We start from the raw sequence: 144,179 nt of genomic DNA, 5'->3' as shown, positions 1-144,179 counted from the left end.
TAAGCTTATATTAAATGGAGTAGATTGACCAACTTGGGTCAACCAAATCTTTCCCAAGTAGTTTCTATAATGGTATTGATATCTACACCCAAATCCACCATAACATGTTTCACCTTAACATTATCAAATGTGTGGTGATCAACAAAGGTTCATTTTTCCAATTATCATCCTCTATAAATTTGTTGATTTGTGATTCTTTTTGTTTGTTCCAATACTTTACCAATTGCTTTAACTTGACCAACAAATATTTTTGCTAAGCCAAAGAGGCCAATATTTTTAGCACTAGTTCTTCTTCTTTAGAGAAGCAAGCCACATCTTCACTCTATTGTTGTATGATGGTTTGCTTAGAATTTTCTACTACCTTGTCATGTTGTTGTTTGTTAGGCCAAAATAAATCTTATTCATCTTCTTCTAGACTAGACTCTTCATTGATTTCTTCAAAAACCTTCTGGTTATGTCTCTCGATGTTTGTTCCTTGGTAGGTTAACGCTACAAGTTGTTGACCTTGGCATAATGTTTTGTCATTGATGTCAAAAAGGCATTTTGCATTTGACATTTGATGGTTTCTCAGGTATAAGGATATGCGATAACTATGGTATTGGTTGGTACATAATATTAAACTGATTACTTTCTTTTGATGTGGTACGTTGGTATTGGCATCCATTGTCTTGATACATGAAAAAGCATTTGATTGGTAAACTTCACTAGTGGCATGGCATATTCTTATCTATTTGTTTATACTGCTCCATTACAGAATGCATGATGAATACATGATCATCATAGATGGTATTGATCATTATTGATAGTTTCATAGGTATATACATACTCATACATGATCACAGGTATGTGGCATACATGGTATACATGATGACATTTGTTTAGTATCATCGTGTTGGTTTACATATGATATATTTGGCATACATTAAGGGTATATCTTGTTCTAACATTGTCATGGTTGGCAGAATATAGATTTGATCATTAAACAAGTTTTTTGTCACTTATACGTTAAGATGATGAAAGGTTATGATAATAGGAATATTCAATATCTCCTTGACAATGTCATTGAAAGAAGTTCTCCTTATACATTAGAAAGATTGTATTCATGTTTGTAAAGGTATTTGAATTTGATCACATAAAATTATTGTTTGCAAAAAGTATGTGATAATATCTAAATGCAAAATGTATAAGATATTTTCATGGGTATTGAACATAATATCTAAAGCCTTAGGTATTGTTATTGTCCTAAGGCATTGGTAATGAAAGGAGGGAAATTAATCCCATCTCGTGACAAGGTCTTTGCAAGGCATATGACTTAAGTCATAAAAGCAAAAGAAATAAACATAATACCGAAGTTCAGGGGCAAAGTTAGTTTGTAAGCCCTCGAGCTAGGGCACGAGCAGTCTGTTAGAGTTTCAATCTATTTCAAGAAAGAACATGTTACCTTGAAACAGCTACAAGAATAGTGGTTTGATAGAAAATACTGGTATAATGCCATAAAACAGTTAGTCCGGGGGTTGGTCAAATCAACATAAAACTAAACCATTAAAAAACATTATCAAGAAATATTAAGCATAGAAGCATATGAGAAATAAAAACGAATAAACATTAAGACTTCACTCATGATGCTCCCTACGCCATTAGCTCTCCCTTGTTCCTCTCCTCTCCAAGTTCCCAAATGAGTGTAGCTCTCAGTAGCTTTTTGCACTATTTTTGGATGTCTTTTGGAGATTCAAGAGTGTGAAGTAAATGCTCATGAAAATGCAAACATGAACAAGCAAAGAAATGAGATATTATGTAACTAACTAAGATTAATTTTATACCAAAGTGAATTATGCTAAATACTCTCTAGATTTTGCTATAAGTTAGATACATGCAAGTTTTTAGGATCTGGATTATGAAGAAATGAGCTCTATTTATAGGTAAAATGGAACAATGGATGGTTGAGATTGAATAATCTCAACAAGGGTCAGGATTGAAGGGCTTAAGATCCATGTGAAAGCTTTCAACCCAATCCTAGGATGACAAATGTCAACATGAGATGGGTTGAGGGGAGAGGGAAGAAGCATTAAATGCTTGACATGGCCTGAGGGTTACTCTAGGGGGTAAGGTTAAGGTTGGGTTAGAGTCATCCATTGGATAAAGCTTTTATCCAAGGGGTAAAATCTTGTGCAAGGGTTAATTAATAACCAAGGGTAGAGATGAAGGTTGAGTTATGGTTCAAAGTCTCTAACCATGGGTGCAAGTGGATTTAACCATAAATGGTTATGTAAGAGCCTTTAATGGTTTGGAAGACTTTAGAGGTTAACCATTTGAAGACATAAAGCCTTAAATGCTTTTCAAAGACTTTGGAGTCTTTGAGAAGTGACTTCAAGTTGCTTAGGAATGTGACAATATTTAGGGGATGGATTAGGCTAATTAGGAAGGGGTTAGAAGAGTCTAGAAGGGGATTTAGGATTGCAAGTGGGTTTGGTGGGTGAGGGAAAATATAATTTTTATTAAAATAAAATTCATTTATTTCAACAAATAGGTGCAACTTGCATTTTTAGGAGAATGCAAGTGGGGGGATTTTAATGATTTAAATAAATGTTTTATTTAATTTATTTAAAAGAGGAAAGAGGTTTAAATGAAATAAATAGGATTTATTCATTTAATTGATTGTGAATTTAGATTAATGAATGACTTAAAATAAATTGAATAATTTATTTAATTAATAGGAGAATGTTTGAAGATGAATTAATTAAATTTTAATTTAATTAATTGATGGCTAATAGGTTTTTAACCAAATAAATAGCAAATATTTATTTAATTAAATTGGACAGATTTATGTGACTATATTTGCCCCTCTTTGAGACGGTGCGGTTTATCGCGTCATTTCAAAGAAAGAAAAATAGGTGTGAAGAAATATGCCCCATAAAATGTTAATTTAATGGGTGGTATGCCCCCTCGAGAGATGGGTCAAAAATTTCAAAAAATCGGGCGATCTCTCGAAAAAGAATTAAAATTGGCAAGGAGATAGAAGAGAAGAAATTAGCAATATTGGTGAAAAAAAAGAAAAAATTGGAGATAAAATGGAGAAATGGGAGGCTCTGGAAGTTCACGGAGACCATGGTGGTGAGCGAGGTAAAATTAGGTTTACGACGGAGGGTGTATATGGGGGTGAAGGGGTAAAAATAGGGTCATTTGCATTCGTCTCCATAGTGATTTCAGAGCTCTGAGAGTGACCTTTTTGAAAGAGAAAGCAGCAGTCAGGATGCTGGTATCGATAGTAGATCATCGGCTAGAGCAAGTTCGTTGATTCCAGCGGCCAGATGACTATGAACCATCGGTATATGAATTTGAAATTTTGCTTTTCATGCATTTTGATATGTTTTTGGCCTTGTCTAAGTTGAGTCAAAACAATAGCGCTAAAACTGTGTTTTGGCGTTGTTGTCAATTTATCTAGGGCTATTGTGCCACTATAGCGCTTTTGCATAGTGGTTTTAGCGTTTTTGCTTGTTTAGCGCATGTGCATAGTTGTTTTAGCGCTTTTGTGTGTTAAGGGCTATTGAATTCTGCTTGTAGCGCTATGATTGTGATATGGCACTTTTGCATAGTTTTTCTAGCACTATTATGTGTTTGGCGCTAATGTGTAGTTGGTTTAACGCGATTGTCATCATAGTAGCACTATTGTTTGCAGAGTAGCGCTATTGTTAGGAAAATAGATGCCCTAGCATGTAGAAAGAGAATCTCTTGATGCCAATGATGGATGGATGGAGAGGGGAGTTGTTTTGAACCATAGAAGCCTATTGAGACTTGGATCATTAGTATAAATGGCTGTTGTAGTCTAGGTGTGCCATGATTGCTTACCTGTTGAGACCCGAAGATACTTGATCAAAGTATCTGTTGATAGTCTAGGTTGAAACTTAAGAAAGTTTGAAACAAAACAACTGATGATGATGGTTGATGTGTGTGTGTAGGAGGAGTTTCGTGTCTTACAGATGCGGGAGAGGCATCCAGCCACACAGGTGTTGCAAGATTGATTGACAGAGGCTGAGGTTGATTGCATTGCAATGACAGGCCTGTACGATGTGATGTATATGCCCATGATTTGGATGAATCATGGTTTGATGACAACATTGGCAGAGCAGTGGCACAGTGAGACGTGTACGTTTCACCTAGCACAGGGGGAGATGACTGTGACACTAGAGGATGTATGGCGTATCCTACACATTCTCATTCGAGGAGAGCTAGTGACATATGACCGAGCCTGGGGGACAACAACAGTGCAACAATTTTTTGATGAGGATGTGTTTATTCATGATGACTCAATAGCATGGGAGGATATAGCCGCCTTATATGAGCCACTACCTGTTGTTTTATCAGGTATTGTTGGGGGCATGCTATGCCCAGATTGACGATCTCATGGACTAGTCGTGGGTTGGGGCCAGGTGATAGAGAAGATGATGACTGAGGGGACCCGCTTTGCATGGGGACCGTGCATTCTGTCACACTTATATCAAGAGCTGCATGAGGTAGTATATCAAGAGGTGATCTCACTAGGAGTGGGGATCACTCCACTACATATCTGGGCATGGGAGCACTTACCTGTGACTCGACCAATGAGTCTGAGATTTAGGGCAGTGGATCAACCCTATGTATATATGTATGGTGGTATGATGAGTCAACCCCACCTGGGGAAGTTAGAGTGGTGGTGGTGGGTGCTTGATGATTTGGATACAATGATCCGGAGGCTTATATTGAGTGCGAGCCCTGGGACGATGATTCAAAGGCCTTGCCTTACATATTTATGACACGATACTTGATTGGTAGGACAACCTACAATGTGGAGAGACAGCTACCTGGTAGAGTGCGAAGATAGTTTAGATGGAGGCAGGGGTTGCCAAGTGGGTCTAGATAGTATGCACAGGTGGTACAAGAGAGGTTCCTGTGGTGGTCAGTATTACCTTATGATCAGGCTTTAGTAGAGTTTCAGACTTTACAGGAGAGACTGTGGCAGATGAGGTCGGGGGTGGTAGATGCAGGTGTTACTGATGAGTACATGCAGTATATTGCGGCACATCATATTCCACGCATATCAGATCCAGTAGAGTCGATTCCATCCTTTGATGAGGAGGAGAGTAGACAGAGACGGAGGAGGAGAGGAGGTCGTAGAGTGGTAGTAGGAGGATGAGGGAGAGGTGATGGAGGAGGAGGCGATGGAGGAGGAGGAGGTGGGGGTGGTGGTTTTGGAGGGGGAGGTGATGGAGGTGGATGGTTACAGCGGAGAGGGAGATGCAGACAGCCATTGTGACTGTCACAGGGGCCTTTGATGCAGGGAGGAGTTAGATTAGGTGGCAGGGATATGGGGGAGGGGGAGGCACCTATGGATATGGGAGAGGGAGCCATTGGAGGAGGAGAGGGAGCTACAGGTGGAGGAGATCTGTAGGATCATATGATATTATTTTTGCAGACTCGACTAGAGGATATGGAGGCAGAGGTTGCAACTAGAGATGTGCAGTTGTTTGCATGGGAGTTAGAGTTGACTGTAGTGCTACGGGAGAGATCAGGCAGTTGATAGGGTGATCCAGCTACAGGAGAGAGTTCGGGCCTTGGAGGGAGTACAGGGACATGGACCATCGACTGATTCATTGGCGAGAGAGTTACGGTGGGCAGGTGCAGAGGTTGATTATTGGCGGGGTCTATATGAGTAGGCAGTGCCATCTAGTCGGCGAGCATTGAGCTATTCATAGATGCGTCGAGAGAGATCAGAGGAGTCTCAAAGGATGCAAAGCACTGGTGTGTGATGGGTCCTCCATAGAGAGGTAGTGCAGGGGGTGCAAGGGGTAGTGGGGGAGCAGGTGGTGATAGTGGTGCAGCATCTGGTCAGAGTGGCATTTGAGAGAGCATTTATGTATTTTATTACATTGTCATTTTGGACTATGTCTTGGAGGGCTCTTGGTAGCTGATATTTTTCACATCATTGTATCCTGATACATGTATGTTTTTGCGAGATGATATGATGTGATATATGAGGAGATCCCATATTTTGTGATGATATGCATGTTGATGATATCTATGGATTTATGCAGGATGATGATCTATGATTTATGCTTAGATGGATATTTGTACTTGCTATATGTAGGTGCTGATGATATGATTCCTATATGCATGTTATGTTTGATTTATATGATGTCTATATGCATGTTTATGAATGTGATACTAACATGTGGATGCAGGTTTATGCATGCATGATTTGTTGGTGAAATGATTTATGTATGTAATGCCATGATGATTATGTATGCATAATGAAATCATACTAACGATGATATAGATAGTACTTATGTTTTATGTCAATGAGATGATGATATGCAGTGATGGTTGATATGTTGAAATGCAATGAATGAAATTATTTATGTAAATGCATCTAGATGGTTTAAAATGAATGCAAAATGGATAACAAATGCAAAGTACAAATGTTTATGTGATGATATTTAAATGAATGCGTGTGTAAAATGTATAAACCAATGTTTGAGACAAATTGTTTTTTGTTATGATCTAAATGTTTGATAAAATATGATTAAGTGAAATGATAATGTGATGATAATGCAACTCATGGGTAATGAACAACTGCACCTTAAGGCAATTAAAAGGATAATGAATGCATTTTAATTAATCCAAAATGAAATCGTTTGTAAGATAAAATGAATAAGAATATACTAGATGGATAGATGAATATACTTAACTAATGGATAGATAAATAAATGTATGCAACTAAGGAAATATAAACAAATGCATGGTAATCAAATGTAAATGATGATGAATGATGAGTTTAAATGATACTAAATGAATACATAGTAATGGTTAATAATGATAATATGTAGTAATGAGAAATTCATGCAAATGAATCTAAATGTTGTGATTTTACAAGGATGAAATGATACTAATGCAAGTAAATGATAATGAACTATATGTTTCAAATGCAACTAAATGATTTTAAATGCATTTAAATGAAGATCTAAGAAAAATAAATTTAATAAAACCTATATGCAAGTACATGATAATGAACTAGGTTTATTTAAATGCAACTAAAAGTAATGAAATGATGATGTGTTCATGATAGATGGATGCAAGGTTGTTTATACTTTTCATGATGCACTGATGATGTATCAGAGAACTCTGTCATGATTGTATCCAAGACCAATTTGTTTTTCAAATAACTTCTCATATTTAAAAACTTGTTCACACTTGCATACAAAACCATGAATATGAATAATTAATGATCAAATGGATGGGTGATATGCAACGAAATGCAATATAAACAGATGAGATGAAATGACGATCCATAGTGCTTTTTTTCATCATTGAACATGGGTAGTATCAATCTTGGAAGAGGCAGTAGGAACCAAGGATGGAGCATTGTACCTGCAAACAAGCAGCATAAATAAAGAATATGGACCCTCCATAATGGTTCATGCTCATATGGTCGAGGTATACGTTGTAGTCAGCAAGCCATAGGGATTCATGACTGTATTTTGCATAAGATCATGTAGCTTAGTGAACTTCCCACGTAGGCACCATTAGTATATGCCCCAGAACTTCATTGGAATAATTCATAGAAGATAAACAAACAAATGATACTTAGGAACCATCACGGCCACTCTAATCACTTGTGGATATCTCGGAGTAGCATAGGAACCTGATATAAATGAATAAATAACCTACAAACCAACCAAGCACTTGATAGCTTAAACATAATTTTCTTGTCAAAGAAAATGTTATCATGTCTTTGTTTTGGTAAGGAAGGATGCATCCTTGCTAAGACAGTTGGTGTGTTGATGTTGATTGTTTGGTTGATATGATAAGTGATCATCATTTGAGTATTTCACAATGTGTGTTTGGTATCTTCTTGGATGCGTATGTACAAGGCATTGCCATGTTTTTGATTGATTTTTGATGTTTTATAATGTTTTTTTTAATTTTGTGAGCGTTTTTTAATGTTTTTGGTATTTTGTGATTGTTTTGAATGTTTTTGGATTTTGGGAGACAGTTTTGAATGAAGAACTCAATGAATCACAAGAAATGCAAAATCTGCTTCCATCAATAGGTTAAGGGCATTGCTCCAAGTTTAGACATGACTATGAAAAAGCGGGATGTAAGACACCTGAAGTACTATCCTTGATTGCAAATCAATAACAAACCATGGTTTTGACTGGTGGATGAGTGGATGCAATGAATGTGATCACAACAAGTCTAAAAGACAATGGAGCCATAGCCTTTATGAGTGGTGCATGTTTGCCAGGTTTTCACCATCGCACTTACCCAAGGTGCCACTGGAGTGGTTGTTCACCGTTTGGATGCATGATTTTTCTTTACTATTTTGATTTGTTTGTATTTTTTTCAAGACATTTATCTAAATGTTTTTGGTATTTTTTTGGTATGTATTGGAGCCTGATGCTCTGTACAACTTATGTATAAAACCATTTGAGGTGCATGTTGTTGATTGGATCTACTAGCGGTTCTCTGTCTGAAGTAGCCAACTAATATGCCTCGGACCCAAATACAATAGTGATAACATATGGAACTGGCCAATTTGATTCAAACTTTCCCTGATGTTCTTTGTTTGGTTGGTTACGAGGATTCTCTTGAAGAACATGATCACCTACCTTAAATGTACGAGGTCTAACTTGATGATTATAGCTTATGCTCATGCGCTACTGATAGGATTTGAAGTGATTGTATGTAGCTTGTCGTTTCTCATCAAGTAGTTCCAACTCTTGGAGACGGGATACTCTGTATGCTTCATCATTTATGAGATTATACAAGGAAACCTGTAGAGATGGTATCTCGACCTCAATAGGTAAGATAGCTTCTACTCCATAGACCAATGAGTAAGGAGTTGCGCCTATAGGGGTTCGAATGCTAGTTCAATACACCCATAGTGCTGGATTTAATTGAACATGCCAATCACGACCGACATCGTTGACTATCTTCTTGAGGATTCTTAATATGTTTTTGTTTGATGCTTTAGCCTGACCATTTCCTTGTGGGTAATAGGGAGTGGAAAAGCGATGTTGGATGTGAAACTTCTCACAGAGCTCATAGACATCCTGATTTTTGAAAGGAAGACCATTATCTATGATGATGGACATGGGTACACCATACCGACAGATGATGTAATTAAGGATGACTGAGGCGATCTGCTTGTCGGTGACTTGGGTAAGTGGAACAACTTTGATCCACTTTGTGAAATATTCAATAGCAGTAATAATGAATTTGTGGCCGTTGGATGAAGATGGATGGATTTTACCCACAAGGTCAAGTCCCCATTGAAAAAAGGGACATGGTGTTTGATTGGTTACAATACCATGTGCTAGTGCATGTATCAGGTCTCCATGAACTTGGCATTTCTTGCATTTTCTGACAAAATAATAGGAGTCTTTCTCCATGGATGGCCAATAGTATACAACGCGTATGATCTTCTTGGCTAGTGAAGGATTTATTGCATGAGTTCCACAAATTCCCTTATGTACCTCTTCCAAGGCATTTGTTATCTCATCTTGTTCCAAACATCAAAGGAGAGTACCATCAAGACTGCGTCGGTATAGGGTTTCAACAATGATGGTATATTGAGCAGTTTGACGAATGAAGGTTTTGTGTTGGTTATTCGATTGGTACGGAGGAAGTGTGTGATCATGGAGGTAGGTGTAGAACTCATCGTACCATGTGGATTCGAAACCAACAAGGTGACATATCATCTCGGATTCGGGGATATCATAAGTGGGAATCCAAAGCTATTCTACTAAGAACTCGTAGCGTGTTGAATTTTGTGGAAGATCTAGGAGAGATGCTATTGTGGCCATGGCATCAACAACTTGATTTTGATCTTTGGGTATCTGCTCAAAGGTGATAGTAGTAAATGATACCTTTAACCTGTCCACCATTTTCTTGTACGACATGAGTTTGTCATCCTTGGTCTGATATACATCGGTTACTTGTCGAATGACTAGTTGGGAGTCGCCATATATCTGTAACTCTTTCAATTTTCATTGTATGGCTAGTCAAAGTTCGGTGATTAGGGCCTCATACTCAGCTATGTTGTTTGTGCATGAAAAAGTTAGCCTATAATACTTCGGGATGCTGTCACCTTGAGGTGTGATAAACAAAATGCTTGCCCCCGAGCCATGTCGAGTGTATGAACCATAAAAGTATAGTTTCCATGGTTGTAGTGTTGTGATCATGAATATCTCTTCATCTAGAAAATTGGAAATGAGAGGATGATCGTCTATGAGAGGTGCATCGGCCAACTGATCTGCAATAACTTGGCCCTTGATAGCCTTACGATCCACATACTCGATGTCAAATTCACTTAGAATCATCACCCATTTGGCCAAGCGGCCTGTCAATGTTGCTTTGCTAAGTAAGTACTTTAGTGGATCAATCTTAGAAATGAGTTGTACTTTATGTGTTTATAGGCAATGCCTCCATTTAGTGGCTGCCAAGATTACTGCTAGGCAAGCTCGCTCAATAGGTGTGTAATTGAGTTCATAGCCAACCAGTGTGTGAGAGATGTAGTAAACAACACACTCTTTCCCTTCTGCATTATGTTGAGCCATCAGTACTCCCAATGCTGTATTAGTTGTTGAAATATAGAGCAATAGAGGCCTACTTGAATTTGGTGGGATCAACAATGGTGTTTTCATGAGATAGTCCTTAAGCATCTGGCATCCCATTGAAAGCGGATGTTTTTGTGTAATAGGTGTGTAAAGGGGTGACACTTATCTGCTAGTTGTGCAATGAATCTTCAGATGGATTGTAGCCACCCTTGTAATGTCCTTAGCTGATTGATGCTTTTTGGAGGTGGCATTCCATGATTTCTTTAACCTTTGCTGGGTCGACCTCAATGCCTTTTCTTGAGACAATGTATCCTAGAAGCTTCTCTGAGGTTACTCCAAAGACACATTTCTTTGGGTTGAGTCAAACATGATATTGTTCTAGTCGATCAAATATTTTATCTAATATTTCTAGATGACCTTCTTGTGTTAAGGATTTTGCCAATAAGTCATTGACACAATCTTCCATTATGGTATGCATCATATCATGAAATATGGTGGCCATTGCTCTTTGATAGGTCGCCCCTGCATTTTTTGGACCAAAAGGCATTACATTTCAATAGTACGTTCCCCATGGACATGTGAAGGTCATCTTATGTTGATCCTCTAGTGTGATCTTTATCTGATTATACCCTGAAACCCATCCATAAGAGAAAGCATGGCATAGCCTGCTGTTAGGTCCACAATCATGTCAATGTTTGGTAGGGGGAAGTCATCCGTAGGACATACCTTGTTTAGATCTCTGAAGTCAGTACAGATACAGATGCCCCCATTGGGTTTGCCAACAGGAACAATGTTGGATATCCAATTTGCATAATCAATTGGTCTAATAGAACTAACATCCAGGAGTTTCTTAAGTTCTGCTTTGACTAGTACCGCAATCTTGGGGTGCATCTTGCGAAGCTTCTGCTTGACAGGTTTGGCTCCTTCTGCTACGATGAGGTGATGCATGACTAAATCAGGATCAAGACCAGGCATGTCTGCATATGACCATGTAAAATTGATCTGACGCTTCTGGAAGAATTCAACAAACTTAGGCTGTTCCTCTGGAGTTAAAAGAGATGCCAAATGTATGTGGTGAGGAGTTTCAGGAGTCCTCACGTTGAATTCTTTTATTTCTTCGATAAGGATTGTTGATCGTTCCTGTTGTGTACTAGAAGGGAGGATGTCAAACCTTTCATCCTCAGGCACCTCAGAGAGGTTTTTACCATTGGAAACACTCTTTCTTTTTTCTTTTGTGGGATCAAACAGTGCCACAGTGTGGTTTTCACTAGAAGATCCATGTTTTATTGTTATATTTTTGCAGCTGAAAGGTTTGGAATCCACCCCAAAGTATGTTGTGCTATTAAGTTCAATGGTGAATCCAACTTTATGATCCTCGCTTGGTATGTTATCCTATAGTTCCAAAAAGTCAATGATCGCCTCATCGTTTTGGAAATGGTCAAGGCATGGGGGATTAGATTGGCTCCATTTGATGAGTTTAGAATGTTTAATAGACATTACCTCATCGATCAGGTTAAGTTTATAAGAGGTTTCAGTGAGGGTTAAGACGTTGTGGTGAAGGTCATTGATGGTACTTTCCCTGTCAGAATCAGGCGTAGGATGTGACGTAGGGTTTGTGAAAGATGTTTCCAGTTCAGGAACCCAATAGGTTTTAAAATGCACTTCTCCATAAACAAGGATTTCTTTGTGAGGTGGAGGGGGTGATGTGACTTCCTCATCTGAAGTATTGAGATGTACTGAATCAAATTCCCACTCATGTGAGTCGGTCTTTGAGTCGCTTTCTAGTATCTGATTACTATACCAAATCGGGATATCCTTTGAGTTAAACACCGCATGTGTGATTGGTTGATGTACCATGATAGATGGAATGACTGGTGTTGAAAGAAGGATTATGGGGATCAGTGAATCTGATACAGGTAGCATCGACGTTGTTGAATCTGCTGCTTCTAATGGAATTGTCAGTGTTGTCGATACTGCTGTGGGTTCTAATATTGGTAATGGTGCTATTGATGCTATTGCTATTGCTGATAGGATTGTTGGTTTGATTGGTGGGATGATTGGTGTTGTGGATGATATTGTTGGGATCTTTAGCCTCAGTGGGGCAGTTGGTATGGTTCTTGGTGCTGCTGATATAATCAAAGAAGACCTCTTTAGAGTTTTAGGCTGATATAGAGGTTTACTGGGTTTTCCTTTGAATCAGAGCTTAGGAAGAGTCTCCTTTTGAAAGCCTAATCCAGTGTTATCTTTAGGCTTTAATTTTGGCTGCAGCGGCTCATGTCATCCTTGCTTGCAAGGTCCCAATGCACTCTGACCATCATAACCCAATCTTTGCATAATGAGAAGGCCTTTTCCATATTGATCTATGGGAAGCTTAGCTTGTGGGATTTTCGTAGTGATAGGATCTTTATAGATCCATTCTGTTAAGTCTTCATCTTTGGTCTCTTCTTCTTAACTCTTTCCAAGGATAAAAGGCATCAAAGTCCATGTTGGCTTGACCAGTGGTGTTTGAAGTAACCTTTGAGGTTTACCATGAGTTCTAGGAGAAGTGGGTAGTTGCCCAACACAAAAGAGTTGGCTGAGATTGTACTCCCCAGGACCTTCCTCTGTCATTTTCATTTTGAGCTTCTCTTGCTTGGGTATAGTGGTGTTTGAACTAGAAAGAGAGGTTGGACTTACATGTGATGTGGATGGGATAGCTTCTCTATTGTTGGGAACGATAATCTCTGGTTGATGGTTGATATTGTTACAATATGCAAAGGGATTTGCATCACCCAGGATTGTAATTTCTACACCATTATGAGGAAACTTGATACACTGTTGGTAGGTGGATGGAACAGCTTGCATGGCATGTTTCCAAGGTCTTCCTAACAACAAATTATATGGCAGAGGAAGGTCCAGAACTTGACATATGATGTGCTTCACCACTGGGCCCACTCAGATTGGTAACACTACTGCTCCTTTGGATGAATGCTCTACATCATCATAAGCTTTTATGGTTATCTTTTTGCAGGGATCTACTGATTCAATTGCATATCCCAATGTTGTGACTAATTGTAATGTACAGATATTTAGGCTTGCTCCATTGTTGATCAAGACTCGCTTGATTTTGTGTTGGTTGATAAATCCTTCAATATGGAGTGAGGCATTATGAGGTTGCTGGAAGGATGTATTGTCACTTTCAAAGAAAATGAGACATGGTGATGACCTTAGATTTCCAACCATAGGTTGGAATTGATTTGTATTTAGATTCACAGGGACTAACGCCTCTTGGAGAGCTTGATCCAAGATTGTTTTATGAGATGGGGATAGGCGCAAAATCTCTAAGATGGAGATAAGTGCGGGTGTCTTATCTAACTATTCCACAAGGTTATACTGCTTGGGATGGAGGGGGTGCCTTGTGGAGCTGCTTTAATGGTGATCTTGTTGTGATGCATAACAACATTGCAGGTAGAGCTTGGATTTTTGATGGTAATGGTTGCAATTTGTTTGTTGGCATTATATAGGTGATTCACAGTGTAATTATAGGCGGTTCACATATAATCGATTGTATCTAGGTTTCGCCCTAAAGTGGAAGGACCCCTTTGATCTTGTGATGGAAGTGGATTCTTAAACATAAGATGATCATTATTTTTAGTTTTTGGATCATGTCCTTCAATTTCAATCTCGCCTTGGTCAATAAGATCCTGAACAAGATCTTTCAATCAGTGACAATTGCTTTTTTTATGCCCTTTCCCTTGATGGAATTCACAATGTTCATTGTCCCTCCACCATGAAGGTTTAACCTAAGGTTCGTAATTGGATGTCTTTGGTAAGGTCACTAGATTTGAAGAGACCAATTGACGTAACACTGTTTCAATAGGTTCCCCTAAGGGAGTGTATGTACATTTTGGTTTATAATTATGTTGTCTTTGCCTTGGTTCTTCTTGCTGAACATTGTGTCCTTGATTTGGTGGGGGAGGAACCGTGTTGGTCTTAGGAGGGGGGTTTTGCCCTGGAAATCGGACCATAGGTTGTCACTTTTTATAGTCCTTGCATCTACAAACCCATCATTGACGATGTTTTTGTTTTTATTCCAAAAATTAGGTTTATCACCGTTGAATCACAGGTGAGGTGCATCTTTGGGTTCATTGTATATTTTAATAAGCCCCTTTTTTATGAGGGTCCGTTCACATTTTAAACCATGTGTGATCATGTCATTAAAGGACTCTGTGCCTTTCATGTCCAAATTAAATTCCATTTCTTAGTTTAAGCTGGAAATAAATATTTTCCCTAGCTCTCTTTCAGGTAGCTGAAGGGAACATCTGCTAGACATTTGTTGCCATCGTTGCAGGAAAGCTGAAAATAGCTCCCCTGGTTTTTTCTTGGTGTTACACAGATCGATCATGGTGATATCGTATTCAATGTTATGTGAGTAATGTGCAATGAATTTATGGACCAGTTCTTCGAATGTCCTAATGCTGCCTATTAGTTGGGAAAACCATTGCGTGGTTGTCCCTGCCAAACTTTGAGGAAAGAGTCGCATTAGGTATGTGTCCTCATATGCCACTTCTAGGAAAGTTGAATGAAACTCTCCAACATGATCGCGAGGGTCTCCTTTTCCTCGATACTTTTCGAACTTAGGTGTTTCAAACCCTCGTGGAAAAGGTGGCATATGTAGGTTCCTATCAAAGGGATAGGGACAAATATCATTAAGTGAAATTTGGTTTGTTTTCACACCACTGTGGAGTTGTTGGGTGAGATTCTTGACTTGTTGCCGCAACATGTCAATGTCATTTGGAGGAGGAGGAGGAGGTGGGGGATTTCCTTGATTAAGGTTGTACCTGACGTGATCTCAACCTCTTCCATCCTCATTATGACTCTGGTGTTCTAATGCTTGCCTTAGTTGTGTTGTATCAAAATCAGAGGGTAGTTTGGCTCCCTCTTGGGAAAGTCTTAAAAAGTGAGCATCAACATTGTTCCTGAGGATTTCTTCAAAAAGTCGATTGAAGAGAGGGTTGTGTTGCGCCCTTTCTATTGCTGTAGGAGTAGGAGTACTTAGATGTTCATTATTTGTGTTTCCTCCAAGAGCTTCTTGGAATTCATTGAGATTTTCCTCATCTTCCTCTTCAATTTCTAGTTGTCTAGAGCTTGATCTGGTTTGAGCCATTTTGTTTATAAGTTTTTGTTGAAGTTTGGTGAAAATGATGATGAGTTGGTGATGGAACGAGAGATATATGTTTGGTGAAGTGTTTTGCATATGGATCTCTAACACTAAAGGTAGATGTTACCAAAGTCCTTCTATGAATTGCTTGTTGTGGTTGCTGACAATGTTTGATATGATAAGGTTTAGAGAGGCCCGAGATGTGTTACAGACCCAACTACCTAGTAATGAGAGGATGCACTCATAGACTAGTTTTAACCTATGTAGAAATGTCTCTTAGGATGAGTTTACCCTAGATGTAGAGACACTCTAAAAAGTGATGTGTTGTGTTTGATTCAAGCAATATCTAAGAAGAACTTAAGACATGATCTCTTAATGTTTTGAGAGTTGGAATTGATTAATGATGTGTGTGAATGTGAAAATGGATGAAATGTTAACTTCAATAGAAACTCTGTGTTACAAAAGGAACAAACTCTTCCTCTTCTTTTTCAAGGGTTGGTGATTCTTCCCTAGCTGAGTTATATGTGATGCAAATGTCTAGAAAGAAGGCAAGATTGATTTTGCCTCCCTTATTTTTATGATAACTCAAAGCTCTATATTGAGTAAAAGCTCTGTGGTTTAAAGACTCTTGATCAAACTTGTTGGATTTTCCTTGAAGATATAGACACATGTGACGTAAGAAGGTTCTATGTGAGACAAAAATTTGTCTATTAAGATAGAATAATTTCCTTGTTTTGATGAAATCCTATGAGCTCAATGGTCTTTTCTTCAAATTGATATGTTGATGAAGATTCTTCTTTCTCAAGGATGGTCATATAGTTTTGATACCTTTGTTTGTTTCTTTGGTTTTTTTGTTTGTTTTGCCAAAAGGTTGTTTTGTAAAATTTTTGTGTTGGATGAATACTTGTTTTTGGAATTGACTTTTCTCTTTTGATTTTTGTTTGACAAGAAAACAAAGCAAGCACACAAACACAAGAATGTTGCCTCAAAAGGCACAAAAAAGTGTGGGTCTAAATCAACCCAATCTTTGGACTTTTTATGACCCTTTCTTTCCAAATGTTTTTAAGTATGTTTTTACAAAAAAAGCCTGAAGTTGGCTCAGTTTATCACTGGGCTTGACACAAAATGAAGACACTTCAAACACACTTTATCCCTAAGGTCAAATGGGCAGTTATGATAATTTCAGCCCACATCTTGATATTTATTCAACTTTAGTACTACATACCTTATGAATCTCGCTGTGGCAGGTAAGGAGGTGATATACTAAGTCTTGCATGAGCATAGCAAATAGATGATCCCTATGATGGGGGAGTCACCGCTTTTATCGAGCTACAAGGAGCCTTTCAAAAAGATATGTTTCTACTCAAGGAAATATGTATGGTGAGTATCTTGGGAGCAAAACTATCTATGCTCTTGCACTGAACTTCCCACAAATATCCTCAATCAATAGAAGGGGTGAGCTACTACATAAAGGTGTTTAGTAATTTTTGATGTCTTTGGACATAAGTTTATTCTGCAGTTACATAAAGGTGTTTAGTAATTTTCGATGTCTTTGGACATAAGTTCATTCTGCAGTGACTCACTTAAGAGCCTTGTAACTTGTGGTGGGGCCCATTTGTCCTTTTAGAAAGTTACATCGTAGGAACAACTATACCCAAGGCTACAACTTTTGCTCACACTTGATTTGTATAGCGGCTCAAAGGATTTATCGCTCAAGGTCGTTCCCAAGAGTGATGTGTCTCTTGGCAGGGCACTCTTAAAAAGATAAACTTTGAGTGTTACTAACACTTTTCTCTTGCACCTAGGATCACGAAAGCCCAGGGAGAGGATAATGTGTGTTAGAAGTAGGGCCACTCTACAGATTTTGCACAAGCGTGCCAAACAAAAAAGACACTTGTTCTTTTTAACCCATCATCGCAATGTGATCTATTTGCTACTTGGAGATGTTGCTCCAACAACCATGGTGTTCTTTTTAGCCAATATAGCAAAATGAAGTGTTCATTTTATCCAAGATTGCAAAATAATTGTTCTCTTTTAAACTCGAAAAATAACAAGTTGATCATTTTTTTAATCCCATATTGCAACATGTGAATGTTCGTTTTAGCCAAGATTGCAAAAATGATAGTTCATTTTAATCCAAGATAGCAATGTGCGTGTTCATTTTAAACCATTTGTTGCACAAATAAGAAAATGTGAATGTCCGTTTTAACCCAAGATAGCAATGTGATTGTTCGTTTTAAACCATTTGTTGAAAAAAATGAAATTGCCTATCCTAGGATTGATCAATTTTGCCTCATTAAATGATTTAAAGAAAATATTGCAATTTCAACATCTTCAAACCCTGCAAGACAATTTGTTAGAAATACGCTCCTTCATGTCTTGCAAGCACAAGATATAAACCCAAAATTAGTTTCCAAAATCAAAATAGATTATAAAAACCAAATAAAATACCATACTAAAAAATTAAGCTAAGCACACAAATAAAAATCAAAACCTAATTAATAAACAAAGTTAAATCTAATCTAAAACTAAATTAAATCAAAACCCCTTTTAAAATCTAAATTAAAACTTAAAGTAATAACTAACTTAAAAATTCAAATTTAAAAAGAAACATAAAAAAAAAAACTAATTAAAAAAAGTTATTCCTAAAAAGAAACTTAAAAAAAAAAAAAAAAAAACTACTTTAAAAATGCAATCTTTAAAGAAATAAAACTAATACAAAGGAAGGCTTTACTCATGTAGCCCCACGTGGGCTTTGAAAGAAGTTTCCATTTTTTTTTTTAAAGAAGATTTTGTAGGATATGTCTAAAATGGATTTCTTGAAAAGGATTTAGAAACTTTCAAGTAAATGCAATAAGCAAGAATAAAGCACGATTCAATGACTTTTTGTCCCCACCCCCCCTTCCTTGCATTTTGATAAAATGGGAGCTTTGGAAAACACAGTTTATGTTGATGTTTGACAGAATGCCTCAATGAGATGTCATCTCATGGACTAAAATGATGGCATGAACGTTTTGATGGAGTGCCTCACAAAGGTGTTATCTCATGGAAAGCAATGATTGCAACTTATGCAGATAATTAATTTAGTGAAAAGGTATTTAAAAAGCATTCAGACAAATACGACAGGCTTTGCCGACATCCTCTCAGCATTGTTTGACAAAATGTCTTAAAACAAAAACAAAAAAGTCATCATGTAATGGAATGCAATTATTTGAATATATGCACAAATTGGATTTATTGAATAAGCTTTAGAAGCTTTCAAGAAAATGCAATTGACATAATTAAAGCCAAATTTTACAGTATGTGCCTTATTCTTGCTATCTATGCCGAACGACAACTTCAAAATCAACTCTAAGATTGTGTTGTTATAATGCATTCTAAACCTAAAATCATAGGCATATGCATGACTTTGTTTGATAAAAGTCCCGAAGGATATGCTAGCACGAGAAATGTATGCCACAGATTTGTCAATGTGAATATGAACCTCACCTTGCACTCTGTATTTTCACGCAGAGGATGCAGAGATAAAGCAAATAAAAGACAACTTAAAGGCAAGCAATTTGTAAAGTGTTAGAAGCATTCTCTAAAATAATAATAATAATAATAGCTTACAACTCAATATCACAATGATGAAGTAGAATCCGTACAACCAGCTTAATGAACTCCGAACATCTGCAAAAAGGTTATTGCAATCTAAAATATGGGATTCACGTCAGGTTCACCAAATGTAATGCCATAAAAGGGTTAGTCCGGGGATTAGTCAAATCAACATAAAACTAAACCATTAAAAAGAATTATCAAGAAAGATTAAGCATAGAAGCATATGAGAGATAAAAACAAATAAACATTAAGACTTCACTCATGATGCTCCCTATGCCATTAGCTCTCCCTTGTTCCTCTCCTCTCCAAGTTCCCAAATGAGTGTAGCTCTTAGTAGCTTTTTGCACTACTTTTGGATGTGTTATGGAAATTCAAGAGTATGAAGTAAATGCTCATGAAAATGCAAACATGAACATGCTAAGAAATGAGATATTATGTAACCAACTAAGATTAATTTTAGACCAAAGTGAATTATGCTAAATACTCTCTAGATTTTGCTATAAGTTAGATGCATGCAAGTTTTCAGGATCTGGATTATGAAGAAATGAGCTCTATTTATAGGTAAAATGGAGCAATGGATGGTTGAGATTGAGTAATCTCAACAAGGGTTAGGATTGAAGGGCTTAAGATCCATGTGAGGGCTTTCAACCCAATCCTAGGATGATAAATGTCCACATGAGATGGGCTAAGGGGAGAGGGAAGAGGCATTAATGCTTGACATGACTTGAGGGTTACTCTAGGGGGTAAGGTTAAGGTTGGGTTAGAGTCATCCATTGGATAAAGCTTTTATCCAAGGGGTAAACTCTTGTGCATGGGTTAATTAATAACCAAGGGTAAAGATGAAGGTTGAGTTAGGGGTCAAAGTCTCTAACCATGGGTGCAAGTGGATTTAACCATAAATGGTTATGTAAGAGCCTTTAATGGTTTGGAAGACTTTAGAGGTTAACCATTTGAAGACATAAAGCCTTAAATATTTTTCAAAGACTTTGGAGTCTTTGAGAAGTGACTTCAAGTTGCTTAGGAATGTGACAATATTTAGGGGATGGATTAGGCTAATTAGGAAGGGGTTAGAAGAGTCTAGAAGGGGATTTAGGATTGCAAGTGGGTTTGGTGGGTGAGGGAAAATATAATTTTTATTAAAATAAAATTCATTTATTTCAACAAATAGGTGCAACTTGCATTTTTAGGAGAATGCAAGTGGAGGGGATTTTAGTGGTTTAAATAAATGTTTTATTTAATTTATTTAAAAGAGGAAAGGGGATTAAATGAAATAAATAAGATTTATTCATTTAATTGATTGTGAATTTAGTTTAATGAATTAATTAAAATAAATTGAATAATTTGTTTAATTAATTTGAGAATGTTTGAAGATGAATTAATTAAATGTAAATTTAATTAATTGATGGCTAATAGGTTTTTAATCAAATAAATAACAAATATTCATTTAATTAAATTGGACAGATTTATGTGACTACAACTGGCAGTATGAGGAAGGTTGTTCTCCGGTGGAAGGAAAATGCATTTACAAGTGTTCTTGTTCCCTTTATACCTATTTTGTTTCATTTTAGCTAAAATAAGTTTTCATTTGTCAAATGGTATTTTTGTTAGTAGTATCAAAGTTGATGAGGGTTTAGTTTCTATAACCCAAGTATGGCTAGTTTTGTTCACTTCAGTTTCAAGATGGGTTACCATGCATTCTATTAAAGGCTTTACCATGATTGATATTTTTGTCTGTCCAAGCATGCACATTGTACAACATTATGTTGGCAACAATGCAGGAAATTGAGTGGGGAGGGTTGAATTAGTTTGGACAAAAACTATACACAATTCAAACTTAAATTTAGATCCGATAATTAATAGTTAAAGTGCAAATTAATACCACATCAACAACATACATAACACCAAGATTTTTGATGTGGAAAACCCGATTAAGGGAAAAACCACGGTGGGTGCCTACCCAAAATGAGATAATACCCTGTTAGGAGTAAGTGAAATATTACAATGGGAAATGCACATGCATTCAAGCTCACTGCCTAGAGCTCACTACTCAAATACAATAAGGGATACAACCTTGGGGAAGACTCACTGTCTTACAAAAGATTCAGACAACAATCTGGATTACATGAACTGAGAAAATAACATCTCCTAATGCCTGATTACAGTTCCGGTTAAGCACATATACTCAAACTCTTCTCTTACACTTTTGCACACTCTTTTGCACCTCTTCACTCTTCTCTTCTATTACTAAGTGATCAATATAATATTTGCACATGTAGATGCCTCTCACGAATGAATATACATGAATATATACAAATCATCAACCTATATTTCAAGGTCGGCTAAACCCTCAACACAAATTACAAAATAATAACCTCACACGCTACAACAACACATGGAGACCAAAATAATGTTGGCTAAGACATAGTCTGGACCCAAATTGATACCATAAATGTGAAACACCTTCAAGAATTATGCCTCGAACATCCACAACACACTACAACTCCATAAATGTCGCATAACACGAAGAACACCACCAAATCAAGAAAATGATCAATATCTCACACAATGATCAGTGCAGACCAACAACATGGATAAAACATGATCTAGGAACATTCACAAGCAATGTGAATTGCACCACAACAACTGCAACAATTTGGATTACTAGAATCATCATCATCTCTTTACCGGATCTCAAGAACACCAAAAAAATTGACTATCAACCTAAAAGATTTGCTTGTGGATTTCCAAATCATGGACCACCAGAATTGAGGACACACTTGAATGACCCAAATACTCTGTCAAATCCACACACAAAGATATTGCAATTCTAGAGCATTGTGGAGCACAAAACAGAACACTAAATAACACGAACAACTGAATGACAACCATAGTATTGGACCTCACAACTCGATCAAATCATCATGGAGACCACTGAAACTAATGTTGAATCAACTAGAGATACTTATCTCAAAACACATTGACCAAACCAACTCATATATTCTGACTGCAACACTAGAACAAACAAAAGAATATGTTGATATCAATGACAAAATATTGTTCCATCAAACACCTCAACAATATCCAACAATCCCCCCTTTGGAATTGATGGCAACATGTGAATGTGAAAAATAATCAATGCAAACAAAGAAATCAACAACCAACAACTCTCAACAATCTCTACTGGATATAGCAGTTTTTCACATGCTTCTCTCGCCATTTGACAACAATGCCAAAGACAAATCTCAACAATATCCACAACTAAACATCTCAACCACCATACTGAGTACTCCCCCTAAGTAGCAGTCACCACTCATCAATCCAGAGCACAAGATATCTCTGTAAAGTTCATTGGACTGATGCAACTCCATGCATCTTAGTTCACATCAAGAGGGGCAATCACCCCTAGCTTCGCTTTGAGATACTCAAAAGTATCTCTAGGCAAAGGCTTCATGAAGATATTTGCAATATGCTCCTTAGTAGGCACATACTCTAATTTGACTTCCTTCTCATTCACCTTCTCTCTCAAGAAATGAAACTTGATTGATATATGCTTAGTCTTAGAATGCAATACCAAATTCTTGTAAATATTAATGGCACTTGAATTATCACAATATATAGCAGTAGGTTCATCAAAAATAACTCTGATATCCTTCAACAGTTGCTTCATCCAAATTACCCGAGTACAAGTGCTAGCAACAACAATGTAATTAGCTTCTGCAGTAGATAAGGAGATAACATTCTGCTTTTTACTTGAACATACAACCAATCTCTTTCCAAGGAAAAACACACCACCACTAGTACTCTTTCTGTTATCCACATCACCTACTCAATCAACATCTGTAAAAGCACTCAAGGTAAATTCATCATCTTTAGGATACCACAAACCAAAATCAACTGTCCCTTTCAAATATTTGTAAATTCTTTTCACAGCTATAACATGAGATTCTTTAGGATCAGCTTGAAACCTAGCAACAAGACCAACAATGTTCATAATATCTGGTCTAGTCTAAGTCAAATGCAATAAACCACCAATCATAGATCTATATTTGGTTTGATTTACTTTCAGAGAATCATCATCTTTTGTTAACTTATATCCAATTACCATAGGAGTACCAACGAACTTAGCATCATCCAAACCAAACTTTTTCAATAATTCCTTCACATACTTAGACTAAGATATAAAAATACCTTTACCTGACTATGAAATTTGCAATACCAAGAAGAGTTTTATCTCACAAATCATAGACATCTCAAACTCACTCTACATATCATCAACAAACTTCTTGCACAAACCATCATTTCCACCAAAAATAATGTCATTAACAAATACCTCAACAATTAAGATGTTATCATTATCAATCTTGAAATACAAATTACTGTCAACAATACCTTTATTGAATTCAATTTTGATAAAAAACCTATCCAATCTTGCATACCGGGCTTTGGGGGCTTGCTTCAACCCATACAATGCTTTCTTTAACTCGCAAACCATATCTTTTTCTTTTGCCAACTAAAATCCATTTGGTTGCTCAATGTAAACTTCTTCTTCGAGCTCACCATTAAGAAAGGCATAAACATTTATATAACAAAATAAAACTTAGCAATAAAAGAGTAATTGTGACAATTCAAAGTAAATCATATGCTATTTGACAAATAGTGTCTATACCACCTCACTCATGAAGTATACAACAAGTGCTTCTCAATCAAAACGTGAAACTTGTCGATCCCATGTATAGGCAATTACTTTTGAAACAGATGAACTCACAATACTATTAAATACTTTATGTGCATTGTATGACTACCTCATTGTACCAAAAGCATGTAAAGTGTATGATCAAATGAAAGACTGTCACCAATGGTATCAAATGAAAAATACAAAGTGCAATAAGAGTCAATATCTGTCCAAAACTTGGACCGAAAATGCACATACCAAGGTTGTAATCCTCAAGAACCTATAACAACCACTAATCATCGGAGAATAATCTTATCTTTCATCAAGAAATAAGCATGCGATATTTGCATTGTATGAACCAATTAGTCAAAGAACCAAGAGAAACTACAAGATAAAAAAGGAACCAAATGATAAAGAGAGGCATGAGAAACTAATCCTTTATGAAATATGAATATCACATGCAACCAATTCTATAAAATTTTAAGAACCAATGGTATATCACTACCTCTGTTTCAACGATTTTTCATATTATAAGATTATCATGTATCCTGTAAATCATACACCAAGCATGTTACCTTGTAAATGGATACCAATCTAAATTTGAATCTGAATATACCTGTCCATATACCTGAATCCATTGTCATACACATCATTGTTATAAAAACGTGCATCAAATATGCAAATATATGCCAATGTCAAGACCAATAGCTCTAACAGGTAGTCATGTCAAACTTCCATACATGTCCTCAATCAAGTATCATTGTATTGTCAAAAGTGAAACCAAGCTACCAATGTCAAATCAAATGTTATCTCTTTTTTTAGGAGGAAGGATGCTCTTCTCTTTAGGAGAAGGAATAGGTGCCTCTTTTGGAAGAATATTATTTCTTTCCTTGGGAGGAAGAATAATCTTATTTTCAAGAAGGGGTATATGATCATCAAGAGAATGCTAAGTGTTGGAATTATAGGTTTACTCAATGACAAAATTATTTCATTTTTCTAGTTTTGATATGATCTAAATAGAGCATCACTTATAGGTTTAAGAGGATTGAATTGTTCAAACCAAAAATAATCAAGACAAACATATCTCCACGCCTCATTGTAGGTTGAAATATACTGTGATTAACAGTTACGATTTCACCATTATGAAGAAATTTCAAACACTTATGAACAATAGAAGTGATCGCTTTCATGAAAGAGAGCCAAGGATGTCCTAACTTCACACGAAATTGATCAGATGTAGGAATGATAGCAAATTTAACATCTAAGCATTTAGTGCCAACATGAATAGGAAGTGTTATAGAACCAATAGCAGGACAAGAGAAGCCATCAAAAACTTTAACTATCAGATCAATATCATAATATAATACTTGATGCAATTGCAAAGTAAAAATTAATTGTTTAGTTATCACATTAACCATGCAAGCGGGATCAATAAGCACTCCTCTAGAAGGTATACCTTATAATTTTGCACTTATGTATAATGGGCCATCAGGTGCCTTAATGGTCTCACTAGGATCAAATGTTATGCACAAATCCTTAGGAGATTCTTATTGATCTACAAGGTTCACCACATTATTAGATTCAAGGGTCACATCACCGGGAGAGTAAGCAAGATGATTAGTCTCAATCACATTAGTGAAATGGGATGGTCAAGGATCAATAAAAATTTGAAGGTTTTGATTAGGAGGAGCTACAAATTTGTTTCCGTTATCATTCACACCTGCCACATATACAATATTGTTATCAATCAATTCTTGAATCTTACTTCTCAATGAAAAACACTTCTCAGTATCATGACCAGGCCGACGATGGTATTGACAAAAAGATTTAGCATCAAAGTAAGGGAATTTGTCTTAGATGGATCACTTGGTTTGATCTGGGGAAGTTTTAACACATTCCTTTGTATTAACTGAGACATAATGCTATGAAAAGATTCATTCAAATGAGTAAATTATTTTTCTCTTTTAAAGAATTTAGACAAAGGAGGCACTCCTGTAGTGCCTGCTACTTGAATGTTGTCGTTGTTATCATTGAGTTTGATGAATCTGTTGTTTGGTTTGAACTTCACAAACAGTCTTTGAGCACCATCACCTTTATCACTTGGAGCCATGGAAGGAGATGATTGTTCCAATTGACTCACAGTCAGTTGATAATTGTGAAGTATTGTGCACAACTGTGGAAAGGAGGTAAACTCTATTAAGATAAGTTTATCCCTAATATATTTTTGTAAATTTGCAATGAAAATATTTTGAATATCTTGATCAGGTACAGGAAAAGAAATTTGAGAATACAAATGCTTATATATACCAATAAAATCAGTCACTTTTTCTTTAACTCCTTGCTTACAATGCATCAAATCAGTCAAAGTAACTTTAGGACCAATGTTATTATGAAATTGTTGAATGAAAGCATTATCTATTTGTTGAAAAGAAGTAATTGCAAAGCTCTATCCCTTAATTTTATAGTAAACAATTTTGCTAACAACCCTTGATCATGAGCAAAGTCACTACACAAAGTTTGGAATGTTTTAACATGAGTTAAGGGATCACCTTTTCCATTATAAAGTTCCAATTGAGGGACTTCTACATGTTTAGGAGGGGCGTCTCTAAAATGTCACTGGATAATGGGCTCACTACATCAAATGTGGGCACATTATACTTGGATTGGTTCATAGAAGCTATTTATTGTTGTAAGGAAGACATTGCTTGGGCTAGACTATTGATTGCATCTTTGATAGAAGGATTGAAATTAGACATGTTGGATTGAGAGGGTGGAGTAATATTGTTGAATTAAGGAAGATATTTGAGAATAAGGAGGTGGGACACTATGATAAGTAGGTAATGGAGAAGATTAGGTAACACATGGAAGACTCATAGGAGTAATAAAGGAATTGTGATTGAAAGAGTTGCCCCCTTGACTAACATTTATAGGTGGTGAATGTGATTGGGTAACAAGGGGAACACTCACGGTAGGAGAAATAAAAGAAGAGGTATTTCCCCCATGACTAACACTTGTAGGTATGGCATTTTGGGTAGAGGTAGCCATGATATTTGATGTGAACGTAGGGACACTAGTCATAGGAGTTGTCAAAGGATTGGAATGATTAACTTGACTAGGAGGTTGTATATAACCTAGGTTTTTGGCACAACTCTTCATAGGCATGATATTAGAATCAACAACATGAGAAATACCACGCAAGATATCTACACCATGTTTATCACTCTGAATCATTTCTTTTAATCCTTCAATCGATGGGAGAGATTTACTTTCTGGGTATTCTCGACTCATCCATTGTTGAAGATTGTCAAATTGATTGTCCATCTTCGCCAATTAGTCAACGGATACTCTAGTAAGTGATTCATCCTCATTGTGAGAATTATAAAGAGGAGAAATGGGTTTATCTATAGGATTAGAAGAACCGCCAATATCCTCATTGAAAAAGCTAGCCACATTAGGCTCCATTTCCTCGGTAATTAAACCTTGGGTAGCCTTAATTCTACAACTTCTTCTAACAGGGATAATATAGGTAGGTAGGACTAATAGTAGTAAAACTCATGCACTAGGGAAAAGAAATTGGAAAGAATAATGCAATCTCCTAGGAATTTGAATTTTAAAATTAGGGCTGAAAATGACCTCTTAATTTTAAATTTTTGAAAGGAGGGAAAATCAAAATCAAAATTAGGGTTCTCCAAATCTAACCTCTTAATTAAGATTTTGAAATGTTGAAATATTGAAGAAATCAATTTAATTTTAAAAATTAGGGTATATGTAATGAACCACTTAATTTTAAAATTTAAATTGAAAATGGAAATGTTGAAATTTAGATTTGTTTTCGACCTTGACCTAAAATTAGTAAAATCTCACAAATCTCTAGAATTGTGCAGTAAAATACAGTCAAAACAGGCTCCCAAAATTTGAGCAGAAAAAGTCGAGACCAACGTGGTAGCAGCACGGTCCGAACACACAGTCCGACCAACTTTTTACCAAAATTTTTGGGAAGGAAGATATTATGATTTTAATGCGAATTCCAGAAGGATATGGGAATTGGATATGTCTACATATGTGAAAATAAGCCTTGAAAGTTGAAATAGGACTCACTTAAGATGTTTGATAAAATGATGAATTGAAAGAAGAAAAAAGGGCACAGTTAAGGGCCGACTTTTATGATGTTTAGAAGGACAAAAAGAAGCGTTAGATTTAACTGAGAAAATTAAATGCTTAAAGGAAATTTTGAATTTGCACGAGATTAATTTAATTTTAAAAATTAGGGTTTGTTGCATAAACTGCTTAATTTTAAAAATTTAAATTTGAAAATTTGAATGATGCAAGAAGGGAAATTGAAGCAAAGACCCAAATCTAAAAATTCAAGATTTACACAGTCCACAAGGTCAATTTTAAAATTAAAAATTAGGGTTTTGTAATTTAAACACTTTTTTTTAAAAAATTTTGAAAATTGAAAATGTAAATGAAAACTTGAATCGCAAAATTGAAGAGTTCTCAAATTTGAAACAATCAATCCAATTTAGGCAAATGACAAACTCAATTTTACATCTAAAAATTGGGGGTTTTTGTGAATTTAATCTCTAATTGTTTTAAAATTGCAAAGAAATTAAGCTTGCAATTGAAAATTTAAATTTTAAATTGCATGCACTCAAATCTGAAAACAAAAATTAGAAGCATGTATAAGACATGTCAAGTTCACTAGAATGTAAAGTGGAAAATTGGGGGCTTGGCCAACTCTCCACTTGGGAGTGGGGAATTTGCTAAGCTCAATTTTCACTTGGGGAGGACTTTACATTCAAAAGAGGGGGATGAATCTACTAGATCCAATTCTAAATGATGCAGGGACTGAATACTAAGTAGATTGGTAGCGATTGCAATGTAATTGACCCTCTTTTGTTAGTTGATTGATTGAATTAAGACAAAGCGTTGAAAATAAAGACAAAGTATGCAAAAATATTGAGCTACAGGTTCGGGATTGAGTCGTGCACCTAGATCTGAGAAGTTTGAGATGATTCGGAGCTGCTTTGGGAAATTGAGCAAAATTTGCAGAGACCGTGTGTTCGGATAGGGTCGCCCTCCACTTGGTCCACCGAACTTTCCGCGTGTCCAAAAGGGTTTTTTTGTTTCTACGAATAAAGCTTAATTCCAAAAGTACAGTTGCACACCTGATTCTTGCACACAAAAAGAAAGGGAAATGTGTTGGGAATAGGGGTTTGCCTTCAGGTCAAATCCTAGTTTGGATTTAACCAAGTGGTTGAAATAATGTAAATAAAAAGACTGAAAGTAGAAATCCTCCTCTTTGAGGGGATGTTGAATTGCTTGAAAATGAAATGCTTATACCTCCTTGTGAGGTTCTTGGTGTTTAGTATTTTAGACGAACATTCATTTTATAGATGATTCTCTTCTATTATAAGATATCTCTCGGCGTATTTTACATATATTTTTTAAATATAGATATACTAGTATACTTGTCAGTGGAATTAATTAATTGATTTTCCGACTTGAGCCGACATAGGGGGGATTTTTCCACATTAAATTTGAGTTAGGTCCAAGGGAGGGGTTCAAGATAGGCCCCAGTTAAGGGATCCCAGGGCGCCACGCCCTAGTCCTACCCTATTTTGGGACAGGATCAAGGTGGCCCTTGAGTTCCTTATTGAATTGCAAGGTGTTTGTGATGTACATGAGCATATTTAGGTCTCCGATCAGGCCGAGGGGCGCAAACATTGAGGCGGAGACCCAAATGCAGTCAAAAATTTCAAGGGGTGCAATTTTAGGACGTTACAACTTCTTGCATCAATCAAAATACTTCTGTAATATCACCTTTATAAACACTTACCTCTCGTCTCAATGCCAAGCCAAATTTTAATTTAAGATAAATATCAAAGAGAAAACTCAATTTAATGTTCACAAGGGATAATTGTCATCTACTACTTTTGACATTTTACCTTCCATGATGAAGCCAACCATTCAAATAACTGTCCTTTATAAGATTCACCACAAGAAAATGTGTTGTCTCACTAACAAAACCATTTGATCAACTCCAATTTTTGATAATAGTATTAAGGATGAGCATCTTTTCATATGTGAAACAATCTTGACACAATAATCACTTCTTGAATCAACTCAATTTCAACAACCAAAGCAACTACAACGACAATGTCTTTGAATTATGCATTATCTTACTCAACTTCCTTATTTTTTTTTTCATGTTATCTTTAAATGATTTCACAAAAATATTTATGCAAATTTATGCACTTTATGTCCAAAATGATTGCATATTTAACATATGACTTGATGATTAGCAGAAGAAGCTTAAGAGTTTCTTATAATTTAACAAGCTTTCCAATCAACATGTCTCTGGGCACATATGTCACAGTTCGGATCACTTGAATAGTAGTAGCCTTGTACTTGTAAGCAAGAGACAAGGGTCTGAACACTTTAGCCACAATCTCAGATTCTTCCAATACTCCACTGACACATGTGGTATTCAATAAAAGCTCATTCACCCTCTACATAAAGGAGGTAATGTTCTCATCTTTACCCATCTTCAACATTTCATACTTTCCCTTCAAGCCCTGCAACGTAGCAACTTTAACATGACTGTCACCTTCATACAAAGTCTCTAGATTCTTCCAGATCTCATGAGCACTCTGCAAATCCATCACATTAGTCATCTTAAAATTAGTCAAGGCACTCAACAATGCTTCCTTCGCTCTAATATTGAATTTTTCTTTAATTTCATTTGGAGTAGTAAGACCATTCTGAGGAACATTATACACATTCTTAGTAATCTTCTAATAGTCTTCATCGATGCATCTCAAATGATATTCCATCCAGTTCTTCTAGAGAGTATAATTCATTCCATTGAATCTCAGACTATCCTTCTTAAAAGAAAAGGTTGCCATCCCAAATCTCCTCAAGAGGCCAAGCTTCTTTCGGAGGATCTAGCTCTGATACCAATTGTTGGCAATAATGTAGCAAACTGAGAGGGGGGTGAGTTAATTTGCACAAAAACTCTACACAATTGAAACTTAAATTCAGATTTGATAATTAACAGTTAAAGCAAAAATTAATACCACATCAATAATTCACATAACACTAGGATTTTTGATGTGGAAAAGTCGATTAAGGGAAAAACCACAGTGGGAACATACCCAAAATGAGACAATACCTTGTTAGGAGTAAGTGAAATATTACAATGGGGAATGCACATGCATTCAGGCTCACTGCCTAGAGCTCACTACTCAAATACAATAAGGGATACAACCTTGGGGAAGACTCATTGTCTTACAAAAGATTTGGACAACAATCTAGATTACATGAACTAAGAAAATAGTGTCTCCTAATGCCTAATTACAGTTCCGGTTAAGCACATATACTCAAACTCTGCTCTTACACTTCTGCACACTCTTTCACACCTCTTCACTCTTCTCTTCTGCTACTAAGTGACCAATACAATATTCACACATGTGAATTCCTCTCATAAATGAATATTACATGAATATATACAAATCATGAACCTATATTTCAAGGTCGGCTAAACCCTCAACACAAATTTACAAAATAATAACCTCACGCGCTACAACAACACATGCAGACCAAAACAATATCGATTAAGACATAGTTTAGACCCAAATTGATACCACAAATATGAAACACCTCCAAGAATTATGCCTCGAACATCCGCAACACGCTACAACTCCATAAATGTCGCATAACACAAAGAACACCACCGGATCAAGAAAATGATCAATATTGCGCACAATAATCAACATAGACCAACAACACAGATAAAACACAATCTAGGAACATTCACAAGCAACGTGAATTACACCACAACTGCAACAACTCATATTACTAGAATCATCTTCATCTCTTTACCAGAGCTCAAGAACACCAACATAATTGATTGTTAACCTGAAAGATTTGCTTGTGGATTTCTGAATCATGAACCACTAGAATCGAGGACACACCTAAATGTCCCAAATACTCTACCAAATCTGCACACAAAGATATTGCAATTCTAGAGAAATGCGGAGCACAAACTAGAATACTGAATAACATTAACAACTAAATAATAACCATAGTAGCAAACTTCACAACTCGTTCAAATCATCATGCAAACCACTACTAAAACTTGTGCTAAATCAACTCGAGATAATTATCTCAAAACACACTGACCAAACCAACTCATATATTCTGACTGCAACACTGGAACACATAAAAGAATATGTTGACATCAATGACAAAACATTGTTCCATCAAACATCTCAACAATATCCAACACATTACGATCTTAATCCTCATATAGGTATGAAGTTCTCAATGTGGTTAACATGCATTCATTTATTTGTTTAAGTTGATCATCCACTACTTTCTTTACCTTGGTTTGGGTTTGGTAAACATATTGTGTTTTGGTTATTATTACTTGATAAAAGGAAGTTGGAAAACAGTTATGATAGTGGCAGATTGTTTTAAGAATTGTAGACATTATATATACATTATTGAAGACACTCAAAATGGAGGGTGTGGTTGTTTCAGAAAGAAAAATCATTTGATTATTATACTTTGTATAGAGAACTATTGTTTCAATTATATAAAGGCATCATCATTTAGTTTCTTAGAGAGAAAGTTTGTAAAGCAATTGCAGTGTATTGTGAAAAAGATTCACTATATTATACCACTGTGTATACTTCACATATGCACAATGATATATTATATGTGAACAGTTGAAGCATATTGTACTTTTTCTTTCGAATCCCAAGTGATGTGAGATCAGAAGATGTTGTGACGTGAAACAAAGATGATACTCTGTATTTGTATCAAAACTATGTTGGTATGAGATAGATTGTATTAGCTAGTGAGGCACATTTAAATGTCATTGAAACACATTGTAGCGAGTGAGGCATTTTCTTAAATAAGCCAGTGAGGCATTTTCAAGTGGTTTTTATTCCCCTTTAGGGTTTTCCACTTAGGACATTTTTTGTGTTATGGATGTCCTTTATTCTTCATGTTCATTTACCTCATGTATCACTTAGTTTTAAAGTTGTCCAAAGTTTATTTGATCTGCATCCACTCATGAAAATAATGTGTTATAGCCTTGTGATGTACTTTAATATTTTCACTATCAAAGTTATCAGTTATTCCTTTCTGCTATCATGATCTAGCTTTTCAACCTGTCCATGTTCAAAATATAATTTTATTTTTGCTTGATAAGCTTTTGTATTATAAGAAAAGTGTCTTGTGTTGTTATTTTGTCCTCATGAAACGTGTAAACATTGAATGAATATATATACAAATCTATCACAAATAGGTTCTATTGATACCTTCATGCTGCAATCAACTAGTGTTTAAAACTTATGCAATTTCTTTTAAGTCTTGTGGAAAGTTTGATTATCAAAGGTTTGAGTATGCTCATTCTCATAATTGTCATACTTCAAAGTTTTTTAAAGATTATTTTATTATCTTTTAAATTTGGTATACCAATGATTCACCCCCCCTCTCAATGGTATTATACTCCAACAAGTCGTATTAGAGCCAAACCCTGTCTAACCAACTTGGGGATTCATGGTAGTGGAGTAGTCGCTATGGCTAAGTGAAAAAGAAACAAAGGTGAAAAGAAAAACACTAGTGTTGAGTTAAAGGATAGTCAAACAACACTTTTCAAGTCCTGTGAAGCTTTGTCTCAAGAAAAGTCCTTATCAATTGATACTATAAGTGATAATAAGAACAATCCTGTAGGAGAAGAAGAAGTTCAAACTTTGAGTGAATTTGAACGAGAATTTGAAGGTGATGAGTTTGAAGTTTATTTTGAAGGAGAGATTATTTCTTCTCTAGATGAGATTAAGAGTCTTACAAAAGTGAATCAAAACTTAGAGAAAAAACTCCAATAAGAAAGAGAGTTTAAGGCTAAAACTCTTTCAACCCTTGAGAATGTAGAAAAACTAGTTACAGATTGTAATAATCAACTTAGAGAAGTCAAGAGAAAAGAAGAAGAGGCTAAGAAAATAGTAGAAGTAACTAAATCATATTTGGAAATCAAAATTAGTGAGTGCCAATAACTTGAAGGAGAAGTAGTTGATTTGAGAAAAGAACTTGAAAACATTGAGATGAAAAAAATTGTGAAAGGCACAAATGCATTACATGAAATGTTGAGTAGTTAGAAAAATCGTAAGGATCTATTTGGTTTAGGCTTTGAAAAGGGACAAAGCAAGGTGTTTAAGACGAGTCTAAACATGAAATTGTTTTTGCAACAATAGATGGAAAAATCTTCAATGTTAGATAAACTCCAAGAAAGAAGATAGACCCGAATTATCATGTTGTTGCTCCTGAAATAGAAAATAAGGTTACTGGTGGAAAACAACACATGGTCACCAACAAAAATGGAAGAAGAAACAACTGGTCCATAGGATTTTCATCTACCAGACAATATTATTCAATGAGGTATAAATATTCTCAGTTTGATGGTTATTGCTATGTTTGTCGTAAATATGGTCATAGAGCAAGAGATTGTAGAATTCATACAAGAAATGGTTTTGGATGGACTCAAGATAAAAATTCTTATAGTATGTCAAAACAGAACTATAATATTCTATGCTATAACTGCAATAAGGTTGGGCACATGAAAATAGACCGTTGGTTGCTAGAAAGCTACAAAGGTAGGAATGATTCTAGATTATAAGAAACTCTCATGCTTCTTCTGCTAATCATCAAGTCATATGTTATAGATGCAATCATTTTGGACATAAAGCATAATTTTGCATAAATGTTTTTGTGAAATCATCTAAAGATAACAGGAAAAAAAAAACAAGGAAGCTGAGTAAGATCATGCATAATTCAGAGACAGTGTTGTAGTAGTTGTTTTGGTTGTTGAAATTGAATTGATTCAAGAAGTGATTATTGTGTCAAGATTGTTTCACATATGAAAAGATGTTCATCCTTAATATTGTTATAAAAAATTGGAGTTGATCAAATGGTTTTGTTAGTGAGACAACACATTTTCTTGTGGTGAATCTTTTAAAGGACAGTTGGCTTCATCATGGAAGGTAAAATGTCAAAAGTGGCAGATGACAATTATCCCTTGTGGACATTAAATTGAGTTTTCTCTTTTATATTGATCTCAAATTAAATATGGCTTGGCATTGAGAGAGGTCAGTGTTTATAAAGGTGATTTTATGGAAGTATTTTGATTGATGCAAGAAGTTGTAACGTCCTAAAATTGCACCTCTTGCAATTTTTGACTGCATTTGGGTCTTCACCTTAGTGTTTGTGCCCCTTGGCCTGATCGGAGACTTGAATATGCTCATATACATCAAAAACACCTTGCAATTCAATAAGGAGCTCAAGGGCCACCTTGATCCTACCCCAAAATAGGGCAAGTTCAGGGTGTGGCGCCCTGGGATCCCTTAACTGGGGCCTATCTTGAACCCCTCCATTGGACCTAACTCAAATTTGATGTGGGAAAATCCCCCCTATGTCGGCTCAAGTCGGAAAATCAATTAATTAATTCCACTGACAAGTATACTTGTATATGTATATTTAAAAAATATATGTAAAATATGCCGAGAGATATCTTATAATAAAAGAGATTCATCTGTAAAATGAATGTTCTTCTAAAATACTAAACACCAAGAACTTCACAAGGAGGTATAAGCATTTCATTTTCAAGCAATTCAACATCCCCTCAAAGAGGAGGATTTCTACTTTCAGTCTTTTCATTTACATTATTTCAACCACTTGGTTAATTCCAAACTGGGATTTGACTTGGAGGCAAACCCCTATTCCCAACACATTTCCCTTTCTTTTTGTGTGCAGGAAATAGGTGCACAACTGTACTTTTCGAATTAAGCTTTATTCATAGAGATTGAAAAACCCTTTTGGACGCACGGAAAGTTCGGTGGACCAAGTGGAGGGCGACCCTGTCCAGACACATGGTCCCTGCAACTTTTGCCTGATTTTCTAGAGTAGCTCTGAATCATCTCAAACTTCTCAGATCCAGGTGCATGACTCAATCCCAAACCTGTAGCTCACTGTTTTCGCATACTTTGTCTTTATTTTCAACACTTTGTCTTGATTCAATCAATCAACTTACAAAAGAGGGTTAATTACATTCCAATCGCTACCAATCTACTTAGTATTCAGTCCCTGCATCATTTAGGATTGGATCTAGTAGATTCATCCCCCTCTTTTGAATGTAAAGTCCTCCCCAAGTGAAAATTGAGCTTAGAAAATTCCCCACTCCCAAGTGGAGAGTTGGCCAAGCCCCCAATTTTCCACTTTACATTCTGGTGAACCCGACATGTCTTATACATGCTTCTGATCTTTGTTTTCAGATTTGAGTGAATGCAATTTGAAATTTCTTTGCAATTTAAAAAAAAATAGAGATTAGATTCACAAAAACCCTAATTTTTAGATGCAAAATTGAGCTTGTCATTTGCCTAAATTGGATTGATTGTTTCAAATTTGAGAACTCTTCAATTTTGCGATTCAAGTTTTCATTTACATTTTCAATTTTCAAAATTAAAAAAAAATTAAGTGTTTAAATTACAAAACCCTAATTTTTAATTTTAAAATTGACCTTGTGGATTGTGTAAATCTTGAATTTTTAGATTTGGGTCTTTGCTTCAATTTCCCTTCTTGCAGCATTCAAATTTTTAAATTTAAATTTTAAAATTAAGCGGTTTATGCAACAAACCCTAATTTTTAAAATTAAATTAATCTTATGCAAATTCAAAAATTCCTTTAAGCATTTAATTGGCTCAGTTAAATCTAACGCTTCTTTTTGTCCTTCTAAACATCATAAAAGTCGGCCCTTAACTGTGCCCTTTTTTCTTCTTTCAATTCATCATTTTATCAAACATCCTAAGTGAGTCCTATTTCAACTTTCAAGGCTTATTTTCACATATGTGGACGTATCCAATTCCCATATCGTTCTGGAATTCGCATTAAAATCATAATATCTTGCTTCCCCAAAAAATTGGTAAAAAGTTGGTCGGACTGTGTGTTCGGACCGTGCTGCTACCACCCTGGTCCTGACTTTTTCTGCTCAAAATTTAGGAGCATGTTTTGACTGTATTTTACTGCACAATTCCAGAGATTTGTGAGATCTTACTAACTTTAGGTCAAGGTCGAAAACAAATCTAAATTTCAACATTTCCATTTTCAATTTAAATTTTAAAATTAAGTGGTTCATTACATATACCCTAATTTTTAAAATTAAATTGATTTCTTCAATATTTCAACATTTCAAAATCTTAATTAAGAGGTTAGATTTGGAGAACCCTAATTTTAGTTTTGATTTTCCCTCCTTTCAAAATTTTAAAATTAAGAGGAAAGTTCTTCGATAATGTTCGCAACCATGATGTGCTCAAGGGAGATAGATGTCGAGAGTTTCTATCAGGATTATCATCAACTATGTACTTTATGTATTGATTGTATTCAATCATATGGTCAATTGTAAAGAAATTTGTTTCCTTATGTTTTACTTATGGTTGAGGGTATGTACTTTAACATTATGTTGAAATCTATTATCGTGTCTTTATTCTTATATATTTGAGAAAATTGTTTTAATGTGTGCTTTATTTTTTATTTTTTTGATCGGTAATTTTTGTAGTATATTAATTCAAAAACAAAAGATATACAACCACCAGCATCCATAGGCCAAATTAAAAGCTGTAAACAATGACCCAAAATATCCACAGTCATAATCTATTCTAGAGCCATTCAAATGCAAAAACAAAGGAGGAAACAATCCTGTGCATCTCCCGCACCAAATATTACAACCATATGACTAAAAACAACTAATAAACAGAATATTAAAAGAGCATGAAAAACCAATGGCCACATTGCCACTCACTCGCTCTCGCTCTGGTTCACCTTCTCCCCATCCACCTTGTCAGTCGTAGCTCTACCCTTTGCAGCTTTGCTTTTTATCTTTGGAATGCATTCCAAGCATCCAAAATCGGGATCTCCTTCCAAACTCGCTAGCAATTGAACTGTCCTCCCTTCTTCAAACCTATCTCGTAGCTCTCTCTCAACCTCCATCTGCCCCACCACCTTTAAGGCCTTCAAGACTTCATCTGTCCTAATGAGTTTTACACAAAGCTTCATGGCTTCCCAACCAATGCGAGCTCGTTCACGATATTGGTCCTTTATGTCATCCTCCACTCCATGAACAAACGACAACAACACTCCTGGTCATCACCCTCCTCAATGTGAATACCTGTCAGAGGCACCACCCATTCCAGAATGGAGTGGAGGTTGATTAGGTACTCCTCGTCAATCAATTTTGTCAAAGTGAGTCTGATTTTCTCCACCTTCGGCTCAAACTCGCATGCCCATGCCAAAATCAGGGAATACACCTCCATGTTCATTTGATAATGAAAATGGATGTTTGACACCTCTTCTCCAAGCATAAGGTGCACTAAACTCCACAATTTCTCCTCCATGTACCCGAAGAGCCCCTGCATCCTCTTCTCCGATACTGTGCCCAGGAACGACACCAACTTCTTCTCGGTTTGTAGAGTGAAATTTGCTTCCATTGAACCTGCACAAAGTATTTACTCCAGCTTCTACAATACAAATGATATGAAAACCATTAAAAATTACACTAAATACAAACTTAGACACTAGCTCGCAAACCAAAGGAATTAAATTCCTCCGCCGTTGTTTGAGATAGGTAATAAATGCAAGCGTGATGGCATAAAGGTGATGAGATTTCATAGTAGATTTTTTACACTCCGCCATCTTCTCTAAAACGTACTGTCTGCCATGGACAACTGTCACTTTTAAAGCAAACACCGACTAGCAGATGTACTTGTCATAACGGGCTTCCTTGTGTGCATGTTGTTGGCTGCATATTTCTAGGACTGCATTTAAGACCACTTCCACAATCTTCCTTCTCCATTCCACCTATTGGCCATGTGACTATTCATGTCGTAGCTAATATTGGAGAGTAGATCTGCCACTACATTTGCACCTCGTCTGACGTGGGAGACCCAGAATTCCTCAAAAGATTTGAGTTTCTCTCGGATGATAGCCACCTAGCGAGATAATTTCCAAGATGGGGTGTTGTCTTTAGTAATTGTATTGATGACCACCTGAGATTAATGCGTGAGATTAAGTGTGATTTGTAATTTAATATTTTAATAATATAAAGGTCCCTACAATTTTTGTTTGAGAAATATCTCCATTTAACAAATATTCCTCTTGAAAATTGTACATCTTGACTTAGGTAGAAGAGATTAAAAAGCAACAACAAAGGGGATTGAAGTTTAAACACCATTTCTAGATTTAGAAGCAATCATATCCATTTATCATAGACTATTACTTAAGACAAATTCTCTTTCATCTTCCTACATAAAATACCAAAAAAAAAACCCTTTAGTAGTAATTTTATAGATTATCACTCATTATAATTATCATCCACCCAACATTGAATGTGGATTTGGGTACATCAAAGGCCAAGTAATTTCTCAAGGTAAGGATCTATAACTTTGGGTTGAATCATGTATCTGAATCTTGACTTCTATCTTGACCTCTTGCACTTCTTTTGTATCTATTATAAGGGATCAAGTTCTTCTAACTCTTACTTGAGGTATATCCTCCTTTTGACAACTTTGTAGACCTTAAAAAATATCTAAGCAATTTTTTTAAAATCTTGTTTTGTAGGTACATAGTTATTTTTAATAAATACAATTATTTTAATAATTTTTTTATTGGTAAATGTTAAGGCTAAAGTTGAACTCCAAAGAAATGTCCTGAAACTTGTTAATCCATCATATAATATAAAAGAAAGCAATAGGAAATATTTAGCTTCAACCAATTAAACAACATGAAATAAAAGTAAATAAAAGAGATTATACCTTCATGATTTATGTCTCATCGTGTTCTAACTCCACTGATCCTGGTTGCAGATGATTTGCTCTCAGACAAGCACTGGTAGCTTCCAAGATGACATATGAAGAATGGATTGATAGTTAACTAATACTATGAGATGAATATGCAAATGATTTAAGCTAACATGATATTAAACTATTTTAAAATTGCTAATTGCTTCAAACTCAAACTCATGGATGCAAGATAAAAACTCCTAGAAAGACTATGGGATTAGCTATTAGTTTCAAAATGGCTTAGGAGAGCTCTTTTTATCGATTTTTGAGTGCATGAGCTTAGGTGGCAGAGATCAATGGTCATGATTGAATCTTGCAAATTGGATGGATATGAGCAAAAGGTTGAAGGTTGAGAGAAAGGGGGAAGGAGAAGACAAGTGTCATTCATCTCACCTTGACTGAGTTGAAGACTTGAGAGGATATAGGATAGTTGGAGAAGATGTAGGAATGAGAGGACAAGTGGACTCACTAAGATATAGGGATGTTGGAGAGAATATAGAAGAAGGTTAGGAAATATGTGTTCGTACACAATATTTCATTTATTTTGGAAGTTGGAGATAAGTGGCCAATAAATGATTTAATTTTATTTAATTTTGTTGAATTAATTTAGCCACATGATGGATGAGCTGGCAAAGGGATTAAATAATTAAGAAACTATTTAATTAATAAGACTATAGGATAATAGATAGAGGAATAATTAAATATTTAGATATTTAATTAATTGATTAGAAGAAAAGGATATAATGAATTAATTAATAATTTTTTCAATTAAATTAATTAATAGAAGGACATGAAATGAATTGAATAAATTAATCTTTTCAAATTAACTATTTAATAGAAGAATACTTATTAAATAAATATAAAATATTTATTTAATTGCTCATAGCCATTTTTATGTGTATACAGTAAATATTTCATTTATATTTATATTAAGTTATATAAAAATATACATTCAACTTCCAAATCACAGTATCAATACCCAAAATTGAGAAAAAAAAATACCACCACCCAACAAAAACCAAAATGACTATCCACCAAACCAGTCATCTACCATCATCCATGGCTAAAACCAACATATAAAACATAGCAAAAAGAAACAACTTTCCTTCCATAGAAACAAACCCTAAAGACTTACAATGATAAACTCAAAATATTATTAAAATGCAAGCCAATCCTTTAGCATCCTATGACTGAGCTAGTAATTTTCTTTTTTGAAAACAAACTTCTATTTGACATTCTTAGTGTCCTCTTGTCCCAACACTTGGAGCATCTGCTCCTTGCTCCAAAGATAGTCTTTGATATCATCCCTTCCAACTTGTGCTTCCTCTCGACGTGCTTCCTTGTCCATGTCTGCTCCCCAAATGATGAATGGCCTCAAAGGTAGGACGAAGTTTGCATAATGCAACCACTCACCACTCGTTGACACAAAATACTCACCTGGACAAGCAATGGCCATGAAAGTGTTTAACTAATATTTCCACTTCTCCTTCATGCATTCTCTCATCACCCATTTAACATCTTCCTTTGTCCCAAGCTCCAGACCCCATGCAAAAAATATTGAAGCCAAGTTCATATTAGTCTATATCTTAACTTCGATTCCATAAACTCTTTCCCTAGGAGCACATCCACCTTTTGCAATTTTTTTGGATCTTTAATTTAAAAATATTGCACATCCTCTACTCAGAAATTGCACCCATTAAGGCTAACTACTTCTCAGATGAAACAAGGGAGAATTTTGCCTCCTTTGTAACACTATCAAACACGCACCACACCCTTAACCACCTGCACAAAAAAATGGTCTCCAACACAAGAAATAAATGACAACCTTCCCAACTTATCTCTCACCAACTTTGCATTGCCAAAATTGTTGTGCCAACCCAACACAACCCACTTTAATGAGACATGCTTGAACCATCAATAAACCTTAATGATCAAGACACAACAAAAGGCCATCACCTCCAACAACATACCACATCACTTCAAATCATCATTAAAATACTCATGAAGTGACACTCCTTCACTTGTAGGGATCCTCGATCACTCTCCAAAGCATGCAATAAATGCTCAAACATCTCTTACCCCATCGCACCACCCACATCAACCACCTCATCAAATTGGAGGCCACATAGATCATCCCACCACTACACCCTTTGCTCTTCATCGAACATACAACCCCAATTTGATAATGTATCCGCTTCACAATTGCCCTCCCTACGTATATGAGAAATTTTAAAATCTTGAAATGAGCTTAATTTCTAAGTAATAATATTAATAAACTTTTTTAACTTCCAACTATGAGCTTCTCCCTTTGAGATTGCTTCAACCACAACCTAATAATCATCTTCCAAATGAAGTTTGAAAACTAAGAGTTTTCTTGTCAGAATGATAGCAAGAAGCGTAGCTTAAGCTTCTACTTTGTTGTTAGTACCTATTGCCAATTTGTTGCGCTTCAGTTGCCAATATATTCCCAAGTTCATCTCTCATAGTACATTCTGCTCTTGAGGGTCCCAAATTGCCTTTTGAAGCCGCATCAAAGTTAATTTTAATCCAATCTTCCTCCAGTCTCTGCCATATCACATTATCTTGCTGCTTCTTAGAAGAATCAACCCTATAACACCCATTACCTGGCATAATTATTTTAATAAATTAGTAAAATGCTCTTTGATAAAATAAAATAAAATAAAATAGATGCTAATTTATTTATATAATTATTAAAAATAAAAATAGTAAGAAATTTCAGATTTAAGCAAAAATAAAATAGAAGCTAAAACTTAAATCTTAAATATATTTTAGTAAATAGTATAAATAAGTAAATTTTGGTAAGTTAGATATAAATATATAATATTTTTAAAAATATATAATTTTTTTTAGAAAAATAAATAAATTGTAAGTTATTTATTTTTTAATATTAAAATCACTATATAATCTAATAAATGAAATAGTAAATGGTTATGTGCTCTCCTAAGCCATATATGTATTAAATAATTTGTAAGAATATAATATATATTTTTTAATAAAAAAAATAAATACGAGTGAATAATGCAGTTTTAATTTTTTTCTTTGATTGGTAATATATGATTTTTATTATTAATAGTAATAAAGGATGACATACTATATTCGATATCATATCTAGTCCAAAATCCACCATGACTGTAACAAAAACCACCCTATGGATCCGCCACCTCTCGAGAAACCCCTAACTCGTATACATTTCTATCAATTACATTAAAAAAAAAATAGAGCTATTCTCCAATTCAGCCATTAACACTTGACCCAGGTGAAAAATGGTCTTCATATACCCACACAATTTCTTATACACCACCCCCCAAACCCCCCTACCATATACATTTCATGTATTCTCAGAAACCCTACATACATTACAAAATTGAGGGCTTATAAAGCCAAATTCAAACAAAAAATACCAACTCCATCCACAATTTGGTGCTAATCACCAAGAACCCTGCATCTTTGTCTTACTTGGGCCATTATCCCAGTAATCTTTAGGGTCAAATTTCGGGCCTTGATGAACTTGTTTCATTTTTCCTCCTAAGCCATCCGTCGTTTGATCTCCTTTTTTCGCACAAACCCTTTCAGACTCTCCCACCCAATCAAGGCACCCTCCTGTTGCTCTTCTTTGTTCTCACCGTCCTTCCATAGAATGAAAGGCTTGAATTTTGCACTCTCTTCACCAATACAAATACCTTCACTCACATTCCTTCGCAAGCCTTTCCTTGGGGTTTCTCTCATGAAAAATGATTTTAACTCGAAGAGATATAACTTTGGTACGCAAGCTCGAAGCACCCACCCCACCTCCTCCTTAGTACCCAGTTCCAAACCCCAAGAAACCACCATCAAAACTATATCTACATTGGTGTAGAACCTAAATTCTAATTTCATAAAGTACTCCCCATGCAATATGTTCAAAATTTGAAGAAAAATAGGATCCTCATGCGTGAAAACGACACACAACCTCTTTTCATAAATTTTACATAGAAAGGCCAATTGTTGTTTAGATGATGAGAATGAAAAATTGGCCTCCATCCTCTCCGCTTTGCACTAGCTCTTCGACTCCTTAATGCTTCCGCTCACTTTCTTTCCACCTTGCTTTGAAATGAGAACCAACACAGGGTGTCCTTTAAATCACCCATCGCCCATTGTGGCTAATAGATTTCATCATTTCTTCTCAAGCACCGAAGTATGCTCATCTTCGTACGCCAACTCAATGCCTCAAAAAACCTCCCATATCTCTTTTGTTTGCATAACATTTAATGATATCTTTGCCTTGGACAAAGTGTCCGCAACAATATTGCCCTCTTGTAGGGTATGTGAAATTTGAAAATCTTTTAATTTCCTTATATATTATTTTAATAAAAATATCTTATGTCCACGAAAGCACCTCCCCCTTAATTAAGGCATTAAAAATTAGTAGTGAATCTCCTCCAAGATGCAAATTAGAAACTACTAGCCGTTTAGCAATTCTTACTCATCATAGTGTAGCTTGGACTTTGACTTCATTATTAGTCTATGTTGCAAGCCATCTTGTGCCAAGGGCCAGAATATCACCCTTCCAATTATGAGCCACAATTCTAGCCCATGATGGGCCCAAATTTCCATTTGATGTCCCATCAAAATTAATTTTGATCCATCCCCGATCCGGTTTCCTCCACTTCACTTTGACCATGTCTTGACACTTTGGATCAACCTGAGGAAACCCATTGATGGGCCGATGTAGATTTAAATATTATATAAAATAGTAAGTAAAATTATTACAAAGTAATTATGTATACTAAAAATTGATATAGATATCTTAACATAAAAAAATGCCCCTCCATAGTGTCTGACTCTTTAGTCTCCATCATCGTTAAGGTTGTGGAATAATGCCCCCTCCATTCCATACCATCTTACATCCCCCATTCCATACCATCTTACATTTCATACCATCTTACATTACATACCATCTTACATACCCTCCATTCCATCTTACACTACATACCGTCTTACATACCCTCCATTCCAGACCATCTTACAGCCCCCTCGTATCACGCCCCTCCTCTCCATCCCCTTCCCCCTCGTGAGATGAGTCCATGCCATATTACATACCCTCCATTCCATACCATCTTACATACCATCTATCCTCCCTACATAGGATAAAAAATGCCCCTTCACTATATCATCCCTTAACTATATCATCCCTAAAGAGGAACTCAAAGAATCCTAAAGAGGAACTAAAATACCCCTACACTTCCTCCTCCCTACACTTTCTCCTCCCTAAAGAGGTACAAAAATTACTCTCTCTTTTACCCCCCATACGTTATAACCTAGCAAATGCCCCTACACTTCCTCCTCCCTAAACTTACTCCTCCCTAAAGAGGGACAAAACAATATATACCTATTTAGGTAAACAATATCCCGAAAATGTCCGTATAATTGTATTGGCATTTTCGGGATATTGTTTACCTAAATAGGTATATATTGTTTTGTCCCTCTTTAGGGAGGAGTAAGTTTAGGGAGGAGGAAGTGTAGGGGCATTTGTTAGGGTATAACGTATGGGGGGTAAAAGAGAGAGTAATTTTTGTACCTCTTTAGGGAGGAGAAAGCGTAGGGAGGAGGAAGTGTAGGGGTATTTTAGTTCCTCTTTAGGATTCTTTGAGTTCCTCTTTAGGGATGATATAGTTAAGGGATGATATAGTGAAGGGGCATTTTTTATCCTATGTAGGGAGGATAGATGGTATGTAAGATGGTATGGAATGGAGGGTATGTGATATGGCATGGACTCGTCTCACGAGGGGGAGGGGGATGGAGGGGAGGGGCATGATACGAGGGGGCTGTAAGATGGTCTGGAATGGAGGGTATGTAAGACGGTATGTAATGTAAGATGGAATGGAGGGTATGTAAGATGGTATGTAATGTAAGATGGTATGGAATGTAAGATGGATGGTATGGAATGGAGGGGGCATTATTCCACAACCTTAACGATGATGGAGACTAAAGAGTCAGACACTATGGAGGGACATTTTTAACGATGATGGAGACTAAAGAGTCAGACATTATGGAGGGGCATTTTTTCTATTTAAAAAACATTAGAGATATCATTTTGAGATATTTATATCAAAATTGTTATTTATGATATATAGACACTTTAAAAGATTAATATTATAATTTTCTGTCAAAATGAACCAATATTTGGTGGGATTCGAAAAATGAAATCATAACATGCAACACTATAACGCTCATTTCTATGAACTACACTCCATCCATGGAAAAGTAAATACAGAGAAATCAACCTACAATCATCATTTGACTTAAGAATATAAATAATAATAACATTCTAACATATTTTAAATAGATATATTAAATTTTTCCCCTTACACCTATAAAACCTTAAATTTTAGTCTAATAAAAATGGGAATAATTTTATTTTAAAGTTAAAAAAATAAATATATATATTCACATTAGAAAAATACTATGCACTTATCAAACCTATCAATTAAAAATGTGCCCGTGGAGAACATACGATCTATGACTGACTTCCTTACTCGGCGAATTATGAGATCTGTAAAGGATTTGAAACGTTTTGAGACAATGTATGGCCTCGATGATCCCTTCTCGTTTTGTCCTGTAACTTACTAGAGAGATTATTAACATTAAACCAAATTCCATCTCCGATCACCAGATTATTCAGATGTTTTAACAATTACTAGGGAACCAAGATGAGTAGTGTTGCGGTTGCAGTTCAAATTGATAAAATTTGGGTATCACAGGGACTGAGCAGGTACAATCCACACATTATCCTCAGGTCAAGTAGAATGAGAGTCAGTCTCTCAGCCAGAGCAGAAATTAGCTCTGTCCAATTGTTAATTGATCAAAATGCTGATTTGAAAAAAATGCCCTCAAAGAGAAGGAAGGCGAGGGTGTTGTACCTGCTCAAGCAAGGGATTTCTCCTTTCAAAATCCTTAAAGACTCAGAAGGCAGGGACCCGATACAGTACTGGGCAGTAGCACACTATCTTATGGATCATAATCTCATAAAAGATGCGTTGAAGGTATGTAAGCAGCTTTCAACTTTAAAACGACGTTGTTTTGTTTTGGCTGAGATCTTTTTGGTTGTATTATTCAATGCAATCAATGAATTCAAGTCCACCCGCATTCTAAAAATGAGGCAAATTATGCCGATGGATCGCCTTTACCTCAGGTTGCTATTGCATCAAACATTCAGGTAAGAGTATAGGGTAGACAGTAGAACAATCCTTTTGACCTGAAGAAACAAGCCGCAACGTGCCTTTTACTATAATTCTTCACATTTTTTTCCCCTTTGCATCCAGCCTCTTTTTAGATCACAAATTGTCCTCCCATGCCGATTTGTTTTCTTTCTCCTTTCCTCGGTTCTTGTGGGCTTAGTGGTCCTCCTCCACCATCAAAAGCCATTATGGCTCTTGTCATCACTTGCCCCACGACCTATTACGTTTGCACATAACCATTGAAAACATAAGTAATTTAAGGGAATAAAAAATTCCCATACATGTTTCCACGTTCTCTTCACTATGGCATTTAAGTATGCTTTCCAATTCTTCTTTTATGAGGAGGTCTTCATTACTTGCCTTTGTGTGATGTCTATAAACCATTAAAAACACAAGTGAAGTTAAGGGAATAAAAAGTTGCCATAGGTGTTTCTACCTTCCCTACATTATGCCATTTAGGTATGCTTTCCAATTCTTCTTTTATGAGGAGGTCTTCATTTCTTGGCTTTGTGGGATGTCTATAAAGCTTTGATTTCTTAGAGGATAACTCTTTCTTTGCATCCTCCTCCTTCGCGGCAGAACAAATATATATGCTTCTGTTCCTTTCCTCAGTCATTCTCATTTCTTCTCTCTATCATTAATTATGGGATTTTCAAGATATCCCTCTAGCTTTTTGCCTATTGTGTTCTCTAAACCCAATAAAACTTCATCAAATATAGGGCTCTCAAAGATCTTCATCACTGCTGTAGCTTCATTTTTAATATGGACTGCTTCCATTGCTACAACATAATTGTCCACTTCTTGTGAAAGGTTGCATTCTTCTTCATTTCAGTTTTCAAACTCTTCTCCTCTCTTATTGTAATCCACAATGTTTTTCGCTTCCTTGGGATAACCCAATTCAACATCTTCATCCATTCATCTATCTCCTACCTCCCAAAATCTTTGTAAATCACTTGCAAGGGCCTTTTGTTCACTCATAATTCTGCTAACGAATGAAGGGAGTCAAATCTTTCTCTATTCTTGTAGTTCTATTCGTTGGCTGATCCTAGTCTCTATGGCTTTCTTCTCTGAGAACAACTTTTGTTCACAAGGTGAGTATTTATTCTCACCATTCTTTTTTGCTTTCTTACAACTTTAAGATCTTTGCTACAAAGTTCTTTTTATTTGTTTTATTTATTATAGCATGTTTCATATTGCTCCAACATCCACTATAGTTCCTCCAACTCAAACTCTAATTTTTGCAGCTTTCTTTCTTTGTTGGTCTTTTGTTTGCTTTGGCCTTTGCTATTGTTTTATTTTTTCTTGCAACTTGGATATCCTATTTTTTACATCATTACATGACTCCATGCTTGCATCCACAACCATAGCCTCAGCTGCCCTCTAAGGTATTCAAAACTATTTTCTTGAATTTTTCAATCCCAGCATTTTAAGATGCTCTAATCCCAAACTAATGTATACACTTTCCAGAACCTGCAAGTCAATTTCTTGAACAATACGTGTTCTAGATATTTAACATTTGGAAAAGATGTGTAGAACAGAAGAAAGAACAAAATTGTAGCAGAAAACCAAGAGGAAAAAGACCATTGTAAACAATATATCCACAATGATACATATTGAATATCCTCAGTCCCAGCAAGTTATTATTGAGCTGTGAATTGTACTGAAACAGTAACAAATACAGCAGAGAATTATTTCTTGCAACTTGATTATCCTCTTTTTCACATCAGTACACAACTCCATTTTTGCATCCACAACCATAGCCATAGTTGCCCCTCTATGGTATTCAAAATTCTTTTCATGAATTTTTTCACTTCATGCACCTTAGGATGCTCTAATACCAAACTTATGCATACACTTTCCAGGATCGGCAAGTTAATATCTCAAACAATACCACGTTCTAGATATTTACACTCAGCAAAAGATGCGTAGAACAGCAGATAGATCAAAATTTCAACAGAAAACCAAGAGGAAAAAGACCACAGTAAACAAAATATCCATAATGAAACATTATGGATATCCTCTGTCCCAGCAAGTTATTATTGAGCCATGGATTGTAAGAGAACAGTAATAAATACAGCAGAGTATTTTTTCTTGAAACTTGGCTATCCTCTGTTTCACATCATTATACAACTCCATGTATGCATCCACTGTTGGCAATACTGCATTATAACAGACAATGAAAGATTGTTGGCATTTCATAAGGATATTGAGAAGGTTGTTGATGATTATGGATATAACTGATTAAAGATGTTTACCATCTTGATATTATTATTTTGTCATTGATGTCAAGAATATGATTTTCTAATTCAGTATGATGTTGCCATATCTTGAGAAGTATAATATGAAGATTATAAAGATGTCGGTAAAAGACACAGGAAAGAATATGATGAATAAGGGGATGGATAAGGTATTCAATGGGCAACTAGTACCGAGTCAGACAATGATGAGATCATGATGTTTAGATTGTTTTAACATCATACATATGTTGTAAATATAAAGGTTAATACTATACTATGTTATCAAGCAAAGAACCTAGTCGGTAAACCTTAAGGAACCTAGTCGGTAAACCCTAAGGTTATCTCTATCGGTTAATGAAGGCGGAATGTCTATCGAGTGAAGTTTAGTATTCACCGAGTTGTTACCGAGTTGTAACCGAGCTATAACAGAATGCATTAAATGTTTACATGCGTTATTTAATGAAGGAAGCTGATGAGTTGAAATTGATCAATGATTGGTGAGCCGTGAATGAAGTTTGTTAATGAATCTAAGGCAATGAAAAGTCGGCATGAAGATCTACAGCTCAGATTGAACCGTAATACCCTGACACAAGTTCCAAGACTAATATGCAAGTTCCAAGGCAGGGTAAAACGTTTTCAAATCAAAAGATGCATTGAACTTGGACAAGATTGAAGATCTGATGGCTATGATTGATCATGGGAAATGTGATCAAGGAGATTAAGCAGTTACCTAATTGTTTATAAATAGGAAATTGTTGATAAACAATGTATGCGGGCAAGTGTATGCACATGGATGCTACATAGTGATTACCGAGCACAGAAGCTTGAAGACCTGTTTTGAATAACAGAGTATAGAAGCCCAGCAGATAGACAAGATTAGTTCTATGTCTAGATTGTATTGAACAAATAAGAATCTGCTTTAGCATTTTAGATGTGAAGTTGCAGATAGATTTTATTATTGTTATTTTGTGAAAGTGACAGAAAATCTCTTAACTGAGTGGACTTAACAGTCTTATTTGTAAAACCCTCTAGCAAGGTGACATTTTGATTGAGTGTTTGAAATCCTTTAACAAGGTCACTTTTAACAAGGTGAAGATCCTAACAGATCTGAGGGAAATCCCTTAACTGGGTTACATCTAGCAATGTGTTTGTAATCTTTAACAGGATTTGCTTTTAATCGAGCATACTCTAGAAAAGTATATTTCTTAGTGTGTCCGAAATCCCACAATGGTTTTTTTCTATTTGGGTTTCCACGTTAAATCTGGTTTTATGAGGTTTATGATGTTCATATGCTTTTGAGTTTGCATGTTTAACAGTTTTGGTTATATTACTGAAATATATGTTACCGAGGTTGAATCTGATGTTTTTATGGAAGATTAAGTTTGTATGATTCATCCCCCCCCTCTCATCTTGTTGGCTATTAGATCTGTACTTATATTAAGTATCAGAACTATCATCCACAACCTTAGCCATAGCTGTTTTCTAGTGTACCAGGTATGAACTGCCACATCTTAAATGACATCTCTGTATAACACTCAAATCATTGTGTAAACACAATCCTCTTACAAAGGTGAGGGATATCCAGCTGTAATTGTGGGCTATATGTCAAAACATTGTCCGAATGAATCCTCCAAGTCAAATAATATCTCTATGCTAATCAAGTTAAGCATCTCACAAGTCTCTGAGTTTGAACAATTTCCACTGGAAAATCAACCAAGTTGATAAGGCTTGTTAATATTTGAGCCAGTAATCTTTGTTGGTAAATTATGAACAATCCAAGTATCCAAAAGCGAAGTATGAAGAACAAGGACTTATCTGAAATGATCAAGTTTAAGCCAATAAATCTTCGATTCAACAAACATCCCCAAGCCTATGTGACAATCAAGTGTGAGAATACATCACAAGAACTGAAATAAAGATGATTGGAGCATGTAATAACAATAAATTGTACAGTACCATGAAGAAACTTTCAGTCTACCACCATGAATCAAATCATCTCATTTAGCAATAGAGTGTGAAGAATGGAAAACAATGCAAACAAGTGCTTAATGTAATGTTCCCAAATAGGACCTTTATATATATTTTGATTTCTTTACATTTGTCTGTTTTATGAAACAAATTGCAAACTGTAACAGCAAACCAAAATAAAAACAAATAGCTGGAAACTAAATGTCAAAACCTCGAATGCTGAGATACAGCTTCATATGACAAATCTAAATCAAATCTCATAAATTGCAATTGATGATATAAACCCTAGATGGTCAAAAACATTCAAAGAGCTGAATTGTAAAAGTTATGACAGCACCTTTCCACACCAAATATCAAATTTGGGAATCCCTAGAAAGTTGATTCTATTTATTTTGCAAGTGCTAGAAGCGATATCAAGCTGGAAACAAGATGTCAAAATTTCTACAATTGACAAATCAACTCACAAAGGGAAATTTAATCAATGATAATTGAAACTTAAATTAGTATGGCTACTAAATTAAGTTATGACTGGCTGATCCATGCCTGTATGGTACCTATGAGGTTGAAAACAATTGGAAAGTGGCATGAACAGCCACCCAAACAACCCTGTCTTCCCTTCCTAGCCTGCACTCCACAAATCTAATGAATAAAATGATTAATGATGCTGGAAAATGACAAACTGGTGGCAGGAAATGGATGGAAACATGCAATAAATGACCCCAAATTGCTCAAATCTGATATTGCACTCCCTTATGATGGTGGCAAACAGCAACTAGAGGTGAAGGATGGAAGCGATGAAGTCAACAAATGGTGGTGCTTAAGGATTAATCTCTGAAAATGCTGGTAACAGCCCCAAAAATGCCTGCAAACAGCAATAACTGCTGATGTAACTTGTTCAAAATTATGTCAGATCCACAACCAAGGCTGGCACACTCAATTATGGGCTGGATAGGTGATCAAGAAGCAATAAATGAGGCAGATCTGCCCTTCCAAGAAATGGTGCACCCGAGGGATTGGCTGGAAATGTTGTTGCAACAGTACATGATGTCAAAAACCACTCCAAAAACCTCCAATAGTGTTGGTGCAATAACAAAGAATGATGAATGCTTGCAAATGTTTCCAAAAATCTCAAATAGTGATGGAAATTGATGGTGATATGAAATGCTGTTGGGACAACAATATAATTCTGAAAATATGCAATGAAAGCCTTCAGACCACAATCGCCATATCTGAAAATTATCCAAATCAGCACAAATGCAACTTTCAGATGGAATTGCTCCAAATGAGATGAAGATTTTCGTTCAATCTGGTAGTGGAAACTGAGGGTTTTCATCCTCAAAGATGGTGCAGGAGCACCTTGGCAAACCTACAAGACTAAGAAGATCAGGAAGATGCAAGGGTGGAATCATGAAGCAAATCAAGTGAATTGGAGGGTATTGAAGCCTATAATGGCCTATTGTAATGATGAATTTAATAAAATGTATAAAAGTCCTAAAGGTTCTGATAAAGGCCTTAGGACCAAAATGCTATATAATTGGGCAAATGATGCCTAGGAGTCTAGATAGGTTGAATAGGGTCTAATATGCTTTAAATGATCATATCATGATTAAAACCCATTGATTTGATAGGTTTTCGTTGGTTAGGAGCATTAGAAATAAAGTTTAAATTCAAAGCCTTGATTTCCAACGGCTAGTTCCAGTTTTGGAGGGAAAGTAGATTATGCCTTGTTTAAACATTTTAATCATTCTAATTAGTTGGAGATCGGTTGGAGTCGGTTGGGGGAGGACTTATAAAGTCTCTAAAGTCATTTTTGTGTGGTTGGATGATGCTGGTACGGATTTGTACGGACTCTTTCAGAAAATCAATAAAAATCTCTTTGTTTGCTGTCAAAACCTTGTGTTAATCATGTTTTTTTTTGCATTGATAGGTTAAGGGATAACCATTGCTGTACATTGGGAGTTTATTTATTATTCCTTTCATGTATTGAGTGCATTTTGAAGTCTTGAAAGTATCATATTTTTATTTATTGCTGACTGTCCCAGAAAAGACAGTGATTTCCTCTTTGAATTTGTGAAGTTTGAAGGATGTATGGATCCATTCCATGAATGATGCCTCTGATTCTCATGGGATGGGTTCATGTTAACATGTACAATAGATTTCCTAACCCTTAATTGACAGGAAGGAACGTGAGTGCAGGGGTACACCATGAAAGTTGACTGAAAATGAGTGAAAATGAAGGCTAGGGTGTAGCAGCAGAGAATCTGATTGAACAAGGGGGGTATTTTATGAATTGAAGTGTCTAGACACACCATTGTGAAGGTGTTTGAACTTTGGTTGAGCCTCAGAAGTGACTGGAGGTGGGATTTTGAGAAAGCCCTAGTTGTAAGGTTGATTTAAGGAGGGTTTTGGAGTTTGGGTATCTAGGAGTGCAACCAAAACTTAAAACCTGGAAAATCCTTGATTTGGGAACATAACAAGAGATTGTACGGAAGGGTTAAGCTTGAAAGTGAGTTTGGAGGGTACTTCCTTCACAAAAGTGACCTAATTAGCTCTCATGGTGACTAGGGACAGCAGTTTTTTGAATGATTTGTTCCAAAGCAATCATAGGCAATATTTTGGGTGTTGATAGAGGTTGATATTGGGTATCTAAATCAGTCAAAACATTGGTTGGTGTTTTGGGAAAATTTCATGAAACAGGCATAAAACAGTGCAGGCAGGGCTACTAGACAAATAGGCCTAGTGAAGGGCTAGATTTGGGTTTTTGTATCAGTTGATGAGTTGAGGGTTTGAAAACCTTGGAGACATGTTAGTTGAAGTTGTTTGATGTGTGTGGAGGTGGAGGAAACACCTGATTAAGGTGAAGACAAGTTTTGAGCCTATTGAGGCACTTTGAGCATTGGAAACACCATAGGAGTGTTGGGGTTTGGGTCCATATTCCACTTAGTTTACAAGTTTGCAACTAGATCCTCCATCCTCTGCATCAAAAGATCTCCAAATCAGCGAAGGGCTTTTGTCCTCAGATGCAAACTTGAACACAAAGCTCAAATTATGGAAATCAAATGGAAAAGCGATGACAAAAAACATGAGGTGCAAATGAATTCAAGTGCCTTCCTTTTGTATGCTACAAGTGTGCCCATGGGTCCAATCTACGTAAGTATTAAAAAACAATTATAATTTAATTTAATTTTAAGTTTTTAAAAATACTTTTTATTATATTTTATTATTTGTTGAAAATACTTTTTATTTTAATAATAATATTATTCAAATTGCCTCTTAAATTAGAATTTACCAGGCCCAACTAGAAATAATATCATAAATTCTTTCCCTTACTTTACCTTTTAGCCTATAGGAAATGGGGCTCTGCCCAATTTCAACAAAATATCAAAAACATGTAATGGAATCAGAGCCAAAGCTGCAGATCTACATATCAAACAAATCATCAAGGATATACACGCATCTTCTTCATCTTTATTTCCAGGTCTAAAGTGTCACTAAACCAAATGTGAAAAATCTCTAGGAAAAAAAATGCCGAGGTGCACAAATCAACAAGTTCACAACCAGAATCAGTAAGTGATGAAAAAATCTTCAAGACTTCCAACGCATCCTCAATAGATAATCAACAATACAATCAAATAAATTCCTTGAATCACCAAATGTAAAATAAACGTGTGAACAATAAATTGTCATTATCACCAACAAACCTTGAAATATATGAATTCAAGGCTTGTATTAATCAATGTAAAATGTGGTATATGTTTGCATCCATTTGTTAATTTAAAATTTGTTTTTCCTTCATGCCCCTTCCGTAATACAACCTAAATGAGGGATTAGGAGTGAGTACTTACAGACATGCAATAGATGTTCGCATCTAATTATATCATAACATTACTTAAATGTGTTACTTACAATTCCACTAGAGCCTTGTCACTCTAGATATTGTTGTGACGTTTTCACACATCGCCCCATTGCAAATGGGGACCCTTGCTTTTTTGCTTTCTAGGGTTTGTTTTTAGGTTTTTTAGGGTTTTGTCAGTTGGCCTTTGCATTTTGAGTGTCGCCAAGGGGATCACCTGGGTAGCAGGTCCTGCTTGAGTGATGTCCTGATCCTGAAATTTGGCTAAGTCTGAAAGTCCTGATCCTGAAATTTGGCTAAGTCTGGAATGTCCTGATCTTGAAATTTGACTAAGTCTGGAAACTGAAAAACCTCCAAAAACTAGATTTTGCAATATAACTCCTGGAGGTCTGAAACCACTCTCAAACATCCTGAAAGTATATATGGAATATAACTTAAAGTATAAGACATTTAAGTATAAGAAAGAAAAAAGATAGAAGGAAATGTCACTTATACTTAAATGTTATATTCCATAAAATTATCCTGACAGGGAGTTCAAAAATTCAAAAATCGCTCCCGACCCTCAGAGAAGGCCCACAGCGAAAAATCGCTCCCGACCCTCAGAGAGGGCCCACAGCGAGATTTTGATTTCATTCATTTTGCAATGAAAAGTGACCAAGTTTTGATCATAAATGGAAAATAAATGACTTTCTCCACCCACCTGGAGAAGTTTTGGCTAGAAATGATAAAGGACCTTGTTGAAAACAGAAAAATCGCTATGGACCCTCAGAGAGGGCCCACAGCGAGAAATCTTGTAAAGGTCATTGCAAGCTTTATTTGGTCGATTTGAGAGGTCAAGAACATGATGAAGGATAGAATGAACATAATGAGGTATCCAGACTTGATCAAAGATGATAAATTGAAGGAGTTTTGCCCAGGAAAGGTAAAATCGCTACGGACCCTCAGAGAGGGCCCACAACGATTTTCTTTGTGTGCACATTTTTTGGACCTTTCTTGGACATGAATTTTTATTCATAGCAAAGAACAAGATGACATCTTCCTTGGCAAAGTGATTTTTAGATAAAAAGTGAAACATTTTGGTCCAGGTGGCAAAAATCGCTCCTGACCCTCAGAGAGGGTCCACAGCGAGATTTTCAAATATGCATTATTCTTGCAAGATTAAAGTGATTTTATGATTGGAAGGGATGAAGGAAAGCATGTTCTATCTGTTGAATATAATTTGGAGGATCAACACAAGAAGAAATCAACCCAAAATGAAAAAATCACTCCTGATCCTCACTGAAGGCCCACAACGGAAAATCGCTGCGGACCCTCAGAGAGGGCCCACAGCGAGAAACCTAAAATGGGAAATTTTCATCCAAGTTTGAGGAAAGCTAAGGTTAGGCATGGGTTTGAAACGATGTTTGAAAAGCCTTGGAGTGAAAAGAAATCGTTGAGAATCAAAATTTTGAAGGCAATTACAAAAATCGCTCCGGACCCTCAGAGAGGGCCCATAGCGATTTTCCAAGTTTCTCTCCTTTGTTTGAACAATTGAGATAAAATCTTGCTTGGACAGGAGGAGAACGTGATGTGTTATGCCTTGGAGGTGATTTGAAGATTAAAAGATAAAGGAATTTGCCTAGAACCAAAAAATCGCTCCGGACCCTCACTGAAGGCCCACAACGAGATTTTCAAAAAATGCATGTTTTCTTCAAAATGGTGCTAAGGCAAGGTTAGGATAAGGGGAAGAAACCTCCAAAAGCGTGATGAATATTATTTTGCTTTTGAAACTTGATGATTTTGGTCAGAAAATGAAAAGTCGCTCCGGACCCTCAGAGAGGGCCCAGAGTGAAAAATCGCTCCGGACCCTCAGAGAGGGCCCATAGCGATATTGTTGAAAATCTTCATTTTACCTTGCAACAACAAAGCGAGTTTGGATGAGATGGATAAAGGAAGGATGTTGCTTAATGATGAATGAAGTTTCAATGAAAAATGATGAATAATCAAGCTTAAAATCAAAAAGTCGCTCTTGACCCTCAAAGAGGGCCCATAGCGATTTTCCAGTTTCCTCTCCTTTGTTTGAGGAATTGAGACCAAATCTTGTGTGGATAGGAAGAAATGATATTTTGTGTCTTGGAAGCAATTTGGAATCCTAAAGATGAAGGATTAAGAGCAAGATTGAAAAATCGCTCTTGACCCTCAGTGAGGGTCCAGGGCGAAATTATTTGCAAACTTCATCAAGCCTTGTTTTAAAAATTGATATTCTCCAAATTGCATTAGATCGCCAAAATTGCTAAATTGGAGGCATTTGGAAAATTAAAATTAAATTCGCAATAAATTAAAACATTTTGGCATTTAATAAATTGATTTTAAGCCTTGAGAAAATCGAAATTTTGCTTTGGAGGCATTTAAAGTTAATTTTTTATTAAATTAAGATTACAAGTAAAGCGCTCAAGGCCTTATTTTTGCTTTTTTTAACCAAGTCGGCCCCCTTTTTTTGGAATTTTATTTATTTTTTAACCTCTTTTTGCCAAGTCGGCCTAGAGGGAGCAAAAGGGTGAGCTCTCTATATATTGGAGAGGTTTTGTTTCACATTTCAAATCATTCAATCACTTCCTTAAGTGCGAAATTGGAGAGCTAATTGGAGGAGCGAAATCTGGCTTGCTTGGAGCGAATTTCTTTCAAGTGTTGAAGGCTAGAAGGAAGTGGAGTTTATTCTTTTCCAAGCTAAAGGAGGCGCAATTTGTTCAAAAGAAGGCTTTGATCTACACTTTGCCTAGCGAAATTCATCTATTTTTGCATCATTTCTTAGAGTTTAATACTCAAGAGGAGGTATGGCAAAATCATCTTGACACCCTTGTTTAAGGTTTGATTTTTGGACATTTGTTTTGGAAAATCTAAGTATTGCATAGTTAATTAGGAAATGATAACTCAAGATTTCTCATGAAGTTTCCTAATTAAAGTCTTAAATTTTCCTTTTAAGTCTAATTTCTACACTTTGAGATATAATACTAATTTTGAAATGTTGTGTAGGTATCAAGATGGCGACTCCTAAGGCTGGAGTATCTACAAGTCGGCAGACTCCCATCAAAGAAGATCCGGTCCAGGACAAGGATGATCTCCTCCAGCTCAGTATCATCAAAGAAGATCAAGCAAGGATAAGGGCGACCTCCTCCAGTCTAGCATCGACAAGGACGGTCTGCTTCGGTCAGGCATCATCGGGAATAACTTCTTCCAATCCAGCATTCCAAGGCGAGGTACATCAATCATCCTGCACATTAAAGGCAAAATAAGTCAAAGCAAGGGTTCGTTGAAGAAGCAGATAGTTTCAGAAGAGTTAATTAAAGCTAGCTTCTCAGCAACATCAAATTGGCATCAACCAAGTGTCAGACGAGTTGGCATCCCAGTCATCGCTCCTCTAGTCGGTGTGGTCCACCTCAGCATGTCCAGATTCAATGTACCTAACTCATGGGAGGTGGCACAAACTTCGATGTACCTACCCCAGCTATCCATTGGTCGAATTTTCCAGAGAAGACATGTGTCCTTAAAATGTAATTTTATCATTGGTCAAGCATTAAATGTTATGTAATGGTTGTAACAAACCCTAATTAGGGTTTTTCATTGTTGAATCTTGGCCATTGATCTCAAATTGATCTTAGCCATCGAATTGTATTATGGGCACTATATAAGCCCCGACTCTTCATTTTGTAAAGGCATATAATTAGAAAGGAGTTAGTGAATAGAGAATAGTTAGGATAGTGAATTAGTCAGTTGATAGAATAGCAGTTAGAGTAGAGTAGAGAGAGAAGGCAAAGATTGTTGCCAAGTTGTTGTTGTAAAAGACTTGTAAAACTTCATTGAAGAAATGGTGAAATTTATGGGTCGATTCGACAATTTGCATGGTCTCTATATTTCTCGTATTTGATTTCATGTTATTAGATGAGTGGAAGAAATGTGCTTGATTGATGGTGAAATTCGTATATCCATACTACTAGCAGTTTGTTGATTGCATACTTGCCTTGCGTAGTCAACTGGAATCATTCAACTTAAACTTAACTTCAATTGTCGCTTCTTCATTGATATGCATCAGCCTGATGGTGTCTATGCTTGCAGTGATGATTTGAACATCAAAAAGCTTTCCTTCGAAGATCACACTAACCTTGTGGAGATGGTCCTGGGATGTCAAAACAAGACTTAGTTAGAATTTCATCAAAGATCATTCATTGCTCTTACATTCTTAGTATCAGAATTAGATCCTTTCCTCGCCCTCGTCCTTTTTTCCTTTTTTCAAGTCAAAGCTAGTAAAATCCTGTGTTCCAGCAATATTCAAAGCAAATCAGACATTCAGTCATCAAGTGTAAGTCCCCTTGTGATTCCAGCAAATCACATCATACCACAAAGAGCTTATCCACACGTAGAGATCCTACAACAAAGAACCTTGAAGTCATCCCGATTGATTCTTTTCGCGACATCTTCAGCATTCGGAGGCTTTATTCAAGAGAGGATAAGGTACCTTTAGGTATTTTATTCTGTGTTCGCATGTGCGTAAAAAACACATCAACAGATATGTATGGTTTCATTTCTCTTTTTAAACACAATGTGGTCACCCTCATTAGTTTTCAGGATTTTGAAGATTTTCTTTTCATGAATTTGTTTTGATGGGTAATGGTACCTGTTGATGTGTTTTTTAGACACAGAATAAAATACCCAAAAGTATCTTATCCTCTCTTGAACAAAGTTTCTCAAATGCTGAAGATTGGCTTAAGGATCACTTGAGACAACTCCAAGGTTCATAAATGTCGGGTCATGTAATGTCCCCATTTTCCAAGCCTTTCATGAAGACTTAGCCTTTTGGCTAAGTGGAGGAATAAGGAGAAATTAATTAAATTAATTTCTTATAAAGTCATTAAAATAAAATAAAAATTGACTTTATATTTAATTAATTTAATAAATAGTGATTAAAGTATACAATTAAATTATAAAGCCACTTAAATAATAATAATAATAAATAATAAAGTGTACCTACCCTCTTCTAGAAGGAATCTCGTGATGGGTTATGAAAAGGATAAATAGAAGAGGGTGATTGATGATCAGGAGATTAGAGATTTGGATTTGGAATTGATAAACTGATGCGTGGCATTAGTTGAATCTCTGAGGACGCAAACCTTAAGCAGATTGATAGAAAGGCTGGACGAAACCCTAGTTCTTCCTTTTGGGGAGTAGGTTCCTGACAGGATCTACATTGGTGCTTAATTTGTGAAGTCTTCTTTGAAGACAAATCCGCAGTTGAGAGGAGGATATTTTAGTCTTCCTATTTGAGCTCATTAAAGTTTCATATCAGATTTGTGGTGTTTGATTTAGACCTTCAGACTTCCATGTTTTTGCTCATTAGCCATGGTGAATGCATCTTCTTTGTGTTTGGGAGGCAGCAATTTGTCTAAGAAGGGCGGTTTAACTTAGTGGGCACATCGAACTTTATTGCTGTTGGAATATGCCAAGTCTGAGTCAAATCCGATCTGCATACTTCTAACCCACGGAATTGTTCATTGTGCATCATTGGAGTATCCAAACATTACCTTGAAGTCATCGATTTGATTAAGGGAGTAAGGCGATCCTTTTAGTGGCAATTTGGAAGGAGTTAATAGGGAAATCGGCCTCTAAACATTTCGAATCATGCAACCGGACCAGACTGATACATATCTTCGATTTTGGCTTCTTAAGCATGCAAGGGACTCCAAAAATACTCAATAAGGAGGGCGATCTGCCTTAGCAGTAGAAGCGAAAATTTTGGAGGTGATTTGGGAAATGAATTCAGCTGTCTACAATGGTATCTCAGACCACTCTTCACAGCAGCAGGGGCGACTTGGAGAGGCTCGATTTGGTAAAGTGAAGGATCAAAACATCCATCATTGTGTGTTCTCAAAGGCGTCTAGAATCAGGTTCCTATTTACTTGCTTTAAATAAGGGTTATTAGTCTATGAGCTTGAGTGTATTTGTATTTTGTAGTCTCTTATGTACTCAGAAATCTGATTTATGACAGTCAATGTACTCATTGAGTAGCAGTCCTAATCATAGCTGTCAATTGAAATGTAATTCTTCATGTGAATAAGAGAGCTAGGAGTTTGTTTGAGTCAACATTACATTGCATGTATTTTTTCTGAGGACACATACAAACTGTTTGACATAATACCAGCAAGCTATACATTCCGATTTCAAGTCCAATTTGGTACTGGAACTTCATAATTTGATTGTATATGCTTTCTTGGCTATTGTACTTTCACTTACAGTCATTTGTAGTTGAACTTTCATGAGAAATATGTGAAAGGTTCACCTCCACACCTATCTGAAACTACTGAGACAGCAGTCCGCATAACACGCAACATTAGTGAACAGCATCACACACATTTGACAGCAAATATCTCCTTGTTTTCAGTCATCTTGGACAAGGGATATTACAGGTCACGACGTGTGGATAAGCACAGTTGGTCGTTGTGATTGCTGTTCCTTCAAGGGGCCTTACGTAACTTCTTAGAATATGAATGCTCAATCTTTCAAGGAATGGTTTCTTTGAAAGATATTCAATGAGGCTCTTTCCTACTACTACTAGATGTTTATCAAAAAATTGCAAAAGATGAGGGTTGAGAGATGATAAGCTATTCCTAGGAATGGATGGATGAAGGACGATTTAAGTGAAACTCTACTGGTCTTAGTATTGCCATACAAGAACAACTCCACCAAAACTAGTGCAATCTTCTAAGGACAATTGGAGATTTTCGAATCGCTACTAAGCATAGACACCATCAATTGAATGCATATCCATGATTAAGCAACAATTGAACTTAAGCACTTTCAATATTTCCAGTTGACCACACAAGGCACGCTTACAATCAACAAGAGGCTAGTGGTATGGATTATGAGTTTCACAATAAATCATATGCAACATTCCATCATTCAATCTAAATACTTAAATCAATATCCAAGGTTGACTTGAAAGGATGAAAAACCATGTAAGAAGCTTCGAGGATTGAATAAAAACACCATAACTTTAATGTTTTATTAACCCAATAGCAAAGTAACAACAATTCTTCAAGTCCCCTTATCTCTCTTGAACTCTAATATTTATCTCTTATAGCTAATATCTATTGTCTGATGTCTCTTCTCGTCTAATGTCTAATAATTACAAAATGAAATGAGTGGGGTTTATATAGCACTTCCAAATACAATGAAGGGCCAAGATCAAATGAAGATCAAGGGTCAAAATTTTTCCACCTAAACCCTAATCAGTGTTCGATACAAATAAACCCTATCAAGATAAGCATTATCATGATATCAACCAATGAGAAAATGACATGAGCTGGCACAAAAATAGAGGAAGCATCCTGTTGTGACCATTTCACACATTGCCCCATCAAAATGGGGACCCCCCTTTTTTTCAAGTCCTAGCCTCTTAGTCTAGTCTCTCTTGTTTTCACAGATGAAATGAGTAAGTTTATAGGGTTTAGATGTCATGTCAGTTAATCAGGAGTCCAACTGAAGAGTCTAAGAAGTTGCTAGTTAACGACACTCCAAGAGTTCAGGGTTAAAGGGTAAACTCCATTCACTTTAGATATCCTTGGTTGAAGTTGTTTCCAAGAGGCCTCATCTCACAAGATTGAAGGGAGAAAATGAACCAAGGTGATATGCAAATGAGCAATGTTAGATGTCATCTCACCTCATCCTCCAAGCCTCAAAACCGCACTTCATGTTGAGTGGTAGATGAGCTAATTTTTTCCTTGAGTGCATTGTTTGAGAATAGGTGTAAGTATGAGTTTGAGCGTTTAAATGAGTCATTCCAAGGATTGAATTCATGTGCAATGAAATGATTGACAAGCTCATTTGCAATCTACTTCGTCTCTAAATTTTCCAGAGGTTTTAACTTCATGAGTTGCACTTTTGGAGCGAACTTCATGAGTTAAGTAATTGAAGCGAACTTCATGACTTGCAATTTTGGAGCGAACTTCATGACTTAGCATTTTGGAGCGAACTTCATGAGTTGGGAATTTGGAGTGAACCTTACCTTCAAGCCTTCATGAACGAAATGGAAGTAGAGGAACGAAGGAGATTTGAGAACACTTACTTCATGAGTTGCACTTTTGGAGCGAACTTCATGACTTCACAATTTGGAGCGAATTTCTTCAATGAGCACAAATGAGCAAGCCTACAAGAGCGAAATTGAAAGAGAAGCGAAGGATGTTTGAATATACTTGCCTTAAATAAAATCAATTTGAAATGAACTTTCACAAATTCAACAACACAAGCGAACTTCATGAGTTGACAAATTGTAGTGAATTTCATGTTTGAGAGATTTGGAGCGAATTTCATGTTTGAGACATTTGGAGCGAACTTCACAAGTCAAGAAAATGGAGTGAAGACAAGTATGCTTCATGAGTTAAGAAAATGGAGCAAATTTCATACAAGAACTTCATGAGTTTGAAAATTGGAGCGAGCTTCATGAGTTGTGAATTTGGAGCGAAATTTATGATTAAAGGAAGAAGAGCGAATTTCATCTGTATTGAGAAGCATGAGTCAACTTCATGAGTTAGAGTTTAAGAGCGAACTTCATGAGTTTGAAAATTGGAGCGAACTTCATGATTTGAGAAAATGGAGCGAATTTTTTACGAAGGTGAACTTCATGAGTTCAAAAATCAGAGCGAATAATACATTAAAGTTAACTAAACATTGCTACTAGCGCTCAAAATAAAATTTGAAATTGATCAAGATGTAAGTCGGCCAAGGTAAATTGTTGATTTAATTTTAATTTAGCCAAGTCGGCCTTCATAGGAAAAGACATAACTTTTCACCTTAATCGCCTATAAGAGGGAGTTTGAATTATTTCATTTCACCATCAAAACAAACAACTCTTCTCCTTCTTCAGCAAACTTTGAATCAGCACTCTGTGTTTGATAGCGAATTTTGAATCAGTAATTAGCAAATTTCAAGTGTAGATCAGCAAATTTAGCAGCAAGAGGACGAATTTACTCCAAAGGACCAGCAATGTCATCCTCACAAGGGCGAATTTAAGCAGATTGGAAGGCGAATTTCATCCTATAACAGAAAAGAATTAAGAAGACAGCAACCCCTTGAGCATTAGCAGTCTTATCATTAATTAGATTTTGAAGTTTAATTTCAGAAATCAGAAGTAAATGCATCATTTAGACTGATATAAAGTCAGGAGTAGGTCTGATTTGGATCTAATAGTGATTTTGTTAAGGCAAATTAGACCTCCCTAATCATCTAATGAGTAAATCAGTCTTATTTAGCAATTGATTTCATATTCTACATGCAAGATTCATTTCATGCTTGAGTAAATAGGCTTTAGTACATCAATATTTCACCACTACCCTAACTTGCATATCTCTCATAGGTGAAAGATGGCGGCTCCTAAACCAAACAAGATTCGCTCCCGCCAAGTGCTCATCAAGGAAGACTTGAAGGGAAGTGCATTCGAAAGCAAGATCACGTTGCATTCGAGTAAAGTAGGAGACACCAACCTCGAGAAATTCGACACCAAGAAGTTCCGACATCCATCATACATAAATGAACCTACTGCTACAGCCAAGAAGATGATTGAAAGTGGGATCATAAATGCAGTTGGTTTTCCTCTAGAATGCTACTAGCTAATTGTAGAATGTGCTCAACACTATGACTGTGCCTCTAGAAGAATTGTGGGGAAGGATGGGACAGTGCTTGCATATTTCTCAGAGACAGCAATCAGCGAGACATTTCATCTATCCGAGCCCAAGGACATGACCTACATAAGCATAGAAGGAGCTAAATCTGCATATGATGATGATCCAGATGCTTGTGCGAAGATCATTGACAAGTTTTGGTTGAAGAAGGGTAGAGGCGGAAGGAGCAGATGGCCCGATAAGCTACATAGGATAGACTTCAATGATGAATTCAGAGACTTCATCACCTTACTCCATCAATTGGTTGGTGCACCTGAGGCTTCGTATTTTGAAGATTGGATGTTCTACTTCATTGAGACTGTTACTCATGGCAAGAACGCAGTCAACTGGGCGAGGCTCATTAGCAACTACATTGATCAACAGTTAAGGAGGCTAATGCACACTAAAACATTCTATATGAGCTCCTACGTCATATACTCCATTGCAAGAAATTATGATTATCCAGGACTCATGTACACGGGCGTAGTTGAAAGAAGACCTGGAGAGATTAAGGTGCATGATTGTTACCCACAACTTAAGCATCCACCAAAACAACACTACGGGAGAGTGAATGATGCTTTCACTATGCATATCATGAGGACACTTCGAGGTGGCTTGCAAAAAAGATTCTCTCCAGAGGCACAAGCATTGGTAGAGCAACATGGTGCGTGGTTCATCCAGTTCTCAAAGTTCACATATATTGGAGTTCAAGGATGTCCTGTTCCTCCCTACATGTTGCTGCACTACCCAACGAATAGAGTGGTGCTACTCGAGGTGGTGAGGCAGTTATTGGCGTATATCAAGGCATATAGGCATAAATATGGAGCCGGCGTCTCTTTTCCTTTCATACTTGGAGATTCCATTGAAGTATGCCCATCCACTCATGCAGCGAAAGATGCCGAGAAAGAGTTAGCATTACATTCACTCAAGCCATTCACAACTAGAGATTGCTTCGATCCGTATGGTAATGTGAAAGAAGTTTTGGGAAGAAAGCAAGGACATCGGTGGCATCTTGAGGATTATTGGATGAACGTTCAAAATGATGTGGAAGTGAAGAAGAAGATGTATTCTAGGCTACCTCTTGATTTCATTCGGAAATGCAAGTTTTTTTCATGTTGTCGATCAAGTTCAAGATAGCGGCAAATATCTCCAAGCAACCTACGCCAAAGAAGATAAAGAGATCAAATTCAAATGGGTGGATATGGAAGCTGACGACTTGAAGGAGTTAATGAAACCAGTTTTGGAATACACTCACATATGGATAGATATACAACACCAAAAGTTCAAAGAGCAGAATATAACACCAACATTCCACTCAGAAGAAAGAGATGAAGATGAAGATGAAGAAAGCGCAAGTGGGAGCGCACCTCAACTATCTCATTCAAGAGGATCGAAGAGAAAAGAAGATCGTGGAGAAAAGGAACCCTCAAGGAAGAAGCATAAATCAAGCACGAGTCATCCTTCCTCTAGACAAGAAGAACAAAGGAAGAAAAAGAGTTGAGTCGAGGAGCCAATGAAGCGGCGGAATCTACAGTCCACAATGATAAAGGCAAAGAAAAAACATCTCAAGAGCAAGAAGATCTAACCCATCTCATTCAAGAGATCGAAGGTGGCGAAGAAGAGGAGAGTGATGAAACTACCTCACCACCTAGAGATGAACAAATGCATGAAGAAGCACAAATTCAAGAAGGAAGATCTTTGATTCCGGAATGGCTAAAAGAAAGACTAGCTCAAGAAGTGATAATAGTAGAGGAAGAGCGAACATATGATATAGCTATTCTTCTAAGCCAAGCTTAGGAAGTCACCGAGAAGAGGAAAGCTACGAAGATGTCTAAGGTGATTAGAGATTATTCGGGATCAAGGAAGTTGCAAATAGCTACTCCAAGGGTTGAGAAGTACAAAGGTAGATCTCAGCAGATGAGTATGATATGGAGACTATTGATTTGGGTCCACTCACCTCCGAACAAGCTATAGGTGATGAAAATTATTCATTGAAAGCAGTTAATGACATGTTGAGAGCTGAAATAGAAAATAATAGAAGATTAGAAAGGAAATAAGCGCGTGGAGAAATTATGTCCAGCAATTTCTGCAACCATTGAGGCATCAAAGTCCAACAGCTACAATACCACCTTTGCTCCCTCTAGAATCAGTTGATCATATGGAGAAGATGAGGAACTCCGCACAGTTGATGGATGCATGGATAGAGGATTCATATACTAGGGTTAGCAAATTCATGGACATAATGCAGTTACTCGACACAGTCATAAAAGTCCTTGGGAGAACTTGTGTCCTCATAGAAGCCTCTAAAGCATTTGCTCATGCTAGAGATGTCATCGTTCCAGTACTTAAAGTAATAAGGAAAACACCGAGGGAAGTCCTATCAAGAGAGAAGATAATAAGAGAAGGAACTACACTGAGCCTTCTACAATGGAGTAGCTTACTTCGCTCAAAAAAGATTATTTTTGAGGAGATTGGAAACAGACGTAGTCAAGTTCAAGATGATATGCATCGAATCCATGATAAGATAGTGGAAGTTGCACAGATTGTTTTGGAAAGAAAGATTGATCCCAGAACAATTATAGAAGCTAAGGAGTTGGAGGAAAGAATAAGAGCTATCTTCCATGGGGTTGATGGAATGATCACCAAGGAACGATTGAATGATATGCTTGAATTCGTGGTTTTAGCTAGCAAAACTCAAGAACTTGAACTTGAATGGGAGGATGCCATCGTCAAAGCTTTCGACGAGGTCATGCACATGGAGGAAGAGTTGAAGTCTCTGCCTGAGATCTCGATGGCAGAGATAGAAGGCATGGTGACTTGATTCATCGAATATGCGAGAAAGGAACGTGAGAAAGGGAACCGGATTCCAGAAGACAGTTTGTTATGATCCCACTTGGCATTTCATTTTCCTATTGGAGGATGCTTCCTCGGTTTTTGTGTCGACACATGCTTTTCTCCCATTGGTTGATTTTGTGATGATGTTTATATAGATAGGGTTTCACTTGTATCAAACCCTAATTAGGGTTTAGGTGGCGAAATCTTGGCCCTTGATCTCCATTTGATCTCGACCCTTCATTGTATTTGGGAGTCCTATATAAACTGCACTCATTTCATTTGTAAACGTTAATAGAATAATAATAGAGAATAGAAGAGAGAGTAATAATAGTGCTAGAATAGATATTTTGATTAGAAGTCAAGAGAGATAAGAGAAGGACTTGAAGAATTGTTGTTGTTTGGCTATTTAGATTAATAAAACATTGAAGTTATGGTGTTTCTATTCAATCTTTCAAGCCTATTGCATGGTTCTTTATCTTCTTAAGTCAATCTTTGATATTAGTTTAAGTATTTAGATTAAATGATGGAATGTTGCACTTGATGTATTGTGCAACTCATTATGCATACCACTAGCTTCTTGTTGATTGTAAGTTAGCCTTGTGTGGTCAACTGGAACATTTGAAATTGCTTAAGTTCGATTGTTGCTCAACCATTGATATGCATTCAAGTAATGGTATCTATGCTTAGTAATGATTTGAAAATCTCCAAATATCCTTAGATGATTGCACTAGTGCTAGTAAAGTTGTTCTTGTATGGCTATGCTAAAACTAGTAGAGTTTCACTTGTGTCATTCTTCATCCATTCATTCCTAGGATAGCTTAGAACCTCTCTAAACCCTTATCTTTTGCCATTTTTTGATAATCATTCAGTAGTATTAGGAAAGAGCCTCATTGCATATCATCCACAAAATACATCATGAAATCTTCTGTAACCCAAAATGCCCCTTGATGAAAAAACAATCACAACAACTAACAAAGCTTATCCACACGTAGTAATCCTACATTCATGAACCTTGGAGTCTTCTCAAGTGATCCTTAAGCTAATCTTCAGCATTTGAGATACTTTATTCAAGAGAGGATAAGATACTTTAGGTATTTTATTCTGTGTTCGCATGCGCCTAAAAAACACATCAACACATCCTCCAATAGGAAAATAACCTGCCACATAGGATCATGACAAACTGTCATCTAGAACTTTGTTCCCTTTCTCCTTCTCTTTTTTGACATATTCAATGAATTTGGTCGTCATGCCTTCTATCTCAATTATTGGAATTTCTTGCAAATTCTTCAACTGTTCTTCCAATTGAATGACTTCTTCAAAGGATGTGACGATGGAAGCTTCCCATTCAGGTTCAAGATCTTTTATCTTGCTAGCAAGCCCCATGAATGTATGCATATCTTCCAATTGCTTTTCGGTGATCATTCCATCATTCCCATAGAAGACAATTTTTATTCTTTCCTCTAACTCTTTGGCATCTATAATCATGCCAGGATAAATCTTTCTCTCCAAGATGATTTGTGCTACTTCCACTATTTCATCATGAATGAGGTGCATAGCATCTTGAACTTGACTACATCCATTGCCAATATCTTCAAATACAATCATCTTTGTGCAAAGTAGGCTACTCCATCATATAAAGCTTGGTGTAGGTCCATCTTTCATTATCTTCTCTTTCACCAAAACTTCTCTAGATGTCTTCCTCATTTCTTGTAGGACGGGGATAGTGACGTCTCTAGTGTGGACAAATGCATCAAAGGCTTTTATGAGAGCATGAGTTCCTTCAAGAACTTTTATAACTCTACCAAGAGTCTTCATCATATCTCTTACAAACTTATTCACCTTCGTGAAAGATTTTTCTATCCAGGCATCCATCAACTGTGTGGAATTCCTTATCATTTCCATATGATCCATTGATTCGGTAGGAAGCAAAGGCGGTGGTGTAACTGCTGGATCTTGCTGCCTCAATGGTTCCCTGAACTGTTGGAAGTAGTTCCTCCATGCATTATCTCTTTTTCTAATTCTTATTCTTCTCTACTTCCATTCTAAGCATATCACTGAGTGTCTTCACTGAATCATTCACATCACCTATAGCTTGCTTCAGATTAATTGGACCTAGATCAATAGTTTCCATATCATATTCTTCCATAGTGATTTCATCTTCATATTTATCAACCATCGGAGTACTATTTGTATCTTCCGGGAACTTGAATCATCTCTTATTACCTTAGACATCTTCGTGGCTTTCTTCTTTTCATGGATTTCTTGAGTTTGACTTAGGAGGCTATCCAAGTCACATATTGATTCTTCATCAACTGCTATTACCTCTCTAGCAAGCCTTTCCTTAAGCCATGTAGGGATAGATGATCTTTCTTCTCCCACTTGTGTCTTTTCGTTCAGCAGCTCATCTCTAGGAGGGGAAGTTGCTTCATCATCCTTTTCTCCTCCAACTTCATCATTCGCTTGAATGTGAGGAGCGAGATCCCTTTGATCTTGTGATATCTTTTCTTTGCCTTTGTCATTCTGAACTATAGATTCCTTTGACTCGTCTACTCCATGACTTGATTCCTTATCAATCTTTTGCCTTTTATGTCTTTCATCTTGATTCATCTCTTCTTCACGCCTGGAGGAAGTGTTGGAAGGATGACTGAAATTTGACTTATGCTTCTTTCTCTTCGAACCTTTGGAATGAGTTGATTGAGAAGCGCTTCCGCTCGCACTTGCTTCTTCCTCATCATCTACTCTTGTCTCTAGGTTGAATGTCATAGTCATATTTTGCTCTTTCAACTTTTGGTGCTGAATGTCTATCCATCTATGAGTGTATTCCAAGACTTGTTTCATCCACTCCTTTAAATCTACGACTTCCATGTCAACCCAATTGATCTTGATCTCTTTGCTTTCTTTGGCATAGGCAGATTGGAGATATTTGCCGCTATCCTGTGCTTGATCAACAACACTAAATATCTTGCACTTCCGGATGAAATCAAGAGGTAGCCTGTAATACATCTTTTTCTTCACTTCTACATCATCTTGAACATTCATCCAATAGTCTTCTAACTGCCATTTGTGTTTATACTTCTTCCTTGCTATCTTCCTCACATTGTCATAGGGATTGAAGTTATCTCTAGGAGTGAATGGCGTGAGTGAGTAGAGAGATAACTCTTCTTCGGCGTTCTTAGCTGCTTTTAAGGAAGGACAAACTTCAATTGAATCACCAAGTGCAATAGGAAAAGAAATACTAGATCCATGCTTATGCCGATATGCCTTAACATATGCTGCTAACTGTCTTACCACCTCAAGTAGCACTATTTTGTTTGTCGGATAGTCTGGCAACATGTATGGAGGAGGACATCCTTGAATCTTGATATATGTGAACTTCGGAAATTGAATGAACCATGCACCATATTGTTGAATCAACGCTTGTGCTGCTAGAGATAGCCTTTGATGGGTTCCACCTTGAAGGGTCCTTGTGATATGCATAGTGAAGGCATCATTGACCCTCCTATAGTGATGCTTCGTCGGATGGTGTAGCTGTGGATATGCTTCACATGCTTTTATCTCTCCGGGTCCTCTTCCATCTATACCTTTATACATCAACCCCACATATTCATAATTCCTCGCAAGTGAGTAGATGACATAGGAACTCATGTTGAATGTCCTAGTGCGGTTTAGTCTTCTCAGTTGAACATCCAAGTTGTTGCTGACGAGTCTCGCCCAATTGATTGCATCTTTGCCATTGGTGACTGTCTCGATGAAGAAGAACATCCAGTTTTCGAAGTAGAAGGCTCGTGGTGCACCAACAAGTTGATTGAGTAGAGTGATGAAATCCCCAAATTCCTCTTTGAAATCAACTCTATGCGGTCTATTGGGCATCTTGCTTTTGCCTGCTCTACTCTTCGATAGCCAATACTTGTTGATTATCTCTGAACATGCTTCAGGATCATCATCATAAACTGATTTAGCTCCTTCTACCCTCGGCTTAGGTAAGTGGAAGGCTTCACTAATAGCCGTCTTTGAAAGGTAAGTAAGCATTGTTCCATCTTTCACTATTGTTCTTGTGTGAGAATCGTAATGCCGGACACATTCAATCATCAACTCATAGCATTGCACCATGGGAGGGAAGACAACTGCTTTCACTATTCCACTAGCTATCATCTTCCTTGCTGTCGCAGTAGGTTGGCTTGTGTACAACGAGCTCCTGAACTTCCTGAGATCAAATTTCCCAAGGTTTGCATCTCCTATATCGCTCCAATGAGATGTGATCTTGGTCTCCAATGCATCACTCTTTGAATCTTCCTTGATGAGGGCTTGACGAGTTCCAGCTCCACTTGGCTTAGGTGCCGCCATCTTTCACCTATAAGAGTTGTATAACTTAGGAGTATGATGAAAGATATAGAAAATGTTAATGTGGTTAAGCCTATTTGATCTTAAGAATGATAGTAGATAGCTTATAATATTAATTCAAATCAATCTTAAACTCTAATGAATCTGAAATTAAATGCTCAATAAGACTAATTTCTCTATCTTAACAAACCTATGTACACTTCCTAATGAATCAACATCAATAAGAGAGGCCTAATAAATATATCGCTATTTGACTCTGATTAGACCCGTTTCCAGTTTCCTATCAGTCAAAATGCAACACTTACCTCTGATTTTTAATAAATTAACCTTGAATTTGATCAAAAGATGATTGAATTCCCTTGTGAAGGATGAATTCCCTGCATTTAGGATGAATTTTGCTGCTTAATGATGGAATTCGCTCCTCTAAATCACTGGATCTGCACCTTGAATTCTCCTTTAATGCTGATTAACTGCTATGATCTACTGCTGAAGTTCACTATCTGCTTATTAAATTTGCTGTAGGAGAGAAGGATTTGTTTTGAATTGATGTTTAAATGAATGCTTTGATCCTCCTTATATAGGCGCTCAATGAGGAGGTATGCCCTTTCAAGGGTAAAGCCGACCTAGTTTAGAAAAATTAAAAAGAAATTTATTGTTTTTAGGGCTGACTTAATAAGCAAAAAATTATTTTTCCCTTTTGAATCTAAATTAGTTCTGGGCACCAAGTGTGTTTGGATTGCTCTTTCAACGGTCAAGAGGAGAATTCGCTCCCAGCTAGTGGCAATAGAAGTAATATTCGCTCTCAAAGTGGAGCAATAGAACAGTATTTCGCTCCTAGCTAGTAGCAATGGAAGATTTACAACACTTAGCCAAATACTTGCTTCATCAATTCATCTCTCCAATTCATACTGTCATACTCAAATTCTTTCCATCAACTGCTTAACATATGATTTTGCTCTGAAATATAGGCAAAAGAAGTGAGTTTCGCTCCTAACAAGGAGCAATGGAAATGATTTTCGCTCCAAAGGAGGAGCAATGGAAGCTTTATCTCAATCAAATTTGCTCTTTATCAACTCAAACTTGAGAAATTTGTCATTTAGCCAAGTGGAAGCATCAAACACACCTCAAAGAAGGCTTTGCAAGCAATTTCGCTCCTAACACTAGGCAAAGGAAGAAAGATTCGCTCCCAAGTAGGAGCAATGGAAATGACTCTCAAATTGAAGCTTTGCTCATCAACTTTTACTCTTAGCAACTTAACGCCTTGCATCATACTCATGTAAAGCTCTTGAAAGTACATTTGCTCTCATGGGAGAGCAAAGGAAGCATTTTTCGCTCCTAATGGTGAGCAAAGGAAAGGATCTCCAAACTTATAACTTAACTTTCCCACTCGCCTTCACTTCATTGACTCAAACTTTAAGCTCTTTATTCATCCAACCTCAAGAAAGGCTTTAGGATCAATTTCGCTCCTAAACAAGAGCATTGACAATGAAATTTGCTCCCAACAAGGAGCAAAGGAAGTGATTTTCGCTCTTGCTAGGGAGCAAAGGAAATCCTCTTATACTTAATCAAACTTTGCCTCCCATTGCTTCAAGTGCATCAAATTAACTTAGAGGAAGGCTCTATAAGCAATTTCGCTCCTAAGAAGGAGCAAAGGAACAAAATTTCTCTCCCAATGAGGAGCAAAGGAAATGGTCTTCAAATTCATCCTCTAGCTTGATTTTGTCAATTCCTTGTCTTTGCATCAATTTAGACCTTGAGATTTTACCTTCCTAGTGTGTGAATGTATCAAATTAGCCTTTAGGAAAGCTCTAGAGAGAATTTTGCTCTTGGAAGAGAGCAAAGGAAGTGAGATTCACTCTCACTGAGGAGCAATGGAAATAGCTCTCAAGTTGAAGTTTAACTAACTTTCACCCATCAATTTTCATTCCATCAACTTAAAGGCGTCAAACCATGCTCAATGTGGGGTCTTAGGATCAAATTCACTTTCACTCAAGGGCAAGGGAAGTGGATTTTGCTCCAATTGGGGAGCAATGGAAGTTATTTTCGCCCCAAGTCTTGAGCAATGGAAAGTCATCTCAAAATGCGTCCTTGAACTTAATTTTATCAACCTTATACCTTAATCTTGCTTCCATACATCAAAAGACCTCAACTCTCACCTTGAATGTGATTTCGCCCTCAACACTAGGCAATGGAAGGGAAATTCGCTATGAAAAGAGGGCAATGGAAGTATTTTTCGCTCCTACAGAGGAGCAATGGAAGTGCCTCTAAAATGTAATCCCTTTCATTCCTTGGTTAAAACCATGATAGACTTCACTTCCTTTATGATCAAAATGATGCTTGAACCCTCAAAACTCACTCATTCCACCAAATTCACTCAAGAAATTCACATCGCTCTCAACTAAGAGCAATGGAAGAAGATTTTGCTCCCATTAGGGAGCAAAGGAAGTGACCTATACACTTGACCTAACTCAAGGTTGACGATCATGCCTTGCACTCTTTGCTCAAATTGAGACATCTCATGATGATTCGAGGTGATTTTGGTGACTTGGGGATCTTGGAAAGGATTTTGCTCCTAATGAGGAGCAATAGAAGCAAAATTCGCTCCAACCAAGGAGCAAAGGAAATTTTTGGGTACTGAGTCAAATTTTGCTTCCAGAAGTCACCTCCCATTGCAACATATATAAGTCACCTGGATGATAAAGGGAACACCTACATTGTCGATTAGGTTTGATTTTGAAGGGTTCCTCCATCAATACCTCTTTCTCTTTATGCTCAATTTTGACCTCTCCCTTTCACTATTTTGCCATTGCAGATCTTGAGAAACTCCACTGATGACCATTCTTACCCACTCACTCAAACTTACAAAGAGACACTAGGCTAAGAGAGACTAGGACTTGAAGAAAAGAGAGGGGGTCCATTTTGATGGGGTGATGTTGTGAAATGGTCACAACAGTACCAAAAGTATTTCCAATAGAAAAAAAAATTGTTTTATGTAGGGGCATATCACTGAATTTGAAGATTTTGCTAATCTTTTTGTTTTTTTAAAATTTCAATTTCAAATGAAGATGTGATGAGACATAACCAAATGGAAGCTAGTATAGCTTTGTAAAATGTTTTACGGGACTTACTGTATAGTCCTAAATGTTGTATTCATTCTATCCGTTTAGAAGCTTCCTTCCTCTCAAAGCCTCCTTGTATATCCTTAGTTATATACCTAAGACAAATGACTACACAGCCACAACAATCTCATGTCTTTTTGACTAACTCAATGGTGCTCCTATAAAAATTTAACAGCTCTGGCATTGATTTATCTGCAAAAACTATTTTCAATATCAAGTTTCCTTGGTCTACAATATTTTCGTTATAGGGTAACCCCACATTTGGTTTACTCACTTTACATCGTTAAAGCTCAATGCCAGTAAGAATTAGGTGAACCATTTAGATGTGACCATTTGTTTCCTTAACACAAGGAATGTAGCTTGCAGATTTCCTATTTCTTTACTAAAGAGGAAAGACTTAGCATTGTAGACTGTATTACTGTCTAATTTTTGCTTCCTTATTTATTACTCTTTGAAAGTAGTTGGGCTTCATATATATTTTTTATTATTGTAGGTCTTTAAATGGTGGAGAAACCAGATTGGCTACAAGGCAAGGGAACAGCAATACATTCCATTTATAGACATGTTGCGTAAAGAAAGAATGCCTATTCTAGCACAGAATCTTTTTAATGAAATGAAATATGAAGGTATTCAACCCGGCCTCTCTACCATGTCAATTTTAATGTTATGCTATGCAGAAAGTGGGGTTTTCAATCAGGCTCAGGTAATATGGAATGAGATTGCAAAATGTGGCTTCCAACCAGATACTGCTACATGTACAGAGATGATCCATGCCTATGGGAGGATGGGGCTTCTTGATGAAGTAGCTAAGATCTTCAAAGACATGAAATCTATGGGTTGTTTTCTAGATGCTAGAGTTTATACAGAATTGATGACTTGCTATGCCAAGGGGACACAGCTTGGGATGATGGAAAATGTCTTGGAAGAAATGCTGTCAACAGAATTCCAGGTGGATTCATCAACTGCCAATGTTATTATACAGTCTTATAGTTTTGCTGGTTCATTAACTAAGATGGAAGAAACTTACAGGCGCTTGAAAGCATGTGGAATCTTTATAGAGGAACAGACCATCAGGGCAATAGCCTCTGCATATATCAAGAATGAAAATTTTTATCAGTTAGGAGAGTTTGTGAGAGATGTGGGCCTAAGAAGGAGGTCTGCTGGCAATCTTTTATGGAACATGCTTTTGCTGTCATATGCTGCTAATTTTAAAATGAGAAGTCTTCAATCAGAATTTTTAAATATGCTTGAGGCTGGTTTTCAGCCTGACCTGACAACCTTCAACATCCGTGCTCTAGCCTTTTCTAGAATGCAGATGTTTTGGGATCTGCACATAACTGTCCTTCATATGAGACATATGAATACTGCTCCTGATATTGTGACATTTGGTGCAATTGTTGATGCCTACTTGGGAGGCAGGAAGGTCAAGAAGCTCTCTTATGCACTTGGTGAAATTGAGATGAATAACCTTTATCCCACTGAGTTGACTGACCCATTAGTTTATGAAGCATTTGGCAAAGGAGATTTTCATGCCAGTTCCGAAAATCTGGTGCAACACTGGGATCAAAAGTACCCAGGAAAATGCACATATTCTAAATTACTAAGTATTTACCTGAAAAAGTACTTCAGGAAAGGCCAGCTTATTTGGAATTATTAAGACATGAGACAGTTGATGCATATTTGACATGTGTATATGGATTTGGAAGTGCTTCAATATCAATATGATCATGGGGATGCCCTTTCACTCCTGATTTTCTGTCTCCATTAATCTGGTTTTTAGTGCATTCCATTTCCTCTGTGTTCACAGAACGATTCTATTTCTATGCCATCCCCTTAATGTCTGCCATAGAAAATCTGGATTGTATGCTGTCCTCTCAATCTTTGCCATAGAAAATATCTTTGGGCCAATGCTATGGAAGTGTATTATTGAAATTTGAAGGGATTGCTACATAAATTATTGCACAACTGGAAGCCATTGCTGGTAAGGGATTTAAAATATTTTTTTTGGTCATTTAAATTACTAGGATGCTTATTTTAATTTCATTTAATTTGTAGTTAAAATGCAAATGCTGGAGGTCCTTTTCTGTTAGTGTTTTCCAAGGTTTGCACAATTTCCTCTTTTGATTGTTTTTGTTAAAGAGATGGAGATCAAATATTGCATTCGTACACTCAACAGCTTTTTGGAATCTACTCTTTATAGAAATAGGCTCTGTCATACCTGTGATTAGCTGGTAAATTTATTCCAGAGAATATGTTGTCTGACAATCTGCTTAATGCACAGTGCCTTTTACCTTACCCGATTTCTCGTATGTTTTTAGTATGATCTGCACATAAGGGCTGTTCAAAGGTACAAATAGCAAAGGAGTTTCATTTACTCAGGTACAAAAGTAAATCTATTTACTAACTAAAATGTCAAAAATTAATTGATATTCAATATAGATCTGATAATATCTAAACATATTGCAGAAACAAACCAGTTATTAGAAGAATACAAGAGATCTGGACAAGGATCCAATATAAAAGATGAAAGAGGAAGTACTGACATTATCTTTAAGCTGATAAGGCTTTCCCACATGACCTTCCCTAAAGAAGGATAAACTCTATATGTATTTTCAATAGCGAAATATTATACTACCTGACAAATCCCCTAGAATGTCAAAGATGGCAAGAGGCCAACTTACTATGTTTTGAGTTGAAGGTCCATATAAGCCATGCAGTTAGATCCCAAGCCAAAGAACCTAAAGGCAGTGAACCACGGGGACGCGTCCCCCCCCTTTTTGGGCGCGTCCCCCCGTCAGAAACGTCTCGGGGACGGGGGGACGGGGACGCGACGTCCCCCGCCGTCCCGCCACCGCCACCCAAACGCCACCGGGACGCGGAGACGTCCCCGCGTCCCCGCGTCTCCCAGGGAGACGTGGAGACGTTTGGGCGTCTCCCAAAGAGACATGGAGACGCCTCCACGTCTCCTTGGGAGACGTTTGGGCGTCTCCCCGTCCTTCAAGAGACGTGCAGACGTCTCTCCAAGGACGGGGAGACGCCCAGACGTCTCCTGTCGCCCCCACTTATATGCAATGTTTAAAATTAAAATTTTAAAAAAAAGTGAGTTTTTAAGTTTTTGGAGGGTTAAGGGGTAACTCTAATTGGACGTGGGCCAATAGAAAAATAACACCCGACGCCTTTAGAAAATAATAAAAGTATTTTTGGCCTCGCGGGGCGCTGCCCCTCGACCCCGCCCTGTATCGCGAGCCCCTTGACCCCGCAAGGGGCGATGCCCCTTGACCCCAACTTGGGGGCACTGCCCCCAAACCCCCGTTGAAAAATATAGGGGGAAACCGCGCCGATAGAAGTAGGGAAAATCTAACCTCCGAGTTTGATTAGGCTCCATATAACAACACAACTTAGAAATCTTGGTATTTAGATTTAGTATTTCAAATTTCCTATAGTCTCATTTCAAATGTAATTCTTACACTGTAATACTGTCATACATCTTTTCAAAACTAGTTTTTCAAGTACTATATGTATATGTACAAGTATATAAGCACCACCACCCCGCCACCCCCCCGCCGCCGTCCCCCCGCCATCCCCAAATTTAGGCCCTTGGTCCCCCCGTCCCGGAAACGCGTCCCCCCCGTCCCCCTGTCCCCCCGTCCCCAACGCCCGTGGAACACTGCCTAAAGGGTAGGTATAGTGGATGCTTTTTGCATTGTGTGTGTCTGTTATTGCCTGATTTGTGCAAGTAGGTGTACCACTTCCAAGTTCCAATCACTCAATTTTGTGGCAATCACAGGTTGTTGACAGCTTTGGACTTTACATTTATCAAACTTGTGTGCCTCATGGCATTCAGGTACATATCTTCACTATGTATGTGCGTTCTGGACAGAATTGCCATTTCATTCACTGTCACGGTCAATGTCATCATACTAGGATACTGTTTTAGAGAAGGTATGTGACATCAGTTGTGGATCATATATTGAATCTTGTAGTGGTTGGATTTCATGATGTATAGTGTTCATTGACTCCATTGCCTAATAGATAAGGCACTAGACTGGATTTTTGCTGTTTTAGTTGATCTTCATGTATTATCAGGTCACCAGTGGATATTTTTGTCACATTAAGTTGGTCAAGTGTGCTTGGGGAAGTCTTATCATGTACTAGATGCCATCAAAATGGTCCACTTGAATTTATAATTAGTTTAAAATATTTCTTTTCAGAACTAATAAGTTATAATAATATGCAAAGATGTTTTATTTGTGGACCAAGGACATGTGAAAATTGTATAGTGTAATCAAGACTATGATTGGAGAAAAAGGTGGAAAAAGTCACACAATATCCTCTACTATATAAGAAAAAGAAAAAGTGAGGAGTTATTAGGTTATAAATAGGAAAGCATATTTGTTTTTAGTGACAGGATAGACATTTAAGGTTCAATATTGTTTGTGGAAACTTTTTAAATAAGTGCGATGCACATTGTAATACTTAATAGTGAATTTTCTTATGCCCGGTGTAATATTTCATTGTGCAATTCTGTTTGCAATTCCATAGTTCAAAAACTTGGTGAGCTACTTGCCAATTTGTGAGGCAAAACTAGCTGGTGAGTAACTATCTATGAAACATGCAAGTTTTTGTAGAAAATTCACTTGCTATCCAGAAAAAAAGGCCGCATGCAGAAACACACACATTTATGTGATTGTGTGCTTGACTACATTGCATCAATTTATCAAGGGTTGGTTAAAACCTCTGTTTATTGAAAATGGCATGTGCCATGAAGGTTCATGTGGTCTTGAAGGCCTTAATTTGGGTTTGGTGGTGGGCACTTAGCCCCTTGATCTTGCTGTAGATCTTATGAGGGGCATCATCCCTGGAACCACTCAGGGCCTTGCCTCTAGACCCCATGACATTAAATTGATTTATCGAGGGTTGGTTAAAACTTGAAATTGATATAATTAGAATGGCATGTACCATGAAGGTTTGTGTGGTCTTGAAGGTCTTAATTTGGGCTTGGTGGTGGGAGCTTAGCCCCTTTATTCTACATCAAACGCAACAAAGGAACCTACTCCTTGATCCCCACAAGAGGCAATTCCTTTTGACCTTGCTAGGGACTATTGTCCCTAGTTCCCTGCTCTAGTTTTTAAAAGCAGAAAATAAACATTGCTTTTGGCCTTGTTTTTTTCATGGATGAGATCATTGTTTTTGAGATAAGCAATAGAGTGGGTAGCAACTGTTGTCTCATAGGTGGAAGCAAAAGGCAAAGTGTCAATAGTGGCTTCATTGGATGATTGTGATATGCTTGAGGATGATATTGTAATTCAATTGGAATCATTACCATCCTCTTCAAGAGCATCTGCACAAGCACTTAGAAGTTTTATTTGGAACAGAAAATTTGTAAAATATTAATACAGATTTGTAAATTGTAATAATATGACATTGTGGTGTGCATTGAATTAGCTTTTTGATCTATAAATTAAGGAAAAACTACTTATGAGTTCTCTAAATTTTATGCATGGTTTTCAAAATTATTTTGCAAGTTTGTGTTTTTAATGTTTAGAAATTCTGTTGGATTTTCCTTGAGGCTCAAGTTCAACTCATATTTTGGTCTTCCCAAGTTTTCATGGAGTTCTTCCCAAGTCTTGAGACCAAGTTAAATTTTTGGCCTGTTGAGATTTTGCTAATTCTGAGTTTCTTAACTATGAATTGTAAATTTTCATGTAGTATCCCTCCAAATACATCATGAAAATCTTATATAACTAGATTTTTTATTAAAAATAATATGGAATTCAACTTAATGTGAAACATGTTGATTGCTCAATGAGGCAATAAATCAACCAATTTCACTCAATTGGAGAGGTTCGAGAATTTGCTTCCACTATGTGCAAACATCCCATTAAGCACAAAAGAGAGAAACGTGGGAAAATTTTGAGCTGTTTACTTTATATTAATTGATGATTGGTGAACATTTGTAGATTCATGTGGGGAATCTTCCATCATATCCTTGAAACCCTAACCAAGAGCTTAACATGCTGCTCTAAGGCCCACTGCATTTATGTGGTTGGATCGTATCTACTTGATTCTGCAAGGTTTGATGGTTGGATTTAATTTCCTTTAGGACATTTGGTGCCACTCATTATTTGCAATTACCTAATAAAAAATCTTTTGGTCGACATGTGGCAAGCAAGCATTGGTGCACTAAGCCCTTCATTCCATGGAATTGTTCTAGACTTGATCACTAGCTTAAATGGAATGAAAATCGGTTGTTGTTTTTGAAACCCAATCAGCACAATTTGGTGTTTTGGTTGCAATATCGAACTAAAGTTGGGTAAATAATTCTAACTCCCCCTTTTGGCTAAGCTTTAACTCCCACTTGACTTAACCTTGGTTAATCATAACTTGTAGTTACTTGCTTTGGATGCTACATTGGTGCTTGACTTTCTATTGCTATAGTGCATGGCTATGAAAATGCAACAACTATTGGACTTTTGCACATTTGCAAACCTTGTGGTAAAACTTTCCTGCAACTTGAATCAAATTTTTGATGATGCAATAATGCGGGAGATGACACTTGTCTCTATCTCACATAGTGCATGGCTATGAAAATGCAACAACTATTGGGCTCTTGCGCATTTGCAAACCTTGTGGTAAAACTTTCCTGCAACTTTATTTTACCACCATAGATGACACTTCTCTCTATCTCACATATCAATTTGAGCATGCAATGCCATCTCACTCCTCTTGATGGGTTTTCGTCAAAAAGTTGAAAAAATTTCGGTGAGTTTATGTTGAGACAACTCATGGTAGGGAAAAACTTGTGAGTACTTGGCAACTTGCCAAGGTTTTGAACTATGTATTTAGGCTCATGATCATTGCCAAATATTGTTGAGGTGAACTCCAATGCCCCAAGTATGTGAGATGGTCCCCAAACAAAGCTAATATATACCCTCAATTTATGCAAATAGGGATATCAATAACATCTGCAATCATTGTTATAAAAGTGTCATCAGAAATTAATGTCATGGAAGTGTGCAGAAGTATTTTATTTAAGGATCAAGGGCATGCCTTAAGTTGATGCATAATCAAATATATCTCCATCCTTTCTCGTTATCATCACTAAGTTTACTACTCAAGTAGAATAGAGGGGGACGGTAGTCTTTTCCTTATGCCTCTATATAGGTAGTAGGGGCTTGCCCTTAGAATTGGCAGGGCTCATTTGATTATAATCTTAATCTTAGGATTAATCAGTTTCTGCTTTTGTCTGAAGCGCTTTACATCTAGCACAGGATTTGATGCTTTATCATATTGACATCGTATGACTTAAATTCATCATAATGCCTGGAAAACACATCTTTGTATTCTTGAAAGAACGGATCAAGGACATGCAATAAATTTATGTTTTATTTAAGTAAACGTTTGGAGAAAAATGTGGAAAAAGTCCTACAATATCCTCCACCATATAAGCAAAAGCAAAAGTGAGGAGTAATTAGCTTAAATATAGGAAAGTAGATTTTATTTTTTATTTTTTAGTGATAGGATAGACATGCAAGTTTCCAAACTTTTTTCGGAAATCTTATGAAAAGTGCAATGCACTTTGTAATAGCTAATGGTGAATTTTGTTGTGCTAAGTGCAATTTAACATTCCATCTTGTTTGCTATACTGTATGATTGTTTTTGTTGCTCAACCTTAATTTGGAATCCTGTGTTAAGTTTTTTCTAGTTAGGGACAAATAAGTGGTGAATTTGGGTGTTGTACTAAATGTATCACTTATTGAGTGGTGTTAGCTGCTTACTTTTTCGTTTACTCTATAGCTTGTAAAATCTCATGAAATTATGTTTTGTTTCAACAACCATTATTTCCTTTGTGAGCACATAGTTTCACTGTCTTTTATCTATTCAAAAATTAATGGATGTTTGTTTGTATCTCTAAAAACCATAAAACTCTTGTTAAGTGTTGAATTGCAAATAGTGCAAAGATCTCAAAATAGAGTTGCATGCTTTTTTTTACACCATATGTAAAAATCCTGAAGTCTGAACTCATAAATACTGTGAATTCTGTACATAATTTTCTTTGTTTCTGAATAAGGGAGCTGCCCATCTCAAACATTAGAGAAAATCATGCTGTTTTAGGTGATATTCTCACATCTATAGTGGAATTTGTTGTTGTCCATTGGGTGAGTCCCACATAGTTGCAAAGGATTGAGGCAACAATTTCAGATGCTAACAGTGTGTAAGAGAGACAGTAAAACTTGCAGAACTTGCAGTGGTTTCACCCGTTGCCAACTAAATCAACGGGGTTGGGGATCCAGTTGTTCTAGATCTTTATATGGAATCACTTTGGCGGGCACCTAAAACTGGACATGAGCTGTTCCCAAGTTAGTAGAGGTAGAGATAAGCTTGGCAGGAGAAGCAAGATCGGGATGCCTCCATGTACTCTAACCAACTGAACTACAATACCATGGTCCAGTCAAGTCCACTTCTTGATTTTATAAGTATTAGAGATCGACATTAGTACCAACATCTCGGAGCGATTATATCATTCACTTTCTCATTCGATAAGGAGGATCTAAGAAGTATCTGTTTGCTCCATTCCATTGAAATATGTACACAATAGTTCCAGGGTTTACAGGTTGAGAACCTGTATATCAGCTAGTTCCAGCTATATATATATATCGGCCAGTTCCAGCTATATATATATATATATACATATGTATATATATATGATTTTTACATTGTTTCTGTACTACGAACTCAAACCCCTTTTCAAAATTTTGCCAAACTAGCAAACCGGGTTCTCAAACCCGAACTGGTACCCGCGCCTGAACCAGCAACTTAGCTAAAAAAATAGAGGGTTATGGGGATTGTTACAAGTTGAATTCAATTTTCCTTTTTATGCTCCTCTCTTGTTGAGGGTCTCTTCTAGGGGGTTCTTGGATGACTAGGGAAAGCTGCAATTCTTTTCAGCTGTCATTGCTGTTGCCTTTGGAGGATAAAAACAAAGCTGAAGATACTTCTCCATTCAGTTTGGGTAAATTGTGCCATTTGATGAAATATCCTTAATAAGTTTTACTTTTAGATTTGGATACACAATTTGGACTAACCAGATAATAACACAGATCTCATATACGGATAGTAAAATAATAAATTATTCTTCTTAAATCAAATAGCTCTCTACATTTATTACTATCCAGCACTGTCAAAGGTGAACTCAGTTAATAATCAGCAGAGGTGACAAAACACATGCCCACATCAATGAACTTCAGATTTTCTAAAATAAAACTGATACAAAATAATATGATCTTTACTATAGGCTAACAAGGCATATAAATACCGACTGTGAGGATGATCTGCATGTGCCCTTATATTGATTTCCACTGCTAATGGCCGGCCCTCCTATTATTGACTTCAGGTGACTTTGCTGATGTCGGCAGACACCCAGCAAAGTCAGCTATGCACAGATTGCATCCTGAGAGAGATGAAGTGTGCCCAAGGTCTGAATGGCGTCTAGCTGAGTGTGACTTCCTCTGTGAGTAGGGTTGACGTCCTACTCAGATTTTCCTTCAAGGTTTCTGTATTAGAAAGGCAACTACATGCGTTTCAAATTTCAAATATTCGATGCCTTTGACTCCAGCCACAATCCCTATAAATACATGAGCCTTTCAATGTCGGCCTCAAGAGAATAACCGATCGAAGGAAATAACCGACCCAAGTAAAACAAATTTTGGCCTAAAAGCCTTTATTTAAAATTATTTAATAATTACGTTTATTAATAATTTTTAATTTTTAATCATTTTATAATTTATATATTCATTTAAATAAAATTTGGCAAATTAAAGGGGCCGACTCAGTCCTAATTGGGGTCATCACAGTCCACTCGTCCTGGATGTTGCTTGTCCTCAAGCAACTTCAGATCTGGATGCCTAGTTTCCACACCTTCCCATGTTGCATCTTTTGTATCCTCATTGAAGACTACCTCTATATAGTTTATTTGTCCTTTTCCTAAACACCTACGATTTGGTTTCCACTATTCTCTGCATGTGAAGCATAGCTTTTTCCTTTGCAATTTGTTCTTAAACACTTGTACTTGATTTGGCTTAGGAAGTAATTCTTTGGATGATAGTGTGCTCTTTTGAAAAGATTTCTTTGATAGCATAGGAAATGCTTGTTTGGAGCTTAATCTGTCCTTAGTCACCGAATCCTTAAAATTTAGAGCTCTTTTGATGGCTTCTTGCAATGAGCTTGGATCAAATGCCTTTACTAACCTTTAAGGTGTTTAGCTAGGCCTTCCACAAAGAAGACTATAAGCCTTCTTTTTGACACATTGATAATCATCACCGCAATCCTCTGAAATTATGCTACATAGTCTTCCACCTTACCCTCTTGCTTCAGCTGTGCTAAGTATCTAAAATGAGTTTCTAGATCCCTCCTAACGAACCTTTGTATCAATCTTTGGCTAAAGTCTTCCAAGGTGGTGATGGAATCATGCCCTTTGGTTACCATGCCATGGTACCACCATTCATGAGCCACTTCTTCAAGGTGCAATGAGATGTAGGATTACACAAGATGTTGACATGTGTCATAATCCTATGCAATGAGACAACTAAAGTATTGACTAAGGTAACTAAAAGTAGTTGTCATGAGATAAGATAAGATCCTATGACAACTAATCAATCTTTTGGAATGCCACCTATTAGAATATAAAATTGTTATTTTTAGAGAGTTCTTTAGTTGGTTGTTATATTTTTAGAGACTTCGTGATAGAACTGGGAGTTTCTATTTTTAGAGTTTGTTTTAGAGTCAATTTGACTTCTGTGAACGGTTAGTCCCAATTTGGACAATCGCCTTGTAGTTGCCTATAAAAGGCCTGTTATTCTTTCAATAAAGTAGGCTGATTTTTGGTTTCACCGTTGAGGGCCTCAGTAAACCTAAGTCATGTGAATAAGTCCCCTTCTAGGAACTAGTGCAAATCACTAGTTATAAGACCTTACTAGGTCCAAAACCTTATTCACATCAATGCCACCCCTTAAATGAAACTTAGGGAGTAAATTATTATGCAAATGATGCAAGATGGGTTCTGACTGCGAGGCCATGTTAGGTACCCATGTACAAATGATCTCTCATAAATGTAGAAAAAGAGAAAAACCACTTGGGAAAAACCCCCTCCCCAAAAGAGAGAATGCAAAAGATCATATACAAGTGATAGAATGAGTGATATATGGAGGTCTCATCAATATCCCCTAAGAACTACATTCATCACGAAGATACAATCGATAGCCCCCCCTTCCATCGCCCCCATAAGAGGGAAAGAGAAGAGACTAAGAAGCCTCCCGTAGAATAATCTACTGCAAAAATAGTATATGTGTGAAGGCAAAACATGATCTTATGCTTCCAAACAACTTGTCTCCCCTTAGGAAGAAACAAAATCAAGTGCAAAAGTAGGAATGCTTCCCATATAGGATAGGAATTGAAGGATGGAAGCATGAAGCATGATGATGTCTTTGAAAATTGCTCAGGTGTCTCCTTGTCCAAGCAATATGAAGATGCCACAATCCAATCAAGTACATGCCCAATTAAAGAAGAACGTCACAAATTGGAACTCTGCAGAAATTGATGTTGAACAAGCTCCAAACACAAATATGGTTTGACAATAGGTGTGCAATGGCTGTCATCAAACAGGAGAGTGAACCTCTCAAATGTGTCGTTCAAATCTGAAAGACAATGATGGTCTCGACGAACAAGATAATGGAAGTCTCAATCAATGACTTTGCACAAGGAATCAATGAAAGTGAAGGTACAACTATCTCTGAAGAAGAATCAAGAACCTTTGAAGCAACCTCATCCTCATCTTTTGAAGTGTAAAGTACTCCAAAGAATCAAATTCCTGAATAATATCACAATCATAGGGTATCCTTTTTGAAAAGCGAAGAGGTACATTACAATTTGAAATTAGATCATTTGGGGATGGATGAGTATCAGGATCTCCATATAGCTCCCAAATTTCATTCCAAAGAGCATGAGGACATTGAGACTTCAAAATGTCATCATCAACATGCATAGCTATAACTCCTAAGACAATATCCCTTTTACTATTCTAAGAAAATTTCTTACTCGGTGTGTTAGGTAGGGGAACAAGATTATACAAAAGAAGCCATCTAAAATGTTTTATGATGTCATATTTCCATTATGTATAGTTTCCCCTTTTTAGGATGATCAGAGAAGGATGAAATGAAAAACCCATTACAAACTATGATTTCTTCAAAATTTCATAGATAGAAACTCTCACATGAATATAGAGAATCCCATATATGATGAATTTTTCAACCGAAGCCTTTCCAAAAAGGCAAAAACTCTCTAGAGGTCAGAATGTCCAAGTAATCAGTCACAATGTTGTAGTGTCAAAAAACTAAATAAATAACACTTGGGGTTGAATATGGAAAAATTGCATGGGCACAATTATAGAGTTCCTCAATACTTTTCCAATGGTACAAGAATCACAAAAATCGAAGATAGTAGCAAAAAGTTGTGAGCTTGGAGATCCAAAATGGAATATTGACTTCATAGAGCAAAAACAACTCACCAACAACAAAATCTGGAAAAATCGCATGCACCATTGCGAAGTACATAGAACTAGGTTTATGACAATATCTTGTTTTTAGAAAACCGAATCCTGTAGCAAAAGTTATACAAGTTTGAAAAAAAGGCTTGTTTTAGGCACTTGAGGGGCCAAATAGAGCATCTAGGAGCTGAAACAAGGTCACCCATATGACCTTAGTTGCGTAGGTAGTAAAAAAACAAATGGCGCTGGCCAAGAGGCAGCAATAGGGCCGAGAGAAGGCAAAGTTGTGTGTGGCGGAGGGCAAGAAGGGGTGTGGCGCTGATGTGTGTGATAGGTGCTAAGTGCATGTGTTAGGTGTTAGCGTTTTGGGTGCTTAAGTACCAAGCACAAAGCGCTAGAAATGAGGACTGCAGATTGACAAAATAAGGTAAACTGCTTGTAGAAAAAGTGAAACTCTTGACCAAAAGCAACTTAAACCCACCACAAAAAACAATGCCCATATAACAACCAACTACCAATTAAAGCTTGCTAGAAAAATATTAGATGCGCTAGTACAAAATGAACACGCTAGCCAATAGAGAACCCTGTTGACCATATACGGACCTTGTAGACTTATATGAATATGCCGACCCAAGTATTTGTTGTTAGTACCCTACAAAAGCCAACCAAACGCTGCAATTTGCATGTACCCTCCCTATGATCTCAAATAATAATTGTGCCCTTTTTTGACCTTAGTATTATTTGTTGTTAATGTTTTCGAATAAAATTTTTGACTATTGATAAATAAAATTTTTTGCCTGAAAATAAATCGTAGAAAATATATTTTTTAATTTTCTACACCATAAGTGATGTTGTACTTGCACTTGGGGGGTCGTACGACCTACTCGGGCAAACTTTTTTTGCCTCGATTTTTTTTTTGTTCAAAATAAGATGAATTTATAGTCAAAATTCATTAGATGGGCCTCCTAAATGCAATGGTAAGGTCAATTTAGGCCAAACGTGCTCCGAAAAATCAATGACCACCTGGAACAACAAATCTTCACACTTCTTCAAACCCTTGTAACTTTGGCAAAAAATGGTCGGATTTAGACGAAATGAAAGCCAATATTGACTTTGTTAGTTGTCCTGGACTTAATGGTGAGCTCGAGTCTCCTTCAACACGCTAAAAATTATTTGCAATGATACCCATAAAAATCTCTCATCTGGCAATAGCTCTACCCTCAAATTTGAGAAGGGTTTTGCATTGCCATGGCTCTAATACCATGTTGAAGCTGCAGACTTCACGATCACTAGCAAAAACAAGATGCCTTCCACAAGAGAATATGCAATAAAGAGCTTGCTTGAATAGTGAGATATGAGATATGTTACAATGTACAAGAGCCTTTCTTATAAAGGCAAGGTGAGATGCAGTATTACACAAGATGTTGACATGTGTCATAATCCTAAGCAATGAGACAACTAAAGTGTTGACTAAGATAACTCCAAGTAGTCACGAGATAAGACAAGATCATGTGACAACTAATCAATCTTCTAGAATGCCACCTAGGACCTAAGTAAACTTAAGTTATGTGAATAAGTCCTCTTCTAGGAACTAGCGAAAATCACTAGGTACAAGACCTTACTAGGTCCAAAACCTTATTCACGTCAATGGGTGGATTTCAGGTGGAAGATTGATAATTCGTGTAAGATAATCCTCCAGGAAAAATGATAAAAGTAAATGATGCAAAGTATTATGAGTTGTACTTCCCTATTTTTGCACATTTGATAGTTTAACACAAAGTGGTTAGTGAATGCAACCAATAATTATCTTCAATCTATGCCACTCTCGTCCTTTCAAGTTTTCGGTCATTAAATTTGAGTGGGATCATTTGTAGACTCCATCCTATTCTTAGATTTCTAAGTATATTTTTATAATAATGGTTAGCTTTCTATTTGGATATATCATGTATCGCTGGAAAGTTCTCGACTTGTTCTTTCCGATGTAATGGTTTTCATTAAATAAATCATAAACTGACCCCTTTCATTCGTCTAGGTTGTTTAGTGTTGATGTGTGTTTTATGCACATGCAAGCATCAGAATAAAATACCAAAGTACTTTACTCTCTCTTGAACAAAATCACCTTAGATGCTAAGGGTAAGATCAACTAAAATGATTCCAAGGTTTCTATAGGCAGGTCTTGACGAGTGGGTAACTCAATGGTCGATGTGAATTGCTGTTTTCACTTGGGGACTTACGCAATTGTTCATATCAACTTCGCTTATCATGAATGTGGAATAGGTGTGCTGATAACTTATGATTTAACAATGAAGCTCTTGAAACTATTCTAACAAGAATTTTCTAAAAAAGGGCAAAAGGAATAGGGTTTAGGAATTCTATTCTAAAGCCTGGAATGTAAGAAGTGATGAACAAATTCATTGGAATCAAACTAGGCAAGGTCTCACCATCAAGTTGAACAACTTGACACAAGCTTAGTGCAATCATCTAAGGTGTATTTCAAAGATGTTCAAGTTATTACCGTCAAACATTGATACCATTCAAGTTAATGCATAACAATGGACGTATAATAATTGAAGTTAAGCTCATATAAACTTCCAGTTGACCATGCAGGGCACACTTACAATCAGCAAGAGGCTAGTGGTATGGATTCATGGATTCCGCACAAATACATTCAACAAATTCTTTCATTCAATCTAACAACACTTGAAAGCAAATTCTAGTCTAACTTGGAGGAATTGAGAACCTTGAATGCAAGACAACACTTAAATAAAAATCACCATCAATTCAAACAATGATTTGTATCCAAATCTGCAGCATCTACCAACAATTCTCAAAAATCTCTCCCTTACAAATGAGAGGTAATGGGGTTTATATATAGTCTCAAACAAAATGGATGGCTAAGATTCAATCAAAATCAAGGGCCAAGATCATGCCATCAAAGCCCTAGTTGCCCTAATTAGGGTTTACATAAAAATTGGAGCCACCAACATATGGCCCAATAGAAAGACATGTAGTCATCAAATAGGGAATCTTCTAAAAGATTCTATCTTGCATCTCTTTCTCTCACAACATATTCCAAGAATCTAGCCAATACAAAATCTAATTCCAACATGGAAATGCTGGGTAAGACATCCTGTTGCAAATCAATCACATCCAATGCATTTGAGCAAGCATCCAAGGTGTTTTCCCAATTTGGCATGAGCTTTTGCGAATTGTGGACATGAATCAACAAAGAAACTAAGTCATCCATTTGACTCTTCTTCAAAGAGTCCAACTGATTGAAGTACATGAAATTCATCTTGTCTCTCAATTCTACTAAGTGTAAACCACTGCCTTCGCTAACATCCACTCCCAATAATTCCTCAATTGAGGCAAGGATCTTCGACTGGATCTCATGAATTGATCCTTCCATCTTTGCACAATTCTTTTGCGCATGCTCACAAGTAGATTTCTTCATGGCTAATGAACAATACCAGCCATGGAAATCGTATCTATCTCCATCATGCACAATATTCTCCCCGATCAATGTGGACATAGGAATTTTCTTCAATACTTTGAGGCATGGAATAGTCTTCTCTTGAATAGATCGGAATTCCTCCCAAACTCCCTCTAGATATTGTATCCTGAATATGAGCATTGTTGTCCTGTCAAAAGACTGGATAAAGTGGTAAGGAAATCATCCACCCGTTTCTTCGTATCTTCAATCCATTTCTCCAATTCCGAGAGTGTATCTCTTGCTGCTTCATAATTTTCATGTAGTCCACAATCAACTGCAATAGGGGAAATAAGGGTGGGATTCTCATGCCTTATCCCTGCAATGTACTCTCTAAGTCTGATATTTTCTTCCTTATATTTCTCTTTCTTTTCCATTTCCCTGTCCACTCTTGCACTGATCACTCGAATTGTGTCACCAAGTTTCTGGAATTCTTGCTCTTTTGTAGTACGACCAAGGGCAACTGAAGTAATTTGGAAATCCATGGGAGTAGTAGCATCTTTCATCACATCTCCAATAGGAACAACCACCTGTGCAATCCGCATTCCTGTCTCATCTCTAGTTATATGTGACAAAATCTCAGCCTTCTTTGGTTCTTTTTCCTTGTTGCTCCTGGCTAAGTAGTCATCAATGTCGTTAATTGGTTGCGCCTCCACCATCTTCTTACTTTTCTCCATACTCATCAACCAATCAAGAATAGCGGCCATCTCCATACCATCATCAAGACACATCTCTCGATCAAGTTCCCTCAATGTCAAGATAACATCATCATCATCAGGATTATCTTTAGTCAAATCATATACATTCTTCCCCAAACTAACCTCCAAAAGGACAGTAGGAGATCCCAGCTGATCATCATCTTCATTAGGTGGAGCAGACGTAGCAGTGGCATATAAGTCCTAAACACTCTTTGGTAATATCACCGTGTTGGAACATTGTTCAAACTCCTTGTTTTGTTCCGGCACTTCAATCTCCTTGATTGATGAGACATTGAGGGAAGGTGAAGGAATGATAGGTAAAGGAATGATAAACTTTTGCTTCTTCTTCTTAACCTCCTCAATCTTCTTCCCTCTAGCCTTGACTTCTCTTGGTGTGTTCTTCCTTCACTTGGGGGCTTGACTCTCCTCATCCGCATGAATCCTTATGTCATTGATAGTCCTTTGATCATCTTTGGAAGAGGATTCTTCCTGTTTCATCTTTTCATATGTGAAGACAACACCCATATCAACTAACTTGTCCATCTGATTGTCTACCCATCCTCGGGAGAAACTCAAGACTTCTCTCATCAATACATTCAGATCTGTCACTTCTTGTTCTGACCAATTAGGCAATAGAACCGCCTTCTTTATTTCATTCTCATATTGTGGATGCGTATGATCCTTGTCATCCAATATCTGATTAGGAATGAGGAAAAGTTCACACTTCCTCATAAAATCCATGGACATTCTGGACCACATTCTTCTTTTCACTGCTTGTTCGTCCATCAGGTTGGCCCAATAATCTTCTACGTCCACCTTGTGTACAAACTTATCTCCCCCGATCCTTCCAACTTTCTTATGTGGATCAAACCTTTCTCTCTTCTTGTCTGTCGCAAGGTGATAGAATGCAAGCTCCTCAATCACGGTGTTAGCTACAGTGGTGGAATGGCAAACCTCCAATGTCTTCCCTACCGAAATAGGAAATGTCATCCTGTTGACGTGTATTTTGTACACAATCATACACAGAATAAAATACCCAAGGGTACCTTATCCTCTCTTGAATAAAGCCTCTGATTGCTGAAGATGTCGCAAAAAAGGATCAATCAGGGTGACTCCAATGTTCTTTTATGTAGGGTCTCTACGTGTGGATAAGCACCAGTGGTTGTTGTGAATGCTGTTTCATCAAGGGGCCTTACGTCCTCCGATTTGCAGGAACAAGATTTCCTAAAACTAACAAGTTCTTCAAAAAGATCAAAAGGTAGAGTTTGCAAGGGATGAATTCTAATCTAATCCTAAGAATGACCTAATGTAGGCTAGACTTGGCGAGATTCTACCAATTTCAATATTGCCATGAAATAACAACCCAATTGAAATTGATGCGATCTTCGAAGGTAACAAATGATTTTTCAATTCATCAAGGATCATGGACACTACCACAAAGGCACATATCCAAAGCTCAATGACGATTGAGGGTTTAAGCAATTCAAGTCTCTCCAGTTGACCACACAAGGCGTTCCTACAATCAGTAAGAAGCTAGTGGTTTGGAACATGAATCTTCACCAAAATCAAGCCCAACACTTAGTCCTTCAAACTTAAATACTACTTCGACTGAGAATGATTCAAGAAAACAAACAACCATGAAGATAGCCACAAGAATTGCAATAAAACACCATAACTTCAATATTTTATTGATCTCAAAGCCAAAATGGACAACAATTGTTTGAAATTCTTTCTTCAAACTCAATCTTGCTACAAAATAACTTTCTTTTCTCCAAAAGCTCCAATCCTCTAACTATTTCTTATTGCTCTATTTCTAATTCTCTAATATGACAAAATGAAAATGAGTGAGGGTATATATAGCATCCTCAATTACAATGAACGACCCAGATCAAAAGAAGATCAACGGCTGAGATTCTGACACCTAAACCCTAATTAGGGTTTTATTACAAAAGTTCCTTTTTTATTGCACAATATTAAATGCATAGCCAAAATATTTAATTTGGCACAAAAATCTAGGAAACATAGATCAATGATAATTAAGGTGCCATATAACAACCTCTCTTCTAGAACCTTATTCCCTTTCCAATGCTCCTTTTTAGCATATGCAATGAATCTGGACACGATTCCTTCAATCTCAGCAATAGGAATCTCGGGAAGATTCCTCATTCGTTCCTCCAAGTGAATAATCTGATTAAAGGCCTTGAGAAGAGCTGCGTCCCATTCAGGTTCGAGTTCCTTAGTTTTCTCAATCAGGAGCATAGTAGCAAACATTTGATCTCTTTGCTCATCTGTAATAACATTCTCATCTTTGCAAAAGATGATTTTGACCCTTTCTTCCAACTCTTGAAGATCCACATCTGTCTCAACTTCGATCCTTCTGGCAAGAATAGTGCATAAAACCCCAAACACCTTGTCCTGGATTGGATGGATGACCTCCTCCACTTGATTGCATTTGGCGCTGGTGTCCTCGAAAATAACTTCCTTCATCTGGAGTAAAGTAGACCACTGGAGTAAATTATGAGCTCCTCCATCCATTATCTTTTCTTGTGCTAAGGTCTTCCTCGATGTTTGCCTGATTATTTGAAGAACAGGAATGATGACATCTTTAGTATGAGCAAAGGCGGCTACTGTTATCATTAGGTTGTGGATGATCTCAAGGACCTGGATAGCCCGATGAATGGTCTGCATCATTTTTGTTGCAAACTCATTGGCAACTGTATGGGATTTGTCAATCCAAGAGCTCATAAGCTGGACCAAGCTCTTAACTTTCTTTGCCTCACCAACTGATTCAAGGGGAAGTGCTTGCACGGGAGATACTGCTGGATCCTGATGTCCCAAGGGCTGACTGAGGTGGCTAAAGTAGCTTCTCCAAGCACCTCTCTCTCTCTCAAGTTTTCTACTCTTTTCCATTTCTTCCTTAAGTTTATCTTTAAGTGCCTCAAATGAATTAGTTGCCTCATCCAATGCCTGCTCGGTGGTGAGTGGACCAAGCTCAACGGTTTCTACATCATATTCTTCTTCACCCTCGTACTTGTCCACTGCCGGTGTAGCTATCTGCAAATTCCTGGACCCTGTCTCATCTCTGATCATCTTGGACATTTTGGTGGCCTTCTTCTTTTCTGTTATTCTCTGAGAATCTCCAACAAGGCTATCTAAATCAATCACATTATCTTCTTCGTCTTCGATCACAATCACCTTTGTTAGTCTCTCCTTCAACCAATCTGGAATGGCGGACCTTGTCTCCCTAACTTGTATTTCTTTAGGTAGTGACTCTTCTTTCCGGAGAGGAGATGTTGCTTCATCATCATCCTTGTCTTCATGTAGTTCATTGACTTGGGGAGATTGACTTGATGAACGTTGAGATGCCTGCCCTCCTTCATGTTTATCATTTTGAACCATTGATTCCATAGACTCCACTTCAAGTGTCCTCTTCTCCTGTCGAGAAGATATGCCGGATGAGCGATCTCGATTGGCCTCTTGCTTCTTCTTGGAAGATTCTCTTTTCTCAGGTCTTTCTTTCCTCTTCGCACCTCTATGATGAGGATTGCCTTCACTTACGCTTCTGGGGTGAGGATTGCCTTCGCTTGCGCTTGCTCCCTCTGCCGACCTTTCCTCCAAAGTAAAAGTCATTGATATATTCTGCTCTCTCAACTTTTGATGTTGCACATCAACCCATCTGCGAGTACAAGACCAAACTGGAGCCATCAAAGTCTTCAAGTCCACAACCTCAGGTTCATTCCAATCTATCTTTATTGCCTTGTCTTCCTTATCATAAGATGACTGGAGGTGCCTGCCACTGTCCTGAGCTTGATCGGCCACTCTGTAAACTTTGCATTTCCTGATGAAATCCAAAGGCAATCTGGAATGCATCTTTCTTTTCACTTCTAAATCATCTGAGAGATTCATCCAAAAGTCCTCTACCTGACATTCATGCTTGTATTTTCTACCAACTGTCTCTTCTATATATCCATAAGGATCAAAATTCTCCCTCAATGAAAAGAATGAAAATGAATATAAGGCCAACTCCCTTTCTGCATCATCTAAAGCTGGAACATTAGGACATACCTCAACTGAATTTCCTAATATGATAGGTACAGGAATCCCATTTCCATGCCTGTGTCTGAATGCCTTCGCATAAGCTGCCAGTTGCCTAGTCGCCTCAAGTAGTACTATCTTGTCTGTCGGATATCTTGGCAACATATATGGAGGTGAAGGACACCCATGAACTCTAATATATGTAAACTTCTGGAATTGGATAAACCAAGCACCATACCTCTTTACAAGTTCTTGTGCCTCCTGAGATAGCCGATTATGAATCCCGCCTTGCAGTGTCCTGGTGATGTTCATTGTGAAAGTATCATTGACTAACTTGTAATTACTCCCAGGTGGATGATGCAAATGAACATAAGAGTCACAAACTCTGACTTCTCCAGGTCCTCTTCCAATCGCCCCTCTGTGAGGTAGTCCTGCATATCAAAAATTCCTGATCAAGGCATACATGATGTACGAACTCATGTGGAAGGATTTAGTAGCCTTCAGTCTTCTCAGCTGTACGTCCAAGCAATGGCTAATAATTCTAGCCCAATGAATTGTTCCTTTTCCTTGAACTATCACTTGGATGAAGAAGAACATCCACTTCTCAAAATAGAAGGCTTGAGGAGCCCCTGTAACTCGATTGAGTAAGGTTATCAAATCTCTGTACTCCTCCTGGAAGTCGATCCTATGTGGTGTGTTGGGAATCTTGCTCAGGCGAGGACGACTTTTGAGTAGCCAATTCTTGTTGATGATGCTCAAGCAAGTGTCTGGATCATCTTCGTACATGGATCTAGCTCCTTCCAAGCTTTTGTAAATCATATCTTTATGTTCTGGCAGATGGAGAGCCTCACTTATAGCCTCATCTGAAAGATAAGCCAAAGTGTTTCCTTCCTTGGACACGATCGATCTTGACTGTGGGTCATAATGGCGAGCACACTCGATCATCAGTTCATGGCACTGGATTGCTGGAGGGAAGCCGGCCGCCCTGATAATGCCACTCTCAATTATTCTCCTTGCGACAGGTGATGGCTTTCCAATGTAGGGGACCTCTCGAAACTTCTTCACACTGAAGTTTCCCAAGTTGGTATCTCCAATGTTGCTCCATTTTGACACGATCTTGGTCTCCAATTCTTCGTTCCTTTGATCTTCCTTCATAAGGGCTGGACGACTGGTGGATGCTCCTGGCTTTGGGGTCGCCATCTTGACACCTACACAACATTTCATAATGAGCAATATACCTTGGAGCACAAAAATATAGATTAAGTTTGAGCTTTAAATTTAGGAAACTTCATGATAAATCTTTGAATTATCATTTCCTAAATACGATTATGCAATTGGAAATTCAAAATTTCAAAATTTCAAAATTAGGCTAGGAAGATCTTCACCATACCTTTCTTTGAGAACTAGCTCTAAAAAATGATGCAAAAATTAAAGAAATTTGCTAGGCAAAATGAAGATTGAAGTCTTCTAGCAAAGGCGCCTCCTTCATCAACTTCACCACCCTTTGGGTCTTCAACGCCTTGAAGGAAACTCGCTCCACCTCTAACAAAGTTCGCACTCCTCCTTGGATTGAAAAATCGCACCTCTCCTTGGATCAAAATTCGCACTTCTCTTTGGATGAGATTTCGCTCCTTTTGTTGCTTCTCCAAATCGCATGTAGACAATGATTGAATGATGGATAAAAATGCTTCAAAGTACCTCCCATATATGCGCGCTTATGCTTTGCCATTGCCGATAGGCCGACTTAGGAAATAGGCGAAAATAAACAAAAATTAAATAAAAACCTTTATTAAAATATTTAAAATAAAACCCCAAGCGCTCTCTTTTTTATTTAAATTAATAATTAATTAAATGCCTTTGCAATTAAATTTTGATTTTGTTTTTTTTAAAAGACTAAATTAATTATTAAATGCCTTATGCGAACTCATTAAATGCCAATTTTAATTAAAAATATCTCAAAGTTTTAGTGGACTTAGCATTTAATGCGATTAAGATGACATTGGCGCCTAAGCATGGTAAAAATACCACCTTGTTGAGAACCTCGCTTTGGTCCCTGGGAGAGGGATAGGAGCGCCCATGCATTTAACCTTGTATTTCTTGTTTTCACGTTCAAAGTCTTAGCCTGGACATTTGAAATAGCATTTTCGCTTGGAATCTTGAGTTTGATTCATGTGATCTTTGGAAGGGGCGAACCTTGGGATATTTTCGCCCTGGTCCCTTGGAGAGGGACATGAGCGATCTCACACTTAGCCTTGGTTCTTGTCTTTTCCAACCGCCAATTCATGTTGCAAGGCAATCGATGATCTTCCTCCATCCATTCTATACACGCTTAACTTGTCCTTTGCAAGGCAAACTTGATATTCTAGAGATTTTCGCCCTGGTCCCTTGGTGAGGGACAGGAGCGATCTTTACTTTTTGCCCTTGGTCTTTATCTTCTAAGTCGCCAAATCAAGTTGTGAGGCAGGCGATGATCTTTATTGTTTGCTTCATGCATGTCCAATTCGCCTTTTCAAGACTAACTGAGCTCTCCCAAGGATTTTCGCCTTGGTCCTCTAGTGAAGGACAGGAGCGAATTTTATACTTGAGCCAAAAATTGTTAATTCTTGTGGATGTTTCCTTGTCCATCGTTTTCCAAAAGGCGTTTCTCATTTCGCAAAACCTTGCCTTGGCGTGATTCTGGAGGGAGATGATTGTTTTAATGAATATCGCCCTTGTCCTTGACTAAAGGACAGGAGCGCCTTTTAGTTTATTGCACAAATTTTTAATCGTATCAACCTTGAATCACTTTCTAGACGTAGAATATCACTTTCCCTTCCACCTTGAGTCCTGGACACAAGAAATAGTACTTCGCAATATTAAGCATTTTATGTTTTTTGAAGATTTCGCTCTGGTCCCTTGGTGAGGGACAGGAGTGCTTTGGTCAATTTGGATCGATTTTCTCCATTGTGGCCCATCCAAGCTATATTTAATGAGAAAAACGTACTTTCCTTGATCCTCTCAAATCGCGAAATCATTTAAATCCTGCAAGGATAAGGCAAGCTTGGCATTCGAGCTCTGGTCCTTCAGTGAGGGACAGGAGCGATTTTGGTCCTTAGGGCCAAATCTTCATAATTATCATCTCAAATTTCCTTTGCTGGGGAAGATACTATCATTTCGCAAGTTATGGACAAAAGTCCAAATCCAAAAAAATGTCCAAGAAGGTGTGTTTGAGGAAAATCGCTCTGGTCCCTGGGTGAGGGACAGGAGCGAACTTGTCTTGAATCTTCAAAATTCATCATTTTTGAGTCTTCAAAATCTTCAAAATATTCAATTTACGTCCAATTTGTCCTCCTGGAGACCCTGCATAAAACAAATTAAACAAGTCAATAACCAATATGCACCAAATATCATTTTTGCCCTGGTCCCTGGGTGAGGGACAGGGGCGATTTCACCTCTGCAGGCCAAAATATCCACATTTTTAGTCTTCAATCACTTGACAAGGCAAAATTAGGTCATTTCCAAGGCCAGGGGCAAGTTAGTAAACCTTCAAAAACTTGGTCAAAATTCACCCGGACAAAATTGCACAATCCCATCATTAAAATGCTAACACTTTAGACCTAACTTGAATTTGTCTTCAAAACCTGACTGGACTCATCCTGAGACATACTCAACTTCCTGACAGACTCAAGCTATTTCAAAATTGCAATCTCAGCGAGGATGCTTAATAATCTCTCAAAATTGGACTGGACTTTAGCTTGAAAATATCAAAGGAAACCCTAAGGTTTAACCCTAGTCCAGACGACTCACTCACTTACTCAAAATCCTAAAAGCAGAGAGAAGAACAGGCAAAACAAAAGCAAAAAGAGGGGGTCCCCATTTTAATGGGGCGATGTGTGAAATGGTCACAACACATCCCAATTCCGTGTTTGTCCTTCTGGATGGAATCAAACTCCAGAAGCTGTCTCCCCACCTCAAGTAATATCATTCTATCTGTAGGATACCTAGGAAGCCTGTATGGTTCGGATTGAAATCCATGAATCCTTCGGTATGTGAAAGTAGGAAACTGTATGTACCATGATCCATACTGCTCAATCAACTCTGTTGCCTCCTTGGACAACCTCTTGTGGATTTCACCCTGCAACATCCTTGTAATGTACATAGTGAATGCATCATCCACTCTCTTATAATCTTCAATTCGATACATGTTCAATTGTGGATAGCATTCATAACTCCTGTATTGCCCTTGTCCATTCCTGACTTCACCTCTGCATATTAATCCTTTGTAAGTGACAAATTGCGCAAATATACACACAAGGTAGGAATTCATGGCAAATGATTTAGATCTCTCCACATTCCTCAGCTGAAAATCTAGATTGTCACTTGTGATTTTTGACCAATTGAACAATGTTCCCCTTAGACAATCCTGGATAAAATAGAACATCCATCCATGATATAATGCACCTTGTGACATTCCCATCACTCGGTTAAGTAGGAATACCAAGTCGCTATATTCCTCTTTCTAATCTGTGCACATGAGTGTCTTGGGAGCCTTGGAATGATGAGCCCTAGGTGCGATCATCCACTCTTTGTTTACTATGGTTTTGCACCCATCCATCTTCAATTTATACTTCGCTTCATACTCATCTTTTGTTTTGTCTTTCATATCTGCACCACGTGGAATTCCGAACACCTCAGCCATCGCATCCTCAACAAGGAAGGCAATGGTGACCCCTTTGGAAGTCTTGATCATTCGGGAGCGGGGATCATAACATCTTGCACACTCTAGGACTAGCTCGCTGCACTGTATGGACTGCAGAAATCCATCGGCTTGGTAGATAGCATTCCTCATGATGTTTGCATAAGTAGGAGAAGGAATTTGGTTTCCAATTCCGAACATCCGCTGCCGCATCTTGTCCATGTTCAGGAAATGCATGTTCGTGTTTGTAATCTCCTTCTATCTGGATGACATCTTGGATTCTAGATAGAATCCACTCTCAACTATCTTTTGTTGTTCTTTCCGAATGCTAATTCCGAACTTCGACATTGCACCTGTACAAAGCTAGAAGTTAGTAACTTCGGAAAATCTTTTTGATAACTATTTTCAGAATTGAATAAGTTCTGATTTCTGATGATTTAGACAATTTTTAGGTATGGAAATCAGAGATTATATCCAAATTCCTAACGAATTCTGAAAATAGAACATAAATGTGATAAGAATAGGGTCAAAACTCTCATAAACTCTTGAAAATTATTATTTTCAGACTTAACTAAAATCTGATATGAAGAACTAAGTCTGAAGACACCTCCTTATACTTAGAAAATCCATCAAAATTAAGGTTCAAAGGAGTATACCAAATCTGGAAATGAACTATGAAAGGTGTGAAAAGTCTGATTTTCACTCAAACAATGTCTGAAGACACCCTTCCAAGTCCTCTAATGGCTGCCAATAAGTCTGAAGACAACATGCAACACTAAAAATCAGTCACTAAAAATCATGTTGCAACCATCTAGAATGCAAAAGTTTGATGAAAACAATCTTCCCAAGTTGAAAACAATCAATCCTGGGTGTGAATGTAGGGCTGGTAAAAGAAAGTTTTTCTGAAGACAAGTCTGAAAATGGAAGTTTCAGACTTACCGGCACCCTGAATGATGATGATAAACCCAGAATGTGACCCCAAAATGGCATAAAAATGCCTTCTAAGTGAAATCGCCAAAGTTGGGAAGTGGCTGGAAATGAAAATTTTTCTGAGGACAACCTGCAATAATGGTGATTTAGACCTGCAACAGCGATAGAAACCTCTGAAAATGCACTAAAATGTCCTCAAAATCACCTCCAATCAAAATCACCTTAGGTGGAAGTCGCTGGGAAATAAAAACTAAGTCTGAAAATTGAACTTCCAGCAATGGTGAAAAATCAGGGTCTGAAGACAATCACAGCGAACCTCAAGCAATGTCTCCACCTAACATGGAGGAAAATCACCAAAAAAAAGGAGGAATTTGACCTCCCAACAAAAATCGCCCGTCCCGAGTTTTCACCACACAAGCAATGTGGGATAAAACTTTGCTCTATTGCAAATCATTTATTAATTATTTTTTGATTTTTAAATAATTGTTAGCAATCACAAAAATAATTAAATTTGGGGCTGACTTATTAATTTTTTTTTCAAAATTTAAATCATTTTGCCCTCCTAGGGGAAAATCACCCCATGTTGGGATAAAGATCTCAATGAAAATTTTATTAAAATCGTTAAAATTGCATTTGGGGAAAATCGCCCCTTATTGGGATAACAATCCCAATACAATTTCATCAAACTTGTATAAAAACGCTTCCAAGGGAAAATCAATTTCAGTTTGGGGTGAAAATTCCAACTTAAATTTCATCATTCAGCTCAAAAACCACTTTGGGGGAAAATTGACCCCTGTCTGGATAGCCATCCGGATCCAAAATCATTAATACTTGCACTAGTGGAAATTCGTCTCATGTTTGGAATCACTATCCACATTAAAATCTTCAAAAATTTGATCATGAATAGCTTGGTGGAAAATCGATCATCATCAGGAACTTACATTTTATCATCATCAATGTCATCTGCACTCCTAGGGGAAATTCGTGGGTCATCAGGAGGATTTCCCAACACTTAGATTTCTGTCACCTTGGTGGAAAATCGCCCTGCATCAGGAAATTGAATGGGGAAAAAAGAGGTCCATCGGAAATCCAGTGGAAATTCTTCTCCCATTAGCATTTTGAGTGGGGGAAAATCATGGGTCATCGGAAATGTGGGGGAAAAGCACCTCCCATCAGGAATTTTGACATTTTGACCTTTAGAACATGGATTTTCATCAGGAAATTAACAATTTAACCACTCAAAGTCACTTAGATACTCAGAATTTTCAATAAAACACATCAAGACTTAGGCAAATTTACCAAAATTCGAGCGAAGCAAAAGGAAACCTATCGGAATAAAGTGCAAAATCAACTTGAATAACCTCACAAGAGCGAGAAAACAACTCCTAATGGTCCTAAAACACCTAGGCACTTAAAAATCACTGACGAGGACATTCAAAAACACGCTTACGCTCAAAAGGCTCACACTTAGACAAAATTAGGATCACTTAAACTCTCAACTTTTACGCACTTGATCCCATAACTTCAAAACCCTAAACGACAATTAGGCATGATCAAAATTCAAAACTTGAGACTCAAACTCCTAGAAGCTCAAAATTGCCCACTATGCTACCAAAACCCTAAACTAACCAACGTGGAAAACGAGAAAGAGGAGGGGCTCCCCGTTTTAATGGGGCGATGTGTGAAAAGGTCACAACATTCAGGAGTCTATTTTTACTTTGGGTTTATTCTAAATTTCCATTTTGGGTGTGGGGTCAAGTATGGGTTTGCTGGTATGGCATTTTTTTTCCGGGTTGGTATGACTGGGTATGGCTGTAATATATATATATATACCACAGTTTACTAAAAAACTAGAATTATTCAAACTTAAATGTCAAATTAACAGAAAATATGATCATTAATCTTCATATTGCTCTCATCAAGAGTAGTGAAGTCATCACTTGGTTCGCTAAAACCATGAGCAACTCTAGTGCCACTCCCACTAGCTAAATCTTGTGTAGGAGTCTATTTATCCTCTAAAGAGATTGTGGCAAGTTGTGCAACAAATGTATCCAAGTTGGCACACTAGGGATTACATCCCAATTTGTCACCTTTTCTTTGTAATTGACTTGCTTATGTGATAGGAGGTGGATGTTGGAATGTTTTGCCCAGCCTAAGAAATCACAATTTTTAAAAAATGGAGACAAAGTGATTACAACATTGATAAAAATAAACCATAATATATAGCTGCAAAAGAATATACAGAATATCAAAAAGTTACAAAATACTTACCCATGATATAAGTTTGATTTTTAGAGGTTGAAGGTACATAGAACTTTTCCCATGGATGTATTGACATGTATGAGTGTCCTTGTACCTATCTCGAATAGCACTAAGATTGTGATTCTTTGATGTTATGAAGTTGACAATCTTAACCACAATAGTATTCTCCACATCTATATCAAGGAAGATTCTTCAAAATGCAATGTTGTATCCATCAACAACTTTTGCATTTCTATATGTTGCTACTCTCCTAGGCAAAGAAAGTATCTCCATGCTATAGTATTTGGGAGACAATGCAAACACAGGATGTAAGGGTGTGGTCATTTTGTTCCAATGATCAACAATGATTCTTTGCACTCTTTTAAAAAACATTTCTATGGGATCCTTCTCTTTGGTTCGTATTATGCACATTATTTTTTGAATCATGAACTCTATGCCATCATATATTTCTCCCAAAAGTATTGTCCATATCAACAAACCTGGTCATACTCATGATGAGCTCATTGTGATTTGATGTGATCCACTTGAGCTTGCTAATTATCATCATGGATCAACGACATGATCTTTTGGGCCTTGTTTGAATTTTCTTGCTTCCACATACTTCAAAATTTGCTAATGACCACGACACTCAATGCTTCCCACACCTTCACAAGCTGTCTCAAGAGAATCATGTATGATGTTGATCAAGTCTCAACAACCTAATATAGTGTAAACATGACAAGTTAAAAATTTTAAAAGTAGATATGTCATGTTTTTAAAATTTTCTTGTAGACTTGAGGTTAAGTAAAAAAATATTGAAATTTCATAAACTTACCTTCAACAACTTTAATTTCGAGGACCTGAAGATGCCACGTGACATCAAAAAACAAAAATGCATTGTTTTAAAAAAAAACATGGGAAACTTAGAATTTTTTTTTTTAAATTGAACTTAAAATAAACTTATGTTTGAATGGGGAATCTCCTTGGTGTAAGCTATTTGATCTCCTAGACATTTATGAAAAGCTCCTTCACATCTTTGCAATCTGGCACCACTAAAACATCCAACAACCTTTGCACTTGAAAAAAATGAGTTTGGGCAATTTGTAATGAAAGGCAAGTCTTGTTTTTATTTTAGACTTTGATTTTATTTTTTAGATTTCTTAGGTTTCTGTTTTAGTTTTATTTATTTATTTTTAAACAAAATGTTTTTGGTAAAGTGCTTTATTATTATTATTATTATTTGCTTGTTTGGCATGTGGGTTTGCTTGGGTTTACCCAAGGTATTGTCTGGGCATGCCTAGTGTTGCAAATGTGATGTTGATGGTTGTCATTGATGTCAACATATGAGTTGGTGCTCCGGAAGATGTGTTTCGGTTGATATTATGTTTGTGTGTATTGATGGTGATCCGGATTTGTCTTCTTACCAGATATGGTGTTGATCGATTATATTCATGAGTATCTTGGTTTCATTCTTATTTCTGTTGTGTTGGGTAGTGTTATTTTGGGTCCAGATTAGATCCGGAATTCAAGGTTGAGTATCGGCATTTGTGTAGCGTATGAATCATGTTTTGGGTCCGGAACTTGTGATGGATGTAATGTGTTGACTTGACCATTGATGTGTATTGTAGTATGGTCTACTTATTCCTTCCCACCACTAGAATGTTTAGTGTTGACCTATTTTAGATCTCTGTCTTGGCCAACTTAGACGATTATGTTTCTTGGAGACAGTATAAATATGTGGATGATCTGAATGAGTTAGTGTGGCAAATGTGTGTGGCATTATGTGGAAGATATGCGAGATTGAAAAGGAATAATCCGATTGATGTTGATGTGTAAAGTGTGTGATTGGTATTGAGTATTGAGGCACCAGAAGTAGTCCAGTATTGCAATTTGTGTATCAGTGGTGGATTCTCTTTTTCTTTCTTCTTTCTTCAACAGTGAGCCCACCTATAGTGAGCATTCTGGTAGTGAGCCACCCTTTGTAAAAATCACCTTAACCGGTGTCACCTTTTGAGAACTAACATTCTCCGTGGTTTTTTCCTTCTTGGGTTTTCCACATCATAGTTGGTGTTCATTGTGTGATTTGTTGTGTATGTGTTTTCATGTTATATTTGCTTTAATTAATTTTGATGGTTGTTCCAGATGTGTAGAAGTATTAAAAGAAATGATTTAAAGCTGACTACTGATTCACCGCCCCCTCTCAGTTGCTTGGATATTTAACACCCAGGGTATTGCCCAAGCTACCCGAGTACTCCTAGGCAATACCTTGAGTGAACCCTTGGGGAGCTTCGTCCACCCAGACTTGTATTTTGATCCATTTAAGATGAGTATGGGGTTAGGATAGGTGTATTGGATAGCTTAGGTTTTACGTTGTTAACATTCTTGGGCTGTAAAAGAAGGGAGTCGAGATAAAAAAATGATGAATGTTATTTATATTGAATAGAAGCCTATTTTTGGGATATGCCACTATAGTAAACAGTTGTAAATTATGGCCATTACATAGATACAAAACACAAGCTACAGAGAATCTGCAATGAATGACATTGAAACCACTAGCATTATCAGTATGGGAGGTGTTGACGTGTATTTTGTACACTATCAAACACAGAATAAAATACCCAAGGGTATCTTATCCTCTCTTGAGTAAAGCCTCTGAATGCTGAAGATATCGTGAGAAAGGATCAATCAGGGTGACTTCAAGGTTCTTCGTTGTAGGATCTCTACGTGTGGATAAGCACCAGTGGTCGTTGTAAATGCTGTTTCTTCAAGGGGCCTTACGTTTTCGAGCTGCAGGAACATAATTTTCCTAAAACTAACAGGTTTTCAAAAAAGATCAAAAGATAGGGTTTGCAAGAGATGAATTTTAATCTAATCCTAAGAATGACTCAATGTAGGCTAGACTCGGTAAGCTTCTACCAATTTCAGTATTGCCAAGGAACTACAACTCTACTGGAATTGATGCGATCTTCTAAGGTGATTAGTGATTTTTCAAACCATCAAGAATTATAGACACTACCATGAAGGTACATATCAATAATTCAATAATGATTGAAGGTTCAAGCAATATGGATATCTCTAGTTGACCACACAAGGCATCCTTACAATCAGTAAGAAGCTAGTGGTTTGGAACGTGAATCTGACCAAAGATCAAGCCCAACACTTAGTCCTTCAAACTTAAATACTACTTCGACTGAGAATGATTCAAGAAAGTAAACAACCATGAAAGTAGCCACAAGAATTGCAATAAAACACCATAACTTCAATATTTTATTGATCTCAAAACCAAAATAGACAACAATTGCTTGAAATTCTTTCTTCAATGCTCAATCTTGCTACAAAATAACTTTCTTCTCTCCAAAAGCTCTAATCTTCCAATTTCTAACCATGACAAAATGAAAATGAGTGAGGGTATATATAGCATCCTCAATTACAATGAACGGCCTAGATCAAAAGAAGATCAATGGCTGAGATTTTGACACCTAAACCCTAATTAGGGTTTGTTACAAAAAGTTCCCTTTTTAGTTGAACAATATTAAATGCATAGCCAAATATTTAATTGGCACAAAAATCAAGGGAACATAGACCAATGATAATTAATATGCCACATCATTTTATAACAACCTCTCTTCTAGAACCTTATTCCCCTTCCAATGTTCTTTCTTAGCATATGCAACGAATCTAGACACAATTCCCTCAATCTCAGCAATAGGAATCTCGGGAAGATTCTTCATTCGCTCCTCCAAGTGGATAACCTGATCAAAGGCCTTGAGAAGAGCCGTTTCCCATCCAGGTTCGAGTTCTTTGATCTTCTCAATCAGGAGCATAGTAGTGAACATTAGATCCCGTTGCTCATTTGTGATGACATTCTCATCTTTGCAAAAAATAACTTTGACTCTTTCTTCCAACTCTTGAAGGTCCACATCTGTCTCAACTTCGATCCTCCTGCCAAGAATGGTACACAACACCCCAAACACCTTGTCCTGAATTGGATGGATGACGTCCTCAACTTGATTGCATTTGGTGCTGATGTCCTCGAAAAGAACCTCTTTCATCTGAAGTAGAGTTGACCACTGAAGTAAATTATGAGCTCCTCCATCCATTATCTTTTCTTGTGCTAGGATCTTCCTTGGTGTTTGCTTGATTACTTGCAGAACAGGAATGATAACATCTCTAGTGTGAGCGAAAGCGGCTACCGTTATCATCAGGTTGTGGACAATCTCAAGGACCTGGATAGCTCAGTGGATTGTCTGCATCATTCTTGTTGTAAATTCAACGGCAACTGTGTGGAAGTTGTCAATCCAAGAGCTCATAAGCTGAACCAAGCTCGACTCTCTCTGCCTCACCAACTGATTCAAGGGGAAGTGCTTGCACAGGAGACACTGCTGGATCCTGACGTCCCAAGGGCTGATTGAGATGGCTAAAGTAGCCTCTCCAGGCACCGACCTCTGTCTCAAGCTTTCTATTCTTTTCCATTTCTTCCTTAAGCTTGTCTTTAAGTGCTTCAAATGAATCGGTTGCCTCATCTAGTGCCTGCTCAACAGTGAGTGGACCAAGTTCAAATGTCTCTACGTCATATTCATCTGCAAGGATTTCACCTTCATACTTGTCCACTATTGGTGTAGCTATCTGCAACTTCCTGGAGCCTGTCTCATCTCTGATCATCTTGGACATCTTGGTGGCCTTCTTCTTCTCCGTTACTTCTTGAGAATTTCCTATAAGGCTCTCTAAGTCAATTACATCATCCTCATCTTCAATCACAATCACCCTCGTCAGTCTCTCCTTCAACCAATCCGGAATGGCGGATCTTGTCTCTCTAACTTGTATTTCTTTAGGCAATGGTTCGTCTTCTCGGAGAGGAGATGTCACTTCATCATCATTCTTGTCTTCATGTAGCTCATTGACTTGGGGAGATCGACTTGACGAATGCTGAGGTGCCTTCCCCTTTTCAGGTTTATCATTTTGTACCATAGTTGAACTACTCGCGACTCGGCTCGACTCGCCAAGCCCTTGGGAAAAAAACTCGGCGAAAACTCGGGAAAAACTCGGAAAAACTCGGCGAAAAACTTGGCAACTTAAAAACACGCTTAAACTTAGTAAAAAATGCATTTTTTTTGCAATTTTTAATGAGAAGATGCATCCAAAGAGTCAATAAATGATAGCACAAAAGAAACAAGCTGATTCTAGATATATTTAAATGCAAAGTGTCTACAAAATCGCATCCTCATGAGGAATGCTGATGGCTGGAAGCCTGAAGCAAAATAGTAAATTACTAAATAGTTTTTGTAAAACCAAAAGTAAATACATCATCACAAATTACAATTACAACTTCCTCTTCCCAGCTCTAGCAAAAACATGGGGAGAGGTAGAACTAGAGGGTCTAGACTGTCTAGTCGTATAAGTCTGCTGTGGGACTGGGCGTGACTGTGCCTCCTCGCTCGGTATGGTTGATTGAGACTCATTCTCCATCCTGGATGAAGCTATGTCTCCACCTGCCTCTGGCACTGGCAATGAATCCTCATCCTCATCCTCATCCTCATCCTCCTCAATGTCATCCAGCCTGAAACCAAATCCACCCCCCTCCTCCATAGCCTGCCTCTCCAAATCAGTGATGTCAGTGTCGGAAAACAATGGAGGCTGCTCCTGTGATGTCCAATCACTGTAAGGATCTATATCATCCAAGTCAATTGGACCACCTTCTAGTTCCTCTACCTTCTTTACGCGCAATCGAAGATTATATTGCACGTAGACAAGGTCATTGAGCCGTTTCTGCGCTAACTTGCTCCTCTTCTTCGTGTGGATTGCTTCAAACAAGCTCCAATTGCGCTCACAATTGGATGAACTGCAAGGCTGACATAAGACTCTGAGGGCAAATTTTTTGAGATGTGGGGTGTTTCCACCCCAATTTTGCCACCAAGCATCTGCAAAATAAATAAAATGGAAAAGTTAGAAAGCAAAGAGAAAAGAGAAAACATAATTTATCAATCATTTTAGTCTTTAGATCCCAAAATCCAAATGGCAAATGTTATACCTGGGGTTTGAGTGGTTCTTCCTCTCCTAGCCAGCTCTGAAGAGAATAGCTTACCCCTTCCTCCCTCATAATTTTGGAGCTCACTCACAATGAGGTCTCTCTCCTCAACATCAGGTACCATCCTCTCAATGCATGTACTGAGGCCCTCCATGACTTCTCCATTCGAATCTGAGTAAGAACCCCCGAACCTAAAACGAGGGTTGAGGAAGTACCCTGCTGCATGAATGGGTTGGTGGAGCTGATTGTTCCACCTCCTATCAACAATTTCCCAAATGGGATCAAATTTGAGCCTATCCCCCTTGTAGTAATTTTTGATAGACTCTTTGGCCCTATCCATGGCCTCATAAAGATATCCCATTGGGGTTTTATCCCCATCCACCAAGCGAAGAACTCGAACCAAGGGCTCTGACACCTACAATTGAAAAATACAAATTACAAAAAGATCAAAATTTAAATAATGAAGTTACAAATTAGTAATGAGAGACTTGAATCAAAAATAACTAAAATTTAAAAATTAAAGTTTTGAAGTAACAACCTTCACAATCTCTGCAGCCCTTTGTGCAAATTGGTTATCGAAGACTATGCATGCGACAGCCTCTCCTTCAGGCTTCTTTGAATAAGGTGAGTTAAGCCATTCTCCACTCACAAACATTTGTTTCAAAGAAGTCAATGCAGCAAGAATGCTTTGCAACGTCAAGAAAATCGTTGCAAACCTTGTGACACCAGCTCTCACCAAATCTTTCCCTTGCGTGTGTTGTCTCATCAAATTTAGGACCCAAGGGTGATTGTAGATATATTTAGTGATCCTCCTTGCATCTTCCACAACTGGAGTCACCCACTCAAGTTTTCCTATGTCCTCCAAAAGAAGGTCAAGGACATGTGCTGCACAAGGTGTCCAAAAAAGAGTGGGGTGCCTCTCTTGGAGGATTCTTCCTGCAAAAGAAGAATTTATTCTTAAGAAATATGCAACCAAGTAAAACAAAGCCCACAACAAATGAGAATATTGCTAATGCCTAAAGGTGATAATTCAAAAGGATTCTACCTGCTGACACATATGCTGCTGCATTATCTATGATGATTTGCACCACATTCTCTACCCCCACCTCCATGATGACACGCTCCAACATTCCAGCCAATGTTTCTGCATTTTTCACCTTGTTGGAGGCATCGACAGATTTCAAGAACACTACATTGTCCTTGCAAGCGACCAAAAAATTGATGATGGTGCGGTTCTTGCCATCTGTCCACCCATCAGAAAGAATGGTGCAGCCATAATTTGCCCAATCAATTTTTTGATCCTCCATCACTTCTCTTGCCCTAGCAACTGCATTTGTGAGCAACCTGTAAATGCAAAGTGAAATTAGGTATTAGTACACAATTTTGATTTAATAAACAAGAAATCTAAAAAATAATTAAAAATGAAATCAAGTGGACTATGTAGTAATTTACTAACCTCCCACTCAAATCCCTGCGAGAAGGGGCCTTGTACCCCTTTCCTGAAACTGTCATAGCAGTCACCAAATTCAACCAATAAGCATTCTCCGCCACATTGAATGCAATGTTGTTGAAGTACCAAAAATCAGCAACTGCAATGTCAGTTTTCTCATGTACCTCCTTATTCCATCCACTAGCCTCTAATGATGGTTGTCCTCCAGGTGTGTTTCTGGGCACAAAATAATCACCTATCAAACCTGATCGTTGTGATGGAAGTGGAACAGGGCCCCGACCAGGTACTCTACTAGAGGAAGCAGAAGCAATGGGTGAGCTGATGGTCGGTTTGCGGATACGTGGGCCACGCCGAGAGCCCACTATGCCCTCAAGTGCTTCTTCTTCCTCTTCAAGGTCAATAGAAACACCTTGAGATTCAGCTATGGCTGATCTCATGGCTAGTTTTGCCCTCTCCCTTTGCAGTTTCTTCTCTTCCCCAGCTGCAAGTAGTGCATTCATTTGTCTTTTTATTTCTTCATTGGTCCCAGGGCATGCTCTAGCATCATGCCTATCTATTCCTGCAAGGTGGTATTTGAGGCGGTTGATGCCTCCATGAAGTATTCTCTCACACTGTATGCATATAATTGACCCAGGATCGGGTCCCTCATAGGCATACCTCCATGCCCCATCTCTAGCACCTCTAGGACGGGTGCCTATAAATCCAGATGGGCATGGATCTAGTGGCCATTGCTCCCTTGCCATGATTAATGCTTACTTAACCTACACATACAAAGTGCAAAAAAAAATTAACATTTTAGTTAAACAATTTAGCACTAAGCAAACTATCTACATTAGTTTAAATAAATTTAGACATCATTCGAAGTTTTTTTAAAAAAAAAGTAGGGTTTGAATTTTTTTTTGAAAACTAGATTCTTCAAAAAAATTGTGAAAATTCAACAAGAATTGTGTTAAATCTTGTGTAAATAACTTAGAAATGATTTAGACTACCTAGGAATCATTTGTAATCAATCTAAATGCAACAAAAAATAAACAAATTGTTTTAAAAAAGCATAGAAAAAAAAATTAAAAAACTTACTTGGAATCTGATTTTCCCTTCAAATCCCCTTCAAATCCCCTTCAAATCCACTTGGAATCACTCAATAACCACCCCAAATCACCTTCCAAGCCTTCCAAATGAGTTTCCCCCTTCTCAGCCCAAAACACAATTGAAAAACAAAAAAACAAATTTGTTTTAAGCCGTTTTCGGCTGTATACAAAACACGGGCGAGTTTTTTTCAAAAACTCGCCGAGTTTTTGGCAAAAACTCGCCAAAAACTCTGCGAGTTTCCTGGCGAGTAGAAGTCGTTACTACTCGCCAGGGGCAAAAACTCGGCGAGTTTTTGTGACTCGCCGAGTATTCGGCGAGTTTGTCATCTATGTTCTGTACCATTGACTCCATAGATTCATCAACCTCAGGTACCGTCTTCTCTTGTCCTTCAACTTGACTTGTCCTTTTTTCATGTCGAGAAGATGTGCCTGATGAGCGATCTCGATTGGCCTCTTGCTTCTTCTTGGAGGGTTCCCTTTTCTCAGGTCTTTCTTTCCTCTTCGCGCCTCTAGGATGAGAATTGTCTTCACTTGCGCTTGCTCCTCCTTCTTCTGGTTTTTCCTCCAAAGTAAAAGTCATTGGTATGTTCTGTTCTCTTAACTTTTGATGTTGTACATCCACCCATCTGCGAGTACATGACAAAACTGGGGCCATCAAGGCTCTCAAGTCTGAAATCTCAGGCTCGTTCCAATCTATCTTCACTGCTTTGTCCTCTCTGTCAGAGGATGACTGGAGATGTCTGCCACTGTCCTAAGCTTGATCGGCCACTCTGTAGACTTTGTATTTCCTGATGAAATCTAAAGGTAATCTAGAATGCATCTTTCTTTTCACTTCTAAATCATTTGAGAGATTCATCCAAAAGTCCTCTACCTGAAATTCATGCTTGTATTTCCTGCCAGCTGTCTCTTCCATATACCCATAAGGATCAAAATTCTCCCTTAAGGCAAAGAACGTGAATGAATATAAGGCCAACTCCCTTTCTGCATCATCCAAGGCTTGAGCATTAGGACATACCTCAACTGAATTCCCCAATATGATAGGCATGGGAATTCCATTTCCATGCCTGTGTCTGAATGCCTTCGCATAAGCTGCCAACTGCCTAGTCACCTCAAGTAGCACTATCCTGTCTGTCGGATACCTTGGCAACATATAGGGAGGTGAAGGACACCCATGAACTCTGATATAAGTAAACTTTTGAAACTGAATGAACCAAGCACCATACCTCCTTACAAGCTCTTGTGCATCCGGAGATAGTCGATTGTGAATCCCGCCTTGCAATATCCTAGTGATGTTCATCGTGAAGGTATCATTGACTAACTTTTAGTCACTTCCAGGTGGATGATGCAAATGAACATAAGAGTCACAAACTCTCACCTCTCTGGGTCCTCTTCTGATCACTCCTCTGTGAGGTAGTCTTGCATATTGGAAACTCCTGATCAAGGCATATATGACGTATGAGCTCATGTGGAATGACTTGGTAGGCTTTAGTCTTCTTAACTGCACGTCCAGGCAATGGCTAATAATTCTAGCCCAATGAATCGTTCCTTTCCCTTGAACTATCACTTGGATGAAGTAGAACATCCACTTCTCAAAGTAGAAGGCTTGAGGAGCCCCTGTAACTCGATTGAGCAAAGTTATCAAATCTTTGTACTCCTCTTGGAAGTCGATCCTATGTGGTGTGTTGGGAATCTTGCTCAGGCGAGGACGACTTTTGAGTAACCAATTCTTATTGATGATGCTCAAGCAAGTGTCTGGATCATCTTCATACATTGACCTGGCTCCTTCTAGGCTTTTGTAAATCATATCTTTATGCTCTGGAAGATGGAGAGCTTCACTTATAGCCTCCTCTGAAAGGTACGCCAAAGTGTTCCCTTCCTTGGATACGATCGATCTTGATTGTGAGTCATAATGGCGGGCACACTCGATCATCAGCTCATGACACTGGACTGCTGGAGGGAAACCGACCGCTTTGATGATGCCACTTTCAATTATCCTCTTTGCGACAGGTGATGGCTTGCCAATGTAAGGGACCTCTCGAAACTTCTTGACACTGAAGTTTCCCAAGTTGGTATCTCCAATATTCCTCCACTTTGACATGATCTTGGTCTCCAATTCTTCATTCCTCTGATCTTCCTTCATGAGAGCCGGACGACTAGTAGATGCTCCTGCCTTTGGAGTCGCCATCTTGACACCTACACAACATTTCATAATGAGTAATATACCTTAAAGCGTAGAAATATAAAGTAGAAAGGAAGATTTAAGATTTTAATTAGGAAACTTCATGATAAATCTTGAGTTATCATTTCCTAATTAACTATATCAAACTTAGAATTTTCAAAACAAAGCGCAAAATTCAAATCTTCAATAATGGTGTCAAGGTGATTTCGCCATACCTTCACTTGAGAATTAACTCTAAGAAATGATGCAAAAATAGGAGAATTCGCTAGGCAAAATGTAGATCAAAGCTCTCCCTTTAGCAAAATGCGCCTCCTTTAGTCTTCACAAGCATCAACTCCACCACCTCTAGTCTTCAATAAATTCGCTCCAAATAGACCAGCTTTCGCACCTTCTTCTTGATCTCCAAATTTGCACTTAAAGTAATGAGTGAATGATTGATTAAACTTGATCAAAACACCCCTATTATATAGGGCGCTCACCACTTTGCCTCCCATAGGCCGACTTGGCAAAATAGGCCTAAAAAATAAATAAAATTGCAAAAAGAAGAGGCCGATTTGATAAAATAAATAAAAAAATACCTCAAGCGCTCCATTTTAAATTTTAATTTCAAAAAAATTAATTTTAAATGCCTTTATAATAAAAATTCGATTTTCTAAGGCTCAAAATTAATTTATTAAATGCCACCATGTTCTTTATTAAATGCCAATTTAATTAATTCTTTCAAATATTCCGAAGTTGGTAATTTTAGCATCTAATGCGATTTTAGAGGATATCAACATTGAAATAAGGTAAAAAAATAAAGAATGCCAATAACCTCGCCTTGGTCCCTTGGAGAGGGACAGGAGCGAACTTGCAATTTAAACCTTGCATTCTTCATTTTTAATCGCCAAAACTTCATCTAGGCATCTAAAGTGGCATTTTCAATTGGAGTCTTGAGTTTAATTCACTTGATTTTAAGAAGGGAAGTGTATTAGGACATTTTCGCCCTGGACCCTTGGAGAGGGACAGGAGCGATTTTTTACTTTTGTCCTCAATCCTTCATCTTTATTTGTCAATTCTCGCTGTGGGGTAAGCAATGATCCCTTTCATTCATTTCATGCATGCCTAACTCGTTTTGCAAGGCAAAATTGATTCTCCAAAGATTTTCGCCCTGGTCCCTTGGAGAGGGACAGGAGCGACTTTTGCATTTTAGCCCAGGATTGTCAAGTTTTGGAGTCAAACCTTTGTTCTCCATGCTTTAGAAAACCTTTTCCATCTTGCACAACCCTTCCTTAGCGTAATTGTGGAGGGAAATTGTTGATTTTATAAAAATCGCCTTGGTCCTTCAGTGAGGGACAGGAGCGCTTTTGAGTCCTTGTGCAACTTCTCGATCGCTTCAATCTTCAAATTACACTCAAGGTGTAGAACATCACACTTCACTCCCTCTTGAGCCTTGGAAACAAAAATAGCATCTTGAAATGTAAGGTAAATGGGCATACTTGGAAATTTCGCCTTGGTCCCTTGGAGAGGGACAGGAGCGATTTTCCTTATTGTCATCAAAATTTGCAAATCTTGTATCTCAATTCCACCTCAAGGCATTTTAAACATCATCCCACACTTGCGCCTTGGCTTAGATTTGTCCAAACTTGGAGAGAAAGGCTAGCTATTAGGTTTTTTGGCCTGGTCCCTTGGAGAGGGACAGGAGCGATTTTTCACTTTTAAGCTTATCCGTCCCTTGTTAGCCTTCCAAATTATCTTCAACGGGCTAAACATGCCTTCTTCCATTCATTTCAATCACAAAACTCGCCTTGTCTTTGCAAGAAAATTGCACTTTTTAGAAAATCGCTCTGGACCCTTGGAGAGGGACAGGAGCGTCTTTTGCCTTCTAGGTATATTTCCTTGTTTTGAAAACCCCCCAATCGCATCTGAGGTATAAAATATCATGTCTCCCTCCTATCCAAGTTAGGTTTTGCCTCAAAATCTCAAACACAGAGGAGAATCTTGAAAAAAACGCCATGGTCCTTCAGTGAGGGACAGGAGCACCTTAAGTCATTTGGGTTGATTTCCTCCTTTGTGGATCACACAAATTATATTCAACGGACAAAACATGCCCTCCTTGATCTCGTCAAATCATAAAATTACTTTGATCTTGCAGGAATAGTGCAAATTTGAAAATCAAGCTCCGGACCTTCAGTGAGGGACAGGAGTGAACTTTGCCTTCTAGGCCAAAATGCCTCATCATTCCATCATGAAATACCTTTGCTAGGAAAGATTTCATCTTGTTACACGCTATGAATAAGAGTTCAAGTCCAAGAAAGGTCTAAAAATGTGGATATAAAGAATTTCGCCCTAGTCCTTCAGAGAGGGACAGGAGCGAATTTAACCTTCTAGGCAAAAACTTCATCATTTCATTGTCTTCAATCAAATCTGGATGTCTCAATCACATTCATTTCGCCCTCCACCATGCCTTTGATGTTTCGATTTGACCAAACAAGGTCAGGAATGACTCAAATAAGCCTTTTCGCCCTGGTCCCTTAAAGAGGGACAGGAGCGAATTTTCCCTAAACCTCCAAAATTCATCATTTTCATACCTTCAAAATCTTCAAAAGTATCAAGTCACGTTCGATCATCACTCCTGGAGACCCTGCACAAAACAAAATAGAAAAGTCAGTGACAAATATGCAAAAAATAAAATTTTCGCTCTGGTCCCTGAGCAAGGGACAGGAGCGATTTCATCCTTTCTGGCTAATCCATTCAAAATTTAAGTCTCCAATCATTTCACAAGGCAGAGTTAGGTCATTTTCGAGGCCGAGAACCAGTTAGCAAGCCCTCTTAAAACAAGGAATCACACTTAGAATGAATTTCGCCCTGGGCCTCCAGCGAAGGACAGGAGCGAACTTTCTGTTTTAGGCATCATCTTGCCTCCAAAATTTGATCAAAATTCACCTAGGCAAGAATACACAATTTCACCTTCAAAATGCTAACACTTGGACAAAAATTTGGATTTTACCTCAAAAACCCTGACTAGACCTAACCTGAGACCTATCTGACTTCCTGACAGACTTACCTTATTTCAACAATCTCAATCCTCGGGAGGACGCTTAATAACTTTCAAAATTTGACTGGACTCAGCTTAAAAAACATTCAGAAGAAACCGCTAAGGTTTAGCCTTAGCCCAGACAGACAACTCACTCACTCAAGACCCTAAAAGCAGAGAGAAGAACAGGCAAAACAAAAGCGAAAAGAGGGGGTCCCCATTTTAATGGGGCAATGTGTGAAATGGTCACAACAGGAGGGAGGGTGTGTGTGTGTGTGAGAGAGAGAGAGAGAGAGAGAGAGAGAGAGAGAGAGAGAGAGAGAGAGAGAGAGAGAGAGCTTTCATATGCAACATTCATCATCTCAATTCTTTAAAATCACTAGGATACCAAACACAAGCTACAAAGAATCCGCAAAGAATGACATTGAAACCACTAGCATTATCAGCATGGGAGGGAGGGAGTGTGTGTGTGTGTGTTGTTGATCTTCTTGTCATTGATTTCAACGCACGGGTAGTTTGCTTGCTGCCACGTGGTATGCAGAGCAGTCTCTGCCGTTTGTGTGTTATGCAAACGTGTCAGTGGATGTCAAGGCTGCTACTTGTCTTCATGATCAGTTGGCTCTGTTTTGTAACTGTTCTTTTTGTCTTTGGCGGTTTATTGATGTTGACAGAGAATTTCGGGTGGTTGGTCATGTTGTGACCATATCACACATCGCCCCATCAAAATGGGGACCCCTCTTTTTTGGTTTTTCTTTTTGTCTAGTCTTGCCTCTCTGTGCTTTTAGGATGAAATGAGTGAGTTTATGTGGTTAGCATAGATCAGATCAGGCTAAGTTAGGAGTCATCATTGCTCAAAAATATTGTCATTTAGGTCTTGTCCCTCCAAAGGTCCAAGAGCGAATTTCATGCCTTGTCCTTCCAAGGGTCTTGGAGCGCACTTTCTAGCCTTGTCTTTGAAGTTGTCTTAGAGCGAATTTGATTTGTGTCCTTGATTTGATCTTTCAGCGACGAGATGGTATTTAAGTCATGTCTTTGGAGAGGACATAGAGCGAAATTCTACTCTAGGTCCCGTCCTTCCGAAGGTCTCAAAGCGAATTTCTTATAGAGGTGTTCTTAGAAGACGGAATTGATGTTGCTTTCAAGCTGATGAAGTAGTAAGTTTCGAGTCATGTCTTGGTAAAGGTCATAAGGTAAGTTGTCAAATCTTGTCATTTAGGTCCTGTCCCTAGAGAGGTCGGAGAGCGAATTTTGCCTATCTTGATTCTGTTCTCATCAAGGATATTGAGAGAACTATGTTTTGAAACCTGTCCTTTGGCTGGTTATGGAGCGATTTGAGCTTGTCTTTGGGGAGGTCGGTGAGAGAAGTTTACCTTTAGGTCTTGTCCTCACAAAGGACATAAAGCGAAATTGGATTTAGGTCCTGTCCTTGAGAAGAACATGAAGCAAGCTTCTTCATTTCGGACTTGTCTTCTTAAATGGGCAAATTCAAGGTATAAGTCATGTCCTTGGGAAGGACATGGAACGAGTTTGATTATAAAACCTGTCCCTAGGACGGTCATAGAGCAAAATTCTCCTTGAGAATGACGAACAAGCTTCTTCATTAATCTTGCATCAGCATGAACTCGATTTATAAGAGTTTTGTCCTTAGAAGGGACATAGAGCGAACCATTTCTTAGGACCTGTCCTTGGAGAGGACATTGGGCGAAGTCCTTGCCTTGAGTTTGATCATCAAACACATGCAGCGATTTGATAAAGCATACATTTTTAAGGGGCTGACCAAAGCGAGTTTATAGGTCCTGTCCTTAGGACAGACATGGAGCGAATTTTGAATATAGGTCTTGTCCTTCAAAAGGATGGTGAGCGAATTTTGATTATAGGGCCTGTCCCTAAGGCTGTCTTAGAGCAAAATATACATCAGGAGCACCGCCTTCATCAAAGGATAGTTAGTGAATTAGTTATAGGTCCTGTCCTCCGAGAGGACCAAGAGCGAAACACCATATAGGGTGTGTCCTTGAAGAGGACATATTGCCAAATCAATGTTTAATCAAAATATATAAACCTTGACCAAATTCCAAGCAAAGTCGCATGATACAAAAGGTTTGGTGCTAAATTATATTCAAAATTTCGATTTTCAATGAAGGAAACTTAAAATGAAGAGTCGGCCATCATGAAAGGTTAATTGATATTCATTTTTCACTAAGTCGGCCTAATTGTTTCATAAGGCATATCGCATATATAAAGACATTATCAAGATTATTTTAAAAAAAATCAAATCAAAGCATTTATCTACTATCAACAGCGAGCTTGATAAGCAGATTGAGCGAACTCTTTAGCAGTCAGCAGATTTCGAATTCAAGACAGCGAAATAAGTCATTAGCAAAGCGAATTTGTCAAGGAAGACACAACAACAAAGTCGAAGTCTAGCAAATTGAAGGAAGGAGTTCATTATTTATCCAGCAAGGAGGACTGTCATATAACGAATTCATCCTTAAGCAGTCCAGATTTATCTTTAGCTATCAAGATTGCATTCATTAGTTAGTGTTAGTCCTTGGTTCAAATTCATCAAATCACAGGTAAGGACTGCATTTTAAAATCGAAATTAAGGTCTGATTAAGAGCAAGAACTCGGAATTCATTCAAAGATAGGGTGTATATCAGCAATTGATTCTATATTTTAGATGCAAGTTTCAATTCATATTCAAGTAAGATAGGCCTCAATGTATTAATCAAAATACTAACTTGATCGCCTCTTATAGGTAAATCATGGTAGCACCTAAGGCAAGTGGATCATCATCAAGGCAAGCTCTTATCAAAGAAGACCAAAAGAGTGATGATTTGGAGACCAAGATTACATCTCGATGGAGCAACATTGGAGACACAAACCTTGGCAATTTTGACGTGAAGAAGTTTTGTGAGGTACCATACATAGGCAAACCGTCACCTATAACCAAGAGGATAATAGAGAGAGGCATCATCAAGACAACCGGTTTCCCTTCTACAGTTCGATGCCATGAATTGATGATCGAGTGTGCCAAGCATTATGATTCACACTCAAGGACGATCGTGGCAGAGGATGGAACCGTACTTGCCTACCTATCAGAGAGCCATAAATGAAGCCTTCCATCTACCAGAACAAAGAGACATGATCTATAGGAGTCTAGAAGGAGCCAAGTCAATTTATGAAGATGATCCTGACACATGCCTATCAATCATCAATAGGGATTGGTTGCAAAAGAGTAGACCTCACCTTAACAAGATTCCCAATGGGCCACATTGCATGGATTTTCAAGAAGAATTCAGAGATTTGATCACTTTGCTTGGTCGAGTTGTAGGAGCTCCTCAAGCCTTTTGCTTTGACAAGTGGATGTTCTTTTTTCATTCAAATCATTATTCAAGGAAAGGGAATGATTAATTGGGCAAGGATCATTAGTAATTGCCTAGATGTGTAGTTGAGAAGGTTGATTCCGACTAAGTCATTTCACATGAGATCATATATCATATATTCTTTAGCAAGGAGCTATGAATATGCAGGGCTACCACATAGAGGCCGAGTTGGAAGAGGGCCCAGAGAGATAAAGGTTTGTGATTCTTATGAGATATTGCATCATCCACCTAAACAACACTATAGATTGGTCAATGATACTTTCACGATGCATATCACCAACACCTTACAAGGAGGAATCCATCAAAGGTTGTCTCAAGATGCACAAGACCTAATCAAGCAATATGGGGCGTGGTTTATTCAATTTCCCAAGTTCACATATATAAGGATCCAAGGATGTCCTTCTCCTCCCCTTATGTTGCCACGATATCGTATGGATAGAATAGTATTTCTTGAGGTGACAAGGCAATTGTTAGCATGTACTAAATCCTTAAGGTACAAACATGGAGCTGTCATCACTAATTCCATTACACTTGGAAATTCAATAGAAGTTTGTCCTTCACTTCAAGCAGCTGAAAGTGCCGAGCCAGAACTATATCTCTATTTATCTACACCATTTGCTTCTAGAGAAAATTTTGATCCTCATGGTAATGTAGAAGAGATGGCTGGAAGGAAGTACAGGCATGTGTCTCAAGTTGAAGACTTTTGGATGAATGCACAAGATGATTCTGAGATAAGGAAGAAGATGCATTCTCGAATGCCTCTCGACCTAATTAGAAGATGCAAGGTATATAGAGTGGCCGACCAAGCACAAGATAGTGGTCGATACATCCAATCTACCTATGAGAAAGCCGACAAAGGAATAAAGATCAATTGGGATGAAAAGGAAGTCACGGATTTGAGGGAATTGATGGATCCTGTTTTAGCTTGCACACGAAGATGGGTAGATATTCAACATCAAAAGCTGAAGGAGCAAGATGTGAACATGACTTTCAACTTAGAGACAAGGATGGAAGAAGAGGAAAGGGTAAGTGTGAGTGAGAATACTTCACTCTCAAAAGGATCAAAGAGAAAGAATGGACAAAGAAAGAAGGAAACTTCCAAGAAGAAGCAAAAGACAAATCTTGATCAACCTCCCAACGTTTCTTCTAGGCATGAGAAAGAAGATCAAAGAAGAAATGAAGATGTAGTCCACAACGTAGATGAATCAATAGAGTCCACAATACAGAATGACAGGAATGACAAGCGAGAACAAGGAAGAATGTCTCAAGATTCATCACACCCAACCTTTCATATTCAGATTTGTGATGATGAAGAACAAGAGGATAATAATGAAGTAACCTCTCCTCCTAGGAATGAGCCTCCACCTGAAGAATTGCAAGTAAGAGAAGGAAGATCCTCCATTCCTGAATGGCTCAAACAAAGGCTTACCAAAGAAGTGATAGAAGAAGAAGAAGAACAAGCATTTGATTTAGATAGTCATTTAAATGGATCTCAAGAGGTCATTGAGAAAAGGAAAGCTCCTAAGATGTCTAAGATAATAAGAGATGAAATAGGTTCTAGAAGGATAGAGATTGCCACTCCCGCCGCAGATAAGTATGAAGATGAGATCTTGGTAGAAGAATATGATTTGGAGATATTCGATTTGGGACCACTCACTTCCGAGCAAGCCATGGAGGAAGCCACTGAATCCGTAAAAGCAGTAAATGAGAAGCTAAAAGTCAAAATAAAAAAGAACAAAAGATTGGAGAAAGAGGTACGTGCATGGAGGAGCTATATTCAGCAGTTTCAGCAGCCTTTGAGACATCAAAGTCCGGCAACCACACCACCTCCTTTGCTTTCTATCGAGTCAGTTGATCACATGGAGAAAATGAGAAATTCAGTACAACTTCTAGAAGTTTGGATCAACAAATCTTTCACAACGGCTAATGAATTTGTAAGGAATATGATGAAAATACCTGGAAGAGCCATTTGAGTTCTTGAGATAGTTCATAACCTCATGATGATAATTGATGCCTTCGTCCATACTAGGGACATCACCATTCCTGTTTTGCAAGCAATAAGGAAGGCACCTAGACAGATGCTGGCACAAGAAGGGATAATTAGGAAGGAATCAACTCTTAATCTTTTACAGTGGTCAACCTTGCTTCAAATAAAGAAACTCCTTTTTGAAGGTGTGAGTAATAGATGTAACCAAGTGGAAGATACCGCCTATTCATGATAAGATCATTGAGGTAATGTGTATCATTCTAGACAAAAGAATGGAATTTGAAGCGGATGTGGACATTCAATCACTAGAAAGAAAGATAAAGGTTATCTTTCAAGGAGAAGGTGGATCGATCACAGAAAAACAGTTGGATCTTATGCATACCACTATGTTTCATATTGATAAGACAAAAGAACTTGAGCATGGATGGGAAGTCTTACTTCTTATAGCCTTTGATGAGGTGATTCACCTAGAGGAGAGTATGAAGAATCTACCTGAGATTCCTATTTCTGAAATTGAGAGCATGACGTCCAGATTCATCGAATATGCCAGGAAGGAGAAAGAGAAAGGAAATAAAAATCTAGAAGGAAGTTTGTTATGATCTCATTTGACATGTCGCGTTCCTATTGGAGGATTCTTCCTCGATTTTTGTGTTAGCATGTGTTATTCTCTCATTGGTTGATTCATGGTGATGATTATCCAAATAGGGTTTTCATTTATGTCAAACCCTAATTAGAGTTTAGGTGGCAAAATCTTGGCCCTTGATCTCCGTTTGATCTCGGCCTTTCATTGTATTTGGAAGCTCTATATAAGCTCCACTCATTTCATTTGTAAAGGTTAATAATAATAATGAGAGTTAATAGTTGATAGCAAGAGACAATATTGAATTTGATAGAATAGAAGGGAGAGCAATAATAGCAAGGGTTAGACTTGAAGAATTGTTGTTATTTGGCCATTGGATTAATGAAACATTGAAGTTATGGTGTTTTTACTCAATCCTTGAAGCTCATTACATGCTTCTTCTATCTTCTTAAGCTAATCTTTTGATGATGGTTTTAGTATTAGGTTTCACGATGGAATGTTGTATTTGATATTTTGTGAAGCTTGCTATCCATACCACTAGCTTCCTTGCTGATTGTAAGTGAGCCTTGTGTGGTCAACTGGAGCATTTAAAAGTGTTTAAGTTCGATTATTGTTTAACCCTTGATATGCATTCAATTGATGGTGTCTATGGTTGACAGTGATTTGAAAACCTTAAAACATCCTTAGAAGATTGCATTAGTTCTAGCAAAGTTGTTCATGTATGGCGATGCTATAACTAGCTAAGTTTCACTTATATCGTTTCTTCATCCATTCATGCTAGAGTAGTTGAGAATTCCCTCTAAACCCTCATCTTTTGCCTTTTTATTGAAAATCATTTAGTAGTATTAGAGAAATCCTTACTGCTAATCAATTGTTGAGTCTTTTCGAACCATAAATGCCCTTTGATGAAACAGTAATTACAATGACCAACTAGGCTTATCCACACGTAGAAATCCTACATTCCGAACCTTGGAATCTTTCTTGGATGAACCTTAAGCAAATCTTCAGCATCCAAAAGATGTTCAAGAGAGGGTAAGATACTTTGGTATTTTATTCTGAGTTTGCATGTGCCTAGTGAACACATCAACAGGTCAAAAGTGCACTATTTTCTGTTTGCGTGTTATGCAGACGTGTCAGTGGATGTCAAGGCTGCTACTTGTCTTTATGATCGGCTGGCTCTATTTTGTAGCTGTTCTTTTTGTCTTTGGCGGTTTACTGATATTGAGAGAGAATTTCTAGTGGTTGGTTAGAAGTCTGCACAAGTTGGTAGTATATTCTTGACTGTTTCGACTTCTTCAGTTTTGACAACTGTGCCCGTTTGTTTATCATTTTTTGTGTGTGCAGAAGCAGTTTCATATTCCTTGTGTGTAGAAGCAGTTTCAATTTGTGTAGAGTTTAAATTGATTAATTTCTGGATTGCGCGTAAGAGGTTACCAGTCTGAGAAATATGCCTTTTTCTTTGAAGTATTCTCCAGATAAAGTCAGAGCTTGTTTGTTGGAAGGTTGGAGTTTTTGATACGTAAAAAAATCCGATTCATTTTGTGTGTGTGAGGTGTGGGGATATGAGTTTGAGAGAAGATTTTTAAAGTGTGAAATTTGACGCGAGGACTGTTTTTTGATGGTTCTTCCTGAGTTGCAAAATAGAATAACATGCAAACTTTTTCTTGAAGAATAATGTTCAAAGTTTTTGTTGCAGATTTCATACTGAGATACACATGCATGAATATCATATGTCAAGGTCACTGATCCAAAACTCATGTTTTGAAATCTTGTTCAATTTGTATTGAAGATATCATAGGTTACTTCATTGTAATTTTTTGAAAGTTTTGGAGAGAAAAGGGTGTTTGTGATACATTCCTCTCAACTTTACAAGAAATTTACAGTCTGATATATATGTTAAAGTTTGAAGTCTGAGAGATTATAAGTTCAGTTTTATTTCTTCTATTTAGAGGTTGGAGCCTCTGTGTCTTTGTTAGAGTTGGAGATCTTTATGAGGTCAGTGCCTTTTTGTTCAGAGTTGGTGCTCTTTATGTGAGTTGCAGCTCATTGTTGTACTTGGGTTGTGTTGACGTGTATTTTGTACACTATCAAACACAGAATAAAATACCCAAGGGTACCTTATCCTCTCTTGAGTAAAGTCTCCGAATGCTGAAAATGTCGCGAAAAGGATCAATCGGGATGACTTCAAGGTTCTTTTCTGTAGGATCTCTACGTGTGGATAAGCTCTCTGTGGTATGATGTGATTTACTAGAATCACAAGGGGACTTACACTTGATGATTGAACGTCTGATTTGCTTTGAATATTGCTGGAACACAGGATTTTACAAGCTTTGATTTGAAAAAAGGAAAAAAGATGAGGGCGAGGAAAGGATCTAATTCTGATACTAAGAATGTAGGAGCAATGAATGATCTTTGATGAAATTCTAACTAAGTCTTGTTTTGACATCCCAGGACCATCTCCACAAGGTTAGTGCGATCTTTGAAGGAAAGCTTTATGATGTTCAAATCATCACTACAGGCATAGACACCATCAGGCTGATGCATATCAATGAAGAAGCGACAATTGAAGTTAAGCTTAAGCTGAATGATTCCAGTTGACTACGCAAGGCAAGTCTGCAATCAACAAACTGCTAGTAGTATGGATATACGAATTTCACCATCAATCAAACACATTTCTTCCACTCATCTAATAACATGAAATCAAATATGAGAAGTATAGAGACCATGCAAATTGTTGAATCGACCCATAAATTTCACCATTTCTTCAATGAAGTTTTACAAGTCTTTTACAACAACATCTTGGCAACAATCTTTGCCTTCTCTCTCTACCCTACTCTAATTGCTATTCTATCAACTGACTACTTCACTATTCTAACTATTCACTCCCTACCTTCTCTAACTGCTTTCTAACTGCCTCTACAAAATGAAGAGCCGGGGCTTATATAGTGCCCTTAATACAATTCGATGGCTAAGATCAATTTGAGATCAATGGCCAAGATTCAACAATGTAAACCCTAATTAGGGTTTGTTACAACCATTACATAACATTTAATTCTTGACCAATGATAAATTTACATTTTAAGGACACATGTCTTCTCTGGAAAATTTGACCAATAGATAGTTGGGGTAGGTACATCGAAGTTTGTGCCACCTCCCATGAGTTAGGTACATTGAATCTGGACATGCTGAGTTGGACCACACTGACTGGAGGAGCGATGACTGGGATGCCACCTCGTTTGACACTTGGTTGATGCCGGTTTGATGTTGCTGAGAAGCTAGCTTTAATTAACTTTTCTGAAACTATCTACTTCTTCAACGAACCCTTGCTCTGACTTCTTTTGTCTTTGATGTGCAGGATGATGATGTACCTCGCCTTGGAATGCTGGATTGGAAGAAGTCAGTCCTGATGATGCTTGACCAAAGAAGGCCGTCCTTGTCGATGCTAGACTGGAGGAGGTCTCCCTTATCCTTGCTTGATCTTCTTTGATGATACTGAGCTGGAGGAGATCATCTTTGTCCTACACAACATTTCACAATTAGTATTATATCTTGAAGTGTAGAAATTAGACTTAAAAGGAAGATTTAAGATTTTAATTAGGAAACTTCATGATAAATCTAGAGTTATCATTTCCTAATTAACTATGCAATACTTAGACTTTTCTAAAAAAATGTCTAAAAATCAAACCTTGAACAAGGATGCTAGGATAGTTTCGCCATACCTCCTCGAGTATTAAACTCTAAGAAATGATGCAAAAAATGGATTTTGCTAGGCAAAATTTAAATCAAAATTATCCCTTGGATGAATTGCGCCTCCTGTAGCTTCAAAAAGAATAGACTCCACCATTCGCTCCACTCTAGCTAGATTTCGCTCCTCCAAATTGCACTTCAACCTCTGGATTTCGCACTTAGGAAAGGATGAATGAATGATTAAACTTGAACAAAGCATCACCCATATATAGAGCGCTCACCTTGATTCCCTCCAAGGCCGACTTGCCAAAAGGGAAATGAAAATAAAATAAAATCCCCCTCAAAAGAAGGCCGACTTGCTTGTAAAAGCAAATAAATGTATTTGAGCGCTCACCTTCATTTAAAATTTGAAAATTAATTTTAATGCCTCAAAAGTGGATTTTTGATTATTTCAAGGCCTAAAAATTAATTTATTAAATTAAAATGCCTTTAATTTAATGCGAATTTGATTTAGCCCTTCCAAAGGCCTCAAAGTTAGCAACTTGGTGAATTTTAAGGAATATCAACGCTCAATAATGTAAAATGAAGGATATCACCAATTTCGCCCTGGACCTTCAGTGAAGGTCATGAGTGATTTTTCAATCTTGCTCTTAATCCTTCATCTTTTGGATTCCAAATTGCTTCCAAGACATAAAATATCATCTCTTCTTCCTACCCACACAAGATTTGGTCTCAATTCCTCAAACGAAGGAGAGGATCCTGAAAAATCGCTATGGGCCCTCTCTGAGGGTTAGGAGCGACTTTTTGATTGTAGGCTTGATTCTTCATCATTTTTCATTGAAACTTCATTCGTCATTAAGCAACATCCTTCCTTTATCCATCTCATCCAAACTCGCTTTGTTGTTGCAAGGTAAAATGAGGATTTTCAATAATTTCGCTCTGGGCCCTCTTTGAGGGTCAGGAGCGATTTTTTATTTTCTGACAAAAATCATCAAGTTTCAAAGGCAAAACAATATTCATCATGTTTTTGGAGGTCTCTTCTCCTTATCCTAACCTTGCCATAGCACCATTTTGAAGAAAACATGCATTTTTTGAAAATCTCGCTGTGGACCTTCAGTGAGGGTTAGGAGCGACTTTTTGGTTTTAGGCAAATTCCTTTATCTTTTAATCTTCAAATCACCTCCAAGGCATAACACATCACATTCTCCTCCTGTCCAAGCAAGATTTTGTCTCAATTCTTCAAACAAAGGAGAGAAAACTGGAAAATCGCTATGGGCCCTCTCTGAGGGTCCGGAGCGATTTTTGTAATTGCCTTAAAAATTTTGATTCTCAACGATTTCTTTTCACTTCAAGGCTTTTCAAACATCTTTTCAAACCCATGCCTAACCTTAGCCTTCCTCAAACTTGGATAAAAAATTCCCATTTTAGGTTTCTCGCTGTGGGCCCTCTCTGAGGGTTCGGAGTGATTTTTCGCTGTGGGCCCTCTCTGAGGGTCAGGAGCGATTTTTGAATTTTAGGTTGATTTCATCTTGTGTTGATCCTCCAAATTATATTCAACGGATAGAACATGCTTTCCTTCATCCCTTCCAATCATAAAATCACTTTGATCTTGCTAGAATAATGCATATTTGAAAATCTCGCTGTGGATCCTCTCTGAGGGTCGGGAGCGACTTTTGCTACCTAGACCAAAATGTTTCACTTTTCATCTAAAAATCACTTTGCCAAGGGAGATGTCATCTTGTTCTTTGCTATGAATAAAAATTCATGTCCAAGAAAGGTCCAAAAATGTGCACTCAAAGAAAATCGCTGTGGGCCCTCTCTGAGGGTCAGGAGCGATTTTACCTTTCCTGGGCAAAACTCATTCAATTTTATCATCTTTGATCAAGTCTGGATACGTCATTATGCTCATTCTATCCTTCACCATGCTTTTGACATCTTAAGTCGACCAAATAAGGCTAGCAATGACTCTTATAAGATTTCTCGCTGTGGGCCCTCTCAGAGGGTCAGGAGTGATTTTTCTGTTTTCAACAAGGTCCTTCATCATTTCTAGCCAAAACTTCTTCAGGTGGGTGGAGAAAGTCATTCATTTCCCTTTCATGCTCAAAACTTAGTCCTTTTCCATTGCAAAATGAAGGAAATCAAAGTCTCGTTGTGGGCCCTCTCTGAGGGTCCGGAGTGATTTTTGAATTTTTGAACTCTCTGTCAGGATAATTTTATGGAATAAATCATTTAAGTATAAGTGATTGAGAGTGGTTTTAGACCTCTAGGAGTTATATTGCAAAATCTAGTTTTTGGAGGTTTTTCAATTTCCAAACTTAGTCAAATTTCAGGATCAGGACATTCCAGACTTAGCCAAATTTCAGGATCAGGACTTTCAGACTTAGCCAAATTTTAGGATCAGGACATCACTCCAGCAGAACCTGCTATCCAGGTGATCCCCTTGGCAACACTCAAAATGCGAAGGCTAACTGACAAAACCCTAAAAGACCTAGAAAACCAACCCTAGAAAGCAAAAAAGCAGGGGTCCCCATTTGCAATGGGGCGATGTGTGAAAACGTCACAACAGGTTGGTGCCCATTTGATTTTATGAAAGCTTTTGATGCTGTGGTTTTTTACTCGAAAGGGTTTTCCACAAGATAAATCTTGTGTACTCTTAGTGTTTATCTGTTGATTTTGTTAGCAACAATAAAAAAGGAAGACTGAGAGGGGGGGGGGGAATCAGTCTTCACCAAATCTCAACAAATTAAACTTCAAAACTTAAATTGATAAACTGCAGCAACAAATAGATAAGAAAATTAACAACACAACACACAACACCAAGATTTTGAGGTGGAAAACCTGGTTAAGGGAAAAACCATAGTGGGAACCTACCCACAGTAAGATGATGATACTTTGCAGTAGTATGTGAAAATATTACAATGGGGAATGCACGTGTATTTAGGCACACTGCCTAGAACTCACTACCCAAAAGATATATGTCTGGAAGGCTACAACCCTCAGGGAAATCTCGCTAACTTACAATATGATTCAGACTACAATCTAGAAGGAATGAACTGCAATGATAGCATCTACAAATGCCTGATGACAGTTCCGGTTAAGCACAATTGTCTGCTCTGCAACACCAATCTCACCTCAACACTTCATCGAATGATAACTCTCTTGTTCGCACAATCACCTCTCTCCGATAATGCAGACATAATACCAACACCTAAATTACGTAAGGATCTCACCTATTTATACAAATCATCAACCTTGATAACAAGGTCGGCTAAACTCTCAACCCTCATCTTACAATTACAAAAATTACATTGCACGATACAAAGATCGACCACCAGACCAATATTATGATTTACATTACATAGCATAGACCTAAATCAAATTCCCAAACGATTACATCCACCGAAAATCTCGCCAAGATCAACCGCAACACGCTACACCACCAGAAATACCGAATAACACGAAAATCATCACCGGTTCATAGAAATCACCAAAAAATCGCACAATGATCAATGCGGATTGCCAAAACAAATAGGACACGACTAGGAAACATTAGCAAGCACGTTAGAATCATTCGGAACAGTTTCACCAACACCTCTTTCAAATCTTCATCAGTCAACGTCTCAAAGCTTAAGAACACAACCAATCAACAACTGCCACGAGGAAAGATAACTTGCGGAGCACCAAATCACGAACCATCTGAAATGAAGATACACAAGATCATCCCAAACAATAATCCAAAGTCTCAGCACAAGACTTGATCACATCGGAATATACCGGAGGAAATACCAGATTTTGCAAAACAGTGATCAGCAAAACCAAACTACAAAACCGGATCAAAAACTCTTTCCAAACTCACTGGAATAAACCATAGGAATATGTTGACATCAATGACAACAACCTAGTAGCAACAATGATCAATCAAATCCAACAATCTCCCCCTTTGGCATTGATGGCAACATATGAATGTGAAAAACAGTCATTGCAAAGAAAGAAGATATTACCAACAAACTCCCCCTAAGATCAAGATAGATAAAGCAATTTTTCACATGATCTCTCTCCCCCTTTGACAACAATGCCAAAGATATCCAAAACAGAAAACCAAATTCTCCCAAAACAAAAACATGGATCTGTCTCCCCCCGGGATACACAACCAAATCAACAAACTACTCCAACAGAGGAGCAACACCAACTCATCAATCCAGATAAAAGAATAAGGCTCTGAATTTCACCGGATTGATGCAACTTAATGCATCTAATTCTCATCAGGAGGGGTGGATACCCCTAACTTGTCTCTCAAATAGACAAATGTGTCTACATGCAAAGGCTTAGCGAAAATATCAACAATTCGTTCCTTTGTAGATACATATTCCAGCTTCACCTTCTGTTCACTGACTTGCTTTCTCAAGTAATTATATTTAATTGATATATGCCTAGTCTTTGAATGTTGCACCTGATTGTTTGACATGTTTATAGCACTGGAATTATCACAGTATATAACAATAGGATCATCATAAATAACTCTGATATCTTTCAACATTTGCTTCATCCAAACTATCCGAGTGCAATTACTAGCAGCAACAATGCACTTAGCTTCAGCAGTAGATAAAGATACTGAATCTTGTTTCTTGCTAGCCCATGAAACCAACTTCTTACCTAAAAAGAATGCTCCACCGGTAGTACTCTTCCGGTCATCAACATCACCAGCCCAATCTGCATCAGTGTAAGCACACAACATGAAATCATCATTCTTTGGATATCATAAATCATAATCCTTAGTTCCCTTTAGATATTTGAATATTCATTTAACAACAATGACATGACTCTCCTTCGGATCAGCTTGATATCTAGCAGCCATACACATAGCATGCATAATGTCAGGTCTAGTCTGAGTAAGATATAGCAGTCTACCAACCATAGATCTGTACAAACTTTGATTAGCTTTAAGAGATTCATCATTTTTAGACAATTTACAACTAGTCACCATAGGAGTTCCAACCAATTTGGAATCATCTAATCCAAACTTCTTCAGTAGTTCCTTCACATACTTAGTTTGAGATATAAAGATATATTTTCTTGTCTGTGCAATTTGCAAACCTAAGAAAATTTTTATCTCACCAATCATAGACATCTCAAATTCTTTTTGCATATCACCGACAAACTTCATACTCATATCATCATCACCACCAAAGATAATGTCATCAACAAAGACTTCAACAATCAAAATGTTATCATTTTCAATCTGAAAGTACAAATTACTATCAGCAACACCTTTGATAAATCCCAATTTTAGCAAGTATTTGTCTAACCTAGCATACCAAGCTCTAGGAGCTTGTTTCAATCCATAAAGTGCTTTCTTCAACTTACATAACATGTCTCCATCATCTGACAATGAAAATCCATCAGGTTGTTTAATGTAAACTTCTTCTTCTAGATCACCATTCAAAAATGCAGATTTGACATCCATTTGATATACCTTGAAATTTTTATAAGCAGCATAAACAAACAACAATCTAACAACTTCAATTTTGGCAATCGGAGCAAAAGTTTCTTCATAATCAATTCCTTCTTGCTATGAATATCCTTTGCAGACCAGTTTGGCTTTATTTCTGACTACTTCACTGACCTCATTCAATTTGTTCCTAAAAACCCATTTAGTATGAATAACATTTTTATCTTTAGATCTAGGCACAAGTTCCCCAGTGTTGTTCTTTTCAATCTGATCTAACTCTTCTTCCATGGCTCTAATCCAGTTATCATCTTTACAGGCTTCGCCAACATCTTTAGGTTCAACTTTAGAAATCAAACATTTTTGCAGCTAACCTTCTTCTAGTCATCACACCTTTATTCTTATCACCAATAATCTAATTCTCAAAATGATTCAATCTTGCATACCTTGGAGTCTTCTGATTGTTATGATCCTCAGATTCCTGCACATCATCACGAGCAGCAGCAACATCTGGATTTATAGTCTCTACCGGACCATTCTGCTTAGGCTCTTCAGGCCGAAGAGGAGCTAAAATAACATGTTGACCTTCATCATAAGCTCTAATCTCCTTCCCAAGGTTTTCATCCACCTTCACATTTGCACTCTCAACTATCTTTCTTAGTTTCTTATTATAGCACCTGTAGGCTTTGCTATTTGTAGAATATCCAAAAAAATATCTTCATCACTTCTAGCATCAAACTTTCCAATATCCTTATCTCTCTTGATATAACATTTGCTACCAAAAACTTTGAAATATTTCATAGTAGGAACATGACCAAACCAAAACTCATAAGGGTTCTTACCGGTATCACCTTTGATATGAACTCTATTGAATGTATAGACTGCAGTGCTAATAGCTTCTCTCCAGTAGACCTTCAGAACATTTCCTTCAATCAACATGGTTCTCGCAACATCTAAAACAGTACGGTTCTTCTTTTCAACAATCCCATTCTGTTGTGGGGTCCTAGGAGCAGATATCTGTCTTTTGATTCCATGCATCTCACAGAAAGAATCGAACTCACCGGAACAAAATTCTCCACTTCTATTAGATCTTAGACACTTCAACTTCAATCTGGACTCAATTTCAACTTTAACTTTGAATATCTTGAATTTCTCAAATGCTTCTAATTTTTCCTTCAAAAAGACAACCCACATCATTATGGAATAATTATCAATTAGCAACATAAAGTATCTATCACCTTGCACACTTCTAACATTTGTAGGTCCACACAGGTCAGTATGCACAAGATCTAACAATCCATATGATGTATACCGTTTGCTCTTGAAAGAAATCCTTGTTTGCTTACCCAATTGACATTCCTTACATACTAGATTAACAGGTTTAACAATCTTAGGTAGATCCCTAACTGCTTGTGTATAACTGATCTTGATCAATGAATCAAAGTTTACATGACACATTCTTCTATGCCACAACCAACTCTTTTCTATCTTAGCAATCAAACAACTTTTCTCACCAGCATTCAAATAAAAAATGTTACCTTCAGTCTTAGTTCCAGATGCAATCTCTATATCGGAGGCATTCAAGATCTTGCATTTACCATCTTTGAATTGTAGATCATAACCCTTATCAACCATCTGTCCAACACTCAAAAGATTATGCTTCAAACCTTCAACATACATGACATCATCAGTGTTATGCTTACCATAAAAAGAAATAGAACCTCTCCCACAGATTACACAGGCTTTGTCATCTCCAAATATAACTATTCTACCATCATACCTTTCCATGCTTACAAATTTGCTTTTGTCACCGATCATATGATGTGAACAACTACTGTCAATCACCCATTCACCCTTTTCTTCTACCTTTGTAGCCAAAGCTTTCTCCTCAACATAACAGCTAGTGGAATCAATAGGCACAAGTCTATCCTCTTTAATGGCAATAAACACAACTTCATCTCCTTCTGATTCATCATCTGTAACACCTTCATTTGCAGCATAACAACAGTTCTTCTAGTTCCTAAACTTCCGGTTAGACTTATAAGGCTTATCATAGTTCTCATATCTATCATTTGTATCATGCTTATCAAACTTATCATGTCTGTCATACTGGGCCATTCTCTCCGGGCATCTAGAAGCAAAATGTCCTATCTTATTACAAGAAAAACATTTCAAGGGCAACTTTCCATCATACTTACCGACACCTATAGGCAATCTGCGGGCAATCAATGCTTCAAGCTCATCAAACTCTCTTTCTTGCTTTGCTATCTCTCTTCTTTCTCTTTCATATTTGGATATCCTCATCAGGATTGTATTTCTGCTTACCAGACACAGATGCTGATGCTTTGAATGTTGTCTCAGATTTTCCATGTGATTCTCCAAATTCGCTCAGCTCAAATGCAACAAGTTTTCCAACCAACACATCTCTTGTCGCTGTAGTTACACTCTGGATCTCATCAATAGCAGCAACCTTATGTTTATAAGAAGGAGACAAAGATCTCAGCACCCTAGCAACAATCTCATCTTCTTCAATCTTTCCACCGGTAGATCTAATATCAAGGACAAGCTCATTCACTTTAGCCATGTATGAATGTATGTTCTCATCATCTCCCATCTTCAATGTCTCATACTTTCCTTTTAAACTCTGCAACTTAGCAACTTTCACTTGACTATCACCTTCATACAGGATTTCAGGCTTCACCTAGATCTCATGTGCGGTCTGAAGTTCCATAACATTTGTCATTTCAGAATTAGTCATGGCACTAAGCAATGCTTCCTTCGCTCTGATGTTATATTCAGCTTCCTTAACCTCATCAGGAGTGGATGGTCCATTATGAGGAACAACATAGGCATTCTTAGTAATCTTCCAATAATCTTTTCCAAGACATTTCAAATGCATCTCCATCCGTCTCTTCCACACGGTATAGATGCTTCCATCAAACCTCAGGCTGTCCTTGAAAAGAATACCTTGAGCTGCCATCGCGGATCTCCTCAAGCGATTAAGCTTCTACTGGAGGATCTAGCTCTAATACCAATTGTTAGCAGCAATCAAGAAGGAAGACTGAGAGGGGGTGGGGAGGGGGCGGGGGGTGAATCAGTCTTCACCGGATCTCAACAAATTAAACTTCAAAACATAAACTAATAAACTATAGCAACAAATAGATAAGCAAACTAACAATACAACACACAACACCAAGGTTTTGACGTGGAAAACCTGGTTAAGGGAAAAACTAGGGTGGGAACCTACCCACAATAAGATGATACTTTGCAGTAGTATGTGAAAATATTACAATGGGGAATGGACATGCATTCAAGAACACTGTCTAGAGCTCACTGCTCAAAAGATATATGCCCGGAAGGCTACAACCCTCAGGGAAGTCTCACTGACTTACAATATGATTCGGACTACAATCCAAAAGGAATAAATTGCAATGATAGCATCTACAAATGCCTGATGACAGTTTCGGTTAAGCACAATTGTCTGCTCTGCAACACCAATCTCACCTCAACACTTCATCGAATGATAACTCTCTTGTTCGCACAATCACCTGTCTCTGATAATGCAGACATAATACCAACACCTAAATTACATAAGCATCTCACCTATATATACAAATCATCAACCTTGATAACAATTTTGGCTAAACCCTCAACCCTCATCTTACAATTACAAAAATTACATTGCACGATACAAAGATCGACCATCGGACCAATATTACGATTTACATTACATAGCACGGACCTAAATCAAATTCCCAAATGATTACATCCACCAGAAATCCTACCAAGATCAACCGCAACACGCTACACCACCAGAAATACCGCATAACACAAAAATCATCCCCGGTTTATAGAAATCACCAAAAAATCGCACAATGATCAATGTGGGTCGCCAAAACAAATAGGACACGACTAGGAAACACCAACAAGCACGTTAGAATCATCCGGAACAGTTGCACCAACACCTCTTTCAAATCTTCATCGGTCAACGTCTCAAAGCTCAAGAACTCAACCAATCAGCAATTGTCACAAGGAAAGATAACTTGTGGAGCACCAAATCACAAACCATTTGAAATGAAGATACGCAAGATCATCCCAAACAATAATCCAAAGTCTCAGCACAAGATTTGATCACACCAGAATATACCAGAGGAAATACCGGATTCTGCAAAACAGTGATCAACAAAACCAAACTACAAAACCGGATCAAAAACTCTTCCCAAACTCATCGGAATAGACCATAGGAATATGTTGACATCAATGACAACAACATATCTTAGCAGCAGCAATGATCAACCAAATCCAACAATCTCCCCAATAATCCAACAGATTTGTTTGTGTGTTTAGCTCTGTTGATTTGTTTTTATCTGTATTAAAGTTTATGAAATACTGATTCACCTCCCACCCCCTCTCTCAGTATTTCTGATTTGGCTTACATGTGTGTGTGTGTGAGAGAGAGAGAGAGAGAGAGATTTAGTGCTTTCGTATGCAGCATTCATCATCTCAGTTTTTCAAAATCACTAGGTACACCAGCCTAGTGGTCCTCTCCTACACAAAATTCCTTATCCAATGCTGCCCAAATGCCACAATAGCTCTCAGTATTTCTGATTTGGTTTACATGTGTGTGTGTGTGTGAGAGAGAGAGAGCTTTCATATGCAGCATTCATCATCTCAGTTCTTTAAAATCACTACGTACACCAGCCTAGAGGTCCTCTCCTACACAAAATTCCTTATCCAATGCTGCCCAAATGCCACAATAGCTTCCGCAATTCCTAGGAATAAACCCAAGGCAACACTGCTGACATTGGCATTACAAGATGCAGTTTTGACTGCCATTGGCCCATCAACGAGTCTCTCTTTTATGTTGTTAATTTAATTGTTAGTGGTTACCCAGTGTATAAAAGACTTGACCATGTTGATTTTTGAGTTGCTATCATGTTTATGCTAGATTTTGGAAAGGAATAGAGAAGTAATAGGTATTACCATAAGAGGATTTATCTAATAATTATGCTCTCATTGTGGACAATTTCTCTCTATGCTATAGAAATAGTTGCTTTAATTTTCAATATTTACAATAGTCGTAAGAGCAAATCCATTCATCTCTTTGTAGTGTTTTTTTCAAGAACACCGTTTTCTCATATGTAGAGGAAAGATTGCTTAATGTTTGTTCTAAACTGTTTTTCTGGGTATACAGTTTTGGTTTTGGGTGGGATTTGCATTTGAACATGTTTTCTAATGTTAATATTTTTGTTTTTAATCAAAGTGAAAGTTTACCACTTTGGATGTTTTATAACGTGTTTGGGTGGGTGCTCTGTTATTTTCACCAGGTTTTATGCTGGAGATTAGTTACAGTGAGCCAAGTATTGATGACTTGTCCTTTTGTTTGTCATACTGACTCGTGTGTTGGCGTTTAATCTTACCTCACATCATCCTAATGGCATATGAAATTCAACTCGTTGAGAACAATGGGGCAAAAGGTATTTCAGATTCACTCCGGTAATTTTTTTTTTACTTGATGATAAGTCTGCAAGGAGGTTATGGTATGTTACATACCAGTTTACAATTTGTGCCTTCAGGGATTTTTTATGGTTATCAATTATATATTGCGAAATTCAAATTTCTTGAGATGATCATTCTTGATTTCAAATTTTCATTTACTTGTGATTTTTTAATATGAATTTTACAGGTGGCAAAATTAAGCTCTGTACCAATTGAGTAACATCTCCTTGAATTTTGGATTTGGATTAAGGGGAAAATAAAATCATTCTATCCGAGCCATATTATGGGGCATATTATAGAAATTTGTCATTCTACATGGATCAGCTAGAACACAAACATAAGATCTATGTGTGTGTTAGGGTGCTCTACACTACAGCTACTGGCCCTTCACAGTTCCTGGTTCCTTTTCGGTTTGGAGTGTGGTTCATTCTCTTCTAGCATTCCCTGTAATCATATTTTAAGCCATATTTTTGGGGTTAGCTTCTCAACTTGGAAGGTGGTTTGTTTTTTTCCTACAATAATTAGAAGATAAACATTGTCAAAGCACATGTTATTTGGGTTGGGTTATAGAGCTATGTACAAGCAAACTCTTGTAAGCAGGCCATGGAGTATGTGCAATGCCTATTTGGATTGAAGTCTTCAATGCTTCTGCATTATATGATTCATAAGCTAATCAATTTGGAAATACCTGATTTTAATTTTGGTTAATAAAATTAGCACATAAAAAAGGTAGCTATTCAGAAAAGAAACAAGTCTCTTATTGTCATGATCCTGTCTCAGTAGCCAGTCAACTCAAAATTTAAATCTCGTGTGATTCTATCTCTTGAATTTTATGCTTGATTGATTCATTGTTTCTTCGCATTGTATTCACACGTCTATTCTCAATCTTGGCTGTTGAAGTTATTTCAGAATAGAGCAAGCTACAATTAGAATAGAGAAAGTTTTTCACTTCCCAATTTTCACAAGCTATTACTAATTTGGGGATAAAACTTTCTTGCAATCTTAACGTTTCAAACTCCATGTTGTAGTTGAAACCACTTTACATATGCTATATATAAATAGACCTTCTTACATGATAAAAATTTGAGCGTACACCTAAGTTTAGGTTTAGGTTTAGCAAGCATGCTTCCTTTTCATGGGAGAAATATATTCTAAGAATCAATAAATGCTAATTTTTTTCGAAAGAGTATAATTTTTACCATACACTGTCAACTTAGTTTGATCTACAATGCCACAGTACACTGTGTGTGCATTTCTATTTGAGCACTTTCTGTAATCGTATCATGTGAATGCTGCAAGCTTTCATGTAAAAATATTACTTATGTTGAAAATTTGTTTTTCTTGAATACGAGAATATTCTTGTTTTACACTGTCAACTTAGTTTGATCTACAATGACACAGTACACTGTGTGTGCATTTCTATTTGAGCACTTTCTGTAATCGTATCATGTGAATGCTGCAAGCTTTCATGTAAAAATATTACTTATGTTGAAAATTTGTTTTTCTTGAATACGAGAATATTCTTGTTTTTCTTTTTGTCTGAATAGTGGCACATTGTAATGGTCATTGATTTCTGGTCCTCGTGGAATTGTTTCAGATTTGTATCGATAATTTCTTCGCAAAATAGAATTTGAATTCAAGACCTGGTTTGTAAAGGCATTTTATTTTTTTGCAAAGAATATATCAAGTTGATTAGAATGATATTACAATGAAGAACGTTTAGACTTCCCATCCCATCCACCTTGCTATTGGTTGTATTGTTCAGCCTTGTCATACACCCTGAAGGAGTTTAGGCCCTGGCCAACGGATTTTCTATATTTCTTTTTGTTGAAAATATCATATATTAAAATTAAGAGTTAAAGTGTACAACCATACCCTTAAAAAGTATGGGCAGTATGCAATCACGCTCCAAAGTTAAGACTACCAAAATTGGGAACGAAATAAACAGGCTGCTCCGAAAAGTGGAGACAACCACACAAAACATAATGGCCCGACGACGGAAATAGTCGTTAGTTGACTAGTACAACATAAATTAAAAAAACCATTACAATCATGCAACAAGGGCAACTCCAATATTAGAGTTAAACCACCTCCACTTGGGAAATCCTTGCCATCCTCCGCAGGTTCCCAACTAGTAAGAGCAGGATTGTCTCCTTTCATTAGATCTACCTACGGTTGGTTTGCACAATTCTTGATAGAGATATAGCGAGAGCCAACCGAGGGAATTTCCCTTAATATGGGGAGGAGGGGTGGCATTCATCCTATCGAGAGGATGTAGAAGAGTGATGTGGAGGTGGATGTGCACACAACTTGGTGGTTGTACGATAGAGGTTATAGTGGGATCCATCTAAAATGCTTCCTAGTCAATGGTGGTGGTGGAGGAGTGGGGCCTCTTCAATGATTCTGTGAGCTATGCTGAGAAGAATTAAGAGTGGTTACACTACAAATCTTGGTGGTGGAAAGAGAGAGACTGAAGAAAAAATCCTAAACTTTCCAAATATTTATAACATATATCAAGTAACAATTGCAAAGCAAAGAAAAACTATAAATACTTAACCAATTTTTTTCACAGCTACATATTATATAGTGCAAACTTCAAAGGGATGTTGATTGGCAGGTAAAATGCTTCAAAATGCACCCAAAGATGGCCCAACAATTTGATATTTCACTTGATCAAATCACTAGTAGCTACACAAGATGTACAATTAGTAATAGCCTTAAAATTAGCTTTGGCTTTTACATATCTTGACAAAATACAAGAGGTTTTATTTGATATTAAATAGAAACCATGAAGTGAACAAAAAAATGGCAATTCTCCAGTTCCAGTCCCACAAGTTTCAACAATTTCTAATCATTTTAAAGGTAGATCATGGTCCATAGTACAACCTTCAGTGCCACTTGTTTGGCTTGAAGTTGAATTTGCACGAGCACATTGAAGTGAATTGCAAAATTAGTATCCATAGTAGAATGAACATAAAAGTAGAATTTCTAACTTTCTAACTACAAAAGAGAATTTTTAATTTGAAAGTGTGCAATAGCTCCAAATGACATTGTAAAAAATTTGACTCGTTGTTGAGGACATTATACCAACTAAATGATTCATGCCTTACAAGGCTACGAAAAACCATGGATTCATTGCTAGGCATTTTATGCACAAACACAAAACTATAAAAGATGGAGAAGGGTTTTTTGTTGCCCATTGAATGAGCATCTTGGAGTAGATAAGTCAAGATCTATTAGATGGGTGTTAATAGGAAGGCCTTGTAAAAAAAAACACCAAGAACAATTAGCAACTTTGGGTTCCATAATTGCTTTCCACACTATTTGAAATACTTATCTCAAATAAAAATAGGAGATTTTAGAGACTACTTAGTATTCAAGTTTTCAACCATGGGAAGATGAGGTGAAAGCCACCTATACCCTAATTCCTTTCTTAGGAATGTACTTATGGAAAGGGGAATTAACATACCATTTCTAATCCTTCTACCAAGGCTTTTTGTAACAAATTTTTTGTTGAAATGTTGAGAAGACATGACTTCAACAATTGTTTGGAAGTTTTCTTCATCAACATGCTTCAATTCAATTTTGTTATGGCTCGATACCAAGAAAGCCAAGTGCAATTAGCTTTACAATAGAGAACTTGCAAGTGCCCGATTCCCCTTTTGAAGAACGTAAGGTAGTGTATTGAAAATAGTTACCACCAACATCTCTTGAAACAAGATGATGCCAGAGCACCATATAGATTTCTAGGTGATGGATAATACATTGCAAAAGCCATTCTCTTTCCATAACAACCAAGGCTAAATAGTTTCCCAAGCCTTCCAAATACTTTTTGCTCCAAAAATGTTATGTTTTAATAGTAATGAATGAAATTGCAAGTGAATGAAACCAAGGCCATTCTAATCCAGACACCTATATGATGAACTAAAAGACGTGCGATTTTGCAACATTTTTTTAAGCTTCATTGTTGTTCACAAGCTTTTACAATCCACTCAAACATTTAAAGAAAAATTATGTTAGGTGACATCAACATGACTTAACAAACCATAATCTCTTGGTAGGCAAAAGAAGTCCCACTCAACACAATGAAATCCTCTATTTTAGTTTGTATTGATCAATAGAATTTCCCACAGAAGCTTGTCTAGCTTGTGGTATGATGCTTTGGAAGGAACCCAACATGAAGAGTAATATGGATGCACAGTTGCAATAACTTAAGAGAAAGTTTAGAATTTAACTACCAACAAATGTAGTTTGGTAATGCAATATGGAAGCTTTTATAGATTTTGTCAACCACATATTGCCATAGCTTGGATGAACAAGCTTTAAACATAAATGATATGCCCATAAAACTTTCTTATGGGTTTTTGGCCAAAAAATGAAGCCAACTCAGAGGTTGGGAAAATGATTACTTGAAGTATTGTATCTTATTCCATTGAAAATTGGAGCTTGAAGCTAAGAAGATAGTGTGAAGACACTTGAAAGATTGTTTGATATCGTCTTCATTGTCAAGTATAGCAAGAAATAAATAATCTATAGGGTATGCCTTGACCAATTGTTGAGAAGCAATTCTAGGAATGGAGATTCCTTTGACTTGTTATTGTGAGATGGTGTTGACAAGAAGATAACCAAACCCTTAAATGACTAACACAAAGAGAAAGGGTGCAAGAAGGCAACCCTACCTTACAGATCAATAAAGGCCAAAGTGTTCAGATTGAACATTATTAATGGTAAGAGAAGCAACAACATTTGCAACATGCATTTGGATTGAATGTATAAATGTGGGACCAAAGACAAAATCATGGCCAACATGAAACAACATTCAAGTCTATCATAGGCCTTTTTGTAGTCAATTTTGATGACGCGAGTCCATTTATTCAAATTAAATGCCCATATGGTACCTTCCCAAACCACAATGACATTGTCAAGAATATGTTTTCTTTAAACAAATTTAAATCGTTCAAGTCAAACCAAAAGAAAGAGGCTATTTTTTTGTCTAATTTTCATGACTAAAGCCTTAGCAATAATTTTTTAGGAGACATTCAAGAGTGATTGGGCTCTAGTTCCATACCAACTTAGGTTCCCTAACTTTGAGCATGGATTTGTTATTTCCTATATTATTGACAAGATCAAGAGATATGATAAGGTTCTAGATAGACCTTGAATAAACCATGGCTAGTATCATCCCATAGGATTTTGTATAATTCATAAAGAAACCTATTACAACAAGGTGCATTATCTTTAGCCATTTCAAATGTAGCCAAGGAAAAGATAATCTTGGGTTAGGATTTTATCACAAGTTGCAATTTTTCTGTAGTAAGCTTGTAAGGGACTACGTCTAGGTAGGTATTAAGTACCACTTCTTTTTTGGAGAGGATTCTTGAGCTTGGAAAACCTTGGTATGATGTTGAACAAAGTCATGCAAGCCATCAAGAAGTGTAGAGAAACATTGCTCGCCTTAGATGTAATTGATTTTTTGAGTTGAGTTTTTAGGACATATAGCTTCAAACCTTTAACAAGTGAAGTTTGTCTTTGATTTGACCTATGTAGGCAATAGGCAACAATCACTTGTACAAGGTGTTGCTCCTTAGTCACTTCAAATTGGAAGCTTTTGTGAGGTGTCACTTCTAGTTGAGTGGTTAACTAGTTGAGATCCAAGTACATGGTCATGTAAGAACTGTGTTGTATCCTTGACAACTATTAATCAAACATTCTCAAGAAATGGATGGTAAAGATGATGATACCATACCAATTTTTAATGTACCCACTATCCCCTTTTAGAATTGGCACTTAGTTCGAAACTTCTTGTATATGGGTCAATGTGAAGTAATGATGGAGCAATGACATGTTCAAATATAATTGAGTCCTTTCAATCTTAGGTGTTCAAAGAACCCATTTAATTTTAAAGTGAATAAGTGAGTGACTGCAAAAGACACGATCTAGAAGGGGTTTCATAATAAGTGAGAAATAACTAGCATAAGAGAAGTATGGTTTGCACCAACATCATAGCACAATCAAGTCATTAGATTATTTTTTGAATCTATGCAAGCTGCACCAT

The 144,179-nt window shown here is 37.3% G+C and overlaps 2 protein-coding genes across 3 annotated transcripts; one reads left to right on the top strand and one right to left on the bottom strand.

Annotated features, from left to right (window-relative positions):
* Positions 1–46,387: 46,387 nt before the first annotated feature.
* Positions 46,388–138,822, top strand: LOC131049146 (pentatricopeptide repeat-containing protein At3g42630). Of its 2 annotated transcripts, none has more exons than XM_057983177.2 (4): positions 46,388–46,940; positions 75,668–77,155; positions 137,953–138,102; positions 138,312–138,822. In XM_057983177.2, the coding sequence occupies exons 1-2, from the start codon at positions 46,608–46,610 to the stop codon at positions 76,829–76,831; spliced, it is 1,497 nt and encodes a 498-aa protein (XP_057839160.1). In that variant the 5' UTR covers positions 46,388–46,607; the 3' UTR covers positions 76,832–77,155; positions 137,953–138,102; positions 138,312–138,822. The 2 variants fall into 2 exon arrangements, with proteins under 2 accessions (XP_057839160.1, XP_057839161.1); XM_057983178.2 differs by lacking the exon at positions 46,388–46,940 and adding an exon at positions 58,192–58,429.
* On the bottom strand, positions 108,954–111,739 carry LOC131061848 (uncharacterized). The gene is made up of 5 exons (XM_057995711.2): positions 111,266–111,739; positions 110,855–111,153; positions 110,348–110,745; positions 109,813–110,224; positions 108,954–109,702 (listed from the first exon to the last, which is right to left on the bottom strand). The coding sequence occupies exons 1-5, from the start codon at positions 111,694–111,696 to the stop codon at positions 109,104–109,106; spliced, it is 2,139 nt and encodes a 712-aa protein (XP_057851694.2). The 5' UTR covers positions 111,697–111,739; the 3' UTR covers positions 108,954–109,103.
* Positions 138,823–144,179: the final 5,357 nt, after the last annotated feature.

The sequence above is a fragment of the Cryptomeria japonica genome, chromosome 2 (assembly GCF_030272615.1).
Source record: "Cryptomeria japonica chromosome 2, Sugi_1.0, whole genome shotgun sequence".
Lineage (NCBI taxonomy): Eukaryota > Viridiplantae > Streptophyta > Pinopsida > Cupressales > Cupressaceae > Cryptomeria > Cryptomeria japonica.
The sequence above is the reverse complement of the archived record's forward strand: the minus strand, read 5'-3'. Positions and strand labels throughout refer to the sequence as shown.

Bases quoted from the DNA above. Each gene is read 5' to 3' on its own strand.
- LOC131061848 (XM_057995711.2), bottom strand. From the start codon at position 111,696: ATGAGATCAGCCATAGCTGAATCTCAAGGTGTTTCTATTGACCTTGAA. The intron at 110,746-110,854 runs GTAGAATCCTTT...CTTCTTTTGCAG, and splicing joins AGCAGCATATGTGTCAGCAG to GAAGAATCCTCCAAGAGAGG. The intron at 110,225-110,347 runs GTTGTTACTTCA...TTTCAATTGTAG, and splicing joins GGGCTGCAGAGATTGTGAAG to GTGTCAGAGCCCTTGGTTCG.
- LOC131049146 (XM_057983177.2), top strand. From the start codon at position 46,608: ATGAGTAGTGTTGCGGTTGCAGTTCAAATTGATAAAATTTGGGTATCA. The intron at 46,941-75,667 runs GTATGTAAGCAG...TTATTATTGTAG, and splicing joins TCATAAAAGATGCGTTGAAG to GTCTTTAAATGGTGGAGAAA.